The sequence below is a fragment of the Thalassophryne amazonica genome, chromosome 10 (assembly GCF_902500255.1).
Source record: "Thalassophryne amazonica chromosome 10, fThaAma1.1, whole genome shotgun sequence".
NCBI lineage: Eukaryota > Metazoa > Chordata > Actinopteri > Batrachoidiformes > Batrachoididae > Thalassophryne > Thalassophryne amazonica.
In genome coordinates, this window is record NC_047112.1 from 84,034,940 (window position 1) to 84,179,118 (window position 144,179).

The following is a 144,179-nucleotide window of genomic DNA, read 5'->3' on the forward strand; positions in this document are numbered from 1 at the left end:
GGGCGTCTCCTATCCTCAAGCCTGCCCACACATCACCCAACGTGTAATTGACTGTAGTCCCAAACTCATTGTTGTCTGTATTCCGTTGTGCACAATTTACAACATTAAATTGTTACTGTTTGGCTTATCCATTGCCCGTTCCTGTTAAACGCCCCCGTGTTGTAGGTCCGTGTTCCTACACTTTCACAACACTTCCGGTTTCAATGCGGGAGGGAAAAAAGGTGATATTTTTTCACCTGCTGCAGGAAAGTTCGCACCCCGCGGAGGGGCTGTAATCTAAAGCGGTTCTGTTTGGCTCATCACACCCAGGGAACTATGTCAAACTACATCATCTTACAGCCAACAAGCAGCATTTTGTTCAAAAAAACTGTTTCATCGTTGTTAACAGGCTTCCCGTTCAAAAATGCTTATGAAGTTTGTCTGTTTTCATCATTGCTGTGTTTTCACGTAATTAAAGACGGTGCCATAAATGTGTCAAACCTACACCAAATAGAGCCTTAAAAAGTGGTGTAAAAAAAACGTAGTTTAGATGCACAAAAACATGTCAATATACACGATCACAGTTGGCGAATAAGATAAGACATTATATTTATCGCCCAACGTTTGTGCATGTAACACTCAATGTATGACTTATCTGTGCAACAGTTGTGCATGTAACGCTCAATGTATGACTTATCGCCAACGGTTGTGCATGTAACGCTCAATGTATGACTGATCTGCCCAACGGTTGTGCATGTAACGCTCAATGTATGACTAACTGCCAACGGTTGTGCATGTAACGCTCAATGTATGACTAATCTGCCACACGGTTGTGCATGTACGCTCAATGTTGACTAATCTGCCCAACGGTTTGTGCATGTAACGCTCAATGTATGACTATCTGCCCAACGGTTTGTGCATGTAATGCTCAATGTATGACTAATCTGCCCAACGGTTGTGCATGTAACGCTCAATGTATGACTAATCTGCCCAACGGTTGTGCATGTAACGCTCAATGTATGACTTATCTGCCCAACGGTTGTGCATGTAACGCTCAATGTATGACTAATCTGCCCAACGGTTGTGCATGTAACGCTCAATGTATGACTTATCTGCCCAACGGTTGGTAAGGTAGGACATTATATTTATCTGCCCAATGGTTGGGTGTATAGCCTTTTCCTTTTCTTTTATTGTTGTTTATGTACCAATAACATCAGATCAAATTCCTTGTATGTGAGAACTTACTTGGCAATAAATTATATTCTGATTCTAAGTATACCAACTTCCTGCGCCACTACAATTCACCTCATTTACACAGTGCCAAATCACAATGTAAGTTGCTCCAAGGCACTTCACAAGATGTAAACTCACCCACCCCCTGAGCCTGTACACTGGCAACAGCAGCAATTAAATTGAAACTCCCTCAGGGTTTCTTTTTGATTACAGGAAGAAACCTTATACGTTCATTCTGAACACATATTATTACAACAGGTACTTTATAGGTGTTACATACACAGTTTTTTTTATTATTTATAAAATTAATTTAATCATTCTGCCAAAACTGTTAAAGTTTGTGTGACTGGTCACGCCCCCCTCCCCGCCCTCCTTAAACGGAGGACTAGTAGACTACGCCCCTGCAGTATGACAAAAAGCCACATGATTCAGAAAATATATGTAACTGCTGGTGATTTGGGCGCTGTGGCGTGTTGTTCTGATGCTGTGTTTAGTATTTGTGTGTAATCACTTTGGCGTGTTTGTTTGCCCGCAGTTTGGTGCGTAATTATAAGCGCGCAAACACGTTGGCTGCACAGAGAACACGTGGCACGGCTTAGAGAGAGAGAGAGACAGAGAGAGAGAGAGAGAGAGACAGAGAGAGAGAGAGCGCACACCGGGGCGCACGCACGACGCCTCCGGTCTTCTGGAGCTACGCACGCAGCGGCGGAGCAGCGTCTGTTTGTCTTCCTGGGATTTTACTCAGCGCGCTCGGTTGAAGTGTGGCTGTGAGCACGGATTGGAGACATTTTGCGTCTGTGTGTGTGCAGAGACAGGAATCAGGATCACCGAGATGATGGAGACCAAAGTGTGGATGATCCTTTGTGCGCTGCTGCTCGCCGGCCGCGCGCCCGCACAGGGTAGGTACAGCCGTCCGCGCGCGTCCACTCCTTTATGACATTTCAGTTCGAACGCAAAGTTTTGGCTCTTTACTAATCTTTCCTTCAGGTTGTAACAGCGTGTCCACATTATGCCTCCCAAACTTTCACCGACTTAACCTCCCGTGGAAGCCCCCCCACCCCTCCAAAAAATTTAAAATAATTAAAAATCTGCCTCATTTCCTTTAGTTGTCATAATCTTGTGTAACTTTAAGTCTTTTAGTCATAACAACGAGGACTGTCGGGAAACATTTAGTTTCGTTTTTAAAACCTTTAACAGGGAAATCCAACATGCGCTGTTGTTTGAGAAGCTTTGGACACTCTGTCACACACACACACACACACACACACACACACACACACACACACACACACACACACACACACACACACACACACACACACACACACACACACACACACACATGGTGTAAGTTAAATGAAAATACCGTTCCATATTTTTAAATTGATTTTAATATAACACTAAAGTGATACTCTGTGTTTTATAAATTCTGTCGTATCCATCCTCTGACCTTTTAAAGCCAACAGATGTACTGTAATTTGTGCTTTATATTTTTTGTTCAGTTAAATAATGTCACTTTGAGATTAAAGGTATTTTTTTAATAAATTACCATAAATTGTTTGGTTTTGATGTGATGTTATAATTAATCAGGTATGTAATTTGCTGAGTGCTAAGTAAACATTTGCGTAGTGTCTGTTTTAATTGAGTTTTTATTGGTCACCCATTGTATAGTATGTACTTTACTTTGAGATGATGGGCACTGAACTGAGAGCTTTTCTTTAAAGATTAACTGAGATCAGAGGTGGTCATGACCTTTGACCACTCTCACCTAATTCATGATCTCAAATCATACTATTTTATCAGTTGCTAAACTGATGAAATAATATAATTCAAAGCATCTGTTTCCTTGGAGTCTCCCACGTACCAGACCTTTATTTGCATGTGTCACACCTTACACATCATCTCTGACATCACCTTTGTCTCAGTTTTTCACTTCCTTTTTTCCACTTCCTTCTTTTTCCATCACATAAAATCAATATCAGGCTGTGCATGTTGCACCTCAGCCTTCAGAACTATCCTCCCACACTTAAATGCAACAACCAAATGCAGTAATGCATATGCAGTATCACAAATAGCCATCACATATATCCCAAATTACTGTCATTAGCAAATGTTTGATGAGTACTGCGGCTCATTTAGGACACAGGGCTGCGTGTATGAAGTCAGTAGATGAGCGAGTGAGAGAGAAAGAAAAGAGAAAATGTTTTTCAGTATGGTCAGGGAGCTGAAGCGCACACGTTAACACAAACAAACAAGAGAAAACTCGCAACTGCCACATTTATTCATACAACCACCAAGCTTGCAAAAATGCCATAAATACAAATAACAGAATTAAACATATTCCAGCCAAACTGTGGGCTATTTTGTGTGTGTGTGTGTGTGTGTGTGGGCACACCTGAAAAACCAGCACTAGCTGGGTTTCCGTGATAGATTTGTGCAAAAGTTTAGCAATATTTACAAATGACAGCGTTTCCATTAACTGATGGAACGTGACTGCTGGGTTCTGTGTTCTTGCAATAACTGTGTTTGCATGAGGCTGCTGCGAGAGCTGTATAGCCAATACACATGGCAATGGCAAGGTCAGTGCTAAATATCCCGCTAAATACTGTGTTTTTGTTGTTTTTAAAATCTAATATTGCCGTAATGTTGTCTGTGATATTTTTAACAAGCTCTCCATTTCTCACTCCATCCATATGAAGTGCTTTGTGTATTTTAGAATTTTGCTGGACACTTTAGGGCAGCGCGGTGGATTAGTGGTTAGCGCTGTTGCCTCACAGCAAGAAGGTCATGGGATTGATTCCCACCTGGGGCCTTTCTGTGTGGTCTTTGCATGTTCTTCCTGTGTTTGATGGGTTCCCTCAGGGTGCTCTGGCTTCCTCCCACATCCAAAGACATGCATGTTATTGGGTGAATTGGAAACTTTAAATTGACTGTAGGTGTGAATGTGTTTGTCTGTCAATTTGTGACTTTGCTATAGACTGGAGTCTTGTCCAGGGTGTACCCCGCCTCATGCCCTATGACTGCTGGGATGGGCTCCAGCCCCCCCGTGACGCTTAATTAGAGTAGATGGTTGAAGATGAGTCAGTGGGAGTAAAGTCGACATTATGTATTAGCCTATTCCAGTATGCTATCATTTTTTTTAATGAACTTTATTCTACAAATAAAGCCACAGATGCATTTCAAATTATTTCATTTATAGAGCACAAAATCACAACAAAGTTACATCAAGGTGCTTCACACAAGTAACACCTAACCTTACCAACCCCTAGAGCAAACACACAGGTGACAGTGGTAAGCAAAAGCTCCCTCTGATGATTTGAGGAAGAAACCTCAAGCAGACCAGAGTCAAAGGGGTGACCCTCTGCTTGGGCCATGCTACTAACACAATTTACAAAACAAATATACACTCACTCACTCACTAGAACTCCAAATCGGATTGTTGAAGAACAGGACAATCCACAACATTGTCCCCATTTGTTTTAACAGCAGAGGGAATCAGTTAAAATTCTGAAGGCCTCATGGGAGAAACCACGAGTCAAAAGATGAGCTGAAATCTAAGTGGGTGGCATGAAATGCAAGAAGATGCTAACCAGCTTCCAGTAAACATCTGAAATACACTAAAAGGTCGAAGGAAGTAGTTCATTAAAAGGGGAAACATTTTGAAAGGTTTGTGTCATCCGCACGAAACACTACGACAGAGGGTCGCCCCTTTGAGTCTGGTCTGCTTGAGGTTTCTTCCTCAATATACTCAGAGGGACATTTTTCCTGACCACTGTCGCCTGTATGCTTGCTCTAGTGATTGGTGGGGTTGGACCTTGCCTGTGTGAAGCACCTTGAGGCAGCTTTGTTGTGATTTGGTGCTATATAAATGAAAATAATTGAATTGAATTGAACTACGACGCTGTGTGCAAACAGTGGCTATACACCAGTTTTTACATGGTCACGAAACAGAAGGCATGACGAAGTGCACAGCTGCTCAAAGAGAAATGCTCAGTTTGTTCTGTTAGAGTGGTGAAAAGAGCCGCAGCTACTTCCCCGGGTGCACACCCTTCACGAGATCATGAGTAAGACCTTGTAATATCTGGAGAAAAGACTTTGGAAACAGTGTTTCTCTTCATAAATCCGCTGTGTGCACACACATATATGAAAACAGACATAAGTGTACAGCATGTGAGCTACAGACAGGGAACAAGGTCAGTATTATACACGGAGGCACCGCTACCCGTTTGTGTTTTTCAATCAAGCTCGACCTTAAACATGTCAGCGTGTGTGTGTGTGTGTGTATGTGTGTGTGTGTATGTGAGCTGATGAGCTGTGTGAGTGATTGTGGGCTTAATGAAAGACATCACGACAGCGTGTTAGTGAACAGTAATGACATTATGTTACATCAGGGCTCTGGTTTTCGTCAAAGGGAAGCAGGTAGAAGAATACAGAAAGGCTCGTGTCATCGTGCTGCCCAGATCAAGGCCAACAGAAGGCAAATAAAGGGTTTCAAATCATATTGCTTCAGAAAAAAAAAATAAAAATAAATAAATAAATAAAATTTAAATATATATATATAGATAAATTTCTTAGGTCATTTACATCATTGCCATTTTTGACTATGGTAAAACTGTTTGGAAAAATGTTAGTAATAGTTATTAGCTTAATAGTTACAAAATTATTAAGTGGGACCTGGCGGGACCCGATCCCTATGTAGCCCTCGAGCGCACACCAGCCCAGCAGCCATCACGGAATGAATTAGAATGAATTCGTGCTGCCGTGACAAAAATGAGGCGCTTTTTCGTCACAATATCACAAACCAATAGATTAATGTATATTTTGTGCTGCTGAATCATGACTTGCAGTGAGAGTGGGTTGCACACACCTGTCTACATATAAGGTCCCACAGTTGACAGTGCATGTCAGAGCACAAACCAAGCATGAAGGCAAAGGAATTGTCTGTAGACCTCGGAGACAGGATTGTCTTGAGGCACAAATCTGGGGAAGGGAACAAAAACATTTCTACTGCTTTGAAGGTCCCAATGGCCACAGTGGCCTCCATCATGTGTAAATGGAAGAAGTTTGAATCACCAAGACTCTTCCTAGAGCTGGATACCTGTCTAAACTGAGCGATCGGAGGAGAATGGCCTTAGTCAAGGAGGTGACCAAGAACCTGATGGTTACTTGGTCAGAGCTCCAGCAATCCTCTGTGGAGAGAGGAGAACCTTCCAGAAGAACAACCATCTCTGCGGCAATCCACCAGTCAGGCCTGTGTGGTAGAGTGATCAGACGGCAGCCAATCTATAGGTGTTAACCTGACTCCAGACAGGGCAAAGGGGGTGCAGGTTTCTTTGTAACCACCAACTCCACCAGGGGATTTCATTGATGAACTCATCCTGTCAGCTGTTAATCAGTGAAATAACTATCACTATCAAATATATATATATAGGGTGTCCCAAAAAATATACAACATTTAAAACACTCGGTTTGACCCTTAAATGCTACAAACTTAATCACTTATGTTTCTTTATTACTTGCAGAGACCCTGAAGTTTATGTTGATGCCAAGCAAGACTCAGGAAAATGCCAAGATTAACCATACTACAGCGAACAAAAATCATTGAGTTTTGGCACCAGACCAAGAGTGTCAAAAAGGTGCAGCGACTTTATACTAGACTGACAAAATGCAGGGCCAATATTGACATTGGTATGAAAAACTTCAACCTTTCAGCTTTCTATCCAGCCATAAATTTATTTCCTAGACATATGCTTCTGGGGAAAACCTGGTCTTGTTAGGAGAGACGGCATCCATCCCACTTTGGATGGAGCAGCTCTCATTTCTAGAAATCTGGCCAATTTTCTTAAATCCTCCAAACCGTGACTATCCAGGGTTGGGACCAGGAAGCAGAGTTGTAGTCTTACACACCTCTCTGCAGCTTCTCTCCCCCTGCCATCCCCTCATTACCCCATCCCCGTAGAGACGGTGCCTGCTCCCAGACTACCAATAACCAGCAAAAATCTATTTAAGCATAAAAATTCAAAAAGAAAAAATAATATAGCACCTTCAACTGCACCACAGACTAAAACAGTTAAATGTGGTCTATTAAACATTAGGTCTCTGTCTTCTAAGTCCCTGTTGGTAAATGATATAATAATTGATCAACATATTGATTTATTCTGCCTTACAGAAACCTGGTTACAGCAGGATGAATATGTTAGTTTAAATGAGTCAACACCCCCGAGTCACAATAACTGTCAGAATGCTCGTAGCACGGGCCGGGGCGGAGGATTAGCAGCAATCTTCCATTCCAGCTTATTAATTAATCAAAAACCCAGACAGAGCTTTAATTCATTTGAAAGCTTGACTCTTAGTCTTGTCCATCCAAATTGGAAGTCCCCAAAACCAGTTTTATTTGTTATTATCTATCGTCCACCTGGTCGTTACTGTGAGTTTCTCTGTGAATTTTCAGACCTTTTGTCTGACTTAGTGCTTAGCTCAGATAAGATAATTATAGTAGGCGATTTTAACATCCACACAGATGCTGAGAATGACAGCCTCAACACTGCATTTAATCTATTATTAGACTCTATTGGCTTTGCTCAAAAAGTAAATGAGTCCACCCACCACTTTAATCATATCTTAGATCTTGTTCTGACTTATGGTATGGAAATAGAAGACTTAACAGTATTCCCTGAAAACTCCCTTCTGTCTGATCATTTCTTAATAACATTTACATTTACTCTGATGGACTACCCAGCAGTGGGGAATAAGTTTCATTACACTAGAAGGCTTTCAGAAAGCGCTGTAACTAGGTTTAAGGATATGATTCCTTCTTTATGTTCTCTAATGCCATATACCAACACAGTGCAGAGTAGCTACCTAAACTCTGTAAGTGAGATAGAGTATCTCGTCAGTAGTTTTACATCCTCATTGAAGACAACTTTGGATGCTGTAGCTCCTCTGAAAAAGAGAGCTTTAAATCAGAAGTGCCTGACTCCGTGGTATAACTCACAAACTCGTAGCTTAAAGCAGATAACCCGTAAGTTGGAGAGGAAATGGCGTCTCACTAATTTAGAAGATCTTCACTTAGCCTGGAAAAAGAGTATGTTGCTCTATAAAAAAGCCCTCCGTAAAGCTAGGACATCTTTCTACTCATCACTAATTGAAGAAAATAAGAACAACCCCAGGTTTCTTTTCAGCACTGTAGCCAGGCTGACAAAGAGTCAGAGCTCTATTGAGCTGAGTATTCCATTAACTTTAACTAGTAATGACTTCATGACTTTCTTTGCTAACAAAATTTTAACTATTAGAGAAAAAATTACTCATAACCATCCCAAAGACGTATCGTTATCTTTGGCTGCTTTCAGTGATGCCGGTATTTGGTTAGACTCTTTCTCTCCGATTGTTCTGTCTGAGTTATTTTCATTAGTTACTTCATCCAAACCATCAACATGTTTATTAGACCCCATTCCTACCAGGCTGCTCAAGGAAGCCCTACCATTATTTAATGCTTCGATCTTAAATATGATCCATCTATCTTTGTTAGTTGGCTATGTACCACAGGCTTTTAAGGTGGTAGTAATTAAACCATTACTTAAAAAGCCATCACTTGACCCAGCTATCTTAGCTAATTATAGGCCAATCTCCAACCTTCCTTTTCTCTCAAAAATTCTTGAAAGGGTAGTTGTAAAACAGCTAACTGATCATCTGCAGAGGAATGGTCTATTTGAAGAGTTTCAGTCAGGTTTTAGAATTCATCATAGTACAGAAACAGCATTAGTGAAGGTTACAAATGATCTTCTTATGGCCTCGGATAGTGGACTCATCTCTGTGCTTGTTCTGTTAGAACTCAGTGCTGCTTTTGATACTGTTGACCATAAAATTTTATTACAGAGATTAGAGCATGCCATAGGTATTAAAGGCACTGCGTTGCGGTGGTTTGAATCATATTTGTCTAATAGATTACAATTTGTTCATGTAAATGGGGAATCTTCTTCACAGACTAAAGTTAATTATGGAGTTCCACAAGGTTCTGTGCTAGGACCAATTTTATTCACTTTATACATGCTTCCCTTAGGCAGTATTATTAGACGGTATTGCTTAAATTTTCATTGTTACGCAGATGATACCCAGCTTTATCTATCCATGAAGCCAGAGGACACACACCAATTAGCTAAACTGCAGGATTGTCTTACAGACATAAAGACATGGATGACCTCTAATTTCCTGCTTTTAAACTCAGATAAAACTGAAGTTATTGTACTTGGCCCCACAAATCTTGGAAACATGGTGTCTAACCAGATCCTTACTCTGGATGGCATTACCCTGAGCTCTAGTAATACTGTGAGAAATCTTGGAGTCATTTTTGATCAGGATATGTCATTCAAAGCGCATATTAAACAAATATGTAGGACTGCTTTTTTGCATTTACGCAATATCTCTAAAATCAGAAAGGTCTTGTCTCAGAGTGATGCTGAAAAACTAATTCATGCATTTATTTCCTCTAGGCTGGACTATTGTAATTCATTATTATCAGGTTGTCCTAAAAGTTCACTAAAAAGCCTTCAGTTAATTCAAAATGCTGCAGCTAGAGTACTGACGGGGACTAGAAGGAGAGAGCATATCTCACCCATATTGGCCTCTCTTCATTGGCTTCCTGTTAATTCTACAATATAATTTAAAATTCTTCTTCTTACTTATAAGGTTTTGAATAATCAGGTCCCATCTTATCTTAGGGACCTCGTAGTACCATATCACCCCAATAGAGCGCTTCGCTCTCAGACTGCAGGCTTACTTGTAGTTCCTAGGGTTTGTAAGAGTAGAATGGGAGGCAGAGCCTTCAGCTTTCAGGCTCTTCTCCTGTGGAACCAGCTCCCAATTCAGATCAGGGAGACAGACACCCTCTCTACTTTTAAGATTAGGCTTAAAACTTTCCTTTTTGCTAAAGCTTATAGTTAGGGCTGGATCAGGTGACCCTGAACCATCCCTTAGTTATGCTGCTATAGACGTAGACTGCTGGGGGGTTCCCATGATGCACTGTTTCTTTCTCTTTTTGCTCTGTATGCACCACTCTGCATTTAATCATTAGTGATCGATCTCTGCTCCCCTCCACAGCATGTCTTTTTCCTGGTTCTCTCCCTCAGCCCCAACCAGTCGCAGCAGAGGACTGCCCCTCCCTGAGCCTGGTTCTGCTGGAGGTTTCTTCCTGTTAAAGGGGAGTTTTTCCTTCCCACTGTGGCCAAGTGCTTGCTCACAGGGGGTCGTTTTGACCGTTGGGGTTTTACATAATTATTGTATGGCCTTGCCTTACAGTATAAAGCGCCTTGGGGCAACTGTTTGTTGTGATTTGGTGCTATATAAAAAAATTGATTGATTGATATGCTTTGACTATTTTCTTTGCTGATAAAATGTTGCAATGTTAAGGACATTTAGGGAATGACTGTTGTGTCTGATGATTTGCAGACGTTCATGCTGGATTTTACGGTTGCAAATTGAGTTTTACGTAAAACGGCTATTTACGACCGTAAAATCCAGCATGAATGTCCGCAAATCATCAGACGCAACAGGGTTATTCCCATTCTAATTCAGTTCCTTCATTTGTACGGTTAATTTTTCTGTAAGTAATTCGATCAGTGAATCGTTGTGAAAGGGTGTGTTCAGCTCGTCAAAGCTTACCATCGCAACAGCGTCTTCATGCCAAACTGGAAATTCTGTGAACAAACACACAGATTTCTCCATCTCATCAGCTGCATTCAGTTAAATCCACGGTAAATCCATCAATCAATCCAGTTACATCCATTAAATCCACGCATTTCGGCATCGTTGTCGCTGCACTAGTTTCTCTCACTCTCAGGTAACAGTGCCATTATTGACGCCTGCGCAGCAACGCGGTCAGGGGGCGGAGTAACACATCAAATGTGAAACGGATGTAATATTTTGCCACCATCCACGCGATATTTTATGGTCTGACATCTCACACACTTAACCAATCAGATTTGCAGAAAAAATGTAGCTAATTGGATTACAATAGGTAACAATTGAGGTTTGTGTTGTTTGTTTGTAAACTGTTTGAATGGACAGTCTCTGTTCAGAGGGCCTGACTTCCTAAGTAACTGTGTTACACTTGGAAATGTGCACTTGAGCAAGACTCTTATGCCCTGTTGGCTTCAGTGAAGCTCCTCACTGATCAGCACATTAATACTACGGCTGTACAGGAAACACAGCTCCATTTTCCGAATGTATCTGCACCTCCAGGCTGCAAAAATGTTTGCATGCCACATTACTCCTCCTAATGATAAAATAATCAACACCTGTTGGCTGATTTTTGTTTGCACTGAATAATGGTGTTGACTTGAAACATGTTATCACTATCTGATTTGGCACCCACCAGATGAGGGCCCTCCGGGTGCTTCACCCCCTTTAAAGGATGCTCCTGGGTCGGACCTGGCTGGTGTTAATGACACTCGGCCTGCTGCATCTGCTCCTGGTTCAAGCGTGAACAGTGCTGCCCTGAATGACTCCGACACAAACACAGTTTCCAACAACAGCAGCAGTACAACGACTGAAACCATCTCTGTGACGACTCAGTCAAGGGAAGACAAGGGTAAATACATGACTCCTCACATGACAAAGAGTACAGCAACAAAACAAACAAAAACAGTTCATGACAGTCACACTGTGTTGTTTAAAATGGTATTTTTCTTAAAGGGGAAAATTTTCCTTAGTTTTTCCATAGTGAGGTCACTTTTTCACCTAGAACTGACAAGAAATGACTCTGAAGCAGACTGTGTGATTTGTACACTGATATGTCACCCCCCCCCCCCCCCCACCGGCACCTGACAAATAAAAACTAAACCCAGAAAACTGTTCTTACAATGTATAGCTAAAGTATAAAATAGAACCATTTTTGTAATATTTAATGTGTTACAATGCAAGCGTGAATATTGGCAGCACTTTTTTGAAGCTTATATTGATGTTCATAAAGCATTTGATTCTGTCGAATTGGCTGTTCTCTGGGGCATCTTGAGAATTTGCTGGATCCCCAAGAAGTTGCTGGACATCATTGTCAACTTATACGCAGGTCCTGTGAGTGTTGTACAGATGGGAGGTCTCTTACATTTCACCAGTGAATTATGGCGTTCCTCAGGGATGTGTTCTAGCTCCTATATTGTTCAGCCCTTGCACAGAGTGGGTGTTGGTTTACCTTTTGTTAAAGAGGAAAGATTTACGAATCTTAATTTTTGCGGATGATGTAGTATGTGTACCCTGAATGCTGCAACACATGGTAGCAGTGCATGTTCTCAAACCTGAGCTGACCTGAACTGACAGTTTAATAAATAATCACTCTGAAATGTGAAAGATGAGTATGTTTTAAGATATTAAACCAAGGTAATTTAGTTTGAGACACAAAATCTAACTGTATTTTGTAATGATATGGTTTTTTTATGCTAGTTTCAAATAGTCTTTTCAAGTATTTTTTGCTTTACAAACTCACACTGTTTTTGTGCAGGAAACTGAATGCACTTCAGATTTCAGAATATTCTGGATGTGGTTGTAAATGCAGATTAGCAGTTAGTTTAGTGAGCTGTGGGGAGTCAAGATGTTGAGACATAACAGAGAAAAGGAAGTTGGCGTGGTGCTCATTGTGTCTTTGACGTGTTGAAGCAGTTGAGAAACGTTCCATAGGAAGCACCAGCAGCAGGTGGCTTCCACTGAACGGTCTATTTTTATAGAGGATTTTTATCTACATGTCCACAACTAGACCACAGAGTGAGGTGAGTAGATTAAAGTGTTGACAGTCAAACCACAGACACAAAACACAGAATGCTTCGAGAAAACTACACAAGTCCATTAAATTCAAGTAATTCTTGTTAAAAAAACAAACATTGCATGGGTGTTGAAATACTGAACATAAGCATGCACAAATACATGGGCGCGCATTTGCACAATGTGCTTGCAGCCACAAAGGCAGACAGAGCTCAGGTTTCAAAGTGGTGCAGACTTAAAAGGTTTTTTTTTTTTTTTACGGCGTGCCCATTTAATGTTGGCGTGCGCCTTAAGGTACAGCCGCAACAGTAACTTGTTTTTCTTAACAAGTAAACTTTCAAATACTTTTTTAATTCGTCTTTGAATTAAGAACAAAAAGCAAAACAAGCAAGAGCAATCTGAGATTTCTGACATCCACCAAGTGTTGACGAGGACTCAAAATAAAAGATATGTGATTCACATCGTGACCCCAACTTTACCTGGATCTGGATTCATTGCATACTGATCCAAGATGGTCCAACTGATCAAGATGTTGCAGTCTGATATTTAATTCACAAGCTGAAACAAACATCGTGATGTTGTATCTTTCTGCTGCAGAACCTAAATATTGATCCAGATCACTCCCAACATCCACCACAAACAGGGTCTTATTAAATTTACAATAGCCACATGTGATTAAAATTTTGTCAAGATCCATCAAGCAGATGAGATAAACCTTGAAATGGTGAAAATTTAAGATATGATCCAAAATCGAGATCTTAATCCTGATCCACTCCAAAATGTAATGGAGTCTTCTATGGCCTATTAACTATCTGGTGAAAATTTCATCTAAATCTGTGCAGTAGTGAAATCCTAAACCAGAAACCAGATTCGGATCACCCCCAAAATTCAGTGCTCTCAGTCAATCGAAAATGTAAAAAAAATATATATATATCCAAAAACCTGAAACCTGGATGTTTAACAAAGAAAAAGACAGTTTTGGATTTCAGGGACTATATATATAAGCAGTGATGTCGGTAATGCCTTACTCTAATCTGACCGCTTTTTTCAGTAACAATCTTTTCAAATCAGTAATCAGATTAAAGTTACTTCTCCAAGTCATTGCATGTTACTATTATTTTTGCATTGTGGGTCAATCGCAGCATTGAACTTGGCCCGTGGGCAGGGGGAGGTCGGGGTTCGACTGAACTGCCCACTTTGCCCACTTTCATCGAGCTGCAAGTTTTGCATCTACAGTTTTCTGCAGCAGTTCCGGGTTGAAAAAACAGCCATCATCTCTAAAAGCGCGGTGACAACAGCACACCTGCACTGAGCTTTACAAAGATATTTTAAGGATTTTTTCCCCCTTTATTTAAAACTCTGAGCTGCTCTGTGTCCTCGCTAAAAACAGCTGATCCGCAACGCGTTAACAACTAACACTTTTGTTCCACCCAAATGCACTTAAACTCTCTTTCTGAGAACATGACGTAAAAAAACGCTGATAAAACTTTACCTGTCAATCTGGTCGTGTTTTCTGTGTAAATAAACGTTATCCATTCTTTGTGCTCAAACACCAAAGCAGGAGTGAATCCAGACGGAAAGGGGGCGCTAGATTAAAGGTGTACTTTTGAAGCCTTTTTTACTACTACTATTTAAAATAATCATAATTACAACAACTAAAATGTGTAAAGAGAATTTAAATGTTAGAAAAATGTTAGAAAGAATTTAATAGTTACATTTATAAACAGAAATTGCAAGTTTTACTGTTACAGTGCTTTCAACAGTTAAATATGAGGTCAAGAAAGATTAATAAAATTATTTTATTTTTTTATAAAACAAGTATTTATGTTCATTTAAGTCAAGAAAGATGGACTATAAAGTGAGTACTGGCAAAACGGGTTATCATTTTCATGTTGAGGTGGCAGGGGGGTGTTGTCAGCAGCTGCTGAAAGTAACTAATAAAGTAACTAGTAATCTAACTTAGTTACCTTTATTGAATTGAGTAATCAGTAAAGTAAGTAAGTTACTTTTTCAAGGAGTAATCAGTAATTGGATTACTTTTTCAAAGTAACTATGGCAACACTGTATATATGCACACAGTTATTAGGCAATTATTAGTGTACACAATTATTATGCAACTAAATGAGAAACAAAAATGTTTCCAACTAACTTGTTTATTTTCATTTATTAGAGACAGCACAACAAATAAACCACTCAAAATGAACAAATAAAGTCTTTTGACATCCCAAAACTATTCAGTGACCAATATAGGCACCCTTCTGTTCAATAACCGCCATGAGAACGTCCATCTACGGAGTCTGTCAGTTTCTTCATCTGTTGAAGTGCAGCTTTTCATGCAGCAGTGACCTCAGCCTCCCAGATGCTCTTCAAAGAGGTGTAGTTTTCCTTTGCTGTAAATCTCACATTTAAGAAGGGCTCACAAGTTCTCAGTAGGGTTTAAGTCAGGTGAAGAAGGGCGCGCCATTATTCAGTCATCTTTGAGGACTTTGCTTGCTTGAAAAAAGCATCTTCTAAAAACTGGCAGTAGGTTTGGAAATTGATTTTTAGTCCATCTTCAACTCAAAAAGGTTAAGCTAGTTCATCCTTAATAATAGCAGCCTGTACCAGTAACCCTTCTCCACCTTGCTGGTGTCTGACTCAAAGTAGTGCTGTGTGAATGAATGAATGAATGAATTTATTTATTCGGCACACACAGACTCAAAAATAGCAAAGAAAGTTCATAAAGAAAACATACCCATGTACCCAAAAGGGTGTAAGCAGAAGCAAAAGCTTATAAACTATTTTACCCCTTTTAGAGGCCAAGACATTACCCCAGACCAGCTGTTCCTGGAGGTACTGAGATCTAAAAGGAAGCTCAGAGGGGACAGGGCCTTTTCTGTTGTTGCACCTAAATTGTGGAACAGTTTGCTTTTTTGCTTTTGGGTGTAACAGATGCACCCTCTTTGGCCACTTTTAGGCGTCGTCTTAAAATCTTTTTTCTTTGGCTTTTGACCACAGTGAGACTTAGTTTTATATAGTTTTTATATAGTTTTTTATAGTATTTTTATATAGTTTTTGTATTTTATATTTATTAACTTGTTTAAATATATGTCTTAATGTTTTAACTGTATGTTTTAGTGTACAGCACTTTGGGTCAGCTTGGGTTGTAGTAAAGTGCTTTATAAATAAAGATGGTATGATATAAACGCCCACCCCTTTAACCATAAAAAAATGTATATATATATATATATATATATATATATATATATATATATATTACAAAGTATAAATTTCAAAACACAACCATGCAAACAACAGTGCACAATGCACAAATCCAAAAACGGAACAAAATCGATCAACCTAATTGTGCCCATTAGTGAGTCAGCCATGGGTCCATTCATCTGGGCCATGAAGACTCACTCTCATTTAATCTGTCTATAAATCCTTTGAAAAATCTGTCTTCAGATCTTCCAATCTTGTTGTTTCAGCTGGAGTCTTGTTTAGTGATGGTCATGTTTCAGTTTGTTTTTTTGTTTTTTTTACTTTGGTCTCTGAGCACTGAACACCTTTTACTTTTACACACTTCAGGTAGATTGCAATTGTAGATTATGGTGGCACTGGAGGATGATTGGTTCCTGGTAGTGTCATGTTTAATCCTTCTCATGTCTTTTACAGTTAAGTGCATCTTTCTTGCGACTGTTAACTATTTGCAACAAAATGTTTTACTGTTTGATGATCATTCATGCCTCAGTTGCTTCACTATTTCAAGAGTGTTTTATTCCCTTGAAAGGCATTTTTAACATGTTTGACTCTTCAGTGTGTTAAATGTCTTTTTTGGCCCATTTTGCCTGAGGTAACGAAGCTCCCTCATAATTATGCACACCTTAATACAGGATATTAATCAATTTACACTGCACCCTCGCTCATTACACAAATACATATCAACTGAGAACGCTTAAACCCAATAAGCATTCAGGTTTGTATTGCTTGGAGTTGAAAAATATGCATAGAAATGATGATATGCTTAGAATATTCACTTGCCTAATAATTGGGCACGCAGTATTTATACCCTATATGAGTGTGCGTGGCCTTGACATTTGACCAGGACTGTCCAAAATACAGCAGAGCTATTTTATGTATGGCTAACATACAACCCTTCCAATATATTTAATCCATATTTGCTCCAAACTGTTTGAGTTACACAGTTATGACCTTCAGTTTGACATTTTTGGGTGAGCCAAGGTCAAATGTCATACAGCCAACAGAAAGGTGATTTATGAATTCATATTCATACAGTTGCCAAAGATGTATCTTTAACCAATTGCTCAGAATAGCCTTTTGAAATACCTCCTCTGCTTAAGGATTGGGCCAATTTTTATTTTTTATTTTTTTTACCTTGCCCTCTAACCTTTATGTTTAGCTGGTTTTTGTCAAAAATATAATCACTTGGTCATTGACTAACTTTTAATTATTCCACCAAGTTCAGTGCAAATTGGAACAAAAATCTTTGGGTTGTTTTGTTCACACACGGACAAAGGGACACGTGTGACTGGAAACAATACTGCTGTGTGCGCTGTAACTGTGCACGGGTTAAGATGTTCAATTTGCAATAAAAAATAAAGAAACGCAGTAAATCCTCACAACTGAGCATTGATACAAGTGAGTTGGGTGGTTCTCTTTTGATAAAATGAAAATAATTAATCAAAATAGTTAATCATTTTTCTGCTGATGGATTGATCATTTTGGTACCAGATTAATACAAGTGAACAGATACGCAGATACGTTATGTAGGATTATAAATAAAAATGTTAGTTTAAAAGTGAAGTGAAATTTGGATGAAAGAGCAGCAGAAAAAAGATTCAGACAGCATAGTGGAGATGTGATTAAATGCAGTGTGATATTTCACAATGAGGTGAGATACTTGGATTTGAAAATCTGCTCCCCGACAAGTAATGCGCACACACACACACACACACACACACACACACACACACACACACACACACACACACACACACACACACACACACACACACACACACTACTTATGTCTCGGTCCTCTCCCACCTCTCTCTATCTCACACACACTATTCTCAGTCTTGTGCACATTTATAGGCACAGAATAAAACCGTTTATATTAGACTACTGTTTGCCTGTGCACAGTTTACCAGTAACTGGTACTGTCCTTGTTTTTCCAAAATAAAAGTCCTTTGCATGTTGTCATGTATCTTTTTTCTTTCTCTTTTCCTGCTTAAACAGCTCTTTGTAGCTTTAGCAAACACAGCCCCATTTGCTAATGCTAAACAGAGTATAAAAGTTGTTTTCTGAGTGATGGTGTGGTGAAAGTGACACAGCAGATTTTATTCATGAACACGGATGATGTAATGACTTCCTGTGCGATGTGTTATGGCTGTTGTGTTGAGCTTTTAATAAACATCCACAAATCACAGATAGCTTTGCCAGAGCTGTAAATTTACATTAGCATAATGAATATGTGAATAGCAGTCTGATATAAGGCATTGAATGCTTGCAAACAAGCCAGGCTTGTTTTCAGCCACATGCTAATTATCCATTGTAGTTTAGGGAGCCATTGTGATGACTTGACAAGTTTAGAATATCAAATTTCTAGTGTAGCATTCCAGTCTAGTCTTTCAAGGGGCTGCAAATGACCTCAGACTCTTGTCAAACTGAACTATCAAATTATAGTGCTGAATTTTGTAAAAACAGGGATAGCTAATATAATGACTGCTTCCATTTTACTTAGTGGAGTCACACTCAGAATGGTCCCCCTTCTGATCAGTCCCCCTGCCTTCAGTGTCCATTTATCATTTCGGAGTGTCAGCAGTGATTCGGCGATTATCACCTCATTTCTGCTTAAAACTGCACTCCATCATCTATCTCAGCAACAGATCTCTGAAGCTTTTGTACAACAATCATTTCCACATAAATTCAACATTATTTCATAATCAAAGACGGGAGACCGATCAGACACCAGCACGTCTGAGACTGACTCTCTGAGTCTGACTCAATATAATAATGTTATTATTAACCATCAGATGACAGAGTAAAGTCAATTTTAAGCAGAAACGAGGCAATAATCTGTCAACTGCCACTAATGCCTCCGACATGACTCATGCGCAGTGAAGGCAGGGGGACCGATCAGACTGTGACACTGGGTTTGCACATGCACAGACTAGTGTAGAGGATCGCTCAGACTAGGGGAGTGCTGAGTCCCTGACACCGGTATATTACCCGAAAAGGTCACTACTACTAGAACAGTTTGGTCAAACACAACAATCATGGTAAATTGCTGTGTAATTAATTACAACTGTGCAGCATGCGGTAGTATTGTTTACAGTCCACCTTTGACTCCAATGACCTTAACATTTGCAAAAACAACATCTTTCAGGGCAATTCTGGGGTTGACTGTCATCCATATGCCAAGTTTGAGAAATCAGTCAAAGGACCTACAGGCAGATTAGTTTGGTATATGAGGTTACAATTAAATGGCCCCTATTCTAGGCAAGGATTTTTTTAAACCAGGTTTTGCTTCATTACTTTTTAAACAGTCCTGCTAACAATCCAACATGTGTTGCCTTCACTGTGTCAGAAATAACTGACTGCATAGTACTAATGTTTGCAGTTTACTGTTGTTTTTCTTTCTGTAGCTACTAGTACGACTTCCGCTTCTCAAACTGGCATCATGAACAAGGTGTTCATATCGCAACCAAGGATTGTCATCACAGAGAAGTCCACACCCACTTCTAACATCTCCCAGAATGTCACATCCACCAGCCCCACACACACCTCTCACACTGCCCCTGTACACACACCGCCGCAGTCTGACCCCACCTCACCCCCAACACACTCCTCCTCCACACTCTCACACACTTCCTCCCCGGCCTCCCAGCTTCTGAGCACACTGCACCACACCCCGTCCGATTCTACCACTGCATCTCCGAGCACCCTAGGAACTTTAACATCCAGCGCCACCTCCGGTCAGGAAACTACTAGTTCTCAGTCCTCTGAGCTGACATCCACCCACAGCTCCTCTACGGGCACCAAGTCTACGTCCGGTCCGGCCAGCAGTCCCTCTGCACAGACCAAACCTCTCAGCGACGTCCCTTCGCAGCTCACCGTGGGGGGTGACCGTAAGTACTTATTATTTTGTGACTCTCCTCCTCGTGACAACAAAGGCAACACTGTTCTTTGTTTTTCACCAGCAGTCAGTCTTCGCCTCGACGCCGCACACACAGAAACAACCACACAGCCCACGTCACTCTCTTCCCCGAATACGGTCACACCAAGCGTTCCACAATCACGGCTCTGTTCGCCGGTCACGGGGCCTTACGCACTATCTGCTCCCCCCCACTGTAATTTTAGTTATTTATACCCCCGGTGTATTGATCTGTAAACAGATAAAGCAGTGAGGCAAACAGTTAAATTCAAACACATTCTCTCTGCTTCCTCTCACTGTGTGGTTTTATTAGACCAGGCTTGGCATCTCTCGGACATTTTCCGTTCAGCACAGAAGCGGAGACTAATCACTGCTCTGTGGTTTGACTTTAAACTCCAGGATATTAAAAAAATGTGAGTTTACCAAATAGTCTCTCATAGCAACATCCATATATAGAAATAGACAACCAAGACTCAAACATTCAATCAGTCATAGAAAACAAACATTTACTTTTTTGTAGTTGGACAGTTTTCCTTCAGTGTGCAACTAGAATAGCATTCAGAGTACATTTGTCAGCCAAAAGCCAACAGTTAGACTGATCTGAATCGCTACCTACACCTTTTCACAATTGATGAAAATGATCAGAAAAACTTTATGCTCATAGAGTGAATATATAGACAAAACACTCTGTGATGTCACCTACAGGTTTTCTGAAAAGTGATTTTGAAGCTCAAATTGTTGGGAAAGTGTAGGAACACGGACCCACAACAGGGGGCGCAAATGAACGGACAATGGAGTAAGTCAAAATAACAACGCTTTACTGTTGTGAATGTGCACAACGAATACAACCAATTACAGAAATGGACAAAAGTCAATACACAAAGGTGTCGTGTGGGCAGGCTCGAAGATAGGAGACGCCTCTCCAAGGTAAGACCGGAACCACACGGCTTCCTCCGCCACAGGACCCCGGGAATACTGGAGCCGCCAAGTCCCGAACTCCCAGGTGGCCACTGCCTCCGCGTGTCGGACCTGGTACTGCTGGCGAGGGAAAAAGAACAGTTAGATGGGGGCGCGTTTGCACCCAGAACTCCGAACGGCAGGAAAGGTACCTCCACCTCTCGTTGGAACAGTAAACCAATAACTAGCTCAGTCAAAACTGTGTACTTAGTAGGCTTTGATATGTTACCTCTCTGGTAGAAACGATATCTCGGCAATGAGGTGGAGATGCCGTCCTGCTGATATACCCCACTGATGATTGCCGTCAGCTGTCTCAGGTGATGGGTGACAGCTGTCACCGAGGCTGCTCCCGTGAGGCGGCGGCGCCCTCTGGTGCCTGGAGCCCGCACTCCAGGCAGGGCGCCCTCTGGTGATGGTGGGCCAGCAGTACCTCCTCTTCAGCGGCCCACACAACACAAATAGAGTGGCTCCAAATTTTGTCTTCTTGACAGTGCTTAATTCTACCTAAGTACTAGTCAACCCATAAATGGGTAAAAAGGTAGAGTGGCAACAACATGATTTTTTTTTTTTTGGTGCAAATTTAATAAAAATAAAAATATAACGTAATGCTAAAATACCCTCGGCCGTATGAGCACTGTATTCTTTCTAATGTTGAATTAATTATTAAGATCGTATTGTCTTATGTACAGTTTGTACATGTTCAGTAAAGCCCATCTAACAATCAGTCAATTAAAAACAATATTTATGTTTTAAGAGCGGAAGTTGTGCAAATCAAGGAATATTTGTAGATCACCCTCTATGCATTTGTAGGTATTAATGAGACAAATTTAACTCCATAGAAAGTAAGCTTTGAGTTAGCGGAAGTAAGCATGCACGCTAACGTCTGCAAAATGTCTTGTAAATGACTCCAGAGGTGTTATCAGGTTCCAAAAACAGCATTTTCAGTTTTAGAAGTGTTTATTTCTTGGTAGCTTTTACATAATATATGACAAAGAGAATATATTTACACATATACGAAGCAGAGGTATGCAGCTAGCTACCAGCCTGTTATGTCACCATGCTCACGTCCACAAATATGTTGTAAATAAGTTCAGAGGTGTTAGTAGGTTCCAAGAACAGTGTTTTTAGTTTAAGAAGTGTTTATTTCTCGCTAGCTTTTACAGAACATATGAGAAACATGTATATAAACACAGAAAACAAAGCAATTTTAGAGAGACCAGCCACTCACGTCACGGTGCAGCTCTACTCTGACTGGCTGTCACGCTTGCCACTCAAAAAAAAAAAAAAAACCCCAAACAGATTGAAACAGAATGTGACTTTTTAACCTCTTAAAATAGGTCAACGTTAGCCATCTTTGAACTTTGCTCTGTGTTCCAGGAATGTTCCCTGTAAATTTGAAGACTCTGGCAGTAATAGGACTGGACTTATGTTGAGCAGAGATAGATGGACAGACACATGGACGGACAGACGCAAAATCTTCGCAATACCCGATGGCCATATTTAATGGCCTTTCCTTTGATAAAAACCAGTCTGTTCATTTGCTAGAAGGGAGGATTCTATCTCTGCGGGACGTTGGCCAAAATTTTCACATCCGCATTAAGGAGGCTAATAGGGCTAAGAAGCACAGGAAGTTTCCTTCCTTGAGCAGTAATGAAATGGAGGCCTGTCTCAGTGTTGTGGGGAGAGAACCCTGTTCCAATGATTCTTCCAAAACTGACAAAAGGGGCTAATTTCATATGAATCTTCTTCTAAAAATCTGAGGGGAATCCATCAGGGCCAGGGGATTTGCCTGATTGTAATGATTTAATCAAGGGTAAAATCTCTTCCATATTAAGAGAAGCATCAACTTCTACTGCTTTTAAAGTATCGACTGCAGAGATTTCTAGGTCATCAAGGAATTGGTGCATATTTTCAGAGTTGGGAGGAAACTCTGATGTGTAAAGAGTGGCATACAATGATTTAAAAACAGAATTAATTTCAGTTGGGTCAGAAGTCAAAGTATCAGATGTATTTTGTTTGGCAGGTGTCAATGTGACGCCCGAGTTGTTGAGCCAATAAGCAAGTAGCTTTATCACCACAGTCATAACAGTTACCACGAGACTGTAGACTGCTCAGCTTCCACCGTCGAGATCAAGTTAAACTCAAGTTGCAAATGAAGACATTGCTTATAAACCTCTGGGGAAGGTTTCTCTGCATTTTGACACTGAAGTTTTAAATGAGCAACAAAATCTTTAATTTCGAACATCTTACTGCAAAACCTGATGCATATTTTACAAGTGTATATAACTTGTACTGTTTTACTTAGACATTAGCCACACACACCTGAAAAAACAAAAACCTTTGTGCTGTTTTTATTTCTCTCGGAACAAATATTTCCAGGACGCAGATTGTATAATGTCCATGGTGGAGGTGACCTGTTTTGAAGAGAACTCTTCCTGAAGAAGTTTTTGTTCCTCAGTGAGCTGAAGTGCAGATGATCTTATCATCAGCAACTTGTGTTTGACATTTCTGTCCTCAGCCAAGGGGAAAAGTGTCCAGCTCACTGCAGGGCCAGAGTCTATTTTTAGTTTCACTCACTGCTGTGCACATTAAGAAAGCCTGACTGTGCCTCCTTCTTATTCAGCCAGGGCAGTCCATAAGTCTTCCACTTTAGACCCCCTGCTGGCCGGCCTGGTGTCAGCCTTCATCGTCACTGCTGTCATCATCACTCTGCTCCTCTTTCTCAAATTCCGCCGACGAGACAACCGACCAGAGTTTCAGAGGCTCCAGGACCTTCCTATGGTAAGCACGGTTTTAAAACAAGTGTGTTTTTCTGGTTGTGAGCACAGTCTTTGATTTTGTCACATCAGTGTAGAAAGGTTGATGTTCTAGAGGACATAATCCAGTGTATCTTGACATTCACGTTCAGTCTGGGGTCAAATTTTGGCATTTCTGCCAAGGATGTGCTGTTTTCACTGGGGTTTGTATCAAAACGTAATGAACGTATTTCAATAAATTTTGGTGAGCAGATGGATAATGTTGTAGAAATTGAGTTTATTTTGCCATTTATTTATTTATTTGTCTGTCTGTCTGTTAGCAGGAATACGTCAAAACTACTCACAGATTTTGATGGTTTCACCACATACTGATATTAGGCCATGGAAGAACCCATTAAATTTTGGAGGTGATGCGGATCTGAATCCGGATTCTGGATCAAGATTTCACTTTATATAGGCTTCGAAGGATTACGTCAAAAACTACTTCACGGATTGTCACCAAATTTTTACCACAGATGAATATTAGGGCATGGAAGACCCCGCTGAATGTTGGAGGTGATCCAGATCCAAATTCGGATTCTGGATCAAGATTTCACTTTATATAGGCTTCGAAGGATTACGACAAAAACTACTTCACGGATTGTCACCAAATTTTCACCACAGATAAATATTAGGGCATGGAAGACCCTGCTGAATTTTGGAGGTGATCCAGATCCAAATCCGGATTCTGGATCAAGATTTCACTTTATATAGGCTTCGAAGGATTACGACAAAAACTACTTCACGGATTGTCACCACATTTTCACCAGGGATACATATTAGGCCATAGAAGAGCCCATTAAATTTTGGTGGTTATTTGGATCCAAATCCGGATTCTGGATCAAGATTTCACTTTATATAGGCTTTGAAGGATTTCTTCACAACACAGATTCTCACCAAATTTGCACCACAGATGGATATTAGGGCATGGAAGACTCCGCTGAATTTTGGAGGTGATCCGGATCCAGATTGGTGAATGTCAGAAATCTCTGATTGCTCTTGTTTTGAATTCAGTCCAGAAAATTTTTGGATCCAGAAGAAGATTTATGCATTCAGGAACATGTGTCCTTGGCAGAGGTTGTGCTTTCTGTATTAATCTCTGCTCATAACAAGATAGTTTATATGTGCAAAGTCGTACAAATGTTGGACTTTGAGGATGACTAACATGAGATGCCAGCCACATGTAACTGCAAACAGTAGACAAACACAATTTGACCCCTTTAATCATAGTACAACATAGTACAATGGTGCATTTCATGCACTACAAAAGCTTAAATGCTAGATTTTGCGCATATTCCTACAAATTCCTGTGTGCAAGCATGATGCGCATTTTGTATTTAACATTCAGAAATGCACATTTGCATTTTGGTTAAGGTTAGGACAATAATAATAATAATAATAATAATAATAATAATAATGATAACTAGAAGATGACTTTCCACTTTTATATACCCTTAGCTAATTGCCATTTTGGTGTCAGTGACATCATCACTCTGAGATTATTACAGCACTAATATTTTAATATATGCATTTGGAGACTTGTGTGTCTGTGTGCCAATCCGTGTGTGCATAAACAGATTTGTAAATGTGCAGAAGAATCTGTAAATAGGTCATGACTCATGAGATTTGCAAATGTATTCTGCAAACACGTGCAGAGATTTGTTTGTAAAATCTTTTTCTCCCCAAACTCTTAGATGAGGTGCAGCAAGGTGAAGCTTTCATTATTTGTTTTTCATCATTTCCTGGAAAATACAGTGCATCCGGAAAGTATTCATGGAGTAAATAAACCTTTTCCCTCAAAATTGTACTCAGAACACCCCATAATGACAACATAATTTTTTGGCAAATTTATTAAAAATAAAAAAAACTAAGAAATCACATGTACATAAGTGTTCACACCCTTTGCTCAATACTTTGTTGATGCACCTTTGGCAGCAATTACAGCCTCAAGTCTTCTTGAATATGATGCCACAAGCTTGGTACACCTATCTTTTGGGCAGTTTTGCTCATTCCTCTTTGCAGCACCTCTCAGGCTCCATCAGGTTGGATGGGGAGTGTCAGTGCTCAGCCATTTTCAGATCTCTCCAGAGATGTTCAATCAGATTCAGGTCTGGTTTCTGGCTGGGCATCTCAATGACATTCACAGAGTTGTCCTGAAGCCACTCCTTTGATATCTTGGCTGTGTGCTTTGGGTCATTGTCCTGCTGAAAGATGAAGTGTGACCCCAGTCTGAGATCAAAAGCGCTCTGGAGCAGGTTTTCATCCAGGATGTCTCTGTACATTGCTGCATTCATCTTTCCCTCAATCCTGATTACTCTCTCAGTTCCTGCTGCTGAAAAACATCTCCACAGCATGATGCTGCCACCACCATGCTTCACTGCAGAGACGGGTGCCCTTATGGAAGGTTCTCCTCTCTCTACAGAGGAATGCTAGAGCTCTGACAGAGTGACCATCAGGTTCTTGGTGACCTCCCTGACTAAGGCCCTTCTCCCCTGATCTCTCAGTTTCAAGGGGCGCCAGCTCTAGGAATAGTCCTGGTGGATGGAGGCCATTGTGCTCATTGGGACCTTCAAAGCAGAAGAAATGGTTCTGTACCCTTCCACCAATTTTGTGCCTCAAGACGATCCTGTCTCGGAGGTCTACAGACAATTCCATTGACTTCATGCTTGGTTTCTGCTTTGACATGTACTGTTAACTGTGGGGCCTTATATGTAGACAGGTGTGTGCCTTTTCAAATCATGTCCAATCAACTGAATTTACCCCAGTTGGACTCCAAATACAGCTTACACAAAGAACATCCTAGTATTTAACATGAACAGCCCATATTTTTAAAACAAAAAAAAAAAGCTGTATTTTTCATTGTAAAGCAGAAAAGCAAGGAAAAATAAGAACTAACAGCATAATTAACAACTAGCTTGTTGCCTGTGGGGATCCACTGGCTCTAGATTGTGTAGTGTTTATAAAATAGGTAGCTGACATTTTTCAAGGGTGGTAATAAATTATGCAAAGTTTCTATAATGAGTTGGAATGGTGTGTGAGTCCAGAATGTTTTTGTGTGTGTATGTTTATATACACACACACACACACACGATTTACCGCCCCCGAGTGGAATAGGGAATAGCGTGTGAGTCCAGGTAATTATCAAAGTCCATTGTTCAGTTCTGTTAGCTAATATCCATACTTTCCCCAAAAATATTCGTCCTATCAGTGTTGTTGGGAAAGTGTAGTGACACGGACCCACAACAGGGGGCGCAAATGAACGGTCAATAGATGAGCCAAAAAGTAACAATTTAATGTTGTGAATGTGCACAACGAACATACAGACAATCTCAGAATATCACAACAGTCAATACACAAAGGTGACGTGTGGGCAGGCTCGAGGATAGAAGACGTCTGTCCTGAGGAGAGCCGGAACCACACGATTTCCGCCGCCCCAGAACCCGGTGAATACTGGAGCCGCCAAGTCCCGAATTCCCAGGTGATCACCGTCCCCGACTGTCGGATCTGATACTGCTGGCGAAGAACAAAGACAGTCAAGTGTGGGTGTGTGTACACCCAGTAACAACAACGGTGGGAATGCCACCTCCACCTCTCACTCAATACTTGCAGCGGTCTCAGCTGAAAAGGAGCGCCGTCTTGCACAGCCTCCTCAAAAGCGACCGGTTCTCCTGCAAACACTCACAATAAACAGATTTACAAAAGGCTGATGATATTACCTCCTATGAAGTATGATATCTCGGCAACGAGGTGGAAATGACGTCTGGTCTTTATGGAGTGAGATGATGTTGAGTAGATGGGTGACAGCTGTCAAGAGGTAATGAGCGACAGCTGTCACCCCCGACTGTGTCCATGGCGGCAGCACCCTCTCGTGCCTGAAGCCCGCACTTCAGGCAGGGCGCCCTCTGGTGGTGGGCCAGCAGTACCTCCTCTTCTGGCGGCCCACACAACAAGTGTTCCGTGTTGGCGGCGTTCATCCTTGACACAAAATACATAAGCATACCAAACGACCAACGTCAGCTGTCCCCACTTTATCAGTAATCGAAATTTATGCATGCACACACACAGAACGTTTTGTCGTTTCTGCATTCTTCCGCAAATAGGCGCTTTTATTTTTACACACCCACAAACAGAAACAGTGGCGGAAGACATCAAACACGCTACACTTCTCACTCATGGTAACGGCAACATGACGCTAAACTGACTAAACCAGTTGAACTACACAAACACAGTAAATCAGTTACACTAACAACACTGTTAAACAAACATGAACCACAATAACAACATAGAAGTCACCTGCTCGTGTTGCGTACGTCTGGAATTAATGTGCAGACCTTTATATGCAGGCAGGCGTTACATGGTCTGATGTTTGATCTTTATTTTTTCTGTAGGACGATATGATGGAGGACACACCCTTGTCCATGTACAACTACTGAGGTAAAGACTGACTCTTTGAAGCCCGAATCCTGAGCTTCACACCAGGATCTTTTCCCCAGCAGTCCTACGGCCTCTCTTCACTGCACCAAACAGAAACCATGCTTGGTGGGTGTCAGCATTTTTTCTGGATGTCTTTCCTTTATGCAATTGAGATGTAGGAAAAGACAAGATGGACTCAACAACGGACAGAAATCAACCATGTTGGAGTTCCTAACAAAAGTCTGTTTTGGTGTGTGTAGATAAGCCAGTGCACGATTAATATTTTTTAGCCCACATTCTGAGGTTGTGTCTTGCATTTTTGATTTCCTTACAATTGACAGTTGTGTTCCTGAAGCGAAATATGACCCCAGAGACTGCTGGGAAGACTCTGGACCTCAGCTTGTCCTTCCAGAGTTGTACATATCACCAGTTACTATTAGAAAATTGCAGAAAATCAAATGTCTCATCTGTAAGTATTTGATCCAAAGCCTATGGTCAGAGAAGAAAAGCATCACTGGCCTGATTATAGTGTTAATGTGGTTGCACTTTACTTTTTCTGCAGTGGAAAAAAGGACAATTTTATTTTTATTTTATTTTTTGAGTATGAGAAGCAGAGAAATTACAAGCAGACCAGTGTGTGCATGTGTGCCTGGCATATGTGTGTGTGTTTTTGGTGGGTTTTCCAAAAGGTATTTAATTTTTAGGGTTCAGTCACCCAGGGAGAGCTTGTGGTGTTGGATTCTATTGTAATAGTTCTGATTTTTTTATTTTTGTGTTGATGGTCCTGCTGTCCTTCCACCCTTTATTAATTTGTGCAGTTTGTATTTTGCAACTCTTTTGTCCAAAGTGTACTTCATGAGAGAGCGTGCCTTACGCGTATAGAAACAAACAGATCTGACTGTATTTGTGTTCCAGCCCACTAATTTGCATAATTTATATTCTTCGTGCTGTGTTCATATGTGGGAATGAAGACAAAACAGAACAGTGGTACAAACTCAGGAGGCAAAACAACAGGAAAAAAATTTTTAGAATTCTTGTAACAGTGTAGCTCTGCGAGTACTCACTGAACTTAAAAGTGTGAATTTCAGCAGTGCTTCTTCACAGCTTTTGATGATTTTCACAAAATATTTGATTCAGTCAATCGGGCAGCTCTCTGGGACATCCTGAGAACTTGCAGGATCCCGAAGAAGTTGTTGGGACTGTTATTGGTCCCACTGAGTACCGGCGGTTGTGTTCTGGCAGCTGCACTGTTCAGTGCTTACATGGGCTGGGTTTTGGGTAGAATGAGGGAAACCAGCAGCTTAGGTGCCTTTGCTGGATATGAATCGACCTTCACTTCATCTTTGGAAAATCAGTCATTGCAGCACTTTTGAAGCTGAGTGAGGAATCAGAGTGTCTGGGTTTGTGATGATCCTGGATCTAGATTCCTGGATTCAGCCATGAGAAGTGTATCTGTACATGGTGAAAGTTTTGAACTTGTACACTGAAAAAAGAATCAACTTAAAAAAGCATTACAGTTGGTAACACCTGAAAGAAATTAAGTTGTATGAACGTAAGTAATTTAGATTTTGATCTAACTTACAAACTTAAGTTCATACAACTTAATTCATTTAGGTTTCACCAATTGTAATGTTTTTTAAAGTTGGTTCAACTGTTCTCTTTTTTCAGTGTAGAGACATTGTTATTTCAGCACTGACATTCATGTCTCCAGACCCTTGGCCTTTGAGATCGAGAGGCACCTGGGAAGAGCTTATGGAGTCATGCAGTCACGGGACACAGGTGTTTGGTGATGATGGTATCTCTGCAGGAGAAGGAAGATCTGAATGTTTAGGGTCCTGGTGCTACCTGGCTTACTGTATGGTTGTGAAATCGGGATGCTACCCAGTGACCCAAGGCAATGATTGGATGTCTTTGATACGAGGTCACTTCAGAGGATCTTTGGATACCGCTGAAATGACTTTGTGTCGGATGTTTAGGGAGCCTCAGATGAAGAGCATCACTTGCATCATGAGGTAATTATGTCAACGGGATTTTGGGCATGTGTTGAGTTTCTCCACTCATGATGGACCCAAGCAACTAGAGAAGGCCATGGAACTGCCTGTGTCAGATTCGTGGTTACGTTCAAGAGGTGGGGATGGACCGATTGTCTAACTGGGTGGATGCCATCCAGGACTCACGGCAGGTTGCACCAGCGCATGCTTCTAGACCTGAACTGTAAAAATGTGGATTATTTTCTGGATTCCATTTTTCTGTTAATGGATTTAATCCAAGCCAGCGCACATTCAGCACATCCTTCTTAACGCTGCTCGCCTGGGTTGAGCTGCAGCGAGTCTTGCTCCTGACATTTCTCCAAACCGCGCAGCATCATGGGAGGAGAGTGAGCTGTACGTGCACTCTTCTTTCATGCTCTGCTTGAACCTATTTTAAGGGTCGCTTGTGAGAGGCCAAATAAAAACAAAGTCTGCTGTTAGGCAGAATAAAGCAGAAGCGTTACTGCAGGCTACTCGTAAATGCTGTGCAGCACTGAAACATTGAATTAAATGTTTGCCGCCCGCTGTGCGATAAAATAAACATAAATACAGGTTGATGGCAGCATGTGGACTTGTGATCACCAATGCTGACGTGTAAAGTGGCCACGGCGGTGCAAGGTTACATATAACTACCACTTCTCACTGGACGCCAGTGGAGGGAAAAAAAAAAATCAGCATTTTCTTTCCTAATATATTTGACATCGTTCTGCTTTCTTGCAGAAAACACTGAAGTATTTTCTTTCATTTTGTCGGTTTCAGGTTGCATTTTTTTTCCTCAGTCGTGATTTCTAAATATACTGGCATACCTTAACCTGTGTCAACCGCCATTTGAACACGGCACATTCTTGGTCAGGTAGCTGTTGGGACTTGTCCGTGTTTTAAGATTTGCCTTGAGTGTATCAACGGTTATTCAGCCATTCACACAGCAACAGTTACAGAGTGAAATCTGCAACGCTCTTTCAGTATGTTCGTATTGTCCTCTGCGTGTAAATGCTACTAACTAGGATCATCTTCATCTTAATTATAATGCCTGAGCTTTCACCAGACATATGTATTAAAAGAAAAGCTTGACCATGCAGCAAGCAGTTTTAAGAAAATGTGGAGTGTACTGTGTACTTGCTGTGTGAATGTATTGGAAAAGTGAACTCAGTACAAAGAAAAACAGCAGGCAGAACGAGGTTGAGGACCATGGTAAAAGCATGTGACCGCTGGCCACCAGGGCCCTGTACGTCCCTTAAAAATCCAACATAAAGTGGGTGATCCTACTGTAAATCTGGTTAATACAGATCTTAGACAAGGTGGAGTCAATCATCTGAGATAATTCCTTGCACTCGTGGTCACTGAACCAAGTATCATTATCAGCAGCTCCCTAATTAAATGACTGGGGAAAGGCGGGGCGACACATAGTGGAGGGTGATAATCATCACTCCAGCAGAGCGCCAACTTCTTTTGAGTTCTATGAGAAATTTAGCGAAATGATTTGCAATAAAGGAAACCAGCGGTCTGCCAGAAAGTGACCGACAAATTCAGTCAGAAAAATCAAAGAAGATTTTAAACTAAAAAGAAAAAAAAGAAGTTTAAGAGAAACAGAGTAATAGAAGCAATCTAATTTTACAAATAGAAACTCGTGAAAAGTGGCAAAAAAAAGTCAGGAATACTCATTTTCCAAAGCTGTGAGGGTTTCGACGAGTTCAGCTGTGCAGGAGTCTCAAGTGTGACGCTTGGTTCACTGAACTCAGGGCTGCACATGAAAGAGACGACAGACACTTTGTCCTCAACTCCTTTAACTTTTGAGAGATTCTGATGGTTTGTGGATCCAGACGTGTGCTGAGCTTGCAGCAAGCAGTCCCCAAGGATGTTTTTAGCAGGTTGCCTTCACAACTGCATGATGTACATGCACAGTTGCTTTAAACTCCAGGTGTGTTTAAAACAGATATGATAGTTTTTAAAACAGAAATAGCCCATAAAAACTGAGGCAGTACATCCAAGTACAGGTTAAGCTGACTGTGTCCTTTGTTTCAATGAAAAGGAGCTGCTTGCTGCACCCTTTGAAGAGGGCATCTAAAAGGAGAGTTGTAGTGAGGATAGGGGGATTTTTTTTAACATAGATGCAGAACGGTTGTGAAACCCCAACTGCAGTTACTGAACTGTAAAAAGTTGATAAAAACTGATTGAGAAGAATGGTTTAATATTTGGTTCACCCTTATTAGAAAACTTTTTTTAACCACTGGAGGTATAGTCAGACATACAGTACTGTGCAAAAGTTTTAAAAACCTCAGGCCTTAATCTAAATTTTATATATATATATATATATATATATATATATATATATAAATTTTATATATATATATATATATAAATAAAGCAATCTGTGTAAAATCAGTGTACACATTATTTTCACCAGTTACAAAGTTGTGTGTACCCAAGGCGCTCCTTTATTAATCTCAGTGGTCGTGGAGGTGCACGTACATGCACAGGCCTACGGTCCATCCCCAATTTGTTTTCCATGGTTATAAAAACACCATCAAAAGCTCATTTGTATATTGAACTTGTGTCTGTTATTCAAAATACAGATCTGTTCTGTCACACAGTGGAGTACAAAACGGAAAAGAAAAAAAAAAAAAAGGACAGAAGACGTGTAATTACACTGGACGTGAAACTGAGACCGTCCTTAGTGGTCTCGGTTCGAGAATCACCAATTGAACAAAAGCCACTGAATGGGGAAAGAACCACACCTGCAACAACAAATGAATAAGAGGGCTGTACACAATTATTTACACTTTGTGGATGTTAAATTGTACATATTACAAAAGAAGTGTGTGATTTTAATAATAAAGGCAATCTCTGCCATATTTATGATCAGTTATGTTACCTTATTTTTCATTTCCACTTCAATGTATCAGGATGGATTTGCTCTGAAAATGTGTATGCATGGTCCAAAGAAGGTGTGGACGTTCACCTTTTACAAATTCAAAGTCATGCATTGAAAAAGGCATGTGGTTTTTGTGTGTACGCGTCATTTAGTATAAGTAAGGTGGCGCTCTGGAAGTTTCTGTGTGAAGGTTTCTGAAATGTTGCCACCACAGTTAAAAAACAAAAAAAAAACATAAATAATTAAATAAAATTACAAAAACACCCCTTATACGAACGTTACGAGTATATAATACTTAGCAATTTATGTTTGAGATTTTGACACAGTACTGGATTGGAGACAAATGTCATTTCACTTTTAGGTCTTAACAGAAGTTTGTGTTATTTCGTCTGTATTGAGAATCACTGTTACTGTGGATGACTGGTAGAATTTGGTAAGGCTTTTCAAACAGGCTGATGATTTGTTAAAGTAAAGTTCCAATGAAAAGCAGTCACAACAATTAAACAAACACACACACAAACCAAAAACAAGAGTTTGTAAATTTTTTTTGGTAATCACTAATAGTTGAAAAAAGTTCTTTAATTTGGGTGAACAATTTCATTTTTGTAACCATCAACAACTAGTTAAGTACCCTTTTGTGAAATAATGTGTCTGAATTTGTGTTAAATGTTTCCTGATGAACATTAAGAGGTTTTGCTGTCAGAATTTGATTGTTTTATGATTAAAGATATTTTGAAGCCTTTGTCGTTTGTGGTGTTGGAGCTTTTAGACCTCAGCAGCAACAAATTAAACTGGAAAAAAAAAAAAAAAACAAACGCCCACAGACTCTGCTGTACAGACGTTTATTGTTGGAGACAAAACAGTTGAGTGAATCAGAGCTTTACAGAAGCAGCTCTACATTCATCAGTCGTTATGTGGCCACAATAAATACACAGTTCCCTTTCTTCATTAAATGTCTCCATTAAGAATATGAACAAGGTTTTCCGTGTGGGGTGTCAGAGTACTGCCGGGTTCCAGCACATCTTTACGACGGGTCATACAGTTCTCCTTTTCTGATGAGCCGATTCAACGGAGGACGTAGAGGCGCATTTCAAAAAAAATTTTTTTTTTTGGTCAGGTATTTCAGAGAGTTACATTTTTGCATAGTCTAGTACCAATACATAGTAACTAAAATTTTTCAGTCATTTGTGAATTTTTATCATTATGGCCCACAGCTCCAAAAAACTGAAAATCCTTATCTAAAAATATTACAGTACTTGAGCAGATCAGTTTTTTTTTTTAAGGATTTATAATACATCCATCCATTTTCGATACCGCTTACTTCAAATAAGGGTCAAGGGGGGCTGGAACCAATCCCAAGCAGATTTATAATACAGAAATGTCTAATTTCTGGAAAGTACAAGTAACTTAAATAATAAAATGCATCAATAATAATAAAATTTATGCACTCAGCATTTGGTTGCGGCTCCTTCTGAATGAATTCCTGCATCAGTGCATTGGGGCATGAAGGCAATCAGCCTGTGGTACTGCGATGGTGTTCTGGAAGTCGAGGTTGCTTTGACAGCAGCCTTCAGGTCTTCTGGATTGTTGGTTGTGGTCCCTCTTAATCCTCATCTTGACAATACCCCATAAAAAAATCTATGAAAGATTGTCTGTGGAATCAATCAAGTACAGTAACCAAGTACCAAGTCCTGTTGCAAAAGGAAATTCACGTCTCCATAAGGCTTGTCAGCAGATGGAAGCATGAAGTGCTCTAAAACCTCCTGGTAGACAGCTGGGTTAGCATTGGACATGATAAAACACAGTGGACCAACACCAGCGAAGTTGTGAATTTTTGTGAATAGTTTTGTAATTTGTGTCGGTAGCATGGCCCAAGAAGAGGGTCACCCCTCTGAGTCTGTTCTGCTTGAGGTTTCTCAGAGGGAGTTTTTCCTTACCACTGTCACCTGTGTGCCTGCTCTAGGGGTTGGTAGGGTTAGACTTGTGTGAAGCACCTTGAGGCAACATTGTTGTGATTTGGTGCTATATAAATGAAAAGAAATTGAAATTGAAAATTGACATGGCACCAAATCATCACTGACTGTGGAAACTTCACACTGCACCTCTCCCCTCTTTCTCCAGACTCTGGGACCTTGATTTCAAAATGAAATGCTAAATTTTCTTTCTTTGGATTATTGAGGAGCAGTCCAGTTCTTTTTCTCCTTAGCCTAGGTAAGGTGTCTCTGACATTCTCTGGTTCAGAGGTATATTGGCACCGCAAATACAACACGTAGCCCATTTCCTGAACACACCTGTGTGTTGGTTCTTGATGCTCTGACTCCAGTCTCAGGCCACTCCTTCTAAATCTCCCCCAAGTTCTGGAATCGGCTTTGCTGGGGAATATTCTCAAGGCTGTGGTCATCCCTGTTGCTTATGCATCTTTTCTGACCATACTTTTCCAGTCAACTTTCCATGACTATGCTTTGATCCAGAACACTGAACAATCAGAGCTTTCTGCAGTGACCGTCTGTGGCTTAAATTCCCTGTGGACGGTGTCCGTGAGTGTCTCCTGGACAAGTGTCAATCAGCAGTCTTCCCCATGATTGTAATTGTGTACTGAACCAGATTTCAGAGAGTCACTGTATTCATACTGCATTAATAGTGACTTGAAATGAAATATGCTAATATTTTGAGATGTGCATTTTCTATTTTTTTAACAGGAGGCTGTAATTATCAAAATTAAAATAAATTTTAGTTTCTATGTATTGAAACTGGAATATGTAAAATCCTTGCTCTCTGAATTACCCGACAAAAATATTGAACTTTTTTACAAAATTTTATTTTGTAATTGTAATAAAATTTTAAGATGCACCTCTACAGTATGTTTGCTCTTTGGCTAAAAACCTTCAAACTCTATTTTCTCCAACTCCACACATTACATATTTTGTGTGTACATTCAGTCAGAATGCTGCAAGATGAGGTAGGACTGGAACTTTCTCATGTCAACCTCCGGTATCTGTCAGTAGTGATACCTTGTTCTGTATTAAAATAACACATCTGTAAATGAATACATTTGTTTGGGTGTATGTTGATAACCTCGCTATTGAACAAATTAATATTAAACTGTGAAACAGACAATGTCCCTCAAAGATAAATATGCATAGTCACTCAGTTGTGCAATAAAAGATTTGAATTGGATTTGTAGTCGGTGGATGACTAGCTGATACCTTCAACTCCCTTAATCAGTTCCTTAGTTGTAATCCTGAGACCTTTTCCAATAAATATCATCTATCACTGAGTGTCAATTTTCACCTCTTTCCTCAATGACTAAAGTCTGTGTGGTCATAAGATCATTTTATTTTCATATACTACATATTGTACAATTGCTTGTGGTACCTTGAGTCTTTTGGTGATACTATCCAATGAGGAACCTGACATGTATTTCCCCCTCTAAACACCTCATTTGAATTCTTTAGATTTTGCCATGATCTTAAATGCAAGAAGGACCCTGCGACAGAATCGACTGCCCAGGGCGTATCCCACCTCTCACCCAATGACCGCTAGGATATGCACCAGCTCCACCCCCACCTCCACCATTAAACAGAATAAGTGGGCTCAAGGAATGAATTAAAATTGACTAAATAAATTAAGGCACTGGTTCAACATATAAACCCCGAAATACAGCCACAGGTGCCCACATTTACCCCTAATTATGGCAGTTAGTTATTCAGGAGCTTGAATTTGTGGAATCTCGTGTAATTTTCCATGCTGTTTAAAGAGGCCGTTCATTTGAATCACTTATAATACAACCCCAATTCCAATGAAGTTGGGACATTGTGTGAAATGTAAATAAAAACAGAATACAATGATTTGCAAATCCTCTTCAACCTATATTCAATTGAATACACCACAAAGACAAGATATTTAATGTTCAAACTGATAAACTTTATTGTTTTTGTGCAAATATTTGCTCATTTTGAAATGGATGCCTGCAACACATTTCAAAAAAGCTGGGACAGTGGTATGTTTACCACTGTGTTACATCACCTTTCCTTCTAACAACACTCAATAAGCATTTGGGAACTCAGGACACTAACTGTTGAAGCTTTGTAGGTGGATTTCTTTCCCATTCTTGCTTGATGTACGACTTCAGTTGTTCAACAGTCCGGAGTCTCCGTTGTGGTATTTTGCGCTTTATAATTGCAGGCATCCATTTCAAAATGAGCAAATATTTCCACAAAAACAAAGTTTATCAGTTTGAACATTAAATAGCTTGTCTTTGTAGTGTATTCAATTGAATTATAGGATGAAGAGGATTTGCAAATCATTGTATTCTGTTTTTAATTTACATTTTACGCAACATCCCAACTTTACTGGAATTGGGGTTGTAGCTGACAAAGTGAATAAAATCTGATATAAACCCAACATTTAATCCTCTTCAGCCCAGGCAAAATTATAATCTTTTGTTTGTTTGTTTTTTTACACATTTTACAAACTTCATGTCTTGACAGTAGCAAGGCTCCCATTTTGAGGGGAATTGATCGGCAAGTCATGCAGATACAGTTTGTCCACAGTAGGTTCTGTGATGAATGATATGTGCACAACTTAATCATCAGTCTTATCAAACGGTTTCACCATGCAGCAAAGTACAGAAGAGTTGGGAGGGAGAGAATTAACTATTATGTTTAAATAACTTTAACAGGAAATAAAGCATAACTCATAACTGATTGAAAGGCAACACCAACTAGTTTGGTGAAACGTGTGGGGAAATCCTGTTTGAAAGAGTTTTGCCAAGGTGTATGTAAACCTGTGGTGTCAACTATATTTCCAGCTCTCTCCACAGACACATTCCACTCTACAAACGGTCCATTAGCCGCCCTGTGGGGGTCACTGTGGGAGCCTCCATGGGTGTGTCTGGTTTCTGAAACATTAGGAATATATGGCAAAAAGCTTCCCAAAGCGTCTGATGTCAAATGTGAGTGCATAATGGTACGTGACTGGTTGTGAAGAAATCACAGTTGTGATTCCTTAATGCTAATGGATTTTATTTCCTCCTTCACTTCACCTGTACTCAGGAATCAAATCTAAAGCTTCATCCAGTAATGCCTTTGTTCAAGTACACATTATTTACTGGGGAGATTAAAATAGCCATTACTCTGAACACTGTCAGATCAGATCAGATACCTTGACACCTACACAAATTTGATCCTCTCACTGCAGTGCAATTTGTCGTGCCAATGTGTCCCACTTTCTCCCTCTTGACTCCATGCTATATAAAATAATCATTTTCGTAGCCAATGACACATTTGCACTCAGAAGTTGATGAAACTATCATCGCTACCAGAATCACAGAGAAATTATCTACAGCTGCAGGTTGTCTTGTGTGCGTTGTGCGGTGGAGAACACATGTATGTATGTATACACACACAACCCCAATTCCAATGAAGTTGGGACGTTGTGTAAAATGTAAATAAAAACAGAATACAATGATTTGCAAATCCTCTTCAACCTATATTCAATTGAATACACCACAAAGACAAGATAGTTAATGTTCAAACTGATAAACTTTATTGTTTTTGTGCAAATATTTGCTCATTTTGAAATGGATGCCTGCAACATGTTTTAAAAAAGCTGGGACAGTGGTATGTTTACCACTGTGTTACTTCTAACAACACTCAATAAGTGTTTGGGAACTGAGGACACTAAATGTGTCATGATTGGGTATAAAAGGAGCATCCCCAAAAGTCTCAGCCATTCACAAGCAAAGATGGAGTTGAGGATCACCACTTTGTGAACAACTGCGTGAAAAAAATAGACCAACAGTTTAAGAACAATGTTTCTCAATGTAAAATTGCAAGGAATTTAGGGATTCCATCACCTACTGTCCATAATATAATCAGAAGATTCAGACAATCTGGAGAACTTTCTACACGTAAGCGGCAAGGCTGAAAACACAGCCAACACTGAATGCCCGTGACCTTCAATCCCTGAGGTGGCACTGCATTAAAAACCAACATCATTGTGCAAAGGATCTTACCGCTTGGGCTCAGGAACACTTCAGAAAACCACTGTCAGTTAAAACAGTTCATCGCTACATCTACAAGTGCAAGTTAAAACTCTACCATGCAAAGCGAAAGCCATACATCAACAACATCCAGAAACACCACCGCCTTCTCTGGGTCCGAGTTCATTTGAAATGGACAGACACCAAGTGGAAAAGTGTGCTGTGGTCTGATGAGTCCACATTTCAAATTGGGTTTGGAAATCATGGATGTCGTGTCCTCCGGACAAAACAGGAAAAAGACCATCCAGATTGTTACCAGCGCAAAGTTGAAAAGCCAGCATCTGTGAGGGTATGGAGGTGTGTTAGTGCCCATGGCATGGGCAACTTACACATCTGTGATGGCACCATCAATGCTGAAAGGTACATCCAGGTTTTGGAGCAACACATGCTGCCATCCAAACAACGTCTTTTTCAGCGACGTCCCTGCTTATTTCAGCAAGACAATGCCAAGCCACATTCTGCATGTGTTACAACAGCGTGGCTTCCTAGTAAAAGAGTGCAGGTTCTAGACTGGCATGCCTGCAGTCCAGACCTGACGCCCATTGAAAATGTGTGGCGCATTATTAAGCACAAAATACGACAACGGAGACTCCGGACTGTTGAACAACTGAAGTCGTACATCAAGCAAGAATGGGAAACAATTCCACCTCCAAAGCTTCAACAATTAGTGTCCTGAGTTCCCAAACACTTATTGAGTGTTGTTTGAAGGAAAGGTGATGCAACACAGTGGTAAACATACCACTGTCCCAGCTTTTTTGAAATGTGTTGCAGGCATCCATTTCAAAATGAGCAAATATTTGCACAAAAACAAAAAAGTTTATCAGTTTGAACATTAAACATCTTGTCTTTGTGGTGTATTCAACTGAATATAGGTTGAAGAGGATTTGCAAATCATTGTATTCTGTTTTTTATTTCCATTTTACACAACGTCGCAACTTCATTGGAATTGGGGCTGTACATTCACCTTATTCAGCCCCGCTCACTTTTACAACAGAGGCATTTCTGTTTTGTCTTAGGACATCCGGTGAGCGGTGTTTTCAATATAGAACAAAAGGAAGATATTACAGTAGTGTTCAGAATAATAGCAGTGCTATGCGACTAAAAAGATTAATCCAGGTTTTGAGTATATTTCTTATTGTTACATGGGAAACAAGGTACCAGTAGATTCAGTAGATTCTCACAAATCCAACAAGACCAAGCATTCATGATATGCACACTCTTAAGGCTATGAAATTGGGCTATTAGTAAAACAAAAGTAGAAAAGGGAGTGTTCACAATAACAGTAGTGTGGCATTCAGTCAGTGAGTTTGTCAAATTTGTGGAACAAACAGGTGTGAATCAGGTGTCCCCTATTTAAGGATGAAGCCAGCACCTGTTGAACATGCTTTTCTCTTTGAAAGCCTGAGAAAAATGGGACGATCAAGACATTGTTCAGAAGAACAGTGTAGTTTGATTAAAAAGTTGATTGGAGAGGGGAAAACTTATACACAGGTGCAAAAAATTATAGGCTGTTCATCTACAATGATCTCCAATGGTTTAAAATGGACAAAAAAAAAAAAAAAAGACGTGTGGAAGAAAAAGGAAAACAACCATCAAAATAGATAGAAGAATAACCAGAATGGCAAAGGCTCACCCATTGATCAGCTCCTGGATGATCAAAGACAGTCTGGAGTTACCTGTAAGTGCTGTGACAGTTAGAAGACGCCTGTGTGAAGCTAATTTATTTGCAAGAATCCCCCGCAAAGTCCCTCTGTTAAATAAAAGACGTGCAGAAGAGGTTACAATTTGCCAAAGAACACATTAATTGGCATAAAGAAAAATGGAGGAATATTTTGTGGACTGATGAGAGTAAAATTGTTCTTTTTGGGTCCAAGGGCCGCAGACAGTTTGTGAGACAACCCCCAAACTCTGAATTCAAGCCACAGTTCACAGTGAAGACAGTGAAGCATGGTGGTGCAAGCATCATGACATGGGCATGTTTCTCCTAATATGGTGTTGGACCTATATATCGCATACCAGGTATCATGGATCAGTTTGGATATGTCAAAATACTTGAAGAGGTCATGTTGCCTTATGTTGAAGAGAACATGCCCTTGAAATGGGTGTTTCAACAAGACAATGACCCCAAGCACACTTGTAAACAAGCAAATTCTTGGTTCCAAACCAACAAAATTAATGCCTCGCAGATGTGAAGAAATCATGAAAAACTGTGGTTATACAACTAAATGCTAGTTTAGTGATTCACAGGATTGTTAAAAAAGCAGTTTGAACATAAAAGTTTTGAGTTTGTAGCGTTAACAGCAGATGCTACTATTATTGTGAACACCCCCTTTCTACTTTTTTTTACTAATAGTCCAATTTCATAGCCTTAAGAGTGTGCATATCATGAATGCTTGGTCTTGTTGGATTTGTGAAACTGGTACCAACTGGTACCTTGTTTCCCATGTAACAGTAAGAAATATACTCAAAACCTGGATTAATCTTTGTAGTCACATAGCACTACTATTATTCTGAACACTACTGTACATGGGTAGAAACAAAAACCTTTTTGAAAAGCTCAAGGAATGACCCATGGGTCATAACAGATTAGGAAGATAACATGAAAAAGTGGCCCTCGATTATTTTTAACTACTTTGTGTTGTCACTCAGCGTGGGCAGTTTGGCTAAGAGGAACTATGAGCTTGTACAACCCCTGGCAAAAATTATGGAATCACCGGCCTCGGAGGATGTTCATTCAGTTGTTTAATTTTGTAGGAAAAAAAGCAGATCACAGATATGACACAAAACTAAAGTCATTTCTAATGGCAACTTTCTGGCTTTAAGAAATCAGGAAAAAAAAATGTGGCAGTCAGTAACTTACTTTTTAGACCACGCAGAGGGAAAAAAAATATGGAATCACTCAATTCTGAGGAAAAAATTATGGAATCATGGAAAACAAAAGAACGCTCCAACACATCACTAGTATTTTGTTGCACCACCTCTGGCTTTTATAACAGCTTGCAGTCTCTGAGGCATAGACTTAATGAGTGACAAACAGTACTCTTCATCAATCTGGCTGTTGCCAGATCAGCTTTGCAGGTTGCAGCCTTGTCATGGACCATTTTCTTCAACTTCCACCAAAGATTTTCAATTGGATTAAGATCTGGACTATTTGCAGGCCATGACATTGACCCTATGTGTCTTTTTGCAAGGAATGTTTTCACAGTTTTTGCTCTATGGCAAGATGCATTATCATCTTGAAAAATGATTTCATCATCCCCAAACATCCTTTCAATTGATGGGATAAGAAATGTGTCCAGAATATCAGCGTAAACTTGTGCATTTATTGATGATGTAATGACAGCCATCTCCCCAGTGCCTTTACCTGACATGCAGCCCCATATCATCAATGACTGTGGAAATTTACATGTTCTCTTCAGGCAGTCATCTTTATAAATCTCACTGAAAAGGCACCAAACAAAAGTTCCAGCATCATCACCTTGCCCAATGCAGATTCAAGATTCATCACTGAAGATGACTTTCATCCAGTCATCCACAGTCCACGATTGCTCTTCCTTAGCCCATTGTAACCTTGTTTTTTTCTGTTTAGGTGTTAATGATGGCTTTCGTTTAGCTTTTCTGTATGTAAATCCCATTTCCTTTAGGCGGTTTCTTACAGTTCGGTCACAGACGTTGACTCCAGTTTCCTCCCATTCATTCCTCATTTGTTTTGTTGTGCATTTTCGATTTTTGAGACATATTGCTTTAAGTTTTCTGTCTTGACGCTTTGATGTCTTCCTTGGTCTACCAGTATGTTTGCCTTTAACAACCTTCCCATGTTGTTTGTATTTGGTCCAGAGTTTAGTCACAGCTGACTGTGAACAACCAACATCTTTTGCAACATTGCGTGATGATTTACCCTCTTTTAAGAGTTTGATAATCCTCTCCTTTGTTTCAATTGACATCTCTCATGTTGGAGCCATGATTCATGTCAGTCCACTTGGTGCAACAGCTCTCCAAGGTGTGATCACTCCTTTTTAGATGCAGACTAACGAGCAGATCTGATTTGATGCAGGTGTTAGTTTTGGGGATGAAAATTTACAGGGTGATTCCATAATTGTGAGTCCATATTTTTTTCCCTCTGCTTGGTCTAAAAAAGTAACCGTTACCGACTGCCACAATTATTTTTTCCTTGATTTCTTATAGTGTTTCTTAAAGCCAGAAAGTTGCCATTTGAAATGACTTTAGTTTTGTGTCATGTCTGTGATCTGCTTTTTTCTACAAAATTAAACAACTGAATGAACATCCTCCGAGGCCAGTGATTCCATAATTATTGCCAGGGGTTGTATAAGCTCGTATAAAAGCACACTGAAGTTAAAATACTACCCGACAAGTAGTTCCACTGTAATGCCAAGATTACGTAACGTTAACTTAATATATGTATGGTGTTATTTCATGCAGTGTTTGGTTGTATCAAACGCCAGAAAATGAGTAAATTAGATAGCAGCTCACACTACAAACACAGCTTACCCGTTTGTCTCACTAGCATCCGCCGTGGCTTCTTCAATGGAGCATTATAGTTCAACCATTTCTCTGGGTAAGGATCCAGTGATGTGGATTTTTTTCTCCATAAAATGAAAAGAACAGACATAGGGACGTTTGGGTGGATTTTTCAAGTTCAACGCCTTTAGCCAGCATCGGAGATCCTCATCTTTCAATGGAGGAGGGAACAACTTAAATGCTGGTCCACAGCACTCAGATCTCTCCTTTCCATGTTCAAAACATTGTTCTGAAAGCGATAGGATCTTTAGTGATAGCTTCTTCCAGTTGTTGTGGCACCCACGAATTGAACAATTAATGCTGCTCATGTTTGGACACTTCTAGCTTACTGTGTTCCCACGTAGCTAATCATTGATGCAGTGGCAAACCGGAAGGTGTTTGACAAAATGGAGCTGCCCACCCTGACTTCCTGAATAAGGTGAATACTGTAATGGATTGGTAAAACAGTTACATTTTCATACCTCCTTATGAGTTAGATAATGTATCTGTAAAGTTATTTTTATTACAGATGTAACATCTGGTCATAATCGTACAGACGCCCTGCGTGCAATGACACAAAGTGTTTTCGAACAGGTTGCACAATGTTCACGACTAGTCCACGCAAGTGGCATGAAATTGTGGCAGCAGCACACAGTTCACGATGCATTTCCTCATTCGCACGCCAGATTGCGTGTCAGTGCGGAGATCAAATTTGTGCAAGTTTAAAGGGGCCATATTATACACCCTTTCAACAAGCTACTACACTGGTAAGTAACTATGCATCTTAATTAAAGCAAGAGTCAGGGTCAGAAGTATGGAAATCAGTCATGTTATTTTGTCACTGTTTATAAGCCTCCTGGCCCATACTCTGAATTCTTAGATGAATTTGGTGCGTTCATCTCTAGCCTGTCAGCTAGTGCAGACAACTTTTTGATTATTGGTGACTTTAACATTCATATAAATAATCCCTCTGATCCCCTTTGCAAGTCATTTATGGAACTTGTGGATGCGTTGGGATTCCAGCAATGCATTCAGGATTCAAAGCACATTAGCGGAAATACCCTTGATTTGGTTCTCACACGTGGCCTTGCTGTTGAGCATATCTCAGCAGGCTTTGGTCCAACCACTGCATACTGCTATGGAGGTGGATGCGCCCACTGAGGTGTTACCCAGATTTACAGATTTTGATGGTATCTCGCTAGGCGCGCTGACAAAGCTCATGATGTCTACTAAAAGCACAACCTGTTTACTTGATCCTATACCAACAAAACTGTTAAAGGACCTGTGGCCCATTCTTGGACCAACTGTGCTGGAAATTATAAATCTCTCATTAACTTCTGGATCTGTTCCTAAATGTTTCAAGTATGCAGTGATTAAACCATTACTTAAGAAATCCAATCTCGACCATAGTGTATTGAAGAATTATAGACCGATATTAAATCTATCATTTTGTTCTAAAATCCTGGAAAAAGTGGTTTCGCGACAGCTCGTGGACTACCTCACTGAGAATAATCTTTTTGAGCCACTGCAGTCTTGGTGCTGCTGGATCTTAGTGCTGCGTTTGATACTGTGGATCATCATATTTTACTCAATAGGCTGGAGAATCATTTTGGGATTACTGGAACTGCTCTTGCATGGCCGACGTCATACCTGTCCAGTCATTCTTACTATGTATTGTGTAATGGCACCTCCTCTGATCGTAGGGACATGAAGTTTTGGGTTCCGCAGGGATCCGTTTTAGGCCCCCTGCATTTTTTCCCTTTATGTAGCACCCCTTGGGAATATACTGTGGCGCTTTGGGATTCTCTTTCATTGCTATGCTGATGACACTCAATTGTACATGCCAATAACTGCTGGTAATCTCATTCACATAAAATCTTTGGAAGATTGCTTTGCAACAGTAAGAAGTTGGATGTCTAGTAACTTCCTACTTTTAAATTCTGATAAGACTGAAATTATGGTTCTTGGTCCAGCGAGGTATCAGCATCAATTTGATCAGCTAGCACTTAGCTTAGCTTTGTGTGTTATACATCATACAGATAAAGTGAGGAACCTTGGAGTAATTTTTGATCTTACGTTGTCCTTTGATCTCCACATTAGAGACATTACGAGGACTGCTTTCTTCCATTTACGAAATATAGCGAAGATTCGTCCCATCCTGTCTATGGCTGATGCTGAGACTTTGATTCATGCATTTGTCTCTTCTAGATTGGGCTATTGTAATGCTCTATTTTCTGGCTTACCGCAGTCCAGGATTAGGGGTCTTCAACTGGTTCAAAACGCTGCTGCCAGACTTTTGACACAAAGCAGAAAGTTTGACCACATTACACCCGTTTTGGCGTCCCTGCACTGGCTTCCTGTTCCTGCAAGATCGGATTTTAAAGTACTGTTATTAGTTTATAAAACTGTTCATGGACTTGCACCTCCCTCTCTGGCTGACCTGGTAAGCCCCTATGTACCAGCTCGGGCCCTGCGTTCTCAGGGTGCAGGACTTCTGTGTGTTCCCACGGTGAATAAAAAGTCTGCCGGTCACAGAGCTTTTTCCTACCGTGCCTCAGCTCTGTGGAACGATCTCCCGGCATACATTCGGCAGTCGGATACTGTGGATACTTTTAAGTCATGTTTAAAGACTCATTTGTTTTCCCTGTTTTATCATTAGTGTTATGTGTTTTTATTCTTGTATTCTTTTATGGTTGTCTTTCTTTTATGGTCGTCTTTTTATTGTGTTTTAAATTTTAAATTTTTTTTTTATGTTGTGTGAAGCGCCTTGAAACGATTTCATGAATTGGCGCTACATAAATTAATACATTTGATTTGATATGAGAGTCATCAGGAGATGACATATCCCCCTAGTCCCCACAAATCAGTAACACAAAGTGTCACTGGATCACCAAACTACATCCTTGTAAGTAAGTAAGTAAGTAAGTAAACTTTATTTATATAGCACTTTTCACAGACCAGGGTCACAAAGTGCTTCACATGATAAAATCAATAAATACAAAATAACACATACAAACATTTAAAAGAAAATCAAGCTAAAATGGAATTTTAAAAAGGTGAGTCTTAAGTTGCTTTTTAAAAACATCGACAGAGTCTATCGAGCGAAGGGAGCAGGGAAGCTCATTCCAAAGGCGCGGCGCCACGGCTTTAAAAGATCTGTCCCCTCAAGTTTTAAAACAGGTACGGGGAACCATCAGCAGGTTCAGGTTGGAGGACCTCAGGCCCCTGGTGGACACATACGGTTGGATCAGTTCCTTGATGTATTCCGGAGCCTGCCCATGCAGAGCTCTAAATGTAAGCACCAGGATTTTATAATTTGTCCTAAATGAGACAGGAAGCCAATGCAGGGACTTGAGTATTGGGCTAATATGGGCTCTCCTGTGGGTGCAGGTCAGAAGCCGTGCAGCGGAGTTTTGCACAACCTGCAAACGAGCCAGTTCTTTCTTATTAAGACACGTGAACAGGCTGTTACAGTAATCCAGTCGCGAAGATATAAAAGCATGTACTATGTACTTGTGCTAAATATGAATGAAACTGTCAACTGGCTCTTGAGATATCACACAAACAAGAGTGGCAATGACAATACTTTTAATATATCGCTGGCACTTTGAAAAGTGACCACAAGGTCACTGTAATGGACTGAGGTTGGGGGATCACTCAATACACTCTTATGCTAAATATGAGCGAAACTAGTCAATTGGTGCTTGAGATATCATGCGAGCAAGCGAAGACGGACAGACAGACGTGGGGGGAGGGGAGATCATGAGTCCCCTCCAAAAGTACTGCAAAAATGTGGTTATTGCTAAACACTGAATACATTTAGGTTTGAGATCAAACGATATGTTTGGGCAGAAAGCTCAAAATGTCAACTTTTATTTCTAGATGTGTTAAATAACACAGAACATAGCACCTCTAAATGGAAAGGAGCTGCTGCTTCCCACTTACCACCAACTATGTGGGCGTGTCACTGCGTACAGATTGGCTCAGTCACCATGTTTCACAGCGTAAGCAGGAGCCCAGATATGGACCTTAGGGTGGTTCAAAAAAATAAAAGCTGGAAATTCATTACTCTCACCCCTTCATTTTATGATGCTTTGGGAAAAAAGAAAGCCTGCCAAATATTTCTGTCATACATTAACATTTAGAGGTAGCACATCATAGCTGAAGGTTGTAAATATATCAATTATCACTGCCCGAGTGCCCGTGCAATAGGTTATCCATTATCCAGTATTTAATCACATCACTTATAAAGAGGATAGAAGTTAACCACCTGAGTGTAACTAAAGTATAATTTTATATTCAATTTAAAACTATACCTGGGTTTAAATATTTCTCACAAACAACATACTTTCAAAAATGTTATTTTAGGCTACAAGCTGAAAATTTTGCTTCAATTCACAGCTTCTTTTCTTTCAGATCTTTGGTGATGGTGAATCTAACATGAGATAACTGTAAAAAGAGACACTTGCTGACTTAACATGCTTAACCATTAACTGGAAACTTCAGTAAAACATGTCAGCTACTAGAAGTAGAACATTTGTATACCTTATTGGTTCCACCGACTGAAATAAAGGGAAACAAATTGCCCTCAAATGGGCAAATACTCAAGGTATTTTTCTTCAAACACACTGATTTGAAGAAAACTGTCCATGATGCTGCTGTGACCTCTATAGACATGGCAATTCCTTTTTGGGAGAGAGCTAGAATCCCACTGAGGGCAAAGCAGCATCTGATCACAAAGTTAGAAAAGGTGTTCGGAAAATGGAAAACATTGAAAAAGACCAAGAATCGCAAAACAGACAAGCAGAAGAAAGATGAAACAGTGTTTTGTGAATCTTTGGAGGACTTGTTTGACATGGCACATCAGGATGTCCTAACAATGATAAAGTTTGAAGATGACAGACAGTTCCTACTTGCTCAGCGAGAGAAAGGTAGAAGGGGATGCATGGCAGGCATAGATAAAATACAAACTGCCAAAGAACAAAGAGCAGAAAAAAGGAAAGCTGCAGAAGCAAAATACAAAGAGAAACTGGAGGAGCCTGGACCATCTAATGTCTCACTACCTGACACTGTCTCCAGCCAGAGTGAAGAGAACACAGAAAGTCCAGATGAAGAATTTGTTATGCCAGTGCCACAAAAAGCCAGTAAAATTAAAGCTGTTGTAACACCAGGACTTGCAGCAGCATTGGATAGGACCAAAATAACAGACAGAAGTGCCACCTATATTCTGACTGAAACGGCAGCAAGTCTTGGTCATGATGCAAGCAACTTAAATATCATTATCATGTAAAGGATGTTCTCTTATGTTACACAGCTGTATAATTGGTTCTTGTGCTGATTCATACATTTTTGAATATTAAGTACTGCAAGGCATAAAGAATATTATTGTTTGGAGCTAGATCAAAATATATGTGGAAATATATAAAGCATAGACTTATTTAACTTTATCAATAATGAAACAGTATTTCATCAATAAAATGAAAATGCAATGTTTGATTGTTACAAAATCTTCGCTACCCCAGTATGTAGGTATTGTAGGAGCATGATACATGTACGAGAAGAACTGCATCTCACTGCTGCTTGTGTAAAAAATCATGCTTTTAAAGCCAAAAAGTAGTGAAAATACACACCACCACAAAAATGTTATTCATCATTACACCTGATGTATGAACACAAAGTAATCAAAGTTTGCCTTTAAGATAAAATAAGAGTAAACTGGTAGCTCAAATACTGAGTCCACTGAAAAACACCATAAGAAGCCAAAATAAAGATAGTGTGGGCAGTAATCAGAGCCACATGCCGATGGATCCCACAGCGATTTGGGAAGAGACCAAAGTCCCACATAAGATTCTTACACAAACCTTCATGTAAACTCTACCAGTCCAATCATAACCTAACCATTTTCAGACTTTTGCCTGAACAGAATTTTTAATGTTGTTCCCAAAGACGAACCCTGTGGTTTAGTGAGCCAATCCCAATGCTTCTGCCAAGAACCTTGGTGCGACCCATAATTTGTTGTCTGTGGTGTGGACTGAGAGCACAGAGAGCGTGGCAATGATTAAAAGACTGTATCTTGACTGACTTTCAAAAACATGGGGGCCAAAGGTGCAGCAGCATGGTCAAACCAAGAGTGAGACAACAAAATTCAAGTACCTGCTGGTGAGAAATAAAGTGTGTTCATCTTATTAAAGTGCTTCTTCATAAATCCCAACAGGAAGTAAAGAGCCTTGTATCCTCAAAGAGATCTAACAAAGAACTTTGGCTCTTTTAATGAATGCCCTTTTCCTCAGATTATGCCCAGGATTGCATCAGTCTGTACATGTGGCAACAGTTACAGCAGAGTTTCCAGCTATCAGAGTTCTCAGCAGTCCACAAACTCCAGCAGACAGGAGGAAAGAGACTGAAAAAGCAATGTTTTAACCAAAGAAACATCATTAACTGCCATATCATCAACTGAGTGTTTCGCACGGGATCAAAGTCTAAATAATTGTTACATGTCAGGAAACTGTAATCCATAATGTTAACTGCTCAATATTGGGTTACTTGACTCAATAACACCAGCAAGTCTGGTATACTCTGATAATCTGGTATACTCTGACAGTCAAATTTTGAAGGACTAGCCCACCCATGAGACCCATTTTTAAAAATAAGAAATAAATAAGTCAAGGAATTGGTGAAAATGTCAATCCAAAATACATAACACTTTGGCTTCCATTAAATTGCATTAGTTCACTTTTTCCCCCACATTTTTATTGAAAAATTAAGAGTGCCAAAGGCACGGACATATTACCAATGTTTTATGATCCATTAATCAGTGTTGCCACAGTTACTTTGAAAAGTTACTTTATTAGTTACTTCATAGTTACTTTATACAGTTACTTCAGTAGCAGCTTTATACAGTTACTTTATTATCAGTTGCCGACAACTTGTAACTAATAAGGTAACTAGTAATCTAACTTGGTTACTTTTAAGCTTGAGTACTCAGCAAAGTAACTAATAGTTACTTCGCTGAGTACTCAATCTTAACAATAACCATGTTAGATTACTAGTTACTTTATTAGTTACATTCAGCAGCTGCTGACAAGTTGTCCGCAACTGCTAATGAAGTAACTGTATAAATTAACTGTAAAAAGTAACTTTTCAAAGTAACTGTGGCAACACTGCTCATAATTAGAGCCAACATGTGAGACATCACGCGTGCGTTAGTTTCCAAGTTTGACCAGTGCTAGCATCTAAATTAGCCTTTCCTGAGATCCTCATTTCTCAAATGAAGGAGGTAGAAAATGACTGACTTTGTCTGGAAGTCTGGGTAGATGCTTCTCCGTGTAGCATCGTGCCTTTTCTCCCTCACTGCATGCCAGAATGGAATGAAGTGAACCTCCTGCGTGAAAGGTATTTTCCAACCGATGCCCTTGAATTTGTCAATAATGAGCTGACATAGTCCACAGTCTCGCTTGTCCTTGTCACAGTGGCAAGCAGAAAACGTTGGAAATGTAACTTCCAATGCCAGGACAATCGTGGTGCCCATCTGAATCCTGCCCGAGTGGCCTAGCTGACTGCCTGTCATCACCGTTTTGCGCTCAGTGTGCATGGGGGCTAATATAAAGTGGACCAATCAGATCATGGCACTGCTCTAACAGCCAACCATTGTGGAATTTTCAGTCATACTCACATTTTGTTTCCAGGTCTTCCAATTCAGAATAATAAATGCTCATGAGTGGAACCGATTCCCAGCAGTTGCATGTGAACCATTTATCATCTCACTGACCAACTACTCAATGTTATTTCTCAACAGACTTTCGCCACCTTAAGACTCTTCCCCTTCAACATTATTGCGGTCATAATTTCTTCCTTACTGCTCAAACTGGTAGTCCATTTACTGAGACTCTGCTCGTCACAATTTGGATGTCTTCTGAACTCTTAGTCATTGCAACCACTGGACTTTATATATGTGTATGGTTTTGAAGCTGCAACTTCTGTGTCGTTTGGCAATTCTTTGTTGTGCTTATTGTTATAGTATGGCCAAAGCAGATGGTCACCTCACTGAGTCTGGTCTGCTTGAGGTTTCATCCTGTAATCAAAACCCCTGTTGCTAATGTGCTTGTTCAGGGGGTAAGATTAGGCCATGAGTGAGGCCTAATCCTACCCTCTAAAGCACCTTGAGACAGCTTATGTTCTGATTTGGTGCTGTATAAATAAACTACATTATACACCTCTGTTGTCATCCCAGAATATGGCAATTCGGTCAAGTGTATTCACCACTCATTATTTTGTATACAAAACTGCCACAGCACAGGTCCAGCAGCCAACACACGTGTGATGTCTGCAACTCTGATCAAACAAAATATCCACAGTCATTGTTTCTCTCACAATTAACAGGGTAAAAACACCCCAATTTATGGAAAAACGAACTGGCAAATTCACAAAAATGGGTTCCAAAGTAGGGTCCATATACATTCACTGGGTGAGCTATTCCTTTAAAGAGAGAGAATTCCGCAATGTAAAAGCCAATATCCCGCTGTACACATCCACATCTGGTAACGATACTGACAGTGTGTAGAATTTGTTGATTACTTGTGGTCATTTGCCTTTTTTGTTGTGGGACTTCTGCTGTTATTTTTGCAACATGGCTCTGGCAATATTCTAAGCCTTTAAGTTTTTGCTTTTCAAGTACAAATTGTTCTAATAACATCAAATAACTTTAATGATACCTCCCAGGTCATTTATTGGAGGACTAAACGTCCTCACAGTATGTTGGTGAGTTACTTTTAACTGTAATCACAGAATCTTAAAAGGTCAGAGGTCATTGAGACTTAGATCAGAACCCGAATCTGGGTTCACATCATCATCAAACAGATCATCACCATCATTTTCGCCATCGTCCTCTTCTTGATCACTGCCCAGACCAGCAAAATCACTTCGCCTGGACTGAATGCTGAGGCGTGCTCGTGGCTTCTGTTGCAGAACTGGAAAAAATTAAAGAACAGAGAAGGTGTCATTAATTAGTGCCAGTTTTTCTCTGCTGCATCATGGTGAGGGATAAAATGAGAAAACATTCAATTGCATCCCCATAACAACTGTGCAGCAGTGCGCATGTAGATATGCTGGTCAGTTAGGCTGGCTGCATGTGCAAACCATTCTGGGAAACATTGCAGAGATGCTAATCTCTTCTGGGAACATCAACCTTCTGTTGCAGTAGGTCTCAGAGGTGATAAGTGCATGCACTCTCACACAAACACAAAGTTCTCAGGAAATGACCAGGATTGCAGAAACTACTGTAGAGGAAATGAGATGGTTGCTGCTTCATGTGCAAACGGAAGAACACAGAAGAACCGCAAACACCTCTGCTCATCATGTCATCAATCAATAGCTTTAACAAAATGTATGTAGAAATGGCAAACAGAGGAAAACTCACTGAACCAAATCTTCTGCATGAATCACAGAAAAGGCTGAGCCAGATGTGTGTGTGTGTGTGTGTGTGTGTGTGTGTGTGTGTGTGTGTGTGTGTGTGTGTGTGGGGTGGGGGGGGTGGACACATGTCCCGGCTTGCTAAAGCAGTCATCTGCTTATCTGATGCACTGTGCAACATCCTATGATGGTTCACGTCAGTGAGCCAACTGTCAGAACACGTTTATGGTCGGGTACATGAAGGTGGCCAGAATCTGTACTATAGCACCTTCAAATACTTTACGTACAAATCTATGCAGTATGTACTGTATGTATATATGGCACATGTCTACATTTGACACAATAAAAAATAAAAACACTTCTTTTTGTTCCTGTTTTACAGCTTTAAATGGAAAAACTATTTTTTCCCCAAGTATATAAAAAGCATGTATCTTCAACCTATGCAGAGTGACAAACGCTTACTTGATTTTGTCCTTTTCGTATTTCTTTAAATAATCTATCTACTTACTGCTAAGGTAGGCTCCAGTCCCCTGTGACCCTGAAATGGAATAACTGCATATGGAAAATGAATGGATCTATATAACGGCTGAGTGGATCCTTGTCATTTGATTGGTGCTTCGTATGTCATGTGACAAGGATTATTCGGCCCATTTATGTTGCGTTGCATTTAGCATGCAGATTTGGTTCCATATGCTTTGTACCACTGCACAATGCAAACCCCGCCCATGCACACACATTTAGCTAAACATGGCAGAGTTTGTTTAGCTGATTGACAACGATTTGAAGGAGCTAACTGATGGTACTAATTCTTCTAACACACAAACAAAAACAAATTCACTATCATAAGCCATCTGGAGGCATGAAGAGCTGTTCTCTGGACTCCTATTTAAAGTTTGTGTTGGACTGTTTATGTCAAAGCACCAGTGACACACACCAAAATGTAAGTCCCTTTTCTGTTGTTTATAAATTAACATCAAATGAGGAGGATCTATTTTAGCTGTTCTATCAGACAAATAATAAATGTTTTTACATTCTTTCAATGGAACGAATAATTTGGTGAAAGCTGAAATGTCGCCTCATTGAATGGTACGTTCCAGCTTTCACCTCATTCAATATTTGTACCATTGAACTCATGAACATTCATTATTTGTATACTATACAACTTTAATAATATTGCTTAAAAACTTTAATATGTTTTTAATAATCTGAAAAACTGCACAAATATACATTGTATGTTAGAAATTGTTTGCTTTGAGGATCTTATTTTACTTTAAAATTGTTTACCGTTATTATATTTTCTATCATCTGTAAGTGAGAAGTATAAACAGTATAGAAAACAGACCCCTAATCTGAATTACGGCATGGATTTTCACTATACCACGCCACCTGTTAGGAGCAGAGACCTTGTAGTCATCAGCATGCAGTAGTGAATCATCTACAAAGCGTAAGCAGCAGCAGTCAAGAGTGTGAATGGAGACAACAACTGACTTTAGCTAAAACAAAGCAGAAAATCAGAGGAATAACACCTGTTTTACACAGAATTCATTGTGTGCAGATGGCGTCAGCTGCTGAGCTACTGTGCACGCGTGTGCATGTATTTACACCAGCTGTGCATCTGTTTCTTCACTGCTACAGTCTGCTCAATCTTTCCACATCATTTGTCTTTGATTACAGTTTTCCCCCAGAATATGTCCTGCGGAATAACAATTTTTTTGAAAGTGATTTTACAGAGCGCATATCAGCTTGTTTGATTGTTCTTTTTTCTTTCACCAGCTAATCATAGCAGTGGTCAGCTGACTGCACCCAGCTGAATGTAAACATGCAGGGTTGGCCAAAAAAAAAAAAAAAAAAAAAAAAAAAAATCAACTTTTATTTCTCAAAAGTCATAATCTTTGATTTTTTTTCAATTTAAATAAACTTTTATTGATTTAAATTGATTTTTTTTTTCATTTTATTTATTTCACTCTTCTAAATGAGTCTATCATTTGTTATAATCTTTAGTGACATGTTAAAACATAAAGGTGCACATACAACATGTGCGAGTACCATTAATTAATGGTACTGATTTCATATTTCGGTGATGTTTTAAGTACTGATTTCTAAAAAAAAAAAAATCATTTCTGATTATTATCAGCTGATTTAAATCATACCATCCCTGTTCAGTGTTTCCCAATCCTGGTCCTCTGTCCTGCACATTTTCCATTTGTCACCGGAACTAATGCAAGCAGCTTGGTCAGATGTGTTCAGCTAATGAACAGCTGACTGAGCAACGTAACAGGATTTCAAGACGCAGTCAGGGAATGGAGGGCGGAAAATGAATGAATGTGAACTTTAATGTAGGCACAAAAACTAGTAAAGTAAAGAAGTAAAGAAACTAGAGTAAAAGGTGTTTATTATTTAATATTGTTGGCGTGATGTCAAAATGACTACACGTCATCTATCTCCAGACCACTGCTGTTCATTTTACTGTTAAATGTTTATGAGCTATCTGTGTACTTTACGTCAGCAGCACACATGAAAGGCAGGAACTGGCCCTAATCTATAGAGGACCATAGCAGCTGTGACGTGAGACACACATGTGGGACCGGACGCTTCCCTCATGCAGGCCGTGTGCAAGCAGTGACCTGTTGACACAGCTGCCAAAATGACAACCACTGCACTGTGCAACCAACATGCACCTCTAATATATGTGTTTTCAGGCCAAAAAGCTTATTTTGTGATTGCTTGACAATGGTTACATTCTAAGTAAGTCCCTTCAGCTCCTCCCTTGTTTTCACTCGGGGTCATCACAGCAGAGTACAGGTGGACCTGCATGTTGATTTGGTACAACTTTTACACTGGATGCCCTTCCTGACACAACTCCATATTACAAGGAGAATGAGTGGGTTTGAACCAGAAACCTTTTGCACTTAAAACAAGCACACTTAACCGCTTGACCACCACCCCAACAACGCTTATATTCAAAAGCACAAATAAATATGGACACATGGCTGCACAATCCTGCATAAAGAATTCTGTATGATCACACTAACGCAAGCTGCTTCTTCCTGACTTCTATGGTCGCTCATATTTTTGCGTGTGTAGTTCAGACCCGCCCTCAGTCAAAAAGACACACACCTGAATTTGTATGCATTTATACCACGGCTGTGTTTCCGAGAAAATAATAAAATCTAGCTTCCTTCAAAGAGTTGTTAAATTTGCAACATGTGCATCTAATCCTGCAACACTGTAACTGAAAAGCAGCTAATTATTCAGTAACTTTATAAGTAGTGGTCTGGGTATATTGATTGGAGAAAAGGTTGAGTATTTTTCCTATTTGTTGTAGTTGCATTTTTATTTTAATTTTTACATTTCTGCACAATGCATGTTCTAAAATACCTCTGTACTATGTGAAATATGTTGTAGTAATACACTGAAGAGTACAGTAATAGCTGACATGCAGTTGTCATACCAGCACTGTTTCAGAAGCACTTATAATGAAAGTTTAAGAAAAATTAACATACTGCAAGATATATATATATATCCATCCATCCATCTGTACTTCAAAATTATACCGTGATAGAAACGTTTAGGCCACGCTACCCAGCTCCACAAAGTATTCACAAGCACTTCACTTTTTCCATATTTTGTTATGATACAGCCTTATTCCAAAATGGATGAAATAGTTTTTTTTTTCCTCAAACTTCTACACACAATACCCCATAATAACAATGTGAAAAAAGGTTGGGATTATTTTTTTTTTTTACTAATTAAAAAAAAAAAAAAAAAAAAAAAAAAAATCACATGTACATAAGTATTCCCAGCTTTTGCCATGAAGCTCAAACTTGAACACAGGTGTATCCTGTTTCCACTGATCATCCTTCCTACCATCCTCCAAGACAGGACTGTCTCAAGGCACAAATCTGGGGAAGGGTACAGAAACATTTCTTCTACTTTAAAATGAGCACAGTGGCCTCCACCATCCATGGAAGATGTTCGGGTTCACCAAGACCCTTCCTAGAACTGCCCGCATGTCTAAACTGTGCGATCGGGGTGTTGGGCCTTAGTCACTGGAATTTGCCAAAAGGCGTCTGAATGACTCTCAGACCAGGAGAAACAAAATTCTCTAGTGGATGCCAGGTGTCATGTTTGGAGGAAACCAGGCACCATCCCTACAATGAAGCATGGTGGTGGCAGCATCATGCTGTGGGGGTGCTTTTCAGTGGCAAGAACTGAGAGACTAGTCAGGATTGAGAGGAAGATGAATGCAGCAATGTACAGAGAAATCCTGGATGAAAACTTTCTCCAGAGCGCTGCTGACCTCAGACTGGAGCAATAGTTCATCTTTCAGCAGGACAGTGACCCTAAGCACACAGCTAAGATATCAAAGGACTGGCTTCAGGACAACTCTGTAAATGTCTTTGAGTGGTCCAGACAGAGCCCAGACCTGAATCTGATTGAACATCTTTGAAGAGATCTGAAAATAGCTGTACACTGCCACTGATGCTCCCCATCCAGCCTGATGCAGCTTGAGAGGTGTTGCAAAGAGGAATGGGCACAACTGCCCAAAGATAGGTGCACCAAGCATGTGGCATCATATTCAAGAAGACTTCAGGCTGTAATTGCTGCCAAAGGTGCTTCAACAAAGTATTGAGCGAAAGGTGTGGATACTTATGTACAGGTGTGGGTACTTATGGACATGTAATCAATGTCCATTTTTACATGGTAACCTGCATCTTGAGTTGTGGTAGAGATGGGACAGAATGACCAAAAGAACTGATCCCAAAATCACTGTTTCAGGCTACGACATCTGCAGGGGTGACCTCTGACCGAACTCCCACACAGACCACTGAAGAAACAGGTGGTTTGTGCAAACACTTGCACCAATCAAAATTTCTTTTGGGGAACATATTTTGTGTGCTCAATGTCACCATCAGGGAATACTAATCTAATTTAAGGTAAGAATCTACGTCATGTGGTCTCTGTCATGTTGGAGAAGAGCTCTCTTGACAGATGAGCTGCTGTGAGCAGATTGCAGATGGCAGATAGGGTGTATGTCAGTGTGTGGTTGACCATTTTGCTGATGCCAGCACTGTGAACCGAGTGGTCCATGGTGGTGGTGGTTGGGTTTTGGTGAGGATGGGCCAGTGGTGGGCACAGATAACCAAAAAAATAACTTTAACAGATAATCAGATAACTGAAAAGTTATCTTTGATAAAGATAAAATGATAAACCACCCAAAAATGTATTGGAAATTACAGATAACCGATAAATTCCAGTATTGTATCTGGTACACTTCCAACTACTAACAAGCTGATTTTGAGTTTTAACACCATGATCGCTTCTGGTAGCATCAAAAGCAACAACAGACTCAAACAATGAGCCAGCACTTCTGTCTTTAAACATCTTGCCCCCTGCTGGAAGCTCCAGTTTATTACATGGCTTCCAGCACAGAAGCCAGCTGAGAGGAGCCACGAAGCTCAACTCTCTACTCAATCACAATGCTGCCGTCAGGCGGAGGTCTTGGAAAATAAAGCAATCCTGAGTTATGGTTTGGTGTATAAATAAAATGAATATTGATAGAATAACTCCATTAATGTCAATTCTGTCATTTGTACAAAGTTAAAATATAACATATACTGTATCTTTTAATGTTGAATAATGCACTATTCTGAAGTTTTGCAACAAACACAGACAGATCGCAAAGGATTCTGGGTAAAATGTGCCTCTGTTAACACTGATTTGGTTGAGTCATTCATTATGTAAACCAACACATTAATGTGAGGTGTGTCGTGTGTTGGTGTTTACAGATAAATGTGCTTTTGTAAAATATTCCATTTTTTATTTGTAAAAACAGGCATTTAAAAAAAAAAAAAAAAAGAACAAAAAAAAAAAACAAGTTGTAATTAGATAACCATCTGATATAACCGGTGTCAAAAATAAATAGAACACTGCCATGATCTGCGGGTCCAGACGTTCAGTACTTAAGCTGGGTTTACACTGTGCAAGTTTTGGCCCTTCTTCAGCTGATTTTTCATTTGTGCAAGAGTTTCTGGATCACACCGAGTTTCAGGTTAATCACGCGTCCTGCATCGTTTAGTATACATGGAGTAACGAGCTGCGTTTAACATCTCACGACCACCTCCTGATCGGTGATCGAATGGTCAGATGAAAATCAAACCTGTTTGATATTCTGGTCGCCCGTCGTGAGGGCATCCTGCTGCTGAAGTGCTACAAGCATCCAACCGCTCGCACTGTGCATGTGCAAACACCGCAGACCTGTCTTGTAATGTTTTTTTTTTTGGTTTTTTTTTTAAACTTTGATGTCTCCCATCAAGAGTTTTTGTAAAAAATAAGCAATGTAAATTAAATTTGAAAAAAGATTCTGTTCACGTTTTGCTTCTGAAAACATGAGTCTGATGTGTGGTTTCTGAACGTACAATGTGTGTGAGAACATAAATCGGGCGCTCTGAACTTTTACACTGTGCGGTTCTGTGGTACAGTTTGAGCTGGAACTGAGTACAGTGATTGAAAATATCAGCCCAGCTTCAGTTTCATACCATACTGCACCTGGACACTAGGGTGGTTCAAAAAAATAAAAGTTGGAAATTCATTACTCTCACCCCTTCATTTTATGATGCTTTGGGAAAAAAGAAAGCCTGCCAAATATTTCTGTCATACATTAATATTTTGAGGTAGCACATCATAGCTGAAGGTTGTAAATATATCAATTATCGCTGCCTGAGTGCCCGTGCAATAGGTTATCCATTATCCAGTATCTAATCACATCACTTATAAAGAGGATAGACGTTAACCACCTGAGTGTAACTAAAGTATAATTTTATATTCAATTTAAAACTATACCTGGGTTTAAATATTTCTCACAAACAACATACTTTCAAAAATGTTATTTAAGGCTACAAGCTGAAAATTTTGCTTCAATTCACAGCTTCTTTTCTTTCAGATCTTTGGTGATGGTGAATATAACATGAGATAAATGTAAAAAGAGACACTTGCTGACTTAACATGCTTAACCATTAACTGGAAACTTCAGTAAAACATGTCAGCTACTAGAAGTAGAACATTTGTATACCTTATTGGTTCCACCGACTGAAATAAAGGGAAACAAACTGCCCTCAAATGGGCAAATACTCAAGGTATTTTTCTTCAAACACACTGATTTGAAGAAAACTGTCCATGATGCTGCTGTGACCTCTATAGACATGGCAATTCCTTTTTGGGAGAGAGCTAGAATCCCACTGAGGGCAAAGCAGCATCTGATCACAAAGTTAGAAAAGGTGTTCGGAAAATGGAAAACATTGAAAAAGACCAAGAATCGCAATACAGACAAGCAGAAGAAAGATGAAACAGTGTTTTGTGAATCTTTGGAGGACTTGTTTGACATGGCACATCAGGATGTCCTAACAATGATAAAGTTTGAAGATGACAGACAGTTCCTACTTGCTCAGCGAGAGAAAGGTAGAGGATACATGACAGGCATAGATAAAATACAAACTGCCAAAGAACAAAGAGCAGAAAAAAGGAAAGCTGCAGAAGCAAAATACAAAGAGAAACTGGACGAGCCTGGACCATCTAATGTCTCACTACCAGACACTGTCTCCAGCCAGAGTGAAGAGAACACAGAAAGTCCAGATGAAGAATTTGTTATGCCAGTGCCACAAAAAGCCAGTAAAATTAAAGCTGTTGTAACACCAGGACTTGCAGCAGCATTGGATAGGACCAAAACAACAGACAGAAGTGCCACCTATATTCTGACTGAAACGGCAGCAAGTCTTGGTCATGATGCAAGCAACTTAAATATCATTATCATGTAAAGGATGTTCACTTATGTTACACAGCTGTATAACTGGTTCTTGTGCTGATTCATACATTTTTGAATTTTAAGTACTGCAAGGCATAAAGAATATTATTGTTTGGAGCTAGATCAAAATATATGTGGAAATATATAAAGCATAGACTTATTTAAATTTATCAATAATGAAACAGTATTTCATCAATAAAATGAAAATGCAATGTTTGATTGTTACAAAATCTTCGCTACCCCAGTATGTAGGTATTGTAGGAGCATGATAAATGTATGAGAAGAACTGCATCTCACAATTCATGTTTTAGTGTTAACTATTTTATGGGATATGAAAAGATTTGATTTTCCAATGTATTGCCATAATTTCTGTCCTGACATATCAATATTAAACTGACAGAAATAATTTGGAAATATCTGGAAATGACCATACTATATGACAAAGTTATTGCGAGCAAAATCTTTAAGGGCTGTGTGCTACCAGTAAAAATTATTAGAGTTTTATGAAATTGTACATGATGTGTTTTTATGTTAGGTACAACAAATTTAGAGGGTGAGCCAAAGTTTTTTGAAAAAAAATTTTGACCATTTTTATGGACCACCCTAATAGACCTCCACCAAATAAGTCACTGCAGTGTAAATAGGGACTTTGAGAATGTTGTCAGAGTAGTCAGCAAAACTACCGTAAGCAACTACATCAAAACCACAGTGTATTCAGATCTGAAACTTCAAGTTCTGTAAAATACAAGAGAAGACCAGCAAACCTCGATTTTGGGCTACAGTGGCACTGTTTAACATGCAAAATACATATAACATAAAATAAAGACAGACAAATTGGTTTTGAAGCATTGTTACTAATCGCAAGGTCCTGGAGACTACTGCTGCTGCTTGTGTAAAAAATCATGCTTTTAAAGCCAAAAAGTAGTGAAAATACACACCAGCACAAAAATGTTATTCATCATTACACCTGATGTATGAACACAAAGTAATCAAAGTTTGCCTTTAAGATAAAATGAGAGTAAACTGGTAGCTCAAATACTGAGTCCACTGAAAAACACCATAAGAAGCCAAAATAAAGATAGTGTGGGCAGTAATCAGAGCCACATGCCGATGGATCCCACAGCGATTTGGGAAGAGACCAAAGTCCCACATAAGCTTCTTACACAAACCTTCACGTAAACTCTACCAGTCCAATCATAACCTAACCATTTTCAGACTTTTGCCTGAACAGAATTTTTAATGTTGTTCCCAAAGACGAACCCTGTGGTTTAGTGAGCCAATCCCAATGCTTCTGCCAAGAACCTTGGTGCGACCCATAATTTGTTGTCTGTGGTTTGGACTGAGAGCACAGAGAGCGTGGCAATGATTAAAAGATTGTATCTTGTCTGACTTTCAAAAACATGGGGGCCAAAGGTGCAGCAGCATGGTCAAACCAAGAGTGAGACAACAAAATTCAAGTACCTGCTGGTGAGAAATAAAGTGTGTTCATCTTATTAAAGTGCTTCTTCATAAATCCCAACAGGAAGTAAAGAGCCTTGTATCCTCAAAGAGATCTAACAAAGAACTTTGGCTCTTTTAATGAATGCCCTTTTCCTCAGATTATGCCCAGGATTGCATCAGTCTGTACATGTGGCAACAGTTACAGCAGAGTTTCCACCTATCAGAGTTCTCAGCAGTCCACAAACTCCAGCAGACAGGAGGAAAGAGACTGAAAAAGCAATGTTTTAACCAAAGAAACATCATTAACTGCCATATCATCAACTGAGTGTTTCACACGGGATCAAAGCCTAAATAATTGTTACATGTCAGGAAACTGTAATCCATAATGTTAACTGCTCAATATTGGGTTACTTGACTCAATAACACCAGCAAGTCTGGTATACTCTGATAATCTGGTATACTCTGACAGTCAAATTTTGAAGGACTAGCCCACCCATGAGACCCATTTTTAAAAATAAGAAATAAATAAGTCAAGGAATTGGTGAAAATGTCAATCCAAAATACATAACACTTTGGCTTCCATTAAATTGCATTAGTTCACTTTTTTCCCCACATTTTTATTGAAAAATTAAGAGTGCCAAAGGCACGGACATATTACCAATGTTTTATGATCCATTAATCAGTGTTGCCACAGTTACTTTGAAAAGTTACTTTATTAGTTACTTCATAGTTACTTTATACAGTTACTTCAGTAGCAGCTTTATACAGTTACTTTATTAGCAGTTGCAGACAACTTGTAACTAATAAGGTAACTAGTAATCTAACTTGGTTACTTTTAAGATTGAGTACTCAGCAAAGTAACTAATAGTTACTTCGCTGAGTACTCAATCTTAACAACAGGGGGTAAGATTAGGCCATGAGTGAGGCCTAATCCTACCCTCTAAAGCACCTTTACCTCAAATCAGTAAAATGACAAGGGTGCCCAAATTTAGGCACCCTTGTCATTTTACTGATTTGAATACATTTAGCACTAATTACTGGAACACAAAATTGGTTTGGTAAGCTTATTGACCCTTGACCTTACACAGGTGAAGACAGTCATGAGAAAGGATATTTAAATAAATGGACTGCATTTATATAGTGCTTTTCCATCTGCATCAGATGCTCAAAGCGCTTTCCAAATAATGCCTCACATTCACCCCAATGTGAGGGTGCTGTCATACCAGGTGCTCACTACACACCGGGAGCAATAGGGCCCAAGGGCCCTAAGTGATTTTCCACTCAGGCTGGGATTTGAACCAAGGATCTTCTGGTCTCAAGCCAATGCCTTAATCACGAGACCATTAAATGGCCATTTGCAAATATTTCCCCTCTTTGTATCTCTTCTAATGAGGAACATGGGAACCTCTAAACAACTCTCAAATGACGTGAAAACAAAGATTGTTCAACATCGTGGTTTAGGGGAAGGATACAAAAAGCTATCTCAGAGATTTCAGCTGTCAGTTTCCACTGTGAGGAACATAGTGAGGAAATGGAAAACCACAGGCACAGTACTAGCTAAGGACCAAAGTGGCAGGCAAAGAAAAATCTCAGATAAGCTGAAGCGAAGGTTGGTGAGAACAGTCATAGTCAACCCACAGACCTGCTCCAAAGACCTACAACAACAACTTGCTGCAGATAGTGTGTCTGTGCATCATTCAACTATACAGCGCACTTTGCACAAGGAGATGCTGTAATGCAGAGGAAGCCTTTTCTGTGTACACGCCACAAACAGTCGCTTGAGTTATGCTAAAGCACATTTGGACAAGCCAGCTTCATTTTGGAATAAGGTGCTGTGGATTGATGAAACTAAAATTGAGTTATTTGGACATAACAAGGGGCGGTATGCATGGCTGAAAAAGAACACAGCATTCCAAGAAAAACACTTGCTACCTACAGTGAAATTTGGAGGTGGTTCCATCATACTGTGGGGCTGTGTGGCCAGTGAAGGTACTGGGAATCTTGTTAAAGTTGAGGGCCACAGGGTTTCCAGTCAATATCAGCAGATTCTTGAGAACAATGTTCATGAATCACTGCCAAAGTTGAAGTTGCGCCAGGGCTAGATCTTTCAACAAGACATCGACCCTAAACACTGCTCAAAATCTACTAAGACATTCATGCAGAGGAACAAGTACAACGTTCTGAAATGGCCATCTCAGTCCCCAGACCTGAATATTACTGAAAATCTGTGGTGTGATTTTAAGCGGTCTGTCCATGCTTGGAAACCAACAAACCTGAGATGTTTTGTAAAGAAGAATGATCCAAAATACCTTCAACCAGAATCCAGACTCTTATTAGAAGTCATAGGAAGCATTTAGAGGCTGTTATTTCTGCAAAAGGAGGATCTACTGATGCATTTTTTCTGTTGGGGTGCCCAAATTTATGCACCCACCTAATTTTGTTTAAATTATTGTTGCACACTTTCTGTAAATACTAGAAACTTCATTTCACTTCTCAAATATCACTGTTTGTCTGCTATATGATATATTTAACTGAAATTTCTGATCCAGACAACCAATGATTTATAAAGGAAAATCATGAAAATTATCAGGGGTGCCCAAACTGTGGCATACAACTGTATTAATGTCCGTTTAATAAGTGTTACCAATCAATTTTAAAATTTTACTGTGTCTATATCCTACTGTTTTAGCTGAGATGTTGCCTTTCTCTTCATCTCTGCACTGTGCTGTATGTAAGCAGTTTATTCACACATTGTACGTGCTCTAAGCACAGACTGCAGCCCATTGAGACATTAAAGAACACAAGCAATAAATATACACATGGGTGACAACTGACCCATCCCAGTTTAAGGAAACAATAGTTTGGCATGGAGCAGCAAGCTTCCCCTCGAAATGGGTATATGCCTTAAAAGTTTAACAATAAAATATTCAGAGAAAAATTATAAACTGCAAGCAGATAGCAAAAATAAAGAATTAAAATGAAACAAAGTTTTTAATCATTGTGACAATGGTATGAATAGATACAGTTCAATTTTAATTTATTTCATTTATATAGCGCCAAATCACAACAAAATTGCCTCAAGGCACTTCACACAAGTAAGGTCTAACCTTGCTAACCCCCAGACAAGCACACAGGCGACAGTGGTAAGGAAAAACTCCCTCTGAGGAAGAAACCTCAAGCAGACTCAAAGGGGTGACCCTCTGCTTGGGCCATACTACTGACACAAATTACAAAATAATTCAGAAAATGAACATACAGGAAGTGTTGCTGGTACACAGGACAGGAGGGTTTCAGAAACAGACACCACACCCATCTCTGGATGGAGCCGCACCTCAAACAGAGAGAAAAAAAAAACAGGATCAGGCATCAGAAAGACAACAAATACAGTATAATTTGTCAGCACTAAGCAACAAGAAAAACAAAAGAAATACTAAAGGTGATCGCCGGCCACTAACCCTAAGCTTCACTAAAAAAAAACAGAAGTTAGATCAAGTTGAGGTCGCGGCCCGCTCTGTGTCCTAATAAAATTTATTTAAAAGAGTAAAAAGCATAGTAACATACTATGCCAGTATGCTAGCCATACAAAAGGGAAAATAAGTGCATCTTAAGTCTGGACTTGAAAGTCTCTACAGAATCTGACTGTTTTATTGATGCAGGGAGATCATTCCACAGAACAGGGGCACAATAAGAGAAAGCTCTGTGACTCGCAGACTTTTCATTCACCCTAGGGACACAAAGTAGTCCTGCACCTTGAGAACGCAAAACCAGGCAGGTACGTAGGGTTTAATTAGGTCAGCTAGGTAGGGAGGTGTGAGTCCATGAAAAGTTTCATCTAGGCTATTAACAGAACCTAAAAATCTGATCTCTCAGGGACAGTAAGCCAGTGAAGGGATGCCAAAATGGGTGTAATGTGGCCAAACTTTCTGCTTCCTGTCAAACGCCTGGCAGCAGCATTTTGAACCAATTGGAGAGGCCTAATGCTGGACTGTGGCAAACCAAAAAATAGAACATTGCAATAGTCCAATCTGGAAGAGACAAACGCATGAATCAGGGTCTCAGCATCAGCCATAGACAGGATTGGACGAATCTTCGCTATATTTTGCAGGTGGAAGAAAGCAGTCCTCGTAATATCTCTAATGTGGAGGTTAAAGGACAACGTAGGATCAAAAATTACCCCAAGACTCCTCACTTTGTCATTGTGATGTATGACACACGAGCCCGGGCTAAGCGTTAACCGGTCAAATTGATGCAGATGTCTCACTGGACCAAGAACCATCATTTCAGTCTTATCAGAGTTTAAAAGTAGAACGCTGCTCGACATCCAGCTTCTCACCGATGCAAGGCAATTTCCTCAGTATTTTACGTGGATGAGATTACCAGCAGTTATCGGCATGTATAACTGAGTATTATCAGCATAGCAGTGTAAGGTAATCCCAAAACATCACAATATGTGCCCAAGGGGTGCTATATAAAGGGAGAAAAGCACGGGGCCTAAGATGGACCCCCGTGGAACCCTAAATTTCATGTCACTTAGGTTAGAGGTAGTGTTATTGTACAAAACACAGCGAGAATGACTGGTCAGGTATGACGTCAACCATGCAAGCGCACTCCCAGTAATCCCAAAATGATTCTCCAGCCTATCGAGTAGAATATGATGATCCACAGTATCAAATGCAGCACTGAGATCTAACAGCACCAGAACCGTAGTGGTGTCCGAATCCATTGTAAGCAGAAGATCATTCACCACTTTAGTGAGAGCTGTCTCTTTGGAATGATATTTTCTAAAAGCAGACTGCAGTGGCTCAAATGATTATTCTCAGTAAGGTGGTCCACAAGCTGCCATGAAACCACTTTCCAGAATTTTAGAGCAAAATGATAGATTTGATATCGGCCTCTAGTTTTACAATACACTAGGGTCAAGATTAGATTTATTAAGTAATGGTTTAATCACTGCAGATTTGAAACATTTAGGAACAGATCCAGAAGTTAATGAGAGATTAATAATTTCCAGCACAGTCGGTCCAAGAGTGGGCCACAGGTCCTTAGACAGTTTTGTTGGTATAGTATTAAATAAGCTGGTTGTGCTTTTTGTAGATGTTACGAGTTTCATCAACACGCCTAGTGAGATACTATCAAATTCTGTAAATCTAGGTAATGCCTCAGTAATGGCAGTTGTGTTCAAAGTAACAGCAGTGTGTTTTTAAAAAGTCAGTAAAGCTCAAAATCCTTTTAATAGCTTTTATTTCCATACACACAAATGCATGAGGAACACTGCACATTCTATTCCAAATAAAAACATGAAGAAAAATGTATCAAATTTGTTATTACTTTATAGAAAGTGAAAAAAAATGAAAACTGGATTGTTCAAAAATAGCAGTTTTTGCATTTTTCTTTATAAACTCAAACATTTACTGTATAAACTGAAAAGTGCTTGAAGATTTATCTTTCCTGTGAATCACTGAACTAATATTTAGTTGTATAAGCACTGTTTCTGAGAACTGCTTCAGAGCGGTGTTGCAGGGAGTCGACCAACTTCCAGTACTCCAGCCCACGACGACTACAGTCCAAAATCCCTCTGTATTTCTATGTTTTGTCTCAGAAACAGCATTTCTGATGCTACCTCACAAGGTTTCTATTGGATTTCCATAATGTTAATGTTATTGGTAGGAAGCAAGATGCTGCTCACTTGCTGGTGTGTTTGGGGTTGAAACACCTATTTCAAGGGCATTTCTTCTTTGACAACATGACCTCTTCAAATATTTCAAAATAATATAACCCAATTTCATAGCCTTAAGAGTGTGCATATCATGAATGCTTGGTCTTGTTGGATTTGTGAGAATCTACTGAATCTACTGGTACCCTGTTTCCCATGTAACAATAAGAAATATACTCAAAACATGGATTAATCTTTTTAGTCACATAGCACTACTATTATTCTGAACACTACTGTAAATGAAATAAATTGAATTAAATTGAAATAATTTTGTTGTATTCAAACTGATCAATGATCCCTAGTAGAGAAGTGTTCAGAATAATAGTAGTGCTATGTGACTAAAAAGATTAATCCAGGTTTTGAGTATATTTCTTATGGGAAAGAAGGTACCAGTAGATTATCACAAATCCAACAAGACCAAGTATTCATGATATGCAGACTCTTAAGGCTATGAAATTGAGCTATTAGTAAAAAAAGTAGAAAAGGGGGTGTTCACAATAATAGTAGCATCTGCTGTTGATGCTACAAACTCAAAACTATTATGTTCAAACTGCTTTTTAAGCAATCCTGTGAATCACTAAACTAGTATTTAGTTGTATAACCACAATTTTTCATGATTTCTTCACATCCGCAAAGCATTAATTTTGTTGGTTTGGAACCAAGATTTTGCTCGTTTACTAGTGTGCTTGGGGTCATTGTCTTGTTGAAACACCCATTTCAAGGGCATGTCCTTTTTAAGTATTTTGACATATCCAAACTGATCCATGATACCTGATATGTGATATATAGGCCCAACACCATAGTAGGAGAAACATGCCCATATCATGATGCTTGCACCACCATGCTTCACTGTCTTCACTGTGAACTGTGGCTTGAATTCAGAGTTTGGGGGTTGTCTCACAAACTGTCTGCGGCCCTTGGACCCAAAAAGAACAATTTTACTCTCATCAGTCCACAAAATATTCCTCCATTTCTCTTTAGGCCAGTTGATGTGTTCTTTGGCAAATTGTAACCTCTTCTGCACGTCTTTTATTTAACATAGGGACTTTGCGGGGGATTCTTGCAAATAAATGCGCTTCACACAGGCATCTTCTAACTGTCACAGCACTTACAGGTAACTCCAGACTGTCTTTGATCATCCTGGAGCTGATCAATGGGTGAGCCTTTGCCATTCTGGTTATTCTTCTATCCATTTTGATTGTTGTTTTCTTCCATGTGTCTCTGTTTTTTTTTGTCCATTTTAAAGCATTGGAGATCATTGTAGATGAACAGCCTATAATGTTTTGCACCTGTGTATAAGTTTTCCCCTCTCCAATCAACTTTTTAATCAAACTACACTGTTCTTCTGAACAATGTCTTGAACATCCCATTTTCCTCAGGCTTTCAAAGAGAAAAGCATGTTCAACAGGTGCTGGCTTCATCCTTACATAGGGGACACCTGATTCACACCTGTTTGTTCCACAAAACTGACAAACTCACTGACTGAATGCCACACTACTATTATTGTGAACACCCCCGTTTCTACTTTTTTACTAATAGCCCAATTTCATAGCCTTAAGAGTGTGCATATCATGAATGCTTGGTCTTGTTGGATTTGTGAGAATCTACTGAATCTACTGGTACCTTGTTTCCCATGTAACAATAAGAAATATACTTAACACCTGGATTAATCTTTTTAGTCACATAGCACTACTATTATTCTGAACACTACTGTATGTGATTAACAGACCCGACACCATAGTATGAGAAACGTCTCCATATCACGATGCTTGCTCCACCATGGTTTACTGACTTCACAGTGTACTGTGTCTTGAATTTAGTTTTTGGGGGTCATCTGACAAACTGTCTGTGACCCCCAGACCCAAAGAGAACAACCTTGCTTTCATCAGTTCACAAAATACTCTGGCATTTGTCTTTAGGCAAGTCAAGGTGTTCTTTGGCAAACTGTAACCTCTTCAACATGTCATTTTTTCAACAATGGGATTTTGTGGGGGCTTCTTGCTCATAGCTTGGCTTCACATAGGCATCTTCTAAAGGTCCTGTCACACCTTGACAATTTAGTGAGCGTGTGCCTGCCATATTAAAAGCACTGTCACGCGCTGTCGTACGTCTAATAAATTAATGCAGCTGTCACACCCTGACGATTAACCAGTGTATGCCGACAACGCCGTTACAACCCAGTGGTTCTGGTCGGTACTGCACCGTGTGGTGCGCATTAGAAACAGAGTAATTTAACATTATTTATTTATTATTTTTATTTTCATTTTTTATCTTGGTGGACCATTTTCATTGTGAACAGAATGCTGATGAGTGGACCGGCTGATGATCACACCATAGCGCCGGCGCTTTAAAAGTTTAAATCATCACAGCACTTCTGTGTGATAAGAGCGCAGTACTGGCATGAGAAACGCACCTGCAGCAGAAAAAAAAAAACACAGAGGGACTTGCTTTAACCCTTGTATTATGTTGCGGGTCAATTTGACCCATTTCAATTTTTGTGTTGGCTAAATTGCAGGTTATCCTCGCTTTTTTCCCATGAAATTTTATGACTCTTCCTCATCTAGGGTCATGAACTGCTGTGTAAAATCTGACCACTTTGATGTGTGGTGGAGTGTCTGCACAGAGTTTGTATACAAAGATGAGATTGCGGGTCATTTTGACCCAGACACAAAGTGGCTGTTCAAATCCAAAATAAACATGTCTCTTTGATCTACTTTATTTTGACTGCCTCTGAATAGCCATTCAGAAGCAGGTGTAGTGGAAGAGGGACTTTCTCTCCACTGTTCTTGTCACTGTTTCCATGCCCTTACTTTGAGAAATACACCAAAAATGAGCTCCAGATTATTTACATCTGAAGAAGTTTGTCGCATCTTATGAACTGGGATAGTGATGCAGAGGAAGAGATTTCAGAGACGGAGGATCCTTCAGAGCCAGAGGACAATGCTATTGATGATCCAGATTGTCAATTTTCCCACGATGAGGAGGGTTCAGAGGATGAGTCTGCCGGTGTCCCTTCATCAGATGAAAACCAAGAAATGCAACACTCATCCTCCACACAGGGGACATGGACATCTAAAGACGGTAAAATAAAATGGTCAACATCACCACACCAAAGTCGAGGCAGATTGTCATCTTCTAATGTCATCAAAATGACTCCTTGTCCAACAAGAATTGATGATAATGAATCAGCATTTCAGCTCTTCATATCCCCATCCATAGAGAAGATAATCCTTGACGTGATGAACTTGGAGGGGAGGTATGTTTTTCATGAGAAATGAAAGCCACTGGATCCAACTGACTTGCATGCTTACACTGGAATTGTGGTGTTAGCTGGAGTATACAGGTCAAAGGGTGAAGAGAATGGAAGGCCAATATTCTGAGCAATAATGTCTTTGGAGACATTTCACATGATGTCTCGTGTGATCTGATTTGACAACTGTGACACCAGAGCTGGTCGACGAGAGAGAGACAAGCTTGCAGCGATCAGAGATGTCTGGGATAAATGGGTCGAAATCCTGCCTTTATTGTATCATCCTGGCCCCAATGTCACTGTCAAGGAGCGCCTCGCTCCCTTCAGAGGACGCTGTCCTTTCCAACAGTATATGTCAAACAAGCCTAAGAAATACGGCATCAAAATATGGGCAGCCTGTGATGCAAAATCCAGTTATACATGGAACCTGCAAATACAAGGTCTGTTAGAAAACTATCCGACCTTTTTATTTTTTGCAAAAACCATATGGATTTGAATCATGTGCGCTTGCATCAGCCAAGCTTGAACCTTCGTGCGCATGCGTGAGTTTTTTCACACCTGTCGGTTGCGTCATTCACCTGTGAGCACGCTTCGAGTGAGCAGTGGTCCACACCCCTCGTCGGATTTTTATTGTGAGAAAAATGTCTGAACGATTTGGAGCTTTGCTGCATCAAATTTTTCCAGAAACTGTGAGAGACAGCCAGGTGGAAACCATTCGGAAGATTCAGACGGCTTTCAGGGATGATTCTATGGGGATCACACAGATTAAGGAGTGTTACAACCAGTTTAAAGACGGCGCACAATGGCAGAGGGTGCGCCACGCTCCGAGCGGCGATCGACAGGCTGAAACGACCAGATAATTTCCAAACTGAACGCTGTGTTGATCCGGGACATCGTCTGACTACTACAGAAATAGCAGAAGAGGTGGACATACCACTTTTTCGGCACATTCCACTGTTACAGGAGTTTTTGTCATGGAAAGAGGAGCGGAGGAATTCGCCACGGAGCTGCTAATGGCACGGGACAAATGCACCTCCGTGTTGGTCTCACAGGACATGTTGGCACATGCCCAGCTCTTGCATCATTCGGAAGATTCAGACGGCTTTCGGTGGCTTTTCAGTCGTGTGACTATCCGAGAAATTGTGGATGAGCTGGACATGCCACAACATGTCCTGTGAGGCTTCATCACGGCGTTGCTTTTTGTCCCGCGCCATGAGCGGCTCCGTCCCGACGCACGAATTCCTCTGCACGTCCAGCATGTGCGGGACGTATGAGTCACATGCTGGCATGCTTTGAAAATTTTCAGCATGCCCAAATTTTTTGGAGGAGCTCAGCTTATCAGGACGTACATCAGCAAGCTTCAGCGTGTTTCAACTTGCTCTTAACTTATAAGAAACTTACCCTTAACTTATTGAACTTATGCCATCGTTTTTAATATGGTTGGCATACGGTGGATAAATCGTCAAGGTGTGACAGAGCCTTAACTGTTATAGTACTTGCAGGTAATTTTAGACCTTCTTTGATCACCGTGGAGTCTTTGCCATTCTGGCTATTCTTTGATCCATTTGAATGGTGGTTTTCCATTTTCTTCCACGTGTTGTCTGGTTTTGTTTGCATTTTAAAACATTTGAGATCATTTTATTAGAGCAGCCTGTCATTTTCTGCACTTCTTTATATGTTTCCAATCAACTTTTAAATCAAAGTACGCTGTTCTTCTGAACAGTGTCTGGATCAACCCATTTTCAGAGCGAAATACACGGCAACCAGCATGTACAACATTTGCTGCCTTTGTCGTTAAATAAAGGCCTGTAAATAAAACCTGTAAGGGTGTAATAAGGGTCACAGAAAGAAAAAAATAGACACTGCAATTTTTTGAACTGCTGCCAAATATTCCTTTTTCTTCACTTTATGGAAAGTAATAAAAAAACTGATAATTTTTTTTCTTCATGTTTTGATTTGGAATAGAATGTGACGTGTTCCCAATGCATTTTCGTGTATGGAAATGAAAGCTATGGTATGGATTTAACGCTTTCCTCACTTTTTTAAGCACACTGGTATTATTTTGAACACTGTTTAATTTTTACAGCCCAAGTGTCTTGATGACACCTACACACTAAAAAAAATCACTCTGTGAAGCAATAAAGATAAAAGGAAACCATACTATAAAATGATTAGGAATGCCACCAAAAGACAAGCCACACCAATCCCAATAAAACCGCTCATTTTGGAGGTTTTGTGTGAGTGTTTAAACACTCACATAAAAACCTGTATGTCGTCATGAATCACTCTTTCGAATACTGTCATACTCAAAGGAAGAACTGAGATGCGCCTGTAATTTCCACATCCTGCTTGGCATCATCCTTAAAGACAGACATAACTCCAGCTTGCGTCCACTCCCTCTGGACTATTCCTGACAGCAGCGAAAAGTTCTAAAGTATAAGGTAGTGGGAAAGAAAGCTCACCAGCAGCATCCTTGAGTGTTTTTGCCATAATGCCATCCACCTCATATGCTTTGCCAGCATTCAAACCACTCAGTTTGTACACTTGCTCATCAGAAACTGGCTTGAATTTGAATCTTTCTGTACAATCTGTCAGACTGGGAGGTGTGGTAGGAAAATCACTGAATTTTTGTGGAAGCTTTTTTCTCCACATGGGCAAAGAAACTTATAAGCACAGTCCTGCACCGTATGTTCCCCTCCACACTGTGCCCAGTGTATTTGTTTGTTTGTTTGCACTTCTCTTTCCATCTTCTAACACTGCACACTAAGCTATAAAACAAATGCCTGACAGCGTGCTTTAAAAAAATATTTAACGTTAAGAGTACTGTGGAATTTGAGATCAACAGCACCAGGCGATTGTACTTTTCATATCTAAAATGGTTCTTACCAGTGTCTTTGTCATCCAGCCATGAGAGGTCATCTGAGCTGACCTCAGCCAGGCTCGGGGTTGGACTGAAATCCTCCAAGTCAGATTCTATCTCTTCTGCTTTGATGCCTCTGCTTTGGATCTGAAGTGTTGGAACCTGTGAGGCTCCTGGAGCTAAACCATGAAGACCAAATGTTAAACATTTATAACAGGCTTCAACACATGATGTAAGTCATAGAAGGAGGGAGACCGTTTTACCCAAAGTGTGTTCTGACACCAAAGCTGTGGGTTGGCGTTCTCTGAGTAGAAGACTCCTGACCTCATCCTTCACTTCTGACAAAGCTGTTCTGTTGTCACAGACACATCGCAATGAACAGTAACCCACAGAAAGGCACAGGCTAAAACCCAGACCAGCACTGTACCATATACTTGTGTTCACACATGTACCTGAGCTGGTGGACGTCTTGCTGTGCGAGAGAACATTCAGAGAGGGATTTGGCCAGATCAGAGCTGTGTGTCCTGTATCTGTCGGCCAGTCCCTCCAGACTCTGGACAAAGGAAAGGTTCAGACACAAACACTGGCTTGTATTTGGCCACATTCAAACTTAATGTCAAAGAGATGAAGACAACCTGCACATTTTTTAATTTTTTTAATTCAAGCACAGAGCTGCTGTTGTGCCTTATTATATAATCTAACTGATTTTGAGCAGGAGATCACAGACTGATGGTTCTGTCAGTTCTGTGGAGCAGGCAGATAAGTGGGTTAAAAAGCTGGACTACCAATATGTTAGCATGAAGGTGTAAATGCATACTGGCTTTGGATGGGGAAGGACCCTACGATGGACTGATATCACATACTGGAAGAGTAACAGACCCTCACCCGCATCATGCTACAGTATCCCAGGCTAAGCCCCAGAACCACTGTGCCTCAGAGCCTCTATAGGACTTCTTCTGAGGCACCACCATTACCAAGTCATTGTTGCTGTGATGATCGTATTGCCGAGTGTTGTGTTAGCTTTATAACAGATCTCAACAAAAGCTATAATTTCCACACAATAGGGCATAATCTGTACAAGTGTGAAGGTATGGAGTTCATCATCAAACAGGGTTCATTTGGGGGGGGAGTGGGTAAATAACAACAGTGGTCAACTGAAGTCTCTTGGTTCAAGTATGTCTTCATTAGATGTGTTGTCGGTCTACTCTTGAGGAAGTATCTGTGGGTAGCCACGAAGAAAGTTTCACCACTGCTCCAATTTTTGTGTCTTTGGAGATAATAGTTCTCAGTGAGCTTCACTAGAGTCCAGACCCTTATTAATGGCTATGTTGAGACATTCCGGGATATTTTATATTGCTGGAAATGTTCTATTTCTATTTAATGTAAGGCCAGCCATTTGGGGGAGGAGGGTATGCTTGTGTTTCTTTAATAGGTGTTCCTGCTCCAGCATCCAAAGACTGTTAGGTCTCAATATTTTGAGGTACTAGCCTTTATCATGCTTTGTCATGTGATAAAAGCTACTTCAGATGTTTCTAAACAGCTGTCCAGCAAAAGGCGATGTTAATCCTGGAGTCTGTTAGCTCAGCTGCATGGCAGTACCGTGTGTGTGTGTGTGTCTGTGTGCACGACGAATGTGAAGTGTTACTGTGAAGCTCCTATATTCGATGAAAATGTGCTAGATAAATGCAGTCCATTTCCCATTTAGTATTACAGACAACAAAGGATTTTTGGTAGCACTTGGACATGTAATTTTACAAAAAGCTTTTTCCAGCTAGGTCTGCCTCGTCTTACTGAACCCAATTATCTATGACATTTGGTTACTTTATTGACTGAAGAACGGGGCAGGCAATTACTTTTGCTACATAAAATTACATAGTTCTTTTTTACCTTTAATAATTGAATAATTTTTATCTCCCCTGTGGGAAATACAGCGATCAGCATGTTCGCCCATCCGTGCTTATTAGATGTGCACAGACGTACCCAATTACACCCTTATGCTAAATATGAATGCAATTGGCCGGTCGTCCGTCCATTTTCACTTGTTTGTGCAATATCTCAAAAACCCGTTGACCAAGTTCATTCATATTTAGCATAAGCGCGTATTTGCGTGATCCCCCAACACTAGTCAATTACGGTGGCCTTGAGGTCCATTTCAAGGTCACAGTGAGATATCATCATTGACACCCTTGTTAATGCGACATCTCAAGAACCAGTTGACCAATTTCATTCATATTTACCATAAGGATGTAGTTGGGTGATCACCCAACACTTAGTACAGGATGACCCCCCCCGCCCAGAATGCATAAAAATTGTAATAAATTCTACAAACATCTGGGTAAGACTATTGTTTCACTCATGTTCCCCAACATTGTTTGGTCAACCAAGAAAAACACATTTTGCCTGGAGGCCTATTTCGCCAACAAATCATACCATTTGGAGCATAATTTGGAAAGAACATGATTTTTATGCAAAGCGACCAAGATAACTGAAACTTTTGAGGAATGATCGTACACAGACTGAAGTTTAAGTCCAGCACATTTCAAGAAATTTGTTGGACTTTTGTAGGATTTATTACAATTTTTATGGGTTCTGTGGGTTTTTTTGGGGGGGGTCATCCTGTATTACTGATTTGTGGGGACCGGGGAGGGGGATATGTCATCTCCTGATGACTCTTGTTTAAAAACTGCATTAGTGTTTCCTCTTGCTTGCTTTTTTCCCCATACATTCACTTTGTACAACAAAGAAATGTGACAAATATGCAAAGATGGAGAAAAACAGGATGGAAGAAACATATTCTGGTACTGTATTGGCTTATGACTTTTTTATTAACAGCAAAATTATTATTAGTAAGGAAAGAATAATTCTTTCCCTACCTTTAAACATTGTTAGAGTAGCACTGCTGAATGATATGAACCACGACAATATCACGTAACTGAGGTTTGTCTATTAAAAAACCAAACAGCCTGCATTTTTGACAGATAAAACAGAGTTGGTTCTTCGATTAATCCGGTGCATCAAAGTTGAGCAAATGAAAAGGAGTTTGTCCTCATTATTGTAAGTTGGTAAGATACAATATGATAGCATTTATTGATGATAGCACTGATAAGTGTGAGTGTGTTAAGCTGGACTAATTCATATATACTCAACAAAAATATAAACGCAACACTTTTGGTTTTGCTCCCATTTTGTATGAGATTAACTCAAAGATCTAAAACTTTTTCCACATACACAATATCACCATTTCCCTCAAATATTGTTCACAAACCAGTCGAAATCTGTGATAGTGAGCACTTCTCCTTTGCTGAGATAATCCATCCCACCTCACAGGTGTGCCATATCAGGATGCTGATTAGACACCATGATTAGTGCACAGGTGTGCCTTAGACTGCCCACAATAAAAGGCCACTCTGAAAGGTGCAGTTTGGTTTTATTGGGGGGGATACCAGTCAGTATCTGGTGTGACCACCATTTGCCTCATGCAGTGCAACACATCTCCTTCGCATCATCCGTGAAGAGAACACCTCTCCAACGTGCCAAACGCCAGCGAATGTGAGCATTTGCCCACTCAAGCCGGTTACGACGACGAACTGGAGTCAGGTCGAGACCCCGATGAGGACGACGAGCATGCAGATGAGCTTCCCTGAGACGGTTTCTGACAGTTTGTGCAAAAATTCTTTGGTTATGCAAACCGATTGTTCCAGCAGCTGTCAGAGTGGCTGGTCTCAGCCGATCTTGGAGGTGAACATGCTGGATGTGGAGGTCCTGGGCTGGTGTGGTTACACGTGGTCTGCGGATGTGAGGCTGGTTGGATGTACTGCCAAATTCTCTGAAACGACTTTGGAGACGGCTTATGGTAGAGACATGAACATTCAATACACGAGCAACAGCTCTGGTTGACATGCCAATTGCACGCTCCCTCAAATCTTGCGACATCTGTGGCATTGTGCTGTGTGATAAAACTGCACCTTTCAGAGTGGCCTTTTATTGTGGGCAGTCTAAGGCACACCTGTGCACTAATCATGGTGTCTAATCAGCATCTTGGTATGGCACACCTGTGAGGTGGGATGGATTATCTCAGCAAAGGAGAAGTGCTCACTATCACAGATTTAGACTGGTTTGTGAACAATATTTGAGAGAAATGGTGATATTGTGTATGTGGAAAAAGTTTTGAGTTCATCTCATACAAAATGGGAGCAAAACCAAAAGTGTTGCGTTTATATTTTTGTTGAGTGTATCTATTCAGTCAGTGCATTTAGTGGGTACAAGCCAGGGTTTTTCTGAAGTCTTGGAAAAACAGAGTAAACAGAGATCTGTATAGTATGTAATGGTGCGTTTACACATAGGCAAGACATGTTACGAATGTCATATATGCATAATTCTTGGCACATTCCTGACATTCTTAACGTGACAACACATCTGAATAGGTTTTGTTTCAATGCTCATCAGCATGCTCCTGCAGGTGTTCCACCTGCTGCTGTGCCTGATGTTTGGGAAAACGAGTGAGACGAGAGCCACGTGAAGCCACACATCTGGCTCACTCCGTCTCCCCCTCCTCCTTTCTGCGCCACTCCATGGGACAGAGTCCAACTAAGCATGCAGTCACAAATTCACAAAGTTCTTCTGCTGTGGATTTTGAGGAGAAAAGTGGAGCGATCTGAACTGTTCAGCAATTGATGGTAGGATGAATATGGGGGTGTGCGTGGAGACAATTCACCTCATTCACAACGTGACAGAATGTAACGATGCGCTGTTACGCGCAATAGCGCACAACAACGCGGAACATTGTTCTTGACCGTGCGTAATGGTTCCTGATAATTGTCCAGCAACACGTGCCATTAATCATAACGCGTGGTAACAGATTGTAGCAGTTCCCGAGGACACCTGACGCCTCTGCCTCAAATCATCATAGTTGTGATCAGCGGCCAAGAATGTATACTTCGTGGCATTCTTGACTTGTTGTCGTTATGTGTAAACGCAGCATTAGCAAATCCACCACATACTTAGGGAGGATTTGCAAGCTTCATGGACAGACAAATGGACAGGGTCACTCCCATATATTCTCCAAAATTTTTACAGGTGTATAATAATGTAAAACATAAGGGTTAAGAAGTTTTGAAAGAATGCAGGAACGTAACCAGAAGGAAAGTGAAGCAAACACGTTGAGTGTTTACCTTGCAGCTGTGTTCGTACTGTCTCCTGCTCTCTCTGGCCTCTGCATGCTGGAGAAACATGTCCTCCTCCTGTCTCCCTTTCACAAGTAAACAGAACAGAAAAGCTGTGAGCGAGAGTGTGCTTGTCTTGTTTTTAGAACACAGTGCAGTCAGGCTTGCTGAAGACGTGTGCCGTCCTGCAAAACCAACACAACTGTACGATGTCTGTGTGCAAGTGACTCACTTAGCCGTGTTTTCAGTTGATCCACCTCTCTCTGTAGGTGTTCCAGCTCCTCTCGGCAGAGCTTTAAGTTGAAGCTGAAAGGAAAATTGTGATAAGACGCATATATCTTTTCTCCCCCCCCAATATCTATCTTTGTGAAAATTTTAATGTTGCCAGAACTCTTTCATATAAACAAATTCTACAGCATTTTCATGGGACTTAAAACATTTCAGCTCCAATCTTGAGGTGAACCTCTCATCGTTTTACTCCACCCCCATTGCACCTTTCGTCCAGGTTGCCTAGCGACGTGACCCTGGTGATGTGTCCTCGCAAACTGCTCAGCTCACGTTCAACCTCTCGTCTCCACTGCTCCATCCTCCTCTCTGCTCCTGGGCTTTGCCCCCTCCTTGCTTCATCCCTCTCTTGCTCCATCTCCCTCAACTCCTCACGCAGCTTGTGGACCTCCTCTGAGAAAGACAGAGATTAACCTTGAGGAAGCCATGTAGACAAGCCAGAGACTCAGGACAGAGTTGATCAGGATAAGACAAAATTTAAAAGTGCTCTATGCAGCAATTACAAGAACACCCATAACTGTAAGACGGTAACATCAAGGCATAATTAGTTTAAATAAATGAGTCCGTAGGGCAACAGTGGCCTCCGTCACCTGCAAGTGAAACTCAGCTGAAGAGTTCTGAAATTAAAACCAATTTCTATCAATCTTATTGCTTGTTGCCATTTCCTCCTCTCAGATATACTAAGACATCAAATTATGTATGTAATTATAAAATGGAAATGTACTCAAATATATTCCAAAGGAAAATCTTATTCCTTTTTTGTGCTCTAACATGAGCTCTATCACTGTGGTGGTGACATACGACTGTGACTATGCTGTCCCACTGAGCCAGCTACTTAGAGCAGATGTGTAAGGCTAATCCACTTGCTAAGATGATGGATATCTCTGATGCCAGGTTTCTGGCAGCTGACCCACCAGTCAGCTGTGCACCACTAAATCTCAGTGAGGATGCAAAGGTAGAGGAAGCAAAGCTGCTGGGATTGATGGTACCAGGGCTGAACATCTTCAGGAGGGTGGAGATGGAACCAATATATGTTTTCATTTGGGAAACAGTTATGATACCGAATAAGTATTTGTTGCACTTTTCTGAAATTCGAAGAACAAATCAAAGCATGTGTCAAATCAGCATGCAGATCCATATCAGATCTGCTGTGGTGACCCAGAGGAAAAAGGGAAAAGCCAAAATGTCAACAAATTGTCAACAATTTTTCTAAGCTCGCACTATGCACTTTGACAGTCTCTGGTAGCCTTTTATTTTTCATGGGATGTGAAAATGTGAGGTGTGACCACATTAAGCAGTTTTCAATGTGATAAATATTCATGTGTTCTAGCTGGAATTAACAGGATATTCAGGTGTTACTGTGTTTGCATATCCCAGTATAAAATGAGGCAGCTGTCACTGTGCATTAATGTACCTTGTAGTGTCTTAATGTGACACTGCTGAGACTGTCGCTCTCTTTCCATAAGATGGAGCTTCTGAGTCAGGGACTCAATTGCCTAAATTGTAGGAAGAAATTTGAAGTCTGTCACTGTTGAATTCACATAAATGTACTAAATATATGATCTTAGTTTTAAACGATTCCATGCAGACACACACCTGACCCTGTATCTGAAGCTGTGACTGGACAGCAGCCACATCTGCCCACTGCACACCCGAACTGAGGGATGAGGAAGGCTGGCAGAGACAATGGACTCGAGAAGGGTCCAAATCTAAATCATGAATTCTCTCTCTTACAGGAAACAAATCTGGACAGGAAGAAGCAGGTCAAAAGGGGAGGGGGGGTGTGTGTGTGGGAGTAAAAAAAAAAAAAACCCTAAAATAACAAATGCTGAATTGAAAGGATAATTAGTTCAATCTGCTGTCCCTTGTATTCTGATGAGTGTTAACTTCTCCTTTGAGTCATATGTGAAACCCAAAATGCGTCACCTACCATGTCCTTTAGAGAATTTCCCCGGTGAGACAAGTCTCTCCTGTGAACACATAAAAGACTGAACTTTAAAGGGCATTCTGAGCTCTAACTGTCAGAACAACTGTTACACGGAGCTGTGGTGCCACCTACAGAATGGACAAGTTAAAAGGATTCATGGTAATAGTAAACATTTGTGCACCATTAAGCTTCTACACGTTTTCATTTATTATGCCATCAGGTTAAAAAAAAGTTCAAGCTTCTTCATATTCAAATTTGTAAACTGTGCCCTTTCAAGTCACAATGACAACAAACAGCTACAGCATGACATAAATTAAAGTATTCACAGCACTTCAATTTTTCCACAGCCTTATTACAAAATGGAGTAAATTAATTTTTTTTCTCTCAAAATTCAACTCACAACACCCCATAATGACATCAAAAAAGTTTTGTTTTGGTTTTTTTTTTTGCATTTTTGCAAGTTTAATTAAAAATAAAAACTAAAAAAGAAATCATGCGTACATAAGTATTCACACCCTTGGCTCAATACTTTGGCAGGAATTAAAGCTTCAGGTCTTCTTGAATATGATGCTACAAGCTTGGCGCACCTACAGTATCTTTGGGCAATTTTGCCCATTCCTCTTTGCAGCACCTCTCAAGCTCCATCAGGTTGGATGGGAGGTGTCAGTGCACAGCCATTTTAAGATCTCAATCGGATTCAGGTCTGGGCTCTGGCTGGGCCACTCAAGGACATTCAAAGAGTTGTCCTGAAGCTGCTCCTTTGATATCTTGGCTGTGTGCTTAGGATCACTGTCCTGCTGAAAGATGAACCCCCTCTCCAGTCTGAGGTCAAGAGAGCTCTGGAGCAGGTTTTCATCCAGGATGTCCCATTGCTGCATTCATCTTTACCTTAATCCTCACTAGTCTCCCAGTTCCTGCAACTGAAAAGCATCCCCACAGCATGATGCTGCCACCATGCTTCACTGTAGGGATGGTCCCTGGTGTCCTCCAAATATGACACCTGGCATTCATGCCAAATTCAATCTTTGCCTGATCAGACCAGAGAATTTTGTTTCTTATGGTCTGAGAGTCCTTCAGGTGCCTTTTTGCAAACTCCAGGTGGGCTGCCATGTGTCCTTTACTAAGGAGTGGCTTCCATCTGGCCACTCTAACTTACAGGCCTGATTGGTGGATTGCTGCAGAGATTGTTGTCCTTCTGGAAGGTTCTCCTCTCTCTACAAAGGAATGCTGGAGCTCTGACAGAGTGACCATCGGGTTCTTGGTCACTTCCCTGATTATGGTCCTTCTCCTCCGATCACTCAGTTTAGATGGGCGGCCAGCTCTAGGAAGAGTCCTGGTGGATCCAGTCTTCTTCCATTTCCAGATGATGGAGGTCACTGTGCTCAAAGGGACCTTCAAATCAACAGAAATGTTTCTGCTCCCTTCCCCAAATACAATCCTGTCTCGGAGGTCTACAGACAATTCCTTTGACTTCATGCTTGGTTTGTGCTCTGACGTGCACTGTCAACTGTGGGACCTTACATGTAGACATGTGTGTGCCTTTCCAAATCATGGCCAATCAACTGAATTTACCCCAGGTTGACTCCAATTAAGCTGTAGAAACATCTCAAGGATGATGTGTGAAAACAGGATGCACCTGGGGTCAATTTTGAGCTTCATGGCAAAGGTTATGAATATTTATGTACATGTGATTTCTCAGTTTTTTACTTTTAAAAAATTTGCAAATAAATAAATAAATGAACTTTTTTCACACTGTCATTATGTCATTATTGTGTGTAGAATTCTGAGGGGAAAAATGAATTTTATTCATTTTGGAATAAAGCTTTTACATAAAATGTGGAACAAGTGAAGTGCTGTGAATACTTTCTGGATGCACTGCACACCTTCATGGTGGAGAAGGATTGTTCATGTATCTATCCCCTGATTTGTCAAAAGACAACTGGCTGTAAAAGTAACAATTTTGTTATGTTATACTACTAACAGGAGCACATGGGGGCCCTAAGTACTATGTACCAGAAGGAGCTGTTACCTTGCCCCCTTTTTTTTTCTCAAATAAATCTACAAACAAAATACAATGGTCCTGTGTTTTGATGCCAAGTTCAACCACCAGAGCCTGCGAGATAAATGTAAATTCTCCCACTAACGAAGTGGAGTAATTTAAAATGGCAGCTCGTATCTGAGAGGTAGGTCATTAACCATTTTGTTTCTCCCTTGGAATGTTGACTGCATAGACCACAACAAGCTAATTGGACATGTTTTCCATGCTCAAGCGCTGAGCACTTTTTTTTAGCAGTTTTTTTATGAGCAAGTTATCATCTTGCCAACTCAAGCAAGTGTCAACACTCATTTGCTTGTTCTGTAAATGATCAGCTTCGACAAACAATCAGTACTATCGTACTTTGTGTTGATCATGGGTTAACCCACTGGTGAAGATTTGTAAACAAACAGTGGGATTATCACAGTTGTGCACTAAGGCAGGAACTCACCAAAACAGCTTAGCTTTTATCTTCCATGCTCGATTGCACTTGGGCTCTCAAGGCCCAGATGTCCCAGTAGTGCTCTAATGAAAGCATATGACCCAACTTCACTGTGTTTTCTCCTCTTTCATTCAGCTCGGCTCCTCTGAAAAGAACGATGTGACTGTATACAGGCTAATGGGCGCCACCATATTGCTGTATTTGTTTAAAGCCCCCCAACTAAATTAATTTTGAATTAAAATCGAGAGGTGGGGATTAAAAGGTTGTCTACCTGGATGTATTTCATCTAGGACTCAAGGTAGTTCTGTGAAACACCAGCACATCATGCTCCCAGACTTGACTTGAATATCATAAAAAAAAAAAAACATTAATAAATAAAACAAAATTAATGTGTAAAACCTGAACAGGGCACAAACCTTTTCAGGGCACTGTAAAACTTACAATAACACTACAGTGTATTTATAACAAAGAGTTTCTTTTCTCATTTAAAATTTTTTTAAAAAGAGAAAAGCACTCACCCTCATCTTTGACACGCTTCCATCTGCCACTGACAGGACTGAGTTCAGCTGATTATCCCAGTTCATGTTACTATTTTAACAGGACAACAATGCAGAGAAAGCATCAAAATGTAATATTCTTCATTCATCAATCAACACTGACTCGTCATCCTTCTGAATAAGTGTCATACTGTCAGTTGTGCATGGCCTGACACAGCAGTTACATCTAAAACCATTGTGTCAAATGATCCAGCAACATTTGATGGGTTTTGCACTTGTTGGCATCCAAGTTAAGATCTTTGACACTCGGTGGGAGATTATATTACAGCAGGAGCAATCATTAGTTATTACGCAGCACATACAGCTGAGGTGTCAGGAAGTGGAAACTGTTAAAGCCTGTTCCACATTTACTCAGACTAGTTGCACAGCTTTCGACCATAGAACCTATCCAGGCCAATGTGGATGTCAGGACAGTGGCAGATAGTGCTGCATACTGAGCACTGTGCATGGTGTGTTGAAAAAGACGGCTGTCTTGCACAGGGACATGTGAATGTTCTTGTTTATCTTGGTGCAAAAATTAGAAAATGATGAAGAGTATTAAAGACAACAAACAGGATTCTAAAAACTTCTGTGAAGTGTGAAATTGACTATTTGTAAGAATTTTGGTCGATTACATTGAAAAATACCACTTGATATGTATAACGTTCATTACTTTTATATAATATATTCAGAAATATTTGTAAATACATGTACGCTATTTCATACTGATAAATCCATAGTGTAACAGTAAACTGAATCTTTGTTAGTTTCACTTGATCATTGCATATGACCACCGCATCAAACTGAAAACTGATAAATTTATCCAACGTGAGATCTGGTTCAAGAAAATGAACCACATCTCACTTTTATAAATGTTTGCTTAATGTTTCTTATGTGCTTTTACCACTAAGTACCTTTGTAACTTTAAATTTTTATATATTGCAGCCAGTGTTAAACTGTGTGATTTCGATGAGATTGTCCAAAATTGATATTTTAAGGTATACAAGTATTTCAGAGTGACTACCACCCCAGTTTGTTTTCTATGAATCCCTTCAATAAAAAAAAATAAAAAATTGTCATCTTTTAAAACATGTTAGCAGAGGCAATTTTGAAGACAGTTCTCTGAGTTGGACCCCGGACTAACATGAAGTACTTAAATGGTTTGTTTGGCCATGATGTCAATGTCAGTGATCAGGTCTTCGTTTTTTCCTTCCATCAGATCAGTAGCGGTGGTACGACGGCATTTTAGGGCCACATAGAATTTTTTTTTTTTTTAGACTTTGAGACTAAAGTCGTAATATTATGAGAATAAAGTTGTAATTTTAAGACTTCGAGAATAAAGTCGTAAAAAAAAATCAGAAATGCAAATCACCACCGTACGACAGTTTTAGGACCACATTGAATTTTTTTTTTTTTTTTTTTTTTGGCCTTCGAGAAAAAAGTCGTAATAATAAAATTGTAATATTACAAGAAAAAAGTCGTAATATTATGAGAATAAAGTCGTAATTTTACGAGAATAAAGTCGTAATATTACAAGAAAAAATTACGACTTTATTCTCGTAAAATTACGACTTTATTCTCATAATATTACGACTTTTTTCTTGTAATATTACAATTTTATTATTACTTTTTTCTCGAAGGCCAAAAAAAAAAAAAAAAAAAATTCAATGTGGTCCTAAAACTGTCGTACGGTGGTGATTTGCATTTCTGATTTTTTTTTTTTTTTTTGACATTGCTGTGCGTCTGTCAGGATTAATTAACACATTCATTCATTTATTTATTTATTTGCATCGCTGTAAATGTCTGCTCATATGAAAGTCAGTAGCTATCAGGCCTATTTTGTCAAAAATCAGCTTTATTCCAATTTCACTAATGTGAACTTTGGTGCAGTGCAGTTAACAATGTAGCCAGTTAAAAACCTGACGACGAGAGAAAAATATATATTCGGTCACTGCAGCAGATGCAGTTTTTTTCACAGTCGTGGAGTGAAAAAGTAAAGGATAAAAAAAAACGTATCATAGCGTAAGTGATGTAAGCTAATTCCAGTTAGCAACTGACTGTGTGTCATGATCGTCGGCAGGAAAACGACTGTCCGTCTCTTCGATAAGCAACTGTATGCACTTTTAATCATATGTTAATTATGTGATTTCCAAATAATAATTAGACAGCTAGCTAATGAAGCAAACTACTTACAGAAAACCGAGGAGTCTACTTTTAAATCCTGGACACAACAGCGTGATTCCGTAGGACGTACGCTGGAGGGCCTTCTGGGTAGTGTAGTTTAAGATCTAGTTCATAAAACTCACATTAATAGTTCTGTGATATTCTAAGCTATAAATTGGCATCTATATTCTGCTCACATAACCAATTTGGTTATGAAATAATTATACCACCAGTAAGTGCCCAGTCTGAGATTTTCTGGTCACATTCGAATTCCAGCAGAACATCATACCCCACAATCCATTGCTTTGTGTTCATAATCTCCAAACGCAATATGGCGGCGACAACTGTCAATGTGGAAAAAGTGACTGGGACGCTGGAAGACTCTCTGTCCAAACTCGGGTTTGAAGTCTATCCTCTAAAAGTATTGTGATACTCATATTTAACTTGGCTATAAATGTAAAAGGCATGTAATGTGCATTTATGTTACATAGGCGGTGGGAAAAGGCGGCATGGGGGTTTCTGTGCCCCCCACCCCAGTCAGACCTGGGGAGCTGACCTTCTATTTTCAGAAAATAATCTGAATACAGAATCTCTACTGATCAAATGACATACCAGTGTCCATTCTAACATACAAAACAAACAATGCAAGTGTAGGAGCTTCTCTGTGAGTCCTCCCACTCGCTCAGTTTAGGGTGCGAACGATCTCCAATGTGTGAGGCAGACGCTCTGTCCAGTCAGCCAGAGTACCCTTTGGCTGTCAGGGAAGTGAGTCCTATAGAGGGTTTTCAATCATGTGACCGATTTACTGCAGGACAGTTGCTGTCTCCATTCTGGATTACAAGGAGGCTGGCGCGTGATAGAAAAATAGAATGTACGGTTATTACGATGCTTTAAATCCTTGAGATAAAGCTATTTATCGTGATAGATGTGTAGCAGTTGGTTCAGTAGATCCGTATCTTATACCAGGTAGTGAATTTAGTGATGATGTAACGAACTGGCCGTCAGTGTCACACTGCAATATTGTGAACTAGGAAGCTGCCGACCAGGTCAGCCTCGCCGGCCTCCTGCAGAGCATCACAGCGGAGCTCTGAAAGCGGAGGTTGGTCTTGAAGTCCTGAGCAATTTCTCTCACCAGGCGCTGGAATGGCAGCTTACGGATCAGCAGCTCGGTGCTCGAGGACCACAATGTAAATAAGCATCCATATTGGAAGCATTCTTGTGTGTCCTCGGCAGTATTTTTATGTATTCTTATATAATTTTATTGCCGAATAAAATAAAATTCTGGGAGCAGTGGATTTCTGGTAGCAGCGGATCTCTCTCAGTGCCATGGTGCCGTGAGGCTTCTTTATACCGTCATTGAAGCTTCTGCAATTCTTCGCCAAATGCACGTAGCATATCACAGCGGCCATGCGTCGTAATCCAGAATGGCCACGGGACACAAAATGACGTGACTGATACGTCACATGAAAACCCTCTATTGACTCCCACACGCACAGCGACCCCTGCTGGCCTCTGTCACACTCACCCCCTTGAACCTCACTCCCATCCGCATCATGGCACCAATGTAACAGCTTTACTCTCTTCTGCGTTGTGTTTCTGTTATGACTCCTCCCACTCAATTCCCTCAGGACACAAACTCACAATCTCCAGCATAGGAGGTGGACACTCTGTCCAGTTGGCTAAAGCTGGGTTCTGGCCTAAGGGCTAAGGTCTACTGACTACCACATACACACTGGCTCCTTCTGACCTCTGTCACACAAATAAAAAAATCAGATTTTGTGTTGTTTCAAATAATGAGTAATATCAAGTAAATGCTGATGCATTTGATATCTACATTACAAATCATTAATTAAGCATACAAAGTATCAAAACAATACTTTTGAATGTATTATATAACACCTAAATAGATCTTTGTCATTTGATTGGTGGTTTGTATGTCACGTGACATGGATTTACGTACCATTTGCCATTGTGTTCCATTTACCATGCAATTTTAGTACTTCATATAACGGCTGAGTGGATGTTTGTCATTTGATTGGTGCTTTGTGTGTCACGTGACATGGATTATTTGTCCCATTTGTGTTGTGTTGCAGTTAGTATGCAAATTTAGTTCCATTTATTGTGCAAATTTGGTTCTGTACTTTTTGTACCACTGCACGCTGCAATGGTACAAAATTACAATCCCTATCTTTAACATTGAACACATTTCCAGAAATTCATAACTCTGTCAAAAAAGATCTAATTTCTTTCGTATTTGAGACTGTTATGTAGGATGGCATTCTTTATCAACTGACAAAGTTTAATCCAGATCTGATCCAGATTACAATTTCTGTGGCCATTTAAATTTAATTTTGAAAAGCCCTTTTAATTTATATTTTGCATTATATCTTTATTAAACATGTCCCAATCACTCTCATATTTGAAAGTGAGGTGCAGACTGACACTCACTATCGCCTGACAAAGTTCGATCCAGATCTGATCCAGATTGTGGATTTTGTGGGCATTTGAATTTAATATCGGCAACACGGTGGCTTAGTGGTTAGCACTGTTGCCTCACAGCGAGAAGGTCATGGGTTCAGTTCCCGCCCGTGGCCTTTCTGTGTGGAGTTCGCATGTTCTCCTCGGGTTTGCATGGGTTTCCTCCAGGTGCTCCAGTTTCCTCCCATGTCCAACGACATGCGGGTTAGGTGGATTGGAATCTTTAAATTGTCCGTAGGTGTGCGAGTGGGTGTGAATGTGTTTGTTTGTCTGTTTGTGGCCCTGTGACAGACTGGCGTCCTGTCCTGGGTGTACCCCACCTCACGCTCTGTGACTGCTGGGATAGGCTCCAGCCCCCCGCAACCCTTGATTGGACTAAGCGGTTGGAGATGAGTGTGTGTGAGTGAATTTAATATTGAAAAGCCCATTTGGTGTACATTTTGCATTATATCTCAATCAAAAGTGACTCTATCACTCTCATTTTTCTATTATGGATTTACCTACACCACCAAAATTAGAAGGGGGTTTCAATTTTATACTTGTCTGTTTATTTTCCAGTTATCAGTCAGAAACCAAGTGCCAAAAAGCAGTGACAAATTGTGCATAGCAGAGATAACTAATGTTCTGTGAAAATTATCTGAAAAAGAATTCAGAAACTGAAAAATTTGAAAAAAAAAACTGACAAAAAAACCTTTGATTCAAGTGCATGAACTAAATACATCCTCCTGATATTTGATCACATCAAATTTATCTTATGAAAAGCCACTTCTAACAGGACCCTGACATTTTTTTCCAATCTAAAATGTTGTGGAATTGGAAACCAGTGTTGGTGGAGGTTTCCGCTGTAAGAGCGCGGTGCTCTAGTTTATTTGTTTTTTTGTCACTGAACTATTCCTGCCTGTGTTGTTGTCAGATTGGGTGGTACAACTCGGTGGTGCCTCCATCCTGGCACCTGGCTTACCCAGACGACAGCCTGGCTGTGGTGGTGCTCAGCACTCCCGCCATGTTTGAACAAGCTTTCCTGCCTTTCTTGGAAGACAGAGGCTGCCAGGGTCTGTCTGACCCCATCGACCAGTGTGTCAAACGCTGTGTCTCCTCTGCCGTCTCACAGGTGAGAACGCTGCCTGATGCGTTTAGTTTATGTTCGGCTCCATCTGTTGTTTTGATGACAATCTGGTTGTGTCACCTGCTTGCGTCTCGTCTCTTTGCTCTGCAGTGTTTTCCAGGACAGAAGGTGGATGTGAGTTATGACTTTGAGCTGCTGCCCAGCAGGAAGCCAAAGTTCTTGGCTCAGACTGCTGCACACGTCTCTGGAGCCGCTTTCTACTACCAACAGGCCGACATCACAGATCAGCCATGGGACAAAAAAGTAATCCTGCTCTTTTACAAGAAAGTCTTTGCTGCTTCATTGCAACTATTCAGTGTCGATTTTGGTTCTGTTTACCTGTAGAAGATGTTTGGAGTGTGCATGCACCCGAGGTTTGGGGGCTGGTTTGCCATCAGAGCTCTGTTGATATTTGGAGGCGTGACCGTGGGACCTGAGCTGGTGCAGCCTGCTCCTCCGGACTGTGTTCCCTCCAGAGAGGACAGGATAAAGCTGCTGGAAGCCTTCAACTTTCACTGGAAGGTACAAGAACTCAACACAACAATACAGTAACATTTTTATAACGTCTCCCATTCTCTTCCACATTATTTGTACTTTGGTGAAATAGGGCGCCCCTAACTGCTCTTTGCCTGACACTAATAAACAGAAGGATACGCTTTTTTGTGTCCTCTAATTAACAGTTACAGTTCTACAAGTCAAATTGTTTCCCGCTTGAAAAGGTGGTAGAAATTCCATTCTAATCCAATTGCATTTTTTTCAGCAAATCTGATTGGTTAATTGTGTGAGATTTCAGACCATGAAATATCGTGTAAATGGTGGCAAAATATTAAAACTGTTTCACATTTCATGTGTTACTCTACTCCCTGTCCATGCGCATTGATATGCAGATGTCAATCAGGTGAGAGCCATAGGTTGCCAACCGCCATTAAACACGAAGAAGAAGAAGGAAAAAAAACAAATGGCGGAGCAACAACACGGAAATGGATTAATTTAAAGTACGATACGAAAGCAGTGATGTGGATTCTACTCACAGAATTTCCAGTTTGGCATGAAGACACTGTTGTTATGGTAAGCTTTGATGAGCCGACCACACCCTTTGTCTGCCTAACATTTTTACCGAACTATATTATTATGTGGATTAAGATGTAGCCTTCAGTGGTGGACACGCATCCGTGCAAATGTTGGAATTGGATTAGAATGGGAATAACCCACTTGTGTCTGATGATTTGCGGACGTTAATACTGGATTTTACCTAACCCCAACCTTAACTTACATCTCCGGTAAATTGAGTTTTACCAGCGACACGTTAGCGGAGAAAACAACAGGATTATTCCCTAAGTATAGTTTGAAAAGGTAACTTTCAAATAAAACTACAAATCACTAAGATGATGCAAAGACAAGATATTTAATATTTAATTTTATAAACTTAAATGCCTGTTTATGAATATCAGAGTTTTTAAAGCAATCAATTACAAATATAATCACTTTTAAACATTATCAATTACAAATATAATCACTTTTAAACGTTATCAAAAGAAAAGTAATCAATTAAAAATGCAATTACTTTTAAAAGTAATTGCAAATATAAATATAATTGCTTTTACAATTACAATTAATTGCAATTACTTTTGCAATTGGTTTTCTGTTTTAGGCCATTTTGTTATGATTGTAACACCACCACCACATATTGTACATAAATTCTTGTTTGGTGGTGGCCAAGTGGTTAGTGAGCTTGGTTTCAGTGCAGAAGGTTCCTGGTTCTATAGTAAGTGTTTAGAGGCTGTTATTTCTGCAAAAGGAGGATCTACTAAATATTGATGTATTTTTTCTGTTGGGGTGCCCAAATTTATGCACCTGCCTAATTTTGTTTAAAGAATTATTGCAGACTTTCTCTAAATCCTATCAACTTCATTTCAGTTCTCAAATATCACTGTGTTTGGACCAGCAACTTCAGTTAAATATATCATATAGCAGACAAACAACCAATGATTTATAAAGGAAAATCATGGAAATCATCTTGGGTGCCCAAATGTTTACATCCCACTGTAGTATTGAAAAATACGTGGCCAAGACTTTTGAAAAGAAAAAAAACACCCAAAAAACTGAAAAACAAGATCACCATGAAATGTCAAACACAACTGCTCCCAATTATTTCCAATTTACCTGTGATGATTACAAAATTTTTCCTTGCAAGATCTCTACTCTGTCCAGCTTGTGGCAGTGTTCAGCACATAATGGACAGGTCTGTTGTGTTTTATACAGGGTTCCCGCAGATCCTTAAATAGGCATTGAGTTTGTTAATCTAAAAATAAGGCCTTAATTGGTATTAAAATGTCTTAAATCTGTTGTGTGGGCCGCTGAAGAGGAGGTACTGCTGGCCCACCACCACCAGATGGCGCCCTGCTTGAAGTGCGGGCTTCAAGCATGAGAGGGCGTCATAGCAACCGGGAGTGACAGCTGTTACTCGTCATCAGCATCAGCTGTCACTCATCCACATCATCACCACCACCTTAAAGGCCGGACTGCAACTCCACCTCCCCGCCGAGAAATCAACTACCAATCAGGTAATTCTCTGCTAAACCTTAACTTCAAGTATTAGTCTGATCTCTTTTTGCAGCCGTTTTCCTGGGACGGATACCCCGTCTGCGGAGTTGGCGTTTGGTGTGGACTGCGACGGCTTCGCCTCACACCCCACCCAGATAAGTGGTTATCTCAGGAGCTGCACGAGTGTGTGATTGGAGGTGGAGGTTCTCCCTCCTAACTGAATACAGACTGTGGGATTACGGAGTGTGCGACCTCACACTCATCAGGACTGTCTCTGTTCTCTGCCAGCAGTACCGGGTCTGACTGCTGAAGACAGCGGCCACCTGGGGCGCAGGGCTTGGCGGCTCCGGTGTTCTTCAGCTCCGTTGGCAGTGGAAGCTGTGTGGGATCCGGCTCTTCTCTCGCCAGGCGTCTTCTATCGTCGAGCCTGCCCACACGTCACCTGGTGTATGATTGACAGTCACTATGTTGTTATTGTCTGTACGTCGTTGTGCGATTCACAACATTAAATTGTTACTTTTGGCTTATCCATTGTCCGTTCATTTACGCCCCCTGTTGTGGGTCCGTGTCACGACACTTTCACAACAGGATTTCTCGGCCAGCGTCATGGATCCTGAGGAGCGTCAACCATCGCTTGAACAGCCAATTGTAGAGCGAGGTGCACAGGCGCCAGCAGGAGGCGTGTTGGGTGAGCTGCAGCACATCTTAACCGCCTTTACTGCTCGGTTGGACTTAGTTACCGAGCAGAGCAGTGTTCTCAATCGTAGGATGGAGGCTCTCACCGCCCAGGTGGAAGCGCGTGCTCAGGGCGCTGCTGCAGCACCTCCTCCTGCTGACCGTGTGCCAGAAACAGACATTCCGCTGGTCGTTCAACGAACCCCCCCACCTTCCCCTGAAGCATACATAAGCCCTCCGGAGCCGTACGGAGGCTGTGTGGAGATGTGCGCGGACTTCTTGATGCAGTGCTCGCTCGTCTTTTCACAGCGTCCCGTCATGTACGCAGCAGACGCTAGCCGGGTGTCTTATGTGATCAATTTGCTTCGAGGTGAGGCACGCGCCTGGGCTACGGCGCTCTGGGAGCAGAATTCACGGCTCCTAACGGTTTATACTGAGTTTGTGAGGGAGTTCCGACAGGTGTTCGACCACCCTCATAGAGGTGAGACCGCTTCAAGTGTGCTGCTGTCGATACGGCAGGGGCGTCGGAGCGCAGCGAAGTATGCAGTCGACTTCCGCATCGCGGCAGCGCGAGCCGGCTGGAATGCTGTTGCGCTCCGCGCCGCCTTTGTAAACGGACTGTCTCTGGTCCTTAAGGAGCACCTGGTGGCGAAGGACGAGCCGCGGGATTTAGATGGGCTTATCGACCTGGTTATACGGTTAGACAACCGATTAACAGAACACCGACGGGAGCGAGACGAAGGGCGTGGTCAGGCACAAGCCGTCCCTCTTCCTCTCGGGTCCGAAAGGAAGCCGTCTTCCCCACGCTCCACAGCCAGGGCTCTCCACATGACGACTGCTCCCCCTGCTGACGTTGCTAGGGAAACGAGCAGGGCCAAAAATCGATCAGATCAGAGACAAAGGAGGCTGATCCGTGGAAAGTGTTTTCTCTGCAGCTCTACCGAGCACACACAGAATGCCCCAAACGGTCAAAACAGCAGCACTCGTCCTTAGAGACTGGGCTAAGGGTGGGTCACAACACCCACGTGGGGAAACCCCGACGATCTGCACGAATCCCAGTCACGAGCCTGAGTGGGGATCTAACCCTTCACGCCCCAGCACTGGTGGACACGGGGTCGGAGCGGAATCTGCTGGATAGCAGATGGGCAAAGGAGGTTGGGCTCCCTCTAGTGGCCTTACCGTCACCATTGTCGGTGCGGGCGCTAGATGGCACCCTTCTTCCACTAATCACACACCAGACACAGCCAGTGACATTGGTGGTGTCTGGGAATTACAGGGAGGAGATTGTGTTTTATGTAACACCTTCTACCTCCTGAGTAATTTTGGGTTTTCCATGGGTGTTAAAACACAATCCCCGGATTGATTGGCCGTCTGGGGTTGTGGTTCAGTGGAGCGAAACCTGCCACCGGGAGTGTTTAGGATCCTCGGTTCCACCTGGTGTGACAGCTAAGGAGGAGGTTTTAGTCCCCCCCAATCTGGTGGCGGTGCCAGCCGAGTACCACGACCTTGCTGACGTCTTCAGCAAGGATCTGGCACTCATGCTGTCCCCGCACCGTCCGTACGATTGTGCCATTGATTTGATACCGGGCGCTGAGTACCCGTCCAGCAGGCTGTACAACCTCTCAGGTCCGGAACGCAAATCAATGGAGACCTACATCCGGGACTCGTTAGCTGCCGGGTTGATCCGGAACTCCACCTCCCCAATGGGTGCTGGTTTCTTTTTTGTGGGCAAGAAGGACGGCGGACTCCGTCCATGCATTGATTACAGAGGGCTGAACGAGATCACGGTTCGCAACCGATACCCGTTACCTCTGTTGGATTCGGTGTTCACGCCACTGCATGGAGCCCAAATTTTCACGAAATTGGATCTTAGAAATGCTTATCACCTGGTTCGGATCTGGGAGGGAGACGAGTGGAAGACGGCATTTAACACCCCGTTAGGTCACTTTGAGTACCTGGTCATGCCGTTCGGCCTCACCAATGCGCCCGCGACGTTCCAAGCATTGGTTAATGACGTCTTGCGGGACTTCCTGCATCGGTTTGTCTTCATGTATCTAGACGATATACTCATCTTTTCTCCGGATCCTGAGACGCATGTCAAGCATGTACGTCAGGTCCTACAGCGGTTGTTGGAGAACCGGCTGTTTGTTAAGGGCGAGAAGTGTGAGTTCCACCGCACTTCTTTGTCCTTCCTGGGGTTCATAATCTCCTCCAACTCCGTCGCCCCTGATCCAGCCAAGGTTGCGGCGGTGAGAGATTGGCCCCAACCAACGAACCGTAGGAAACTACAACAGTTCCTCGGTTTTGCAAATTTCTACCGGAGGTTCATCAAGAGCTACAGTCAGGTAGTTAGCCCCCTGACAGCCCTGACCTCCACAAAAGTCCCCTTCACCTGGTCGGTTCGGTGCGAAGCCGCGTTTAGGGAGTTGAAACGCCGGTTCTCGACTGCACCGGTTCTGGTGCAGCCCGATCCCAATCGCCAGTTCGTAGTTGAAGTGGATGCCTCTGACTCAGGGATAGGAGCCGTGCTATCCCAGAGTGGGGAGTCCGACAAGGTTCTCCATCCTTGTGCCTACTTTTCCCGCAGGTTGACCCCAGCTGAACGGAACTATGACGTCGGCAATCGGGAACTTCTTGCAGTGAAGGAGGCTCTTGAGGAGTGGAGACACCTGTTGGAGGGAGCATCGGTACCATTTACGGTTTTCACGGACCATCGGAACCTGGAGTACATCCGGACCGCGAAGCATCTGAACCCCAGGCAAGCCCGCTGGTTGCTGTTCTTCGGGCGTTTTGACTTCCGGATCACCTACCGCCCCGGGACAAAGAACCAACGATCTGACGCCCTGTCCCGGGTGCATGAAGAGGAGGTCAAGACCGAGCTGTCAGACCCCCCCTGAAACCATCATCCCCGAGTCCACTGTCGTGGCCACCCTTACCGGGAGGCCCTGACACGGAACCTGGACCCGGGGACAGGTCCGAAGGACAAACTGTACGTCCCACCAGAGGCCAGGGCTGCGGTTCTTGACTTCTGTCACGGTTCCAAGCTCTCCTGTCACCCAGGGGTGCAAAGGACCGTGGCAGTGGTCCGGCAGCGCTTCTGGTGGGCGTCTATGGAAGCCGACGTCTGGGAGTATGTCCAGGCCTGCACCACCTGTGCCAGGGGCAAAGCCGACCACCACAAGGCCCAAGGCCTCCTCCAGCCTCTGCCTGTGCCTCGTCGCCCCTGGTCTCATATCGGCCTGGACTTTGTCATGGGCCTCCCGCCGTACCAGGGCAACACCACCATCTTAACGATAGTGGACCGGTTCTCCAAGGCGGCCCACTTCGTGGCCCTCCTGAAGCTCCCGACGGCCCGGGAGACTGCAGACCTCCTGGTCCACCACGTCGTGCGTCTGCATGGGATTCCAGCAGACATTGTCTCAGATCATGGTCCTCAGTTCTCCTCCCAGGTCTGGAGGAGTTTCTGCAGGGATCTGGGGGCCACCGTCAGTCTCTCGTCTGGGTACCACCCCCAGACGAACGGGCAGGCAGAGCGGACTAACCAGGAACTGGAGCAGGCCCTCCGCTGCGTGACCTCTGCGCACCCGACGGCCTGGAGTGACCATCTGGGCTGGATCAAGTACGCTCATAACAGCCAAGTCTCGTCTGCCACCGGCCTCTCCCCGTTTGAAGCGTGTTTGGGGTACCAGCCCCCATTGTTCCCACTAGTGGAGGGAGAGGTCGGGGTGCCCTCGGTCCAGGCCCATCTGAGAAGGTGCCGTCGGGTGTGGCGTACCGCCCGCTCTGCCCTGCTCAAAGCCCGGACGAGGGCCAAGAACCATGCAGACCGCCGGCGTGCCCCGGCCCCTGCGTATCAGCCTGGGCAGGAGGTTTGGCTTTCCATGAAGGACATTCCCCTGCAGGTGGAATCCCAGAAGTTGAAGGACAGATACATCGGACCTTTCCCCATACTCAGGATCCTCAGTCCAGCCGCAGTGAAGCTGAAGCTGCCACCCAGTTTTCCATGTGTCACGCATCAAACCTCATCACCTTTCACCCCTCTGTACCCCCGGACCGGCGCCGCCTCTTGCCCGGATCATCGACGGGGAGCCGGCTTGGACTGTGCGCCGGCTTCTGGACGTCCGTCGGAAGAGCCGGGGGTTCCAGTATTTGGTGGACTGGGAGGGGTATGGACCCGAAGAACGCTCCTGGGTGAAGAGGAGCTTCATCCTGGACCCGGCCCTCCTGGCCGACTTCTACCGGCGGCACCCGGACAAGCCTGGCGCCCGTTGAGGGGGGGGTCCTGTTGTGTGGGCCGCTGAAGAGGAGGTACTGCTGGCCCACCACCACCAGATGGCGCCCTGCTTGAAGTGCGGGCTTCAAGCATGAGAGGGCGTCATAGCAACCGGGAGTGACAGCTGTTACTCGTCATCAGCATCAGCTGTCACTCATCCACATCATCACCACCACCTTAAAGGCTGGACTGCAACTCCACCTCCCCGCCGAGAAATCAACTACCAATCAGGTAATTCTCTGCTAAACCTTAACTTCGAGTATTAGTCTGATCTCTTTTTGCAGCCGTTTTCCTGGGATGGATACCCTGTCTGCGGAGTTGGCGTTTGGTGTGGACTGCGACGGCTTCGCCTCACACCCCACCCAGATAAGTGGTTATCTCAGGAGCTGCACGAGTGTGTGATTGGAGGTGGAGGTTCTCCCTCCTTACTGAATACAGACTGTGGGATTACGGAGTGTGCGACCTCACACTCATCAGGACTGTCTCTGTTCTCTGCCAGCAGTACCGGGTCTGACTGCTGAAGACAGCGGCCACCTGGGGCGCAGGGCTTGGCGGCTCCAGTGTTCTTCAGCTCCGTTGGCAGTGGAAGCTGTGTGGGATCCGGCTCTTCTCTCGCCAGGCGTCTTCTATCGTCGTCACCTGGTGTATGATTGACAGTCACTATATTGTTATTGTCTGTACGTCGTTGTGCGATTCACAACATTAAATTGTTACTTTTGGCTTATCCATTGTCCGTTCATTTATGCCCCCTGTTGTGTTGTGAAAGTGTAGGTACACGGACCCACAACAGGGGGCGTAATGAACGGACAATGGAGAAAGGTGAATAACAAGTTTTACTGTTGTGAAACGAGCACAACGAATACAACAATTAACAATTTTGGGTCGAATCTGCTGGTGTCGTGTGGGCAGGCTCGAAGGTAGGAGACGTCCGTCTCAGTCGAACCGGAACCACCCAGATCTCCTCTGCCACCGAACCCTGGAAATACTGGAACCGCCAAGTCCCGAATTCCCAGGTGGCCACTGCCTCCGCTCGTCGGATCCGGTACTGCTGGCGGGAGAGAGCAACAACACACAGGTGTGGATGCGACAGCACCCAGTAACGGAGAGGGGAAGAGCCGCCTCCACCTCTTGTCAATATATAACAGGAAGGTGAGTACTTATCCAAGCAATTTAGCTATCAGTAGTCAGCAGTCCTGAAAAGGTTTAACAAGTTTTAGCTGGTTATTCAGACTATGAATGCAGAGAACGTTACCTCAGTCTTAAGGCGATATCTCGGCACTGAGGTGGAGACGCCGTCCTCCTGATATACCTCTGTGCTGAGTGGAACAGCTGTGTCTGGTGATGGGTGACAGCTGTCACCCAGGCTACTCCCATAAGGCGGCAGCGCCCTCTGGTGCCTGGAGCCCGCACTCCAGGCAGGGCGCCCTCTGGTGGTGGTGGGCCAGCAGTACCTCCTCTTCAACGGCCCACACAACAGGACCCCCCCCTCAACGGGCGCCTCCTGGCGCACGACCGGGCTTGTCCGGATGGCGACGGTAGAAGTCGGCCAGGAGGGCCGGGTCCAGGATGAAGCCCTTCTTCACCCAGGAGCGCTCCTCGGGTCCGTACCCCTCCCAGTCCACCAGATACTGAAAACCCCGGCCCATCCGACGGACATCAAGGAGCCGGCGGACAGTCCAAGCCGGTGCTCCGTCGATGATCCGTGCAGGAGGCGGCGCCGGACCCGGGGTGCAGAGGGGTGAGGTGTGAAGGGGCTTGATCCGGGAAACATGAAAAACTGGATGGATCCGCAGTGAGGCCGGAAGCTGGAGCCTCACTGCGGCGGGGTTGATGACCTTGAGGATCTTATAAGGTCCGATGTACCGTTCTTGGAGTTTCGGTGAGTCAACCTGTAGAGGAATGTCCTTGGTGGACAACCAGACCTCCTGCTCAGGACGATACTTGGGGCCGGGGCTCGCCGCCGGTCTGCATGTTTCTTCGCCCTCGTCCGGGCCTGCAACAAGGCAGAGCGGGCGGCACGCCACACCCGACGGCACTTCCGTAGGTGGGCCTGGACCGAGGGCACACCGACCTCTCCCTCAACCACCGGAAACAATGATACCCCAAGCACACCTCAAACGGGGAGAGGCCGGTGGCTGATGACACTTGGCTGTTGTGGGCGTACTCGATCCAGGCCAGGTGGGTACTCCAGGCCGTCCGGTGCGCGGCTGTCACACAGCGAAGTGTCTGCTCCAGTTCCTGATTCGCCCGCTCTGCCTGCCCGTTGGTCTGGGGGTGGTACCCAGACGAGAGGCTGACCGTGGCTCCCAGTTCCCGGCAGAAGCTCCTCCAGACATGTGAGGTGAACTGGGGACCGCGATCGGAGACGATGTCTGATGGTATGCCATGCAGACGGACGACGTGGTGGACCAGGAGGTCCGCTGTCTCCTGGGCCGTTGGGAGCTTCGGGAGGGCCACGAAGTGGGCCGCCTTGGAGAAACGGTCCACTATCGTGAAGACGACGGTGTTTCCCTGGGACGGCGGGAGACCCGTGACGAAGTCCAGACCGATGTGGGACCAGGGGCGATGAGGCACGGGCAGTGGCTGTAGCTGCCCTGAGGTCCTTCTGTGGTCGGCCTTGCCCCTGGCGCAGGTGGTACAGGCCTGGACGTAGTCCCGGACGTCGGCCTCCAGGGATGCCCACCAGAAGCGTTGCCGGACGACTGTCACGGTCCTACGCACCCCTGGGTGACAGGAGAGCTTCGAACCGTGACAGAAGTCCAGGACTGCAGCCCTAGCCTCTGGTGGGACGTATAGTCTGTTCTTTGGTCCGTTTCCGGGGTCCGGGACACGGGTCAGGGCCTCCCGGACGGTCTTCTCCACGTCCCAGGTGAGGGCGGCCACGATAGCGGACTCCGGGATGATGGGATCCGGGGGATCCGACGGTTCTGTTTTGACTTCATCTTCGTGCACCCGGGACAATGCATCCGACCTCTGATTCTTGGTCCCGGGACGGTAGGTAATCCGGAAGTCAAAACGGCCAAAGAACAGTGACCAGCGGGCTTGCCTGGGGTTCAGCCGCTTGGCGGTCCTGATATACTCCAGGTTCCGATGGTCAGTGAAAACCGTGAACGGCACGGCTGTTCCCTCCAACAGATGTCTCCACTCTTCAAGGGCCTCTTTCACAGCAAGGAGTTCCCGATTGCCGACGTCATAGTTCCGTTCAGCGGGGGTCAACCTGCGAGAAAAATAGGCACACGGGTGAAGGACCTTATCGGTCTTCCCGCTCTGGGAGAGCACCGCTCCTATCCCTGAGTCCGAGGCATCCACTTCAACCACTAACTGGCGGCTAGGATCGGGCTGCACCAGAACTGGTGCAGACGAGAAGCGCCGTTTCAACTCCTTGAACGCGGCTTCGCACCGATCCGACCAGGTGAAGGGGACTTTTGGTGAGGTCAGGGCTGTCAGGGGGCTAACTACCTGACTATAGCCCTTAATGAACCTCCTGTAGAAATTAGCAAAACCGAGGAACTGTTGCAGCTTCCTACGGCTTGTAGGTTGGGGCCAATCTCTCACCGCCGCAACCTTGGCCGGATCAGGGGCGACGGAGTTAGAGGAGATGATGAACCCCAGGAAGGACAAAGAAGTGCGGTGGAATTCACACTTCTCGCCCTTCACAAACAGGCGGTTCTCCAACAACCGCTGCAGAACCTGACGGACATGCCGGACATGAGTCTCAGGATCCGGGGAAAAGATGAGTATATCGTCCAGATACACGAAGACGAACCGGTGCAGGAAGTCCCGCAGGACATCATTTACCAACGCTTGGAAGGTCGCGGGAGCATTAGTGAGACCGAACGGCATGACCAGGTACTCAAAATGGCCCAACAGGGTGTTAAATGCCGTCTTCCATTCGTCTCCCTTCCGGATCCGAACCAAATGATACGCATTCCTAAGATCAAGTTTGGTGAAGATATTGGCTCCATGCAAGGGGGTGAACACTGAATCCAACAGGGGCAACGGGTATCGATTGCGAACCGTGATTTCGTTCAACCCCCTATAATCAATGCATGGACGAAGCCCGCCATCCTTTTTACCCACAAAAAAGAAACCAGCACCCATCGGAGAGGTGGAATTCCGGATCAACCCGGCAGCTAATGAGTCCCGGATGTAGGTCTCCATTGATTCACGCTCCGGCCGTGAGAGGTTGTACAGCCTACTGGACGGGAACTCACTGCCTGGAACCAAATCAATGGCACAATCATACGGGCGGTGGGGAGGAAGCGTGAGAGCCAGATCCTTGCTGAACACGTCAGCGAGGTCATGGTACTCCGCCGGCACCGCCTTCAGATTGGGCGGGACTCGGACCTCCTCCTTAGCTTGGGAGCCGGGAGGAACCGAGGAACCTAGACACTCCCGATGGCAGGTTTCGCTCCACTGAACCACTACCCCGGACGGCCAATCGATCCGGGGATTGTGCTTTAGCATCCATGGAAACCCCAAAACCACACGGGAGGTGGCCTGAGTCACAAAGAACTCGATCACCTCCCGGTGGTTACCTGACACCACCAGAGTTACTGGAGGTGTCTTATGCGTGATTGGTGGGAGTAGGGAGCCATCTAGTGCCCGAACCTGCACAGGCGAGGTAAGAGCCACCAGAGGGAGCCCTATCTCCCTGGCCCATCTACTGTCAAGCAGATTCCCCTCAGAGCCCGTGTCCACCAGTGCTGGGGCCTTCAGGGTTGAATCCTCAAACAGGATCGTGACTGGGAGTTGTGTAGCAATGTGGGTGTGTCCCACGTGAATGTTTTGGCCCACCCCTGGCCCAGTCTCTAGGGCCGGGCGTTTGGCGTTTGACCGCTCGGGGCAGTCTCTCACATGGTGCTCTATTGAACCACAAACAAGACACGCTCCGTGGGTCCATCTCCTCTGTGCATCTGGTGCCCTAAATGTTGCCCTACTCGTGTCCCTAGCTTCGTCAGTAGGGGGAGCTGTGACCCCACGGAGCGCAGGGGCTGTGGAGCGTGGGGAAGGCGGAGCTCGATCGGAACCGGAAGGGAGAGGGACGACGCGTGCCTGGCCACGCCCTTCGCCTCGTTCCCGACGGCGTTCTTCTAACCGGTTGTCGAGTCGTATGACCAGATCGATGAGCCCGTCTAAGTCCCGCGGTTCGTCCTTCGCCACCAGGTGCTCTTTTAGGACCAATGACAGTCCGTTTACAAAGGCGGCGCGGAGGGCAGTGCTATTCCAGCCGGATCTCGCCGCCGCGATGCGGAAGGCGACTGCATAGGCAGCTGCGCTCCGACGCCCCTGTCTCATTGACAGTAGCGCGGTTGAAGCGGACTCTCCTCTGTTGGGATGGTCGAACACCGTTCTGAGCTCCCGTACAAACCCAACGTATGTATGAAGGAGCCGTGAGTTCTGCTCCCAGAGCGCTGTAGCCCAAGCGCGTGCCTCCCCGCGAAGCAGATTTATTACATAAGCTACTTTGCTAGCATCAGTCGCGTACATCACGGGACGCTGTGCGAAGACGAGCGAACACTGCATCAGAAAATCCGCGCACGTCTCCACACAGCCTCCGTACGGTTCTGGAGGGCTTATGTATGCTTCTGGGGACGGAGGAAGGGACCGTTGAACGACCAGTGGAACGTCACTTTCACGCGCAGGGTCCTGGGGAGGGAGAGCCGCAGCGGCGCCCGAAGGGCGCGCCTCCACTTGTGCGGCGAGAGCCTCCACCCTGCGGTTTAGGAGAACGTGCTGCTCGGTCATTAAATCGATCCAAGAGGTGAAAGCGGTGAGGATCCGCTGCAACTCACCGATTACCCCTCCCGAAGCCGCCGACGCGCCTTGGTCTTCCATTGGCCGTTCAACAGCCGGTTGACGCCCCTCGGGGTCCATGACGCTGGCCGAGATATCCTGTTGTGAAAGTGTAGGTACACGGACCCACAACAGGGGGCGTAATGAACGGACAATGGAGAAAGGTGAATAACAAGTTTTACTGTTGTGAAACGAGCACAACGAATACAACAATTAACAATTTGGGGTCGAATCCACTGGTGTCGTGTGGGCAGGCTCGAAGGTAGGAGACGTCCGTCTCAGTCGAACCGGAACCACCCAGATCTCCTCTGCCACCGAACCCTGGAAATACTGGAACCGCCAAGTCCCGAATTCCCAGGTGGCCACTGCCTCCGCTCGTCGGATCCGGTACTGCTGGCGGGAGAGAGCAACAACACACAGGTGTGGATGCGACAGCACCCAGTAACGGAGAGGGGAAGAGCCGCCTCCACCTCTTGTCAATATATAACAGGAAGGTGAGTACTTATCCAAGCAATTTAGCTATCAGTAGTCAGCAGTCCTGAAAAGGTTTAACAAGTTTTAGCTGGTTATTCAGACTATGAATGCAGAGAACGTTACCTCAGTCTTAAGGCGATATCTCGGCACTGAGGTGGAGACGCCGTCCTCCTGATATACCTCTGTGCTGAGTGGAACAGCTGTGTCTGGTGATGGGTGACAGCTGTCACCCAGGCTACTCCCATAAGGCGGCAGCGCCCTCTGGTGCCTGGAGCCCGCACTCCAGGCAGGGCGCCCTCTGGTGGTGGTGGGCCAGCAGTACCTCCTCTTCAGCGGCCCACACAACATGTTGTGGGTCCGTGTCACGACACTTTCACAACAAAATCAGTCTTTCAAAAGTTTTTAATTCAATCAAAGCCTCTCTTTATCACAAAATCTTTTTTATAGGCATTGCTGGAATGTTCAAGGCAGAGACACTTTCAACTAGTCAGATGTAACTTACATGATGTCATGGAGAAGCGCAAATTTGATGAAATGTAATGATGCTGTTTTATGTTACAATAAATATTTGGGCAAATTTGTCTCTAACCCTCATGCATTTATATTGTTTTCTCCCACTCTCTCTCTCTCTCTCTCTCAAATTTCTTTCCAAGTGGCATTTAAAAAGGTCTTAAATAAAATTGAATCTTTCTTGCTTTTAATCTACATGAACCCTGTTTATATAAACAGCACAAAGTTACTTTTGGATTCATCTGGTGCTTCAAAGTTAACCCATGTCTAATCATTTTATCTTCATTATATGCCCTTTTAATTTGGTGACTTACTAGATGACAGAATTTATTGTTTTTGAGTTATTGTCTTAATAAACTTGAGCCGAGGCTTTTCCAGAGCCAAGGAATATGGTCACTTTAAACATGCTTGATTTTTTTGTCCCATACAGTCGAACTGTATAATAGTTCCTGACAAACTACTGAAAATACCCCCACCCCAAAAAAAAAAATCAACCCCTGGATGAACCCCTTGATCCAGAGCTTCTCAAAAAGTTGAATGGTTTTTACTTGGCCCATGCACCCTACACCGAGTTCATAAATTTCACTCTGGCATGTTTTGCTGTTAACAGACAAACAAGCAAACTAAGCAACAGTCTTGGAAACTCAGTCTTTTTGGTGGAGGTAATAACATGCCAAACAGGCAAACATGACTTTGCTACAAGATCAGCCTCGAATAAAAGTTGGTCACTTTGTGAGCGAAGATGGAACCACATTCGTCACCCGAGTCCACGACCGAGTTGCGATTGAAAAATGGCCTCTGCTCGCCCTCACTCTCACAGACTCTTACTGGGGTTGCAGGCTGGTCTCAGTGAGGTCTCCATGGTCTGAAAAAAGATCCCTCTTGGTCGCCATCACTCTCCATCGGTCTCCAACAGGTGTCCGAGTATATTGAACTGTTTAAAACACTCACACAAGTTGTACGACCAGTTAACAGATACATGGGTCCCATAATAGTTCTTGATAAACTCTCACATCACCTACGGGCCGTAATTGACTCTCAATTGACTCTGCATGGGGTCGCATCAATGATCGCGGATATTGACATGTATTTCACTCGCATAATTCAGTGGCACTGTAAGTTTGGTGTAAACGCAAATAACAGATCACAACGGAGACCAGCCAAGACTTGTGAGGGCTGACAAAATGTCATGATCTTGTAGGTCTTATAGGTCTCAGTCTGGTGTAACAATGTTACTCGCTGAGTGCTTCCCTCAGTTTTAGGTGTTTTAATGAAACGATGAGTACAAATCTCTACATAAAGGCCAAGACTGAAAACAACTGCTGCATGTTCATGACCGTTAAACTGTAACAACTCATAAACATTTCCAGCACTTGTAGGCCCTTTAAGAAAGAAGCAGGTTCTGTTCAGTGGTGACATTTCTGTGCTGACACAGTGCAGCTCTGTGGAGAGAAAAAACAAACTGGATTGTGGGGTAATAGTTGTCATTCAAAAAACACATAAAATTGTGTACCAGTTGTACAACAGTGGACATTTATAGATTTTTTTTTAACATTTAAGTAAATGGATCACAGTTACTTATTAATTATACAGTTAATTGTGTCACAGGTCTCACAGCACAGATTTCAGTCTTGGTTCTGTTTTTCTGGTTTGTGTTATTACAGTAAGTGCTCTCTGTGTGTGTGTGTGTGTGGTGTGTGTGTGTGTGTGTGTGTGTGTGTGTGTGTGTGTGTGTGTGTGTGTGTGTGTGTGTGTGTGTGTGTGTGTGTGTGTGTGTGTGTGTGTGTGTGTGTGTGTGTCATCAGGACTGGAGCTACAGAGACTTTGTCCGCCTGATTCAGACTTACTCCCAGAAACAGAGGGACTATTTTGCCACCGTGCCCGCCCAGCGGTTTGCTCTGCTCAGGAGCTGGGGGCTGCTGTCACAGGACAGCGAGTGTTCTGACCCCGGCTCCGACACACTGACGCAGGTGAAAGGACACTGTTAAAACAGATTAACCCGCCCCCTTGCACAGGCCTCAAATTAAATATCGATTGATTCCTCATCAAACAATATGACATTGAAGCTCAGGAACAGATGTTGATCTAAGCTTGTTAAGTTTTGGTGAATGCGGGTTTGTGTTGTGTGGGAGTGTCCTTCCATTATTTGCATATGAACTCTGAAATCCGTATGGCTGCTCGCTCATGTTTCATTCTTCTAGCACTTCCAACTTAACTGAAACTTAAAGGAACAGTTCACTTATTTTATAACCTTACTTGTATTAAGAATTGCTAATCAAATCTGTGAGGGCTCCACTCACCTTTGACAACTGTCATATGAGACAAGTCCTATTTTCAAATTAGAATGATGCTCAGGGAGTGCAGCACCCAGACCGCACAGGTTTGAGTCTAATTCCTGCAAATTAACTCTCTCTGATACAGTGGTACCATCATATATGTGGCCTCGCCATCCGATCTGTTCTGTCCAAAATCGAGCTACTTTACCCTTGACCATTGACCCCCACCACCACCACTATGTCTAATCCAAATTCACTCCAGTCATTTTTTAACGGTGATGACCATGAATTTGTCCCAAGTTACCCAAGTTCAAACGTCATGTAACCAATGGAAAGGTGATGATTGACTTCATATTAGTGAACACAGGTGTATCTTTAACCAATTCTTCAAAAACGCCATTCTAAACATCCCCTCTACATGACCACTTGAAATACAGGCATCGGTGCCTGACGCACCTCCATCACGGCCTGAGACTACTCCCCACTCTTAGCTATGCAGGTCATCAGCTGGGGACCACCAGTCCTTAATGTTTCGCTCTTTTTCCCCAGTACATCTATGGGTGACATAACAATAACAGGGACAAGAATAACACAGCATAAGCATTGAGCCTAAGATTTGACGTTGGCCTGTGGCCTTCAGTTTTAACTAATTTTCCTAAAAATCACTTTGTCCTTGTTTGACTTGCAGCCATTCAGCCAAGTTTGGTCCAATACGTTTGTTCACATACAGATGGTTGGAACAACAAATAACCATATGGTACAACAACATGCGCTACCACTGAGGGCGAGTGTAAAAACTGTTATAAAATTAAGTACATGGGTATTATTTTGCAAGTTAAACTTGAAATGACCTCAAAACCCTGTTTTTCTAAACTGTAAAATTTCATAATGTAGTTATTAACACGTCTGTGGCTGTTATGATGACTGACAACCAGTGTTGCCACAGGAACTTTGAAAAGTACCTTTATACAGTTACATTTTACAGTTACTTTATATAGTTACTTCATTAGCAGCTACGGACAACTTGTCAGCAGCTGCCGAATGTAGCTAATAAGTAACTAGTAATCTAACTTGGTTATGTTTAAGATTGAATACTCAGAAAAGTAACTATTAGTTACTTTGCTGATGACTCAGTCTTAAAAGTAACCAAATTATATTACTAGTTAACGTATTAGCTACATTATGTATTAGTTACAAGTAACTGCATAAAACTGCTACTGAAGTAACTGTAAAAAGTAACTAAAAAAGTAACTAATAAAGTAACATTTCAAAATAACTGGCAACACTGCTTACAATGTACAATGCCAGTGATATTATTACATTTTTAGCGGGGCTATGTACTGTGTGTTGTAGTGACCAGAGGCGGGACAAAGTCACCATCAAGTCACTCTCAAGTCATGAATCACCAAGTCCCAAGTCCGCTGTCTCCTGGGCCGTTGGGAGCTTCGGGAGGGCCACGAAGTGGGCCGCCTTGGAGAAACGGTCCACTATCGTGAAGACGACGGTGTTTCCCTGGGACGGCGGGAGACCCGTGACGAAGTCCAGACCGATGTGGGACCAGGGGCGATGAGGCACGGGCAGTGGCTGTAGCTGCCCTGAGGTCCTTCTGTGGTCGGCCTTGCCCCTGGCGCAGGTGGTACAGGCCTGGACGTAGTCCCGGACGTCGGCCTCCAGGGATGCCCACCAGAAGCGTTGCCGGACGACTGTCACGGTCCTACGCACCCCTGGGTGACAGGAGAGCTTCGAACCGTGACAGAAGTCCAGGACTGCAGCCCTAGCCTCTGGTGGGACGTATAGTCTGTTCTTTGGTCCGTTTCCGGGGTCCGGGACACGGGTCAGGGCCTCCCGGACGGTCTTCTCCACGTCCCAGGTGAGGGCGGCCACGATAGCGGACTCCGGGATGATGGGATCCGGGGGATCCGACGGTTCCGTTTTGACTTCATCTTCGTGCACCCGGGACAATGCATCCGACCTCTGATTCTTGGTCCCGGGACGGTAGGTAATCCGGAAGTCAAAACGGCCAAAGAACAGTGACCAGCGGGCTTGCCTGGGGTTCAGCCGCTTGGCGGTCCTGATATACTCCAGGTTCCGATGGTCAGTGAAAACCGTGAACGGCACGGCTGTTCCCTCCAACAGATGTCTCCACTCTTCAAGGGCCTCTTTCACAGCAAGGAGTTCCCGATTGCCGACGTCATAGTTCCGTTCAGCGGGGGTCAACCTGCGAGAAAAATAGGCACACGGGTGAAGGACCTTATCGGTCTTCCCGCTCTGGGAGAGCACCGCTCCTATCCCTGAGTCCGAGGCATCCACTTCAACCACTAACTGGCGGCTAGGATCGGGCTGCACCAGAACTGGTGCAGACGAGAAGCGCCGTTTCAACTCCTTGAACGCGGCTTCGCACCGATCCGACCAGGTGAAGGGGACTTTTGGTGAGGTCAGGGCTGTCAGGGGGCTAACTACCTGACTATAGCCCTTAATGAACCTCCTGTAGAAATTAGCAAAACCGAGGAACTGTTGCAGCTTCCTACGGCTTGTAGGTTGGGGCCAATCTCTCACCGCCGCAACCTTGGCCGGATCAGGGGCGACGGAGTTAGAGGAGATGATGAACCCCAGGAAGGACAAAGAAGTGCGGTGGAATTCACACTTCTCGCCCTTCACAAACAGGCGGTTCTCCAACAACCGCTGCAGAACCTGACGGACATGCCGGACATGAGTCTCAGGATCCGGGGAAAAGATGAGTATATCGTCCAGATACACGAAGACGAACCGGTGCAGGAAGTCCCGCAGGACATCATTTACCAACGCTTGGAAGGTCGCGGGAGCATTAGTGAGACCGAACGGCATGACCAGGTACTCAAAATGGCCCAACAGGGTGTTAAATGCCGTCTTCCATTCGTCTCCCTTCCGGATCCGAACCAAATGATACGCATTCCTAAGATCAAGTTTGGTGAAGATATTGGCTCCATGCAAGGGGGTGAACACTGAATCCAACAGGGGCAACGGGTATCGATTGCGAACCGTGATTTCGTTCAACCCCCTATAATCAATGCATGGACGAAGCCCGCCATCCTTTTTACCCACAAAAAAGAAACCAGCACCCATCGGAGAGGTGGAATTCCGGATCAACCCGGCAGCTAATGAGTCCTGGATGTAGGTCTCCATTGATTCACGCTCCGGCCGTGAGAGGTTGTACAGCCTACTGGACGGGAACTCACTGCCTGGAACCAAATCAATGGCACAATCATACGGGCGGTGGGGAGGAAGCGTGAGAGCCAGATCCTTGCTGAACACGTCAGCGAGGTCATGGTACTCCGCCGGCACCGCCTTCAGATTGGGCGGGACTCGGACCTCCTCCTTAGCTTGGGAGCCGGGAGGAACCGAGGAACCTAGACACTCCCGATGGCAGGTTTCGCTCCACTGAACCACTACCCCGGACGGCCAATCGATCCGGGGATTGTGCTTTAGCATCCATGGAAACCCCAAAACCACACGGGAGGTGGCCTGAGTCACAAAGAACTCGATCACCTCCCGGTGGTTACCTGACACCACCAGAGTTACTGGAGGTGTCTTATGCGTGATTGGTGGGAGTAGGGAGCCATCTAGTGCCCGAACCTGCACAGGCGAGGTAAGAGCCACCAGAGGGAGCCCTATCTCCCTGGCCCATCTACTGTCAAGCAGATTCCCCTCAGAGCCCGTGTCCACCAGTGCTGGGGCCTTCAGGGTTGAATCCTCAAACAGGATCGTGACTGGGAGTCGTGTAGCAATGTGGGTGTGTCCCACGTGAATGTTTTGGCCCACCCCTGGCCCAGTCTCTAGGGGCGGGCGTTTGGCGTTTGACCGCTCGGGGCAGTCTCTCACATGGTGCTCTATTGAACCACAAACAAGACACGCTCCGTGGGTCCATCTCCTCTGTGCATCTGGTGCCCTAAATGTTGCCCTACTCGTGTCCCTAGCTTCGTCAGTAGTGGGAGCTGTGACCCCACGGAGCGCAGGGGCTGTGGAGCGTGGGGAAGGCGGAGCTCGATCGGAACCGGAAGGGAGAGGGACGACGCGTGCCTGGCCACGCCCTTCGCCTCGTTCCCGACGGCGTTCTTCTAACCGGTTGTCGAGTCGTATGACCAGATCGATGAGCCCGTCTAAGTCCCGCGGTTCGTCCTTCGCCACCAGGTGCTCTTTTAGGACCAATGACAGTCCGTTTACAAAGGCGGCGCGGAGGGCAGTGCTATTCCAGCCGGATCTCGCCGCCGCGATGCGGAAGGCGACTGCATAGGCAGCTGCGCTCCGACGCCCCTGTCTCATTGACAGTAGCGCGGTTGAAGCGGACTCTCCTCTGTTGGGATGGTCGAACACCGTTCTGAGCTCCCGTACAAACCCAACGTATGTATGAAGGAGCCGTGAGTTCTGCTCCCAGAGCGCTGTAGCCCAAGCGCGTGCCTCCCCGCGAAGCAGATTTATTACATAAGCTACTTTGCTAGCATCAGTCGCGTACATCACGGGACGCTGTGCGAAGACGAGCGAACACTGCATCAGAAAATCCGCGCACGTCTCCACACAGCCTCCGTACGGTTCTGGAGGGCTTATGTATGCTTCTGGGGACGGAGGAAGGGACCGTTGAACGACCAGTGGAACGTCACTTTCACGCGCAGGGTCCTGGGGAGGGAGAGCCGCAGCAGCGCCCGAAGGGCGCGCCTCCACTTGTGCGGCGAGAGCCTCCACCCTGCGGTTTAGGAGAACGTGCTGCTCGGTCATTAAATCGATCCGAGAGGTGAAAGCGGTGAGGATCCGCTGCAACTCACCGATTACCCCTCCCGAAGCCGCCGACGCGCCTTGGTCTTCCATTGGCCGTTCAACAGCCGGTTGACGCCCCTCGGGGTCCATGACGCTGGCCGAGATATCCTGTTGTGAAAGTGTAGGTACACGGACCCACAACAGGGGGCGTAATGAACGACAATGGAGAAAGGTGAATAACAAGTTTTACTGTTGTGAAACGAGCACAACGAATATAACAATTAACAATTTGGGGTCGAATCCGCTGGTGTCGTGTGGGCAGGCTCGAAGGTAGGAGACGTCCGTCTCAGTCGAACCGGAACCACCCAGATCTCCTCTGCCACCGAACCCTGGAAATACTGGAACCGCCAAGTCCCGAATTCCCAGGTGGCCACTGCCTCCGCTCGTCGGATCCGGTACTGCTGGCGGGAGAGAGCAACAACACACAGGTGTGGATGCGACAGCACCCAGTAACGGAGAGGGGAAGAGCCGCCTCCACCTCTTGTCAATATATAACAGGAAGGTGAGTACTTATCCAAGCAATTTAGCTATCAGTAGTCAGCAGTCCTGAAAAGGTTTAACAAGTTTTAGCTGGTTATTCAGACTATGAATGCAGAGAACGTTACCTCAGTCTTAAGGCGATATCTCGGCACTGAGGTGGAGACGCCGTCCTCCTGATATACCTCTGTGCTGAGTGGAACAGCTGTGTCTGGTGATGGGTGACAGCTGTCACCCAGGCTACTCCCATAAGGCGGCAGCGCCCTCTGGTGCCTGGAGCCCGCACTCCAGGCAGGGCGCCCTCTGGTGGTGGTGGGCCAGCAGTACCTCCTCTTCAGCGGCCCACACAACATGTTGTGGGTCCGTGTCACGACACTTTCACAACGAATCAGTCTTTCAAAAGTTTTTAATTCAATCAAAGCCTCTCTTTATCACAAAATCTTTTTTATAGGCATTGCTGGAATGTTCAAGGCAGAGACACTTTCAACTAGTCAGATGTAACTTACATGATGTCATGGAGAAGCGCAAATTTGATGAAATGTAATGATGCTGTTTTATGTTACAATAAATATTTGGGCAAATTTGTCTCTACCCTCATGCATTTATATTGTTTTCTCCCACTCTCTCTCTCTCTCTCTCTCAAATTTCTTTCCAAGTGGCATTTAAAAAGGTCTTAAATAAAATTGAATCTTTCTTGCTTTTAATCTACATGAACCCTGTTTATATAAACAGCACAAAGTTACTTTTGGATTCATCTGGTGCTTCAAAGTTAACCCATGTCTAATCATTTTATCTTCATTATATGCCCTTTTAATTTGGTGACTTACTAGATGACAGAATTTATTGTTTTTGAGTTATTGTCTTAATAAACTTGAGCCGAGGCTTTTCCAGAGCCAAGGAATATGGTCACTTTAAACATGCTTGATTTTTTTGTCCCATACAGTCGAACTGTATAATAGTTCCTGACAAACTACTGAAAATACCCCCACCCCAAAAAAAAAATCAACCCCTGGATGAACCCCTTGATCCAGAGCTTCTCAAAAAGTTGAATGGTTTTTACTTGGCCCATGCACCCTACACCGAGTTCATAAATTTCACTCTGGCATGTTTTGCTGTTAACAGACAAACAAGCAAACTAAGCAACAGTCTTGGAAACTCAGTCTTTTTGGTGGAGGTAATAACATGCCAAACAGGCAAACATGACTTTGCTACAAGATCAGCCTCGAATAAAAGTTGGTCACTTTGTGAGCGAAGATGGAACCACATTCGTCACCCGAGTCCACGACCGAGTTGCGATTGAAAAATGGCCTCTGCTCGCCCTCACTCTCACAGACTCTTACTGGGGTTGCAGGCTGGTCTCAGTGAGGTCTCCATGGTCTGAAAAAAGATCCCTCTTGGTCGCCATCACTCTCCATCGGTCTCCAACAGGTGTCCGAGTATATTGAACTGTTTAAAACACTCACACAAGTTGTACGACCAGTTAACAGATACATGGGTCCCATAATAGTTCTTGATAAACTCTCACATCACCTACGGGCCGTAATTGACTCTCAATTGACTCTGCATGGGGTCGCATCAATGATCGCGGATATTGACATGTATTTCACTCGCATAATTCAGTGGCACTGTAAGTTGGTGTAAACGCAAATAACAGATCACAACGGAGACCAGCCAAGACTTGTGAGGGCTGACAAAATGTCATGATCTTGTAGGTCTTATAGGTCTCAGTCTGGTGTACAATGTTACTCGCTGAGTGCTTCCCTCGTTTTAGGTGTTTTAATGAAACGATGAGTACAAATCTCTACATAAAGGCCAAGACTGAAAACAACTGCTGCATGTTCATGACCGTTAAACTGTAACAACTCATAAACATTTCCAGCACTTGTAGGCCCTTTAAGAAAGAAGCAGGTTCTGTTCAGTGGTGACATTTCTGTGCTGACACAGTGCAGCTCTGTGGAGAGAAAAAACAAACTGGATTGTGGGGTAATAGTTGTCATTCAAAAACACATAAAATTGTGTACCAGTTGTACAACAGTGGACATTTATAGATTTTTTTTTAACATTTAAGTAAATGGATCACAGTTACTTATTAATTATACAGTTAATTGTGTCACAGGTCTCACAGCACAGATTTCAGTCTTGGTTCTGTTTTTTCTGGTTTGTGTTATTACAGTAAGTGCTCTCTGTGTGTGTGTGTGTGTGTGTGTGTGTGTGTGTGTGTGTGTGTGTGTGTGTGTGTGTGTGTGTGTGTGTGTGTGTGTGTGTGTGTGTGTGTGTTGTGTGTGTGTGTGTGTGTGTCATCAGGACTGGAGCTACAGAGACTTTGTCCGCCTGATTCAGACTTACTCCCCAGAAACAGAGGGACTATTTGCCACCGTGCCCGCCCAGCGGTTTGCTCTGCTCAGGAGCTGGGGGCTGCTGTCACAGGACAGCGAGTGTTCTGACCCCGGCTCCGACACACTGACGCAGGTGAAGGACACTGTTAAAACAGATTAACCCCCCCCTTGCACAGGCCTCAAATTAAATATCGATTGATTCCTCATCAAACAAATATGACATTGAAGCTCAGGAACAGATGTTGATCTAAGCTTGTTAAGTTTTGGTGAATGCGGGTTTGTGTTGTGTGGGAGTGTCCTTCCCCATTATTTGCATATGAACTCTGAAATCCGTATGGCTGCTCGCTCATGTTTCATTCTTCTAGCACTTCCAACTTAACTGAAACTTAAAGGAACAGTTCACTTATTTTATAACCTTACTTGTATTAAGAATTGCTAATCAAATCTGTGAGGGCTCCACTCACCTTTGACAACTGTCATATGAGACAAGTCCTATTTTCAAATTAGAATGATGCTCAGGAGTGCAGCACCCAGACCGCACAGGTTTGAGTCTAATTCCTGCAAATTAACTCTCTCTGATACAGTGGTACCATCATATATGTGGCCTCGCCATCCGATCTGTTCTGTCCAAAATCGAGCTACTTTACCCTTGACCATTGACCCCCACCACCACCACTATGTCTAATCCAAATTCACTCAGTCATTTTATAACGGTGATGACCATGAATTTGTCCCAAGTTACCCAAGTTCAAACGTCATGTAACCAATGGAAAGGTGATGATTGACTTCATATTAGTGAACACAGGTGTATCTTTAACCAATTCTTCAAAAACGCCATTCTAAACATCCCCTCTACATGACCACTTGAATACAGGCATCGGTGCCTGACGCACCTCCATCACGCCTGAGACTACTCCCCACTCTTAGCTATGCAGGTCATCAGCTGGGGACCACCAGTCCTTATGTTTCGCTCTTTTTCCCCAGTACATCTATGGGTGACATAACAATACAGGGACAAGAATAACACAGCATAAGCATTGAGCCTAAGATTTGCGTTGGCCTGTGGCCTTCAGTTTTAACCTAATTTTCCTAAAAATCACTTTGTCCTTGTTTGACTTGCAGCCATTCAGCCAAGTTTGGTCCAATACGTTTGTTCACATACAGATGGTTGGAACAACAAATAACCATATGGTACAACAACATGCGCTACCACTGAGGGCGAGTGTAAAAAACTGTTATAAAATTAAGTACATGGGTATTATTTGCAAGTTAAACTTGAAATGACCTCAAAACCCTGTTTTTCTAAACTGTAAAATTTCATAATGTAGTTATTAACAACGTCTGTGGCTGTTATGATGACTGACAACAGTGTTGCCACAGGAACTTTGAAAAGTACCTTTATACAGTTACATTTTACAGTTACTTTATATAGTTACTTCATTAGCAGCTACGGACAACTTGTCAGCAGCTGCCGAATGTAGCTAATAAGTAACTAGTAATCTAACTTGGTTATGTTTAAGATTGAATACTCAGAAAAGTAACTATTAGTTACTTTGCTGATGACTCAGTCTTAAAAGTAACCAAATTATATTACTAGTTAACGTATTAGCTACATTATGTATTAGTTACAAGTAACTGCATAAAACTGCTACTGAAGTAACTGTAAAAAGTAACTAAAAAGTAACTAATAAAGTAACATTTCAAAATAACTGGCAACACTGCTTACAATGTACAATGCCAGTGATATTATTACATTTTTAGCGGGGCTATGTACTGTGTGTTGTAGTGACCAGAGGCGGGACAAAGTCACCATCAAGTCACTCTCAAGTCATGAATCACCAAGTCCCAAGTTCCCGCTGTCTCCTGGGCCGTTGGGAGCTTCGGGAGGGCCACGAAGTGGGCCGCCTTGGAGAAACGGTCCACTATCGTGAAGACGACGGTGTGTCCCTGGGGACGGCGGGGGAGACCCGTGACGAAGTCCAGACCGATGTGGGACCAGGGGCGATGAGGCACGGGCAGTGGCTGTAGCTGCCCTGAGGTCCTTCTGTGGTCGGCCTTGCCCCTGGCGCAGGTGGTACAGGCCTGGACGTAGTCCCGGACGTCGGCCTCCAGGGATGCCCACCAAAGCGTTTGCCGGACGACTGTTCACGGTCCTACGCACCCTGGGTGACAGGAGAGCTTTCGAACCGTGACAGAAGTCCAGGACTGCAGCCCTAGCCTCTGGTGGGACGTATAGTCTGTTCTTTGGTCCGTTTCCGGGGTCGGGACACGGGTCAGGGCCTCCCGGACGGTCTTCTCCACGTCCCAGGTGAGGGCGGCCACGATAGCGGACTCCGGGATGATGGGATCCGGGGATCCGACGGTTTCCGTTTGACTCATCTTCGTGCACCCGGGACAATGCCATCCGACCATCTGATTCTTGGTCCCGGGACGGTAGGTAATCCGGAAGTCAAAACGGCCAAAGAAACAGTGACCAGCGGGCTGCCTGGGGTTCAGGCCGCTTGGCGGTCCTGATATACTCCAGGTTCCGATGGTCAGTGAAAACCGTGAACGGCACGGCTGTTCCCTCCAACAGATGTCTCCACTCTTCAAGGGCCTCTTTCACAGCAAGGAGTTCCCGATTGCCGACGTCATAGTTCCGTTCAGCGGGGGTCAACCTGCCGAGAAAAATAGGCACACGGGTGAAGGACCTTATCTGTCTTCCCGCTCTGGGAGAGCACCGCTCCTATCCCTGAGTCCGAGGCATCCACTTCAACCACTAACTGGCGGCTAGGATCGGGCTGCACCAGAACTGGTGCAGACGAGAAGTCGCCGTTTCAACTCCTTGAACGCGGCTTCGCACCGATCCGACCAGGTGAAGGGGACTTTTGGTGAGGTCAGGGCTGTCAGGGGGCTAACTACCTGACTATAGCCCTTAATGAACCTCCTGTAGAAATTAGCAAAACCGAGGAACTGTTGCAGCTTCCTACGGCTTGTAGGTTGGGGCCAATCTCTCACCGCCGCAAACCTTGGCCGGATCAGGGGCGACGGAGTTAGAGGAGATGATGAACCCCAGGAAGGACAAAGAAGTGCGGTGGAATTCACACTTCTCGCCCTTCACAAACAGGCGGTTCTCCAACACCGCTGCAGAACCTGACGGACATGCCGGACATGAGTCTCAGGATCCGGGGAAAAGATGAGTATATCGTCCAGATACACGAAGACGAACCGGTGCAGGAAGTCCCGCAGGACATCATTTACCAACGCTTGGAAAGGTCGCGGGAGCATTAGTGAGACCGAACGGCATGACCAGGTACTCAAAATGGCCCAACAGGGTGTTAAATGCGTCTTCCATTCGTCTCCCTTCCGATCCGAACCAAATGATACGCATTCCTAAGATCAAGTTTGGTGAAGATATTGGCTCCATGCAAGGGGGTGAACACTGAATCCAACAGGGGCAACGGGTATCGATTGCGAACCGTGATTTCGTTCACCCCCTATAATCAATGCATGGGACGAAGCCCGCCATCCTTTTACCCACAAAAAAGAAACCAGCACCCATCGGAGAGGTGGAATTCCGGATCAACCCGGCAGCTAATGAGTCCTGGATGTAGGTCTCCATTGATTCACAGCTCCGGCCGTGAGAGGTTGTACAGCCTACTGGACGGGAACTCACTGCCTGGAACCAAATCAATGGCACAATCATACGGGCGGTGGGGAGGAAGCGTGAGAGCCAGATCCTTGCTGAACACGTCAGCGAGGTCATGGTACTCCGCCGGCACCGCCTTCAGATTGGGCGGGACTCGGACCTCCTCCTTAGCTTGGGAGCCGGGAGGAACCGAGGAACCTAGACACTTCCCTATGGCAGGTTTCGCTCCACTGAACCACTACCCCGGACGGCCAATCGATCCGGGGATTGTGCTTTAGCATCCATGGAAACCCCAAAACCACACGGGAGGTGGCCTGAGTCACAAAGAACTCGATCACCTCCCGGTGGTTACCTGACACCACCAGAGTTACTGGAGGTGTCTTATGCGTGATTGGTGGGAGTAGGGAGCCATCTAGTGCCCGAACCTGCACAGGCGAGGTAAGAGCCACCAGAGGGAGCCCTATCTCCCTGGCCCATCTACTGTCAAGCAGATTCCCCTCAGAGCCCGTGTCCACCAGTGCTGGGGCCTTCAGGGTTGAATCCTCAAACAGGATCGTGACTGGGAGTCGTGTAGCAATTGTGGGTGTGTCCACGTGAATGTTTTGGCCCACCCCTGGCCCAGTCTCTAGGGGCGGGCGTTTGGCGTTTGACCGCTCGGGGCAGTCTCTCACATGGTGCTCTATTGAACCACAAACAAGACACGCTCCGTGGGTCCATCTCCTCTGTGCATCTGGTGCCCTAAATGTTGCCCTACTCGTGTCCCTAGCTTCGTCAGTAGGGGAGCTGTGACCCCACGGAGCGCAGGGGCTGTGGAGCGTGGGGAAGGCGGAGCTCGATCGGAACCGGAAGGGAGAGGGACGACGCGGTGCCTGGCCACGCCCTCGCCTCGTTCCCGACGGCGTTCTTCTAACCGGTTGTCGAGTCGTATGACCAGATCGATGAGCCCGTCTAAGTCCCGCGGTTCGTCCTTCGCCACCAGGTGCTCTTTTAGGACCAATGACAGTCCGTGTACAAAGGCGGCGCGGAGGGCAGTGCTATTCCAGCCGGATCTCGCCGCCGCGATGCGGAAGGCGACTGCATAGGCAGCTGCGCTCCGACGCCCTGTCTCATTGACAGTAGCGCGGTTGAAGCGGACTCTCCTCTGTTGGGATGGTCGAACACCGTTCTGAGCTCCCGACAAACCCAACGTATGTAGAAGGAGCCGTGAGTTCTGCTCCCAGGAGCGCTGTAGTAGCCCAAGCGCGTGCCTCCCCGCGAAGCAGATTGATTACATAAGCTACTTTGCTAGCATCAGTCGCGTACATCCCGGGACGCTGTGCGGAGACGAGCGAACACTGCATCAGAAAATCCGCGCACTGTCTCCACACAGCCTCCATACGGTTTCTGGAGGGCTTATGTATGCTTCTGGGGACGGAGGAAGGGACCGTTGAACGACCAGTGGAACGTCACTTTCACGCGCAGGGTCCTGGGGAGGGAGAGCCGCAGCGGCGCCCGAAGGGCGCGCCTCCACTTGTGCGGCGAGAGCCTCCACCCTGCGGTTTAGGAGAACGTGCTGCTCGGTCATTAAATCGATCCGAGAGGTGAAAGCGGTGAGGATCCGCTGCAACTCACCGATTACCCCTCCCGAAGCCGCCGACGCGCCTTGGTCTTCCATTGGCCGTTCAACAGCCGGTTGACGCCCCTCGGGGTCCATGACGCTGGCCGAGATATCCTGTTGTGAAGTGTAGGTACACGGACCCACAACAGGGGGCGTAATGAACGGACAATGGAGAAAGGTGAATAACAAGTTTTACTGTTGTGAAACGAGCACAACGAATACAACAATTAACAATTTGGGGGTCGAATCCGCTGGTGTCGTGTGGGCAGGCTCGAAGGTAGGAGACGTCCGTCTCAGTCGAACCGGAAACCACCCAGATCTCCTCTGCCACCGAACCCTGGAAATACTGGAACCGCCAAGTCCCGAATTCCCAGGTGGCCACTGCCTCCGCTCGTCGGATCCGGTACTGCTGGCGGGAGAGAGCAACAACACACAGGTGTGGATGCGACAGCACCCAGTAACGGAGAGGGGAAGAGCCGCCTCCACCTCTTGTCAATATATAACAGGAGGTGAGTACTTATCCAAGCAATTTAGCTATCAGTAGTCAGCAGTCCTGAAAAGGTTTAACAAGTTTTAGCTGGTTATTCAGACTATGAATGCAGAGAACGTTACCTCAGTCTTAAGGCGATATCTCGGCACTGAGGTGGAGACGCCGTCCTCCTGATATACCTCTGTGCTGAGTGGAACAGCTGTGTCTGGTGATGGGTGACAGCTGTCACCCAGGCTACTCCCATAAGGCGGCAGCGCCCTCTGGTGCCTGGAGCCCGCACTCCAGGCAGGGCGCCCTCTGGTGGTGGTGGGCCAGCAGTACCTCCTCTTCAGCGGCCCACACAACATGTTGTGGTCCGTGTCACGACACTTTCACAACAAATCAGTCTTTCAAAAGTTTTTAATTCAATCAAAGCCTCTCTTTATCACAAAATCTTTTTTATAGGCATTGCTGGAATGTTCAAGGCAGAGACACTTTCAACTAGTCAGATGTAACTTACATGATGTCATGGAGAAGCGCAAATTTGATGAAATGTAATGATGCTGTTTATGTTACAATAAATATTTGGGCAAATTTGTCTCTAACCCTCATGCATTTATATTGTTTTCTCCCACTCTCTCTCTCTCTCTCTCAAATTTCTTTCCAAGTGGCATTTAAAAAGGTCTTAAATAAAATTGAATCTTTCTTGCTTTTAATCTACATGAACCCTGTTATATAAACAGCACAAAGTTACTTTTGGATTCATCTGGTGCTTCAAAGTTAACCCATGTCTAATCATTTTATCTTCATTATATGCCCTTTTAATTTGGTGACTTACTAGATGACAGAATTTATTGTTTTTGAGTTATTGTCTTAATAAACTTGAGCCGAGGCTTTTCCAGAGCCAAGGAATATGGTCACTTTAAACATGCTTGATTTTTTTGTCCCATACAGTCGAACTGTATCATAGTTCCTGACAAACTACTGAAAATACCCCCACCCCAAAAAAAAAATCAACCCCTGGATGAACCCCCTTGATCCAGAGCTTCTCAAAAAGTTGAATGGTTTTTACTTGGCCCATGCACCCTACACCGAGTTCATAAATTTCACTCTGGCATGTTTTGCTGTTAACAGACAAACAAGCAAACTAAGCAACAGTCTTGGAAACTCAGTCTTTTTGGTGGAGGTAATAACATGCCAAACAGGCAAACATGACTTTGCTACAAGATCAGCCTCGAATAAAAGTTGGTCACTTTGTGAGCGAAGATGGAACCACATTCGTCACCCGAGTCCACGACCGAGTTGCGATTGAAAAATGGCCTCTGCTCGCCCTCACTCTCACAGACTCTTACTGGGGTTGCAGGCTGGTCTCAGTGAGGTCTCCATGGTCTGAAAAAAGATCCCTCTTGGTCGCCATCACTCTCCATCGGTCTCCAACAGGTGTCCGAGTATATTGAACTGTTTAAAACACTCACACAAGTTGTACGACCAGTTAACAGATACATGGGTCCCATAATAGTTCTTGATAAACTCTCACATCACCTACGGGCCGTAATTGACTCTCAATTGACTCTGCATGGGGTCGCATCAATGATCGCGGATATTGACATGTATTTCACTCGCATAATTCAGTGGCACTGTAAGTTTGGTGTAAACGCAAATAACAGATCACAACGGAGACCAGCCAAGACTTGTGAGGGCTGACAAAATGTCATGATCTTGTAGGTCTTATAGGTCTCAGTCTGGTGTAACAATGTTACTCGCTGAGTGCTTCCCTCAGTTTAGGTGTTTTAATGAAACGATGAGTACAAATCTCTACATAAAGGCCAAGACTGAAAACAACTGCTGCATGTTCATGACCGTTAAACTGTAACAACTCATAAACATTTCCAGCACTTGTAGGCCCTTTAAGAAAGAAGCAGGTTCTGTTCAGTGGTGACATTCTGTGCTGACACAGTGCAGCTCTGTGGAGAGAAAAAACAAACTGGATTGTGGGGTAATAGTTGTCATTCAAAAACACATAAAATTGTGTACCAGTTGTACAACAGTGGACATTTATAGATTTTTTTTTAACATTTAAGTAAATGGATCACAGTTACTTATTAATTATACAGTTAATTGTGTCACAGGTCTCACAGCACAGATTTCAGTCTTGGTTCTGTTTTTCTGGTTTGTGTTTAGTACAGTAAGTGCTCTCTCTGTGTGTGTGTGTGTGTGTGTGTGTGTGTGTGTGTGTGTGTGTGTGTGTGTGTGTGTCATCAGGACTGGAGCTACAGAGACTTTGTCCGCCTGATTCAGACTTACTCCCAGAAACAGAGGGACTATTTTGCCACCGTGCCCGCCCAGCGGTTTTGCTCTGCTCAGGAGCTGGGGGCTGCTGTCACAGGACAGCGAGTGTTTCTGACCCCGGCTCCGACACACTGACGCAGGTGAAAGGACACTGTTAAACAGATTAACCCGCCCCCTTGCACAGGCCTCAAATTAAATATCGATTGATTCTCATCAAACAATATGACATTGAAGCTCAGGAACAGATGTTGATCTAAGCTTGTTAAGTTTTGGTGAATGCGGGTTTGTGTTGTGTGGGAGTGTCCTTCCATTATTTGCATATGAACTCTGAAATCCGTATGGCTGCTCGCTCATGTTTCATTCTTCTAGCACTTCCAACTTAACTGAAACTTAAGGAACAGTTCACTTATTTTATAACCTTACTTGTATTAAGAATTGCTAATCAAATCTGTGAGGGCTCCACTCACCTTTGACAACTGTCATATGAGACAAGTCCTATTTTCAAATTAGAATGATGCTCAGGGAGTGCAGCACCCAGACCGCACAGGTTTGAGTCTAATTCCTGCAAATTAACTCTCTCTGATACAGTGGTACCATCATATATGTGGCCTCGCCATCCGATCTGTTCTGTCCAAATCGAGCTACTTTACCCTTGACCATTGACCCCCCACCACCACCACTATGTCTAATCCAAATTCACTCCAGTCATTTTTTTAACGGTGATGACCATGAATTTGTCCCAAGTTACCCAAGTTCAAACATCATGTAACCAATGGAAAGGTGATGATTGACTTCATATTAGTGAACACAGGTGTATCTTTAACCAATTCTTCAAAAACGCCATTCTAACATCCCCTCTACATGACCACTTGAAATACAGGCATCGGTTGCCTGACGCACCTCCATCACGGCCTGAGACTACTCCCCACTCTTAGCTATGCAGGTCATCAGCTGGGGACCACCAGTCCTTAATGTTTCGCTCTTTTTCCCAGTACATCTATGGGTGACATAACAATAACAGGGACAAGAATAACACAGCATAAGCATTGAGCCTAAGATTTGACGTGGCCTGTGGCCTTCAGTTTTAACTAATTTTCCTAAAAATCACTTTGTCCTTGTTTGACTTGCAGCCATTCAGCCAAGTTTGGTCCAATACGTTTGTTCACATACAGATGGTTGGAACAACAAATAACCATATGGTACAACAACATGCGCTACCACTGAGGGCGAGTGTAAAAACTGTTATAAAATTAAGTACATGGGTATTATTTTGCAAGTTAAACTTGAAATGACCTCAAAACCCTGTTTTTCTAAACTGTAAAATTTCATAATGTAGTTATTAACACGTCTGTGGCTGTTATGATGACTGACAACCAGTGTTGCCACAGGAACTTTGAAAAGTACCTTTATACAGTTACATTTACAGTTACTTTCTATAGTTACTTCATTAGCAGCTACGGACAACTTGTCAGCAGCTGCCGAATGTAGCTAATAAGTAACTAGTAATCTAACTTGGTTATGTTTAAGATTGAATACTCAGAAAAGTAACTATTAGTTACTTTGCTGATGATCTCAGTCTTAAAAGTAACCAAATTATATTACTAGTTAACGTATTAGCTACATTATGTATTAGTTACAAGTAACTGCATAAACTGCTACTGAAGTAACTGTAAAAAGTAACTAAAAAAGTAACTAATAAAAGTAACATTTCAAAATAACTGGCAACACTGCTTACAATGTACAATGCCCGTGATATTATTACATTTTTAGCGGGGCTATGTACTGTGTGTTGTAGTGACCAGAGGCGGGACAAAGTCACCATCAAGTCACTCTCAAGTCATGAATCACCAAGTCCAAGTCCGCTGTCTCCTTGCCGTTGGGAGCTTCGGGAGGGCCACGAAGTGGGCCCGCCTTGGAGAAAAGGTCCACTATCGTGAAGACGACGGTGTTTCCCTGGGACGGCGGGAGAACCCGTGACGAAGTCCAGACCGATGTGGGACCAGGGGCGATGAGGCACGGGCAGTGGCTGTAGCTGCCCTGAGGTCCTTCTGTGGTCGGCCTTGCCCCTGGCGCAGGTGGTACAGGCCTGGACGTAGTCACCGGACGTCGGCCCTCCAGGGATGCCCACCAGAAGCGTTGCCCGGACGACTGTCATGGTCCTACGCACCCCTGGGTGACAGGAGAGCTTCGAACTGTGACAGAAGTCCAGGACTGCAGCCCTAGCCTCTGGTGGGACGTATAGGTCTGTTCTTTGGTCCGTTTCCGGGGTCCGGGACACGGGTCAGGGCCTCCCGGACGGTCTTCTCCACGTCCCAGGTGAGGGGCGGCCACGATAGCGGACTCCGGGATGATGGGATCCGGGGGATCCGACAGTTCCGTTTTGACTTCGTCTTCGTGCACCCGGGACAATGCATCCGACCTCTGATTCTTGGTCCCGGGACGGTAGGTAATCCGGAAGTCAAAACGGCCAAAGAACAGTGACCAGTGGGCTTGCCTGGGGTTCAGCCGCTTGGCGGTCCTGATATACTCCAGGTTCCGATGGTCAGTGAAAACCGTGAACGGCACGGCTGTTCCCTCCAACAGATGTCTCCACTCTCAAGGGCCTCTTTCACAGCAAGGAGTTCCCGATTGCCGACGTCATAGTTCCGTTCAGCGGGGGTCAACCTGCGAGAAAAATAGGCACACGGGTGAAGGACCTTATCGGTCTTCCCGCTCTGGGAGAGCAACCGCTCCTATCCCTGAGTCCGAGGCATCCACTTCAACCACTAACTGGCGGCTAGGATCGGGCTGCACCAGAACTGGTGCAGACGAGAAGCGCCGTTTCAACTCCTTGAACGCGGCTTCGCACCGATCCGACCAGGTGAAGGGGACTTTTGGTGAGGTCAGGGCTGTCAGGGGGCTAACTACCTGACTATAGCCCTTAATGAACCTCCTGTAGAAATTAGCAAAACCGAGGAACTGTTGCAGCTTCCTACGGCTTGTAGGTTGGGGCCAATCTCTCACCGCCGCAACCTTGGCCGGATCAGGGGCGACGGAGTTAGAGGAGATGATGAACCCCAGGAAGGACAAAGAAGTGCGGTGGAATTCACACTTCTCGCCCTTCACAAACAGGCGGTTCTCCAACAACCGCTGCAGAACCTGACGGACATGCCGGACATGAGTCTCAGGATCCGGGGAAAAGATGAGTATATCGTCCAGATACACGAAGACGAACCGGTGCAGGAAGTCCCCGCAGGACATCATTTACCAACGCTTGGAAGGTCGCGGGAGCATTAGGAGACCGAACGGCATGACCAGGTACTCAAATGGCCCAACAGGGGTGTTAAATGCCGTCTTCCATTCGTCTCCCTTCCGGATCCGAACCAAATGATACGCATTCCTAAGATCAAGTTTGGTGAAGATATTGGCTCCATGCAAGGGGGTGAACACTGAATCCAACAGGGGCAACGGGTATCGATTGCGAACCGTGATTTCGTTCAACCCCCTATAATCAATGCATGGACGAAGCCCGCCATCCCTTTTTACCCACAAAAAAGAAACCAGCACCCATCGGAGAGGTGGAATTCCGGATCAACCCGGCAGCTAATGAGTCCCGGATGTAGGTCTCCATTGATTCACGCTCCGGCCGTGAGAGGTTGTACAGCCTACTGGACGGGAACTCACTTGCCTGGAACCAAATCAATGGCACAATCATACGGGCGGTGGGGAGGAAGCGTGAGAGCCAGATCCTTGCTGAACACGGTCAGCGAGGTCATGGTACTCCGCCGGCACCGCCTTCAGATTGGCGGGACTCGGACTCCTCCTTAGCTTGGGAGCCGGGAGGAACCGAGGAACCTAGACACTCCCGATGGCAGGTTTCGCTCCACTGAACCACTACCCCGGACGGCCAATCGATCCGGGGATTGTGCTTTAGCATCCATGGAAACCCCAAAACCACACGGGAGGTGGCCTGAGGCACAAGAACGCGATCACCTCCCGGTGGTTACCTGACACCAACCAAGAGTACTGGAGGTGTCTTATGCGTGATTGGTGGGAGTAGGGAGCATCTAGTGCCCGAACCTGCACAGGCGAGGTAAGAGCCCCCAGAGGGATCCCCTCTCCCTGGCCCATCTACTGTCAAGCAGATTCCCCTCAGAGCCCGTTGTCACCAGTGCTGGGGCCTTCAGGGTTGATCCTCAAACAGGATCGTTGACTGGGAGTCGTGTAGCAATGTGGGTGTGTCCCACGTGATGTTTGGCCCACCCTGGCCCAGTCTCTAGGGGCGGGCGTTTGGCGTTTGACTGCTCGGGGCAGTCTCTACATGGTGCTCTATTGAACCACAAACAAGACCGCTCCGTGGGTCCATTCTCCTCTGTGCATCTGGTGCCCTAAATGTTGCCCTACTTGTGTCCCTAGCTTCGTCAGTAGGGGGAGCTGTGACCCCACGGAGCGCAGGGGCTGTGGAGCGTGGGGAAGGCGGAGCTCGATCGGAACCGGAAGGAGAGGGACGCGCGTGCCTGGCCACGCCCTTCGCCTCGTTCCCGACGGCGTTCTTCTAACCGGTTGTCAGAGTCGTATGACCAGATCGATGAGCCGTCTAAGTCCGCGGTTCGTCCTTCGCCACCAGGTGCTCTTTTAGGACCATTGACAGTCCGTTTACAAAGGCGGCGCGGAGGGCAGTGCTATTCCAGCCGGATCTCGCCGCCCGGCGATGCGGAAGGCGACTGCATAGGCAGCTGCGCTCCGACGCCCCTGTCTCATTGACAGTAGCCGCGGTTGAAGCGGACTCTCCTCTGTTGGGATGGTCGAACACCGTTCTGAGCTCCCGTACAAACCCAACGTACGTATGAAGGAGCCGTGAGTTCTGCTCCCAGAGCGCTGTAGCCCAAGCGCGTGCCTCCCCGCGAAGCAGATTTATTACATAAGCTACTTTGCTAGCATCAGTCGCGTACATCACGGGACGCTGTGCGAAGACGAGCGAACACTGCATCAGAAAATCCGCGCACGTCTCCACACAGCCTCCGTACGGTTCTGGAGGGCTTATGTATGCTTCTGGGGACGGAGGAAGGGACCGTTGAACGCCAGTGGAACGTCACTTTCACGCGCAGGGTCCTCGGGAGGAGAGCCGCAGCGGCGCCCGAAGGCGCGCCTCCACTTGTGCGGCGAGAGCCTCCACCCTGCGGTTTAGGAGAACGTGCTGCTCGGTCATTAAATCGATCCAGAGGGTGAAAGGCGGTGAGGATCCGCTGCAACTCACCATTACCCCTCCCGAAGCCGCCGACGGCGCCTTGGTCTTCCATTGGCCGTTCAACAGCCGGTTGACGCCCCTCGGGGTCCATGACGCTGGCCGAGATATCCTGTTGTGAAAGTGTAGGTACACGGACCCACAACAGGGGGCGTAATGAACGGACAATGGAGAAAGGTGAATAACAAGTTTTACTGTTGTGAAACGAGCACAACGAATACAACAATTAACAATTTGGGGTCGAATCCGCTGGTGTCGTGTGGGCAGGCTCGAAGGTAGGAGACGTCCGTCTCAGTCGAACCGGAACCCACCCAGATCTCCTCTGCCACCGAACCCTGGAAATACTGGAAACCGCCAAGTCCCGAATTCCCAGGTGGCCACTGCCTCCGCTCGTCGGATCCGGTACTGCTGGCGGGAGAGAGCAACAACACACAGGTGTGGATGCGACAGCACCCAGTAACGGAGAGGGGAAGAGCCGCCTCCACCTCTTGTCAATATATACAGGAAGGTGAGTACTTATCCAAGCAATTTAGCTATCAGTAGTCAGCAGTCCTGAAAAGGTTAACAAGTTTTAGCTGGTTATTCAGACTAGAATGCAGAGAACGTTACCTCAGTCTTAAGGCGATATCTCGGCACTGAGGTGGAGACGCCGTCCTCCTGATATACTCTGTGCTGAGTGGAACAGCTGTGTCGGGTGATGGGTGACAGCTGTCACCCAGGCTACTCCCATAAGGCGGCAGCGCCCTCTGGTGCCTGGAGCCCGCACTCCAGGCAGGGCGCCCTCTGGTGGTGGTGGGCCAGCAGTACCTCCTCTTCAGCGGCCCACACAACATGTTGTGGGTCCGTGTCACGACACTTTCACAACAAAATCAGTCTTTCAAAAGTTTTTAATTCAATCAAAGCCTCTCTTTATCACAAAATCTTTTTTATAGGCATTGCTGGAATGTTCAAGGCAGAGACACTTTCAACTAGTCAGATGTAACTTACATGATGTCATGGAGAAGCGCAAATTTGATGAAATGTAATGATGCTGTTTTATGTTACAATAAATATTTGGGCAAATTTGTCTCTAACCCTCATGCATTTATATTGTTTTCTCCCACTCTCTCTCTCTCTCTCTCAAATTTCTTTCCAAGTGGCATTTAAAAAGGTCTTAAATAAAATTGAATCTTTCTTGCTTTTAATCTACATGAACCCTGTTTATATAAACAGCACAAAGTTACTTTTGGATTCATCTGGTGCTTCAAAGTTAACCCATGTCTAATCATTTTATCTTCATTATATGCCCTTTTAATTTGGTGACTTACTAGATGACAGAATTTATTGTTTTTGAGTTATTGTCTTAATAAACTTGAGCCGAGGCTTTTCCAGAGCCAAGGAATATGGTCACTTTAAACATGCTTGATTTTTTTGTCCCATACAGTCGAACTGTATAATAGTTCCTGACAAACTACTGAAAATACCCCCACCCCCCAAAAAAAAATCAACCCCTGGATGAACCCCTTGATCCAGAGCTTCTCAAAAAGTTGAATGGTTTTTACTTGGCCCATGCACCCTACACCGAGTTCATAAATTTCACTCTGGCATGTTTTGCTGTTAACAGACAAACAAGCAAACTAAGCAACAGTCTTGGAAACTCAGTCTTTTTGGTGGAGGTAATAACATGCCAAACAGGCAAACATGACTTTGCTACAAGATCAGCCTCGAATAAAAGTTGGTCACTTTGTGAGCGAAGATGGAACCACATTCGTCACCCGAGTCCACGACCGAGTTGCGATTGAAAAATGGCCTCTGCTCGCCCTCACTCTCACAGACTCTTACTGGGGTTGCAGGCTGGTCTCAGTGAGGTCTCCATGGTCTGAAAAAAGATCCCTCTTGGTCGCCATCATCTCCATCGGTCTCCAACAGGTGTCCGAGTATATTGAACTGTTTAAAACACTCACACAAGTTGTACGACCAGTTAACAGATACATGGGTCCCAATAATAGTTCTTGATAAACTCTCACATCACCTACGGGCCGTAATTGACTCTCAATGACTCTGCATGGGGGTCGCATCAATGATCGCGGATATTGACATGTATTTCACTCGCATAATTCAGTGGCACTGTAAGTTTGGTGTAAACGCAAATAAAGATCACAACGGAGACCAGCCAAGACTTGTGAGGGCTGACAAAATGTCATGATCTTGTAGGTCTTATAGGTCTCAGTCTGGTGTAACAATGTTACTCGCTGAGTGCTTCCCTCAGTTTAGGTGTTTTAATGAAACGATGAGTACAAATCTCTACATAAAGGCCAAGACTGAAAACAACTGCTGCATGTCATGACCGTTAAACTGTAACAACTCATAAACATTTCCAGCACTGTAGGCCCTTTAAGAAAGAAGCAGGTTCGTTCAGTGGTGACATTTCTGTGCTGACACAGTGCAGCTCTGTGGAGAGAAAAAACAAACTGGATTGTGGGGTAATAGTTGTCATCAAAAACACATAAAATTGTGTACCAGTTGTACAACAGTGGACATTTATAGATTTTTTTTTAACATTTAAGGAAATGGATCACAGTTTACTTCTTAATTATACAGTTAATTGTGTCACAGGTCTCACAGCACAGATTTCAGTCTGGTTCTGTTTTCTGGTTTGTGTTATTACAGTAAGTGCTCTCTGTGTGTGTGTGTGTGTGTTTGTGTGTGTGTGTGTGTGTGTGTGTGTGTGTGTGTGTGTGGTTGTGTGTGGGTGTGTGTTGTGTGTTGTGGTGTGTGTGGTGTGTGTGTGTGTGTCATCAGGACTGGAGCTACAGAGACTTTGTCCGCCTGATTCAGACTTACTCCCAGAAACAGAGGGACTATTTTGCCACCGTGCCCGCCCAGCGGTTTGCTCTGCTCAGGAGCTGGGGGCTGCTGTCACAGGACAGCGAGTGTTCTGACCCCGGCTCCGACACACTGACGCAGGTGAAAGGACACTGTTAAAACAGATTAACCCGCCCCCTTGCACAGGCCTCAAATTAAATATCGATTGATTCCTCATCAAACAATATGACATTGAAGCTCAGGAACAGATGTTGATCTAAGCTTGTTAAGTTTTGGTGAATGCGGGTTTGTGTTGTGTGGGAGTGTCCTTCCATTATTTGCATATGAACTCTGAAATCCGTATGGCTGCTCGCTCATGTTTCATTCTTCTAGCACTTCCAACTTAACTGAACTTAAAGGAACAGTTCACTTATTTTATAACCTTACTTGTATTAAGAATTGCTAATCAAATCTGTGAGGGGCTCCACTCACCTTTGACAACTGTCATATGAGACAAGTCCTATTTTCAAATTAGAATGATGCTCAGGGAGTGCAGCACCCAGACCGCACAGGTTTGAGTCTAATTCCTGCAAATTAACTCTCTCTGATACAGTGGTACCATCATATATGTGGCCTCGCCATCCGATCTGTTCTGTCCAAAATCGAGCTACTTTACCCTTGACCATTGACCCCCACCACCACCACTATGTCTAATCCAAATTCACTCCAGTTCATTTTTAACGGTGATGACCATGAATTTGTCCCAAGTTACCCAAGTTCAAACAGTCAATGTAACCAATGGAAAGGTGATGATTGACTTCATATTAGTGAACACAGGTGTATCTTTAACCAATTCTTCAAAAACGCCATTCTAAACATCCCCTCTACATGACCACTTGAAATACAGGCATCGGTGCCTGACGCACCTCCATCACGGCCTGAGACTACTCCCACTCTTAGCTATGCAGGTCATCAGCTGGGGACCACCAGTCCTTAATGTTTCGCTCTTTTTCCCCAGTACATCTATGGGTGACATAACAATAACAGGGACAAGAAATAACACAGCATAAGCATTGAGCCTAAGATTTGACGTTGGCCTGTGGCCTTCAGTTTTAACTAATTTTCCTAAAAATCACTTTGTCCTTGTTTGACTTGCAGCCATTCAGCCAAGTTTGGTCCAATACGTTTGTTCACATACAGATGGTTGGAACAACAAATAACCATATGGTACAACAACATGCGCTACCACTGAGGGCGAGTGTAAAAACTGTTATAAAATTAAGTACATGGTATTATTTTGCAAGTTAAACTTGAAATGACCTCAAAACCCTGTTTTTCTAAACTGTAAAATTTCATAATGTAGTTATTAACACGTCTGTGGCTGTTATGATGACTGACAACCAGTGTTGCCACAGGAACTTTGAAAAGTACCTTTATACAGTTACATTTACAGTTACTTTATATAGTTACTTCATTAGCAGCTACGGACAACTTGTCAGCAGCTGCCGAATGTAGCTAATAAGTAACTAGTAATCTAACTTGGTTATGTTTAAGATTGAATACTCAGAAAAGTAACCTATTAGTTACTTTGCTGATGACTCAGTCTTAAAAGTAACCAAATTATATTACTAGTTAACGTATTAGCTACATTATGTATTAGTTACAAGTAACTGCATAAAACTGCTACTGAAGTAACTGTAAAAAGTAACTAAAAAGTAACTAATAAAGTAACATTTCAAAATAACTGGCAACACTGCTTACAATGTACATGCCAGTGATATTATTACATTTTTAGCGGGGGCTATGTACTGTGTGTTGTAGTGACCAGAGGCGGGACAAAGTCACCATCAAGTCACTCTCAAGTCATGAATCACCAAGTCCCAAGTCCGCTGTCTCCTGGGCCGTTGGGAGCTTCGGGAGGGCCACGAAGTGGCCGCCTTGGAGAAACGGTCCACTATCGTGAAGACGACGGTGTTTCCCTGGGACGGCGGGAGACCCGTGACGAAGTCCAGACCGATGTGGGGACCAGGGGCGATTGAGGCCACGGGCAGTGGCTGTAGCTGCCCTGAGGTCCTTCTGTGGTCGGCCTTGCCCCTGGCGCAGGTGGTACAGGCCTGGACGTAGTCCCGGACGTCGGCCTCCAGGGATGCCCACCAGAAGCGTTGCCGGACGACTGTCACGGTCCTACGCACCCCTGGGTGACAGGAGAGCTTCGAACCGTGACAGAAGTCCAGGGACTGCAGCCCTAGCCTCTGGTGGGACGTATAGTCTGTTCTTTGGTCCGTTTCCGGGGTCCGGGACACGGGTCAGGGCCTCCCGGACGGTCTTCTCCACGTCCCAGGTGAGGGCGGCCACGATAGCGGACTCCGGGATGATGGGATCCGGGGGATCCGACGGTTCCGTTTTGACTTCATCTTCGTGCACCCGGGACAATGCATCCGACCTCTGATTCTTGGTCCCGGGACGGTAGGTAATCCGGAAGTCAAAACGGCCAAAGAACAGTGACCAGCGGGCTTGCCTGGGGTTCAGCCGCTTGGCGGTCCTGATATACTCCAGGTTCCGATGGTCAGTGAAAACCGTGAACGGCACGGCTGTTCCCTCCAACAGATGTCTCCACTCTTCAAGGGCCTCTTCACAGCAAGGAGTTCCCGATTGCCGACGTCATAGTTCCGTTCAGCGGGGGTCAACCTGCGAGAAAAATAGGCACACGGGTGAAGGACCTTATCGGTCTTCCCGCTCTGGGAGAGCACCGCTCCTATCCCTGAGTCCGAGGCATCCACTTCAACCACTAACTGGCGGCTAGGATCGGGCTGCACCAGAACTGGTGCAGACGAGAAGCGCCGTTTCAACTCCTTGAACGCGGCTTCGCACCGATCCGACCAGGTGAAGGGGACTTTTGGTGAGGTCAGGGCTGTCAGGGGGGCTAACTACCTGACTATAGCCCTTAATGAACCTCCTGTAGAAATTAGCAAAAACCGAGGAACTGTTGCAGCTTCCTACGGCTTGTAGGTTGGGGCCAATCTCTCACCGCCGCAACCTTGGCCGGATCAGGGGCGACGGAGTTAGAGGAGATGATGAACCCCAGGAAGGACAAAGAAGTGCGGTGGAATTCACACTTCTCGCCCTTCACAAAACAGGCGGTTCTCCAACAACCGCTGCAGAACCTGACGGACATGCCGGACATGAGTCTCAGGATCCGGGGAAAAGATGAGTATATCGTCCAGATACACGAAGACGAACCGGTGCAGGAAGTCCCGCAGGACATCATTTACCAACGCTTGGAAGGTCGCGGGAGCATTAGTGAGACCGAACGGCATGACCAGGTACTCAAAATGGCCCAACAGGGTGTTAAATGCCGTCTTCCATTCGTCTCCCTTCCGGATCCGAACCAAATGATACGCATTCCTAAGATCAAGTTTGGTGAAGATATTGGCTCCATGCAAGGGGGTGAACACTGAATCCAACAGGGGCAACGGGTATCGATTGCGAACCGTGATTTCGTTCAACCCCCTATAATCAATGCATGGACGAAGCCCGCCATCCTTTTTACCCACAAAAAAGAAACCAGCACCCATCGGAGAGGTGGAATTCCGGATCAACCCGGCAGCTAATGAGTCCTGGATGTAGGTCTCCATTGATTCACGCTCCGGCCGTGAGAGGTTGTACAGCCTACTGGACGGGAACTCACTGCCTGGAACCAAATCAATGGCACAATCATACGGGCGGTGGGGAGGAAGCGTGAGAGCCAGATCCTTGCTGAACACGTCAGCGAGGTCATGGTACTCCGCCGGCCCCGCCTTCAGATTGGGCGGGACTCGGACCTCCTCCTTAGCTTGGGAGCCGGGAGGAACCGAGGAACCTAGACACTCCCGATGGCAGGTTTCGCTCCACTGAACCACTACCCCGGACGGCCAATCGATCCGGGGATTGTGCTTTAGCATCCATGGAAACCCCAAAACCACACGGGAGGTGGCCTGAGTCACAAAGAACTCGATCACCTCCCGGTGGTTACCTGACACCACCAGAGTTACTGGAGGTGTCTTATGCGTGATTGGTGGGAGTAGGGAGCCATCTAGTGCCCGAACCTGCACAGGCGAGGTAAGAGCCACCAGAGGAGCCCTATCTCCCTGGCCCATCTACTGTCAAGCAGATTCCCCTCAGAGCCCGTGTCCACCAGTGCTGGGGCCTTCAGGGTTGAATCCTCAAACAGGATCGTGACTGGGAGTCGTGTAGCAATGTGGTGTGTCCCACGTGAATGTTTTGGCCCACCCTGGCCCAGTCTCTAGGGGCGGGCGTTTTGGCGTTTGACCGCTCGGGGCAGTCCTCTCACATGGTGCTCTATTGAACCACAAACAAGACACGCTCCGTGGGTCCATCTCCTCTGTGCATCTGGTGCCCTAAATGTTGCCCTACTCGTGTCCCTAGCTTCGTCAGTAGTGGGAGCTGTGACCCCACGGAGCGCAGGGGCTGTGGAGCGTGGGGAAGGCGGAGCTCGATCGGGAACCGGAAGGGAGAGGGACGACGCGTGCCTGGCCACGCCCTTCGCCTCGTTCCGGACGGCGTTCTTCTAACCGGTTGTCGAGTCGTATGACCAGATCGATGAGCCCGTCTAAGTCCCAGCGGTTCGTCCCTTCGCCACCAGGTGCTCTTTTAGGACCAATGACAGTCCGTTTACAAAAGGCGGCGCGGAGGGCAGTGCTATTCCAGCCGGATCTCGGCCGCCGCGATGCGGAAGGCGACTGCATAGGCAGCTGCGCTCCGACGCCCCTGTCTCATTGACAGTAGCGCGGTTGAAGCGGACTCTCCTCTGTTGGGATGGTCGAACACCGTTCTGAGCTCCCGTACAAACCCACGTATGTATGAAGGAGCCGTGAGTTCTGCTCCCAGAGCGCTGTAGCCCAAGCGCGTGCCTCCCCGCGAAGCAGATTTATTACATAAGCTACTTTGCTAGCATCAGTCGCGTACATCACGGGACGCTGTGCGAAGACGAGCCGAACACTGCATCAGAAAATCCGCGCACGTCTCCACACAGCCTCCGTACGGTTCTGGAGGGCTTATGTATGCTTCTGGGGACGGAGGAAGGGACCGTTGAACGACCAGTGGAACGTCACTTTCACGCGCAGGGTCCTGGGGAGGGAGAGCCGCAGCAGCGCCCGAAGGGCGCGCCTCCACTTGTGCGGCGAGAGCCTCCACCCTGCGGTTTAGGAGAACGTGCTGCTCGGTCATTAAATCGATCCGAGAGGTGAAAGCGGTGAGGATCCGCTGCAACTCACCGATTACCCCTCCCGAAGCCGCCGACGCGCCTTGGTCTTCCATTGGCCGTTCAACAGCCGGTTGACGCCCCTCGGGGTCCATGACGCTGGCCGAGATATCCTGTTGTGAAAGTGTAGGTACACGGACCCACAACAGGGGGCGTAATGAACGGACAATGGAGAAAGGTGAATAACAAGTTTTACTGTTGTGAAACGAGCACAACGAATATAACAATTAACAATTTGGGGTCGAATCCGCTGGTGTCGTGTGGGCAGGCTCGAAGGTAGGAGACGTCCGTCTCAGGTCGAACCGGAACCACCCAGATCTCCTCTGCCACCGAACCCTGGAAATACTGGAAACCGCCAAGTCCCGAATTCCCAGGTGGCCACTGCCTCCGCTCGTCGGATCCGGTACTGCTGGCGGGAGAGAGCAACAACACACAGGTGTGGATGCGACAGCACCCAGTAACGGAGAGGGGAAGAGCCGCCTCCACCTCTTGTCAATATATAACAGGAAGGTGAGTACTTATCCAAGCAATTTAGCTATCAGTAGTCAGCAGTCCTGAAAAGGTTAACAAGTTTTAGCTGGTTATTCAGACTATGAATGCAGAGAACGTTACCTCAGTCTTAAGGCGATATCTCGGCACTGAGGTGGAGACGCCGTCCTCCTGATATACCTCTGTGCTGAGTGGAACAGCTGTGTCTGGTGATGGGTGACAGCTGTCACCCAGGCTACTCCCATAAGGCGGCAGCGCCCTCTGGTGCCTGGAGCCCGCACTCCAGGCAGGGCGCCCTCTGGTGGTGGTGGGCCAGCAGTACCTCCTCTTCAGCGGCCCACACAACATGTTGTGGGTCCGTGTCACGACACTTTCACAACAAAATCAGTCTTTCAAAGTTTTTAATTCAATCAAAGCCTCTCTTATCACAAAATCTTTTTTATAGGCATTGCTGGAATGTTCAAGGCAGAGACACTTTCAACTAGTCAGATGTAACTTACATGATGTCATGGAGAAGCGCAAATTTGATGAAATGTAATGATGCTGTTTTATGTTACAATAAATATTTGGGGCAAATTTGTCTCTAACCCTCATGCATTTATATTGTTTTTCTCCCACTCTCTCTCTCTCTCTCTCTCAAATTTCTTTCCAAGTGGCATTTAAAAAGGTCTTAAATAAAATTGAATCTTTCTTGCTTTTAATCTACATGAACCCTGTTTATATAAACAGCACAAAGTTACTTTTGGATTCATCTGGTGCTTCAAAGTTAACCCATGTCTAATCATTTTATCTTCATTATATGCCCTTTTAATTTGGTGACTTACTAGATGACAGAATTTATTGTTTTTGAGTTATTGTCTTAATAAACTTGAGCCGAGCTTTTCCAGAGCCAAGGAATATGGTCACTTTAAACATGCTTGATTTTTTTGTCCCATACAGTCGAACTGTATAATAGTTCCTGACAAACTACTGAAAATACCCCCACCCCAAAAAAAAAAATCAACCCCTGGATGAACCCCTTGATCCAGAGCTTCTCAAAAAGTTGAATGGTTTTTACTTGGCCATGCACCCTACACCGAGTTCATAAATTTCACTCTGGCATGTTTTGCTGTTAACAGACAAACAAGCAAACTAAGCAACAGTCTTGGAAACTCAGTCTTTTTGGTGGAGGTAATAACATGCCAAACAGGCAAACATGACTTGCTACAAGATCAGCCTCGAATAAAAGTTGGTCACTTTGTGAGCGAAGATGGAACCACATTCGTCACCCGAGTCCACGACCGAGTTGCGATTGAAAAATGGCCTCTGCTCGCCCTCACTCTCACAGACTCTTACTGGGGTTGCAGGCTGGTCTCAGTGAGGTCTCCATGGTCTGAAAAAAGATCCCTCTTGGTCGCCATCACTCTCCATCGGTCTCCAACAGGTGTCCGAGTATATTGAAACTGTTTAAAACACTCACACAAGTTGTACGACCAGTTAACAGATACATGGGTCCCATAATAGTTCTTGATAAACTCTCACATCACCTACGGGCCGTAATTGACTCTCAATTGACTCTGCATGGGGTCGCATCAATGATCGCGGATATTGACATGTATTTCACTCGCATAATTCAGTGGCACTGTAAGTTTGGTGTAAACGCAAATAACAGATCACAACGGAGACCAGCCAAGACTTGTGAGGGCTGACAAAATGTCATGATCTTGTAGGTCTTATAGGTCTCAGTCTGGTGTAACAATGTTACTCGCTGAGTGCTTCCCTCAGTTTTAGGTGTTTTAATGAAACGATGAGTACAAATCTCTACATAAAGGCCAAGACTGAAACAACTGCTGCATGTTCATGACCGTTAAACTGTAACAACTCATAAACATTTCCAGCACTTGTAGGCCCTTTAAGAAAGAAGCAGGTTCTGTTCAGTGGTGACATTTCTGTGCTGACACAGTGCAGCTCTGTGGAGAGAAAAAACAAACTGGATTGTGGGGTAATAGTTGTCATTCAAAAACACATAAAATTGTGTACCAGTTGTACAACAGTGGACATTTATAGATTTTTTTTTAACATTTAAGTAAATGGATCACAGTTACTTATTAATTATACAGTTAATTGTGTCACCGGTCTCACAGCACAGATTTCAGTCTTGGTTCTGTTTTTCTGGTTTGTGTTATTACAGTAAGTGCTCTCTGTGTGTGTGTGTGTGTGTGTGTGTGTGTGTGTTGTGTGTGTGTGTGTGTGTGTGTGTGTGTGTGTGTGTGTGTGTGTGTGTGTGTGGTGTGTGTGTGTGTGTGTGTCATCAGGACTGGAGCTACAGAGACTTTGTCCGCCTGATTCAGACTTACTCCCAGAAACAGAGGGACTATTTTGCCACCGTGCCCGCCCAGCGGTTTGCTCTGCTCAGGAGCTGGGGGCTGCTGTCACAGGACAGCGAGTGTTCTGACCCCGGCTCCGACACACTGACGCAGGTGAAAGGACACTGTTAAAACAGATTAACCCGCCCCCTTGCACAGGCCTCAAATTAAATATCGATTGATTCCTCATCAAACAATATGACATTGAAGCTCAGGAACAGATGTTGATCTAAGCTTGTTAAGTTTTGGTGAATGCGGGTTTGTGTTGTGTGGGAGTGTCCTTCCATTATTTGCATATGAACTCTGAAATCCGTATGGCTGCTCGCTCATGTTTCATTCTTCTAGCACTTCCAACTTAACTGAAACTTAAAGGAACAGTTCACTTATTTTATAACCTTACTTGTATTAAGAATTGCTAATCAAATCTGTGAGGGCTCCACTCACCTTTGACAACTGTCATATGAGACAAGTCCTATTTTCAATTAGAATGATGCTCAGGGAGTGCAGCACCCAGACCGCACAGGTTTGAGTCTAATTCCTGCAAATTAACTCTCTCTGATACAGTGGTACCATCATATATGTGGCCTCGCCATCCGATCTGTTCTGTCCAAAATCGAGCTACTTTACCCTTGACCATTGACCCCCACCACCACCACTATGTCTAATCCAAATTCACTCCAGTCATTTTTTAACGGTGATGACCATGAATTTGTCCCAAGTTACCCAAGTTCAAACATCATGTAACCAATGGAAAGGTGATGATTGACTTCATATTAGTGAACACAGGTGTATCTTTAACCAATTCTTCAAAAACGCCATTCTAAACATCCCCTCTACATGACCACTTGAAATACAGGCATCGGTGCCTGACGCACCTCCATCACGGCCTGAGACTACTCCCCACTCTTAGCTATGCAGGTCATCAGCTGGGGACCACCAGTCCTTAATGTTTCGCTCTTTTTCCCCAGTACATCTATGGGTGACATAACAATAACAGGGACAAGAATAACACAGCATAAGCATTGAGCCTAAGATTTGACGTTGGCCTGTGGCCTTCAGTTTTAACTAATTTTCCTAAAAATCACTTTGTCCTTGTTTGACTTGCAGCCATTCAGCCAAGTTTGGTCCAATACGTTTGTTCACATACAGATGGTTGGAACAACAAATAACCATATGGTACAACAACATGCGCTACCACTGAGGGCGAGTGTAAAAACTGTTATAAAATTAAGTACATGGGTATTATTTTGCAAGTTAAACTTGAAATGACCTCAAAACCCTGTTTTTCTAAACTGTAAAATTTCATAATGTAGTTATTAACACGTCTGTGGCTGTTATGATGACTGACAACCAGTGTTGCCACAGGAACTTTGAAAAGTACCTTTATACAGTTACATTTTACAGTTACTTTCTATAGTTACTTCATTAGCAGCTACGGACAACTTGTCAGCAGCTGCCGAATGTAGCTAATAAGTAACTAGTAATCTAACTTGGTTATGTTTAAGATTGAATACTCAGAAAAGTAACTATTAGTTACTTTGCTGATGACTCAGTCTTAAAAGTAACCAAATTATATTACTAGTTAACGTATTAGCTACATTATGTATTAGTTACAAGTAACTGCATAAAACTGCTACTGAAGTAACTGTAAAAAGTAACTAAAAAAGTAACTAATAAAGTAACATTTCAAAATAACTGGCAACACTGCTTACAATGTACAATGCCAGTGATATTATTACATTTTTAGCGGGGCTATGTACTGTGTGTTGTAGTGACCAGAGGCGGGACAAAGTCACCATCAAGTCACTCTCAAGTCATGAATCACCAAGTCCCAAGTCCGCTGTCTCCTGGGCCGTTGGGAGCTTCGGGAGGGCCACGAAGTGGGCCGCCTTGGAGAAACGGTCCACTATCGTGAAGACGACGGTGTTTCCCTGGGACGGCGGGAGACCCGTGACGAAGTCCAGACCGATGTGGGACCAGGGGCGATGAGGCACGGGCAGTGGCTGTAGCTGCCCTGAGGTCCTTCTGTGGTCGGCCTTGCCCCTGGCGCAGGTGGTACAGGCCTGGACGTAGTCCCGGACGTCGGCCTCCAGGGATGCCCACCAGAAGCGTTGCCGGACGACTGTCACGGTCCTACGCACCCCTGGGTGACAGGAGAGCTTCGAACTGTGACAGAAGTCCAGGACTGCAGCCCTAGCCTCTGGTGGGACGTATAGTCTGTTCTTTGGTCCGTTTCCGGGGTCCGGGACACGGGTCAGGGCCTCCCGGACGGTCTTCTCCACGTCCCAGGTGAGGGCGGCCACGATAGCGGACTCCGGGATGATGGGATCCGGGGGATCCGACAGTTCCGTTTTGACTTCATCTTCGTGCACCCGGGACAATGCATCCGACCTCTGATTCTTGGTCCCGGGACGGTAGGTAATCCGGAAGTCAAAACGGCCAAAGAACAGTGACCAGCGGGCTTGCCTGGGGTTCAGCCGCTTGGCGGTCCTGATATACTCCAGGTTCCGATGGTCAGTGAAAACCGTGAACGGCACGGCTGTTCCCTCCAACAGATGTCTCCACTCTTCAAGGGCCTCTTTCACAGCAAGGAGTTCCCGATTGCCGACGTCATAGTTCCGTTCAGCGGGGGTCAACCTGCGAGAAAAATAGGCACACGGGTGAAGGACCTTATCGGTCTTCCCGCTCTGGGAGAGCACCGCTCCTATCCCTGAGTCCGAGGCATCCACTTCAACCACTAACTGGCGGCTAGGATCGGGCTGCACCAGAACTGGTGCAGACGAGAAGCGCCGTTTCAACTCCTTGAACGCGGCTTCGCACCGATCCGACCAGGTGAAGGGGACTTTTGGTGAGGTCAGGGCTGTCAGGGGGCTAACTACCTGACTATAGCCCTTAATGAACCTCCTGTAGAAATTAGCAAAACCGAGGAACTGTTGCAGCTTCCTACGGCTTGTAGGTTGGGGCCAATCTCTCACCGCCGCAACCTTGGCCGGATCAGGGGCGACGGAGTTAGAGGAGATGATGAACCCCAGGAAGGACAAAGAAGTGCGGTGGAATTCACACTTCTCGCCCTTCACAAACAGGCGGTTCTCCAACAACCGCTGCAGAACCTGACGGACATGCCGGACATGAGTCTCAGGATCCGGGGAAAAGATGAGTATATCGTCCAGATACACGAAGACGAACCGGTGCAGGAAGTCCCGCAGGACATCATTTACCAACGCTTGGAAGGTCGCGGGAGCATTAGTGAGACCGAACGGCATGACCAGGTACTCAAAATGGCCCAACAGGGTGTTAAATGCCGTCTTCCATTCGTCTCCCTTCCGGATCCGAACCAAATGATACGCATTCCTAAGATCAAGTTTGGTGAAGATATTGGCTCCATGCAAGGGGGTGAACACTGAATCCAACAGGGGCAACGGGTATCGATTGCGAACCGTGATTTCGTTCAACCCCCTATAATCAATGCATGGACGAAGCCCGCCATCCTTTTTACCCACAAAAAAGAAACCAGCACCCATCGGAGAGGTGGAATTCCGGATCAACCCGGCAGCTAATGAGTCCCGGATGTAGGTCTCCATTGATTCACGCTCCGGCCGTGAGAGGTTGTACAGCCTACTGGACGGGAACTCACTGCCTGGAACCAAATCAATGGCACAATCATACGGGCGGTGGGGAGGAAGCGTGAGAGCCAGATCCTTGCTGAACACGTCAGCGAGGTCATGGTACTCCGCCGGCACCGCCTTCAGATTGGGCGGGACTCGGACCTCCTCCTTAGCTTGGGAGCCGGGAGGAACCGAGGAACCTAGACACTCCCGATGGCAGGTTTCGCTCCACTGAACCACTACCCCGGACGGCCAATCGATCCGGGGATTGTGCTTTAGCATCCATGGAAACCCCAAAACCACACGGGAGGTGGCCTGAGTCACAAAGAACTCGATCACCTCCCGGTGGTTACCTGACACCACCAGAGTTACTGGAGGTGTCTTATGCGTGATTGGTGGGAGTAGGGAGCCATCTAGTGCCCGAACCTGCACAGGCGAGGTAAGAGCCACCAGAGGGAGCCCTCTCTCCCTGGCCCATCTACTGTCAAGCAGATTCCCCTCAGAGCCCGTGTCCACCAGTGCTGGGGCCTTCAGGGTTGAATCCTCAAACAGGATCGTGACTGGGAGTCGTGTAGCAATGTGGGTGTGTCCCACGTGAATGTTTTGGCCCACCCCTGGCCCAGTCTCTAGGGGCGGGCGTTTGGCGTTTGACCGCTCGGGGCAGTCTCTCACATGGTGCTCTATTGAACCACAAACAAGACACGCTCCGTGGGTCCATCTCCTCTGTGCATCTGGTGCCCTAAATGTTGCCCTACTTGTGTCCCTAGCTTCGTCAGTAGGGGGAGCTGTGACCCCACGGAGCGCAGGGGCTGTGGAGCGTGGGGAAGGCGGAGCTCGATCGGAACCGGAAGGGAGAGGGACGACGCGTGCCTGGCCACGCCCTTCGCCTCGTTCCCGACGGCGTTCTTCTAACCGGTTGTCGAGTCGTATGACCAGATCGATGAGCCCGTCTAAGTCCCGCGGTTCGTCCTTCGCCACCAGGTGCTCTTTTAGGACCAATGACAGTCCGTTTACAAAGGCGGCGCGGAGGGCAGTGCTATTCCAGCCGGATCTCGCCGCCGCGATGCGGAAGGCGACTGCATAGGCAGCTGCGCTCCGACGCCCCTGTCTCATTGACAGTAGCGCGGTTGAAGCGGACTCTCCTCTGTTGGGATGGTCGAACACCGTTCTGAGCTCCCGTACAAACCCAACGTATGTATGAAGGAGCCGTGAGTTCTGCTCCCAGAGCGCTGTAGCCCAAGCGCGTGCCTCCCCGCGAAGCAGATTTATTACATAAGCTACTTTGCTAGCATCAGTCGCGTACATCACGGGACGCTGTGCGAAGACGAGCGAACACTGCATCAGAAAATCCGCGCACGTCTCCACACAGCCTCCGTACGGTTCTGGAGGGCTTATGTATGCTTCTGGGGACGGAGGAAGGGACCGTTGAACGACCAGTGGAACGTCACTTTCACGCGCAGGGTCCTCGGGAGGGAGAGCCGCAGCGGCGCCCGAAGGGCGCGCCTCCACTTGTGCGGCGAGAGCCTCCACCCTGCGGTTTAGGAGAACGTGCTGCTCGGTCATTAAATCGATCCGAGAGGTGAAAGCGGTGAGGATCCGCTGCAACTCACCGATTACCCCTCCCGAAGCCGCCGACGCGCCTTGGTCTTCCATTGGCCGTTCAACAGCCGGTTGACGCCCCTCGGGGTCCATGACGCTGGCCGAGATATCCTGTTGTGAAAGTGTAGGTACACGGACCCACAACAGGGGGCGTAATGAACGGACAATGGAGAAAGGTGAATAACAAGTTTTACTGTTGTGAAACGAGCACAACGAATACAACAATTAACAATTTGGGGTCGAATCCGCTGGTGTCGTGTGGGCAGGCTCGAAGGTAGGAGACGTCCGTCTCAGTCGAACCGGAACCACCCAGATCTCCTCTGCCACCGAACCCTGGAAATACTGGAACCGCCAAGTCCCGAATTCCCAGGTGGCCACTGCCTCCGCTCGTC

At 44.1% G+C, this 144,179-nt stretch overlaps 3 protein-coding genes and 1 long non-coding RNA gene across 4 annotated transcripts; 2 read left to right on the forward strand and 2 right to left on the reverse strand.

Annotated features, from left to right (window-relative positions):
• Positions 1 to 1,823: 1,823 nt before the first annotated feature.
• LOC117519084 (flocculation protein FLO11-like) lies at positions 1,824 to 32,473 on the forward strand. Its single transcript, XM_034180386.1, has 5 exons — positions 1,824 to 2,111; positions 11,585 to 11,797; positions 19,608 to 20,090; positions 23,697 to 23,854; positions 28,257 to 32,473. The coding sequence occupies exons 1-5, from the start codon at positions 2,045 to 2,047 to the stop codon at positions 28,299 to 28,301; spliced, it is 966 nt and encodes a 321-aa protein (XP_034036277.1). The 5' UTR covers positions 1,824 to 2,044; the 3' UTR covers positions 28,302 to 32,473.
• A 19,357-nt stretch (positions 32,474 to 51,830) lies between these two features.
• On the reverse strand, positions 51,831 to 86,842 carry LOC117519085 (myosin heavy chain, non-muscle). Its single transcript, XM_034180387.1, has 12 exons — positions 86,797 to 86,842; positions 84,586 to 84,655; positions 81,594 to 81,633; positions 81,260 to 81,408; positions 81,078 to 81,159; positions 79,873 to 80,056; positions 79,611 to 79,684; positions 79,388 to 79,464; positions 74,669 to 74,769; positions 74,480 to 74,568; positions 74,243 to 74,395; positions 51,831 to 52,710 (listed from the first exon to the last, which is right to left on the reverse strand). The coding sequence occupies exons 2-12, from the start codon at positions 84,649 to 84,651 to the stop codon at positions 52,541 to 52,543; spliced, it is 1,185 nt and encodes a 394-aa protein (XP_034036278.1). The 5' UTR covers positions 84,652 to 84,655; positions 86,797 to 86,842; the 3' UTR covers positions 51,831 to 52,540.
• Positions 86,843 to 86,976: 134 nt separating this feature from the next.
• mmachc (metabolism of cobalamin associated C) lies at positions 86,977 to 106,939 on the forward strand. Its single transcript, XM_034180388.1, has 5 exons — positions 86,977 to 87,187; positions 90,158 to 90,355; positions 90,461 to 90,613; positions 90,698 to 90,871; positions 106,427 to 106,939. Exons 1-5 carry the CDS (start codon positions 87,098 to 87,100, stop codon positions 106,607 to 106,609), a joined length of 798 nt encoding a protein of 265 aa, XP_034036279.1. The 5' UTR covers positions 86,977 to 87,097; the 3' UTR covers positions 106,610 to 106,939.
• A 16,853-nt stretch (positions 106,940 to 123,792) lies between these two features.
• LOC117519569 lies at positions 123,793 to 124,270 on the reverse strand. Its single transcript, XR_004563350.1, has 2 exons — positions 124,210 to 124,270; positions 123,793 to 123,847 (listed from the first exon to the last, which is right to left on the reverse strand). It is a non-coding gene; the product is annotated as an uncharacterized LOC117519569 (long non-coding RNA).
• Positions 124,271 to 144,179: the final 19,909 nt, after the last annotated feature.

What these genes read in the sequence shown, in the direction of transcription:
- LOC117519084 (XM_034180386.1), top strand. Translation starts at nt 2,045, where the DNA reads ATGATGGAGACCAAAGTGTGGATGATCCTTTGTGCGCTGCTGCTCGCC. An exon ending in TCAGTCAAGGGAAGACAAGG is followed by an intron (nt 11,798 to 19,607) that starts GTAAATACATGA and finishes TTCTTTCTGTAG; the next exon opens with CTACTAGTACGACTTCCGCT. An exon ending in GCTCACCGTGGGGGGTGACC is followed by an intron (nt 20,091 to 23,696) that starts GTAAGTACTTAT and finishes CTTCTTATTCAG; the next exon opens with CCAGGGCAGTCCATAAGTCT.
- LOC117519085 (XM_034180387.1), bottom strand. Translation starts at nt 84,651, where the DNA reads ATGAACTGGGATAATCAGCTGAACTCAGTCCTGTCAGTGGCAGATGGA. An exon ending in GAAATTCTCTAAAGGACATG is followed by an intron (nt 81,409 to 81,593) that starts GTAGGTGACGCA and finishes CTTCCTGTCCAG; the next exon opens with ATTTGTTTCCTGTAAGAGAG. An exon ending in AGTACGAACACAGCTGCAAG is followed by an intron (nt 74,770 to 79,387) that starts GTAAACACTCAA and finishes TCCTTTGTCCAG; the next exon opens with AGTCTGGAGGGACTGGCCGA.
- mmachc (XM_034180388.1), top strand. Translation starts at nt 87,098, where the DNA reads ATGGCGGCGACAACTGTCAATGTGGAAAAAGTGACTGGGACGCTGGAA. An exon ending in ATCAGCCATGGGACAAAAAA is followed by an intron (nt 90,614 to 90,697) that starts GTAATCCTGCTC and finishes TACCTGTAGAAG; the next exon opens with ATGTTTGGAGTGTGCATGCA. An exon ending in CCTTCAACTTTCACTGGAAG is followed by an intron (nt 90,872 to 106,426) that starts GTACAAGAACTC and finishes GTGTGTCATCAG; the next exon opens with GACTGGAGCTACAGAGACTT.